At 44.6% G+C, this 134,331-nt stretch overlaps 1 protein-coding gene, 1 long non-coding RNA gene and 2 pseudogenes across 6 annotated transcripts; all 4 read right to left on the bottom strand.

The window, feature by feature from the left end:
* Positions 1-12,939: 12,939 nt before the first annotated feature.
* Positions 12,940-76,481, bottom strand: LOC311118194 (E3 ubiquitin-protein ligase Mdm2-like). The gene is made up of 8 exons (XM_084193046.1): positions 76,322-76,481; positions 72,166-72,215; positions 71,747-71,784; positions 69,377-69,440; positions 63,098-63,261; positions 61,072-61,221; positions 60,795-60,866; positions 12,940-14,594 (listed from the first exon to the last, which is right to left on the bottom strand). Exons 1-8 carry the CDS (start codon positions 76,426-76,428, stop codon positions 13,962-13,964), a joined length of 1,278 nt encoding a protein of 425 aa, XP_084049172.1. The 5' UTR covers positions 76,429-76,481; the 3' UTR covers positions 12,940-13,961.
* A 4,150-nt stretch (positions 76,482-80,631) lies between these two features.
* Positions 80,632-85,384, bottom strand: LOC311118202 (sulfhydryl oxidase 1-like; annotated as a pseudogene). Its single transcript has 2 exons — positions 85,362-85,384; positions 80,632-82,632 (listed from the first exon to the last, which is right to left on the bottom strand). The product of its transcript is annotated as a sulfhydryl oxidase 1-like (transcript).
* On the bottom strand, positions 84,746-86,804 carry LOC311118201 (sulfhydryl oxidase 1-like; annotated as a pseudogene). The gene is made up of 2 exons: positions 86,794-86,804; positions 84,746-86,746 (listed from the first exon to the last, which is right to left on the bottom strand). The product of its transcript is annotated as a sulfhydryl oxidase 1-like (transcript).
* Positions 86,805-119,883: 33,079 nt separating this feature from the next.
* Positions 119,884-123,094, bottom strand: LOC311118195. 3 transcript variants are annotated; one of them, XR_014611773.1, is made up of 3 exons: positions 120,778-123,093; positions 120,288-120,377; positions 119,884-120,167 (listed from the first exon to the last, which is right to left on the bottom strand). It is a non-coding gene; the product is annotated as an uncharacterized lncRNA (long non-coding RNA). The 3 variants fall into 3 exon arrangements; XR_014611772.1 differs by having other exon boundaries at positions 119,886-120,167; positions 120,497-123,094; XR_014611774.1 differs by having other exon boundaries at positions 119,886-120,167; positions 120,728-123,093.
* Between the last annotated feature and the right edge of the window lie 11,237 nt (positions 123,095-134,331).

The raw sequence follows: 134,331 nt of genomic DNA, 5'->3' as shown, positions 1-134,331 counted from the left end.
CATTCTTCTTGACTTCTAAACACTGGAACATTCTTCTTGACTTCTAAACACTGGAACATTCTTCTTGACTTCTAAACACTGGAACATTCTTCTTGACTTCTAAACACTGGAACATTCTTCTTGACTTCTAAACACTGGAACATTCTTCTTGACTTCTAAACACTGGAACATTCTTCCTGACTTCTAAACACTGGAACATTCTTCTTGACTTCTAAACACTGGAACATTCTTCTTGACTTCTAAACACTGGAACATTCTTCTTGACTTCTAAACACTGGAACATTCTTCTTGACTTCTAAACACTGGAACATTCTTCCTGACTTCTAAACACTGGAACATTCTTCCTGGTCTGCTCAGGCTTACTACTCCTTCCCTGTTGGCCAGCTAGACCAATAAGACAAGCCTTTACCTGGCTGAAACGGACTAATGAGACGAGGCCTTACTCACTCCTGGTCCAGGAACATGTCGTAGTAGAAGCCGTTCTCAATGGGCGGACCATAACACAAACACCCTCCGTAGACCCTCTCCATCGCCTCACCCATTATGTGGGCACTGGAGTGCCAATACACCTGGGAGGGGAGGGGAGGGGAGGGGAGGGGAGGGGAGGATAGAGGGAAGAGACAGGAGGACAGAGAGATAGAGGGGGAGAGGAGGACAGAGAGGGGAGGGGAGAGAGGAGGACAGAGAGGGGAGGGGAGAGAGGAGGACAGGGAGGGGAGAGAGGAGGACAGAGAGGGGAGAGAGGAGGGGAGAGAGGGGAGGGGAGAGAGGAGGACAGAGAGGGGAGGGGAGAGAGGAGGACAGGGAGGGGAGAGAGGAGGACAGAGAGGGGAGGGGAGGGGAGAGACAGGAGGACAGAGAGATAGAGGGAAGAGACAGGAGGACAGAGAGATAGAGGGGCGAGAGGAGGACAGGGAGGGGAGAGAGGAGGACAGAGAGGGGAGAGAGGAGGACAGAGAGGGGACAGAGAGGGGAGAGAGGAGGACAGAGAGGGGAGGGGAGAGAGGAGGACAGAGAGGGGAGGGGAGAGAGGAGGACAGAGAGGGGAGGGGAGAGAGGAGGACAGAGAGGGGAGGGGAGAGAGGAGGACAGAGAGGGGAGGGGAGAGAGGGGAGAGAGGGGAGGAGAGAGGAGAGAGAGGGGAGGGGAGAGAGGAGGAGAGAGAGGGGAGAGAGGAGGACAGAGAGGAGGACAGAGAGGGGAGGGGAGAGAGGAGGACAGAGAGGGGAGAGAGGAGGACAGAGAGGGGAGGGGAGAGAGGAGTAGAGAGGGGAGAGAGGAGGACAGAGAGGAGGACAGAGAGGGGAGAGAGGAGGACAGAGAGGGGAGGGGAGAGAGGGGAGAGAGGGGAGGAGAGAGGAGAGAGAGGGGAGAGAGGAGGAGAGAGAGGGGAGAGAGGAGGACAGAGAGGGGAGGGGAGAGAGGAGGACAGAGAGGGGAGGGGAGAGAGGGGAGGAGAGAGGAGAGAGAGGGGAGAGAGGGGAGAGGAGAGAGAGGGGAGAGATGGGAGGGGAGAGAGAGGGGAGGGGAGAGAGGAGGACAGAGAGGGGAGAGAGGAGGACAGAGAGGAGGACAGAGAGGGGAGAGAGGAGGACAGAGAGGAGGACAGAGAGGGGAGGGGAGAGAGGAGGACAGAGAGGGGAGGGGAGAGAGGAGAGAGAGGGGAGGGGAGAGAGGAGAGAGAGGGGAGAGAGGAGGACAGAGAGGAGGACAGAGAGGGGAGAGAGGAGGACAGAGAGGGGAGGGGATAGAGGGGAGAGAGGGGGAGAGAGAGGGGAGAGAGGAGGAGAGAGAGGGGAGAGAGGGGAGAGAGGAGGAGAGAGAGGGGAGGGGAGAGAGGAGGACAGAGAGGGGAGGGGAGAGAGGGGAGGAGAGAGAGGAGGACAGAGGGGAGGGGAGAGAGGAGGACAGAGAGGGGAGAGAGGAGGACAGAGAGGAGGACAGAGAGGGGAGGGGAGAGAGGAGGACAGAGAGGGGAGAGAGGAGGACAGAGAGGGGAGGGGAGAGAGGAGGACAGAGAGGGGAGAGAGGAGGACAGAGAGGGGAGGGGAGAGAGGAGGACAGAGAGGGGAGGGGAGAGAGGAGGACAGAGAGGGGAGGGGAGAGAGGAGTAGAGAGGGGAGAGAGGAGGACAGAGAGGGGAGGGGAGAGAGGAGGACAGAGATGAGGACAGGGAGGAGGACAGAGAGGGGAGGGGAGAGAGGGGAGGAGAGAGGAGAGAGAGGGGAGGAGAGAGGAGAGAGAGGGGAGGAGAGAGGAGAGAGAGGGGAGAGAGAGGAGGAGAGAGAGGGGAGGGGAGAGAGGAGGACAGAGAGGGGAGAGAGGAGGACAGAGAGGAGGGCAGAGAGGAGGACAGAGAGGGGAGAGAGGAGGACAGAGAGGGGAAAGAGGAGGACAGAGAGGGGAAAGAGGAGGACAGAGGGAAGCGAGGGGAGGACAGACAGAGGGAAGCGAGGGGAGGACAGAGAGGGAAGCGAGGGGACGACAGAGGGAAGAGAGGGGACGACAGAGGGAAGAGAGGGGACGACAGAGGGAAGAGAGGGGACGACAGAGGGAAGAGAGGGGACGACAGAGGGAAGAGAGGGGACGACAGAGGGAAGAGAGGGGACGACAGAGGGAAGAGAGGGGACGACAGAGGGAAGAGAGGGGACGACAGAGGGAAGAGAGGGGACGACAGAGGGAAGAGAGGGGACGACAGAGGGAAGAGAGGGGACGACAGAGGGAAGAGAGGGGACGACAGAGGGAAGAGAGGGGACGACAGAGAGGGGGGAGAGAGAGGGAAGAGAGGGGACGACAGAGAGGGGGGAGAGAGAGGGAAGAGAGGGGACGACAGAGATGGGAGGACAGAGAGGGGGGAGAGAGAGGGAAGAGAGGGGACGACAGAGATGGGAGGACAGAGAGGGGAGGACAGAGAGGGGACGACAGAGAGGAGACGACAGAGAGGAGACGACAGAGAGGAGACGACAGAGAGGGGACGACAGAGAGGGGACGACAGAGAGGGGACGACAGAGGGAAGAGAGGGGAGGACAGAGATGGGAGGACAGAGATGGGAGGACAGAGAGGGAAGAGAGAGGAGGATAGAGGGAGAAGATACAGTACCAGTCAAAGTTTTAGAACACCTACTCATTCAAGGGTTTTTCTTTATTTGTACTATTTTCTACATTGTAGAATAATAGTGAAGACATCAAAACTATGAAATAACACATATGGAATCATGAAGTAACCAAAGTGTTAAACAAATATTTTATATTTGAGATTCTTCAAAAGCCACCCTTTGTCTTGATGACAGCTTTGCACACTCTTGGCATTCTCTCAACCAGCTTCACCTGGAATGCTTTTCCAACAGTCTTGAAGGAGTTCCCACATATGCCGAGCACTTGTTGGCTGCTTTTCCTTCACTCTGCGGTCCAACTCATCCCAAACCATCTCAATTGGGTTGAGGTCGGGTGATTGTGGAGGCCAGGTCATCTGATGCAGCACTCCATCACTCTCCTTCTCCTTCTTGGTAAAATAGCCCTTACACAGCTTGGAGGTGGGTTTTGGGTCATTGTCCTGTTGAAAAACAAATGATAGTCCCACTAAGCCCTAACCAGATGGGATGGCGTATCGCTGCAGAATGCTGTTGTAGCCATGCTGGTTAAGTGTGCCTTGAATTCTAAATAAATCACAGACAGTGTCACCAGCAAAGCACCCCCACACCATCACACCTCTTCCTCCATGCTTCACTGTAGGAACGGCCCATGCGGAGATCATCCGTTCACCTACTCAGCGTCTCACAAAGACACGGCTGATTGAACCAAACATCTCAAATTTGGGCTCATCAGACCAAAGGACAGATTTCCACCGGTCTAATGTCCATTGCTCGTGTTTCTTGGCCCAAGCAGGTCTCTTCTTCTTATTGGTGTCCTTTAGTAGTGGTTTCTTGGCAGCAATTCGACCATGAAGGCCTGATTCACACAGTCTCCTCTGAACATGTGATGTTGAGATGTGTCTGTTACTTGAACTCTGTGAAGCATTTATTTGGGCTGCAATTTCTGAGGCTTGTAACTCTAATGAACTTATCCTCTGCAGCAGAGGTAACTCTGGGTCTTCCTTTCCTGTGGCGGTCCTCATGAGAGCCAGTTTCATCATAGCGCTTGATGGTTTGGTAACACCCCTATCTTGTCGCAACATAACTGATTGGCTCAAACGAATTAAGGAGGAAAGAAATTCCACAAATTAACTTTTAAGAAGGCACACCTGTTAATTGAAATGCATTCCAGGTGACTACCTCATGAAGCTGGTTGAGAGAATGCCAAGAGTGTGCAAAACTGTCGTCAAGGCAAAGGGTGGCTACTTTGAAGAATCTCAAATCTAAAATATATTTTGATTTGTTTAACACTTTTTTGGTTCCTACATGATTCCATATGTGTTATTTCATAGTTCTGATGTCTTCACTATTATTTTATAATCTCACATTTTACCAAACCTAGCTAGTGATTTTTAGGTACCAAAAGTTTGCGTCTTTATCTAGAAGGTTTAATCCAAATAGCATTAATTTAAAGACTAATAGGGCCAGTTTCCCGGACATAGATTAAACCCAGGAGAAACGGGCCCTATAAGTCTTTAAAAGGTTGCTATTTGGATTTAACCTGGAGGTTGTACTTACAGCTTTGGCCTCCTCGTCATCAAACTTGAGTAGCTGCAGACTACAGTCTTCCTCCAGAGGTCGGTCCAGGTCCCACACAGAGCTGTTTACCTTAGCGATCACTGTGGCGTCAGCTAGACCCTGACTATAGAGAGAGAGAGAATGAAGATAGAACTATTACATTATAGAGGCCTGTCCAGGTTGTCTGCTAGAACCTACATATAGGGATTATATTAGTGTTATTACGGTGTCATTAGAATATAGGGATTCATAGGAATTATAGGAATAGGAATAACTTTATTATTACGGTGTCATTAGAATATAGGGATTTGTCATTATTAGAATGCGTCCATCTACAGTATGTGATGTATCTGTAACTACAGTATGTATCTGTATCTACAGTATGTAATGTATCTGTATCTATGTAATGTATCTGTATCTATGTAATGTATCTGTATCTATGTAATGTATCTGTATCTACAGTATGTAATGTATCTGTATCTATGTAATGTATCTGTATCTATGTAATGTATCTGTATCTACAGTAGGTAATGTATCTGTATCTACAGTAGGTAATGTATCTGTATCTACAGTAGGTAATGTATCTGTATCTACAGTAGGTAATGTATCTGTATCTACAGTAGGTAATGTATCTGTATCTATGTAATGTATCTGTATCTATGTAATGTATCTGTATCTATGTAATGTATCTGTATCTACAGTAGGTAATGTATCTGCATCTACAGTATGTAATGTATCTGCATCTACAGTAGGTAATGTATATGTATCTACAGTATGTAATGTATCTGTATCTACTGTATGTAATGTATCTGTATCTACAGTATGTAATGTATCTGCATCTACAGTAGGTAATGTATATGTATCTACAGTATGTAATGTATCTGTATCTACAGTATGTAATGTATCTGTATCTACAGTATGTAATGTATCTGTATCTACAGTATGTAATGTATATGTATCTACAGTATGTAATGTATCTGTATCTACAGTATGTAATGTATCTGTATCTACAGTATGTAATATATCTGTATCTGTATCTATGTAATGTATCTGTATCTATGTAATGTATCTGTATCTATGTAATATATCTGTATCTACAGTATGTAATGTATCTGTATCTACAGTATGTAATGTATCTCTATCTATGTAATGTATCTGTATCTATGTAATGTATCTGTATCTATGTAATGTATCTGTATCTATGTAATGTATCTGTATCTACAGTATGTAATGTATCTGTATCTACAGTATGTAATGTATCTGTATCTGTATCTATGTAATGTATCTGTATCTATGTAATGTATCTGTATCTATGTAATGTATCTGTATCTATGTAATGTATCTGTATCTATGTAATGTATCTGTATCTATGTAATGTATCTGTATCTATGTAATGTATCTGTATCTACAGTATGTAATGTATCTGTATCTACAGTAGGTAATGTATCTGTATCTACAGTAGGTAATGTATATGTATCTATGTAATGTATCTGTATCTATGTAATGTATCTGTATCTATGTAATGTATCTGTATCTACAGTAGGTAATGTATCTGTATCTACAGTATGTAATGTATCTGTATCTACAGTATGTAATGTATCTGTATCTGTATCTATGTAATGTATCTGTATCTATGTAATGTATCTGTATCTATGTAATGTATCTGTATCTATGTAATGTATCTATGTAATGTATCTGTATCTATGTAATGTATCTGTATCTACAGTATGTAATGTATCTGTATCTACAGTAGGTAATGTATCTGTATCTACAGTAGGTAATGTATCTGTATCTATGTAATGTATCTGTATCTATGTAATGTAATGTATCTATGTAATGTATCTGTATCTATGTAATGTATCTGTATCTACAGTAGGTAATGTATCTGTATCTACAGTAGGTAATGTATCTGTATCTACAGTAGGTAATGTATCTGTATCTACAGTAGGTAATGTATCTGTATCTACAGTAGGTAATGTATCTGTATCTACAGTAGGTAATGTATCTGTATCTACAGTATGTAATGTATCTGTATCTACAGTATGTAATGTATCTGTATCTACAGTATGTAATATATCTGTATCTACAGTATGTAATGTATCTGTATCTATGTAATATATCTGTATCTACAGTATGTAATGTATCTGTATCTACAGTATGTAATGTATCTGTATCTATGTAATGTTTCTGTATCTACAGTATGTAATGTATCTGTATCTATGTAATGTATCTGTATCTACAGTATCTACAGTATGCAATGTATCTGTATCTACAGTATGCAATGTATCTGTATCTACAGTATGCAATGTATCTGTATCTACAGTATGCAATGTATCTGTATCTACAGTATGCAATGTATCTGTATCTACAGTATGTAATGTATCTGTATCTATGTAATATATCTGTATCTACAGTATGTAATGTATCTGTATCCACAGTATGTCATGTATCTCTATCTATGTAATGTATCTGTATCTACAGTATGTAATGTATCTGTATCTACAGTATGTAATGTATCTGTATCTATGTAATGTATCTGTATCTCTATCTATGTAATGTATCTGTATCTACAGTATATAATGTATCTGTATCTACAGTATATAATGTATCTGTGTCTACAGTATGTAATGTATCTGTATCTATGTAATGTATCTGTATCTACAGTATGTAATGTATCTATGTTGTAATGTTTTGCACCATGGAATTTAGGTCCCACAATGGAAATAAGTCTGACTTGTGTGTGATATCCCGTGTCACGTTTTTGAAATGTGGGCAACTCCAGCGTTACGGACATTCCATTTGCACACAAAATCACAACTTTAATGACTCAAAGATTGGACAAAAAATATAAAATGTAACTTGTGTACCCCTTGGGTACGGCAATGCATTCTGAAAGTATTCAGACCCCTTCCCTTTTTCCACATTTTGTTACGTTACAGCCTTATTCTAAAATTGATTACATTATTTTTTCCTCATCAATTTACACACAATACCCCATATTGACAAAGCATCATATTTTTTGCAAATGTATTACAAATAATAAACAGAAATACTTTGACATAAGTATTCAGACCCTTTGCTATGAGACTCGAAATTGAGATCATGTGTATCCTGTTTCCATTATTCATCCTTGAGATGTTTCTACAACTTGATTGGAGTCCACCTGAAGTAAATTCAATTGATTAGACATGATTTGGAAAGGCACACACCTGTCTATATATAAGGTCCCACAGTTGACAGTGCATGTCAGAGCAAAAACCAAGCAATGAGGTAGAAGGAATTGTCCGTAGATTGCCAAGACAGGATTGTGTCGAGGTACAGATCTGGGGAAGGGTAACCAAAACATTCTGCAGCATTGAAGGTCCTCAAAAACACAGTGGCCTCCATCATTCTTAAATGGATGAAGTTGGGAACCACCAAGACTCTTTCTAGAGCTGGCTGCCCGGCCAAACTGAGCAATCAGGGGAGAAGGGCCTTGGTCAGGGAGGTGACCAAGAACCCGATGGTCACTCTGACAGAGCTCCAGTTCCTCTGTGGAGATGGGAGAACCTTCCAGAAGGACAACCATCTCTACAGCACTCCACCAATCAGGCCTTTATGGTAGAGTGGCCAGACGGAAGCCACTCCTCAGTAAAAAGCACATGACAGCCCGCTTGGAGTTTGCCAAAAGGCACCTAAAGGACTCTCAGACCATGAGAAACAAGATTCTCTGCTCTGATGAAACCAAGATTGGCCTGAATGCCAAGCGTCACATCTGGAGGAAACATGGCACCATCCCTACGGTTAAGCATGGTGGTGGCAGCATCATGCTGTGGGGAGGTTTTCAGCGGCAGGGACTGGGAGACTAGTCAGGATCGAGGGAAAGATGAACGGAGCAAAGTACAGAGAGATCCTTGATGAAAACCTGCTCCAGAGCGCTCAGGACCTCCGACTGGGGCGAAGGTTCAACTTCCAACAGGACAACAACCGTAAGCACACAGCCAAGACAATGCACAAGCGACTTCGGGACAAATCTCTGAATGTCCTTGAGTGGCCCAGCCAGAGACCGGACTTGAACCCCATCGAACATCTCTGGAGAGACCTGAAAATAGCTGTGCAGCGACGCGCCCCATCCAACCTGACAGAGCTTGAGAGGATCTGCAGAGAAGAATGGGACAAACTCCCCAAATACAGGTGTGCCAAGCTTGTAGCGTCATACCCAAGAAGACTAGAGGCTGTAATCGCTGCCAAAGGTGCTTCAATAAAGTACTGAGTAAAGGCTCTGAATACTTATGTAAATGTGATACTTAAGTTATTATTATTATTAATACATTTGCAAACAAGTTCTACAACCTGTTTTTGCTTTGTCATTATGGGGTATTGTGTGTAGATTGATGACGGAAAAAAACTACTTAATCCATTTTAGAATAAGGCTGTAACGTAACAAAATGTGGAAAGAGTGAAGGGGTCTGAATACTTTCCGAATGCACTGTATACCCAAGAAAGCAGACTTCTCAATATTGGCATGTTGGAGACAAAGCTAATAAGAAACGTTATGGATGTTACATGAAATGGACAAGCTTTTTGGGGAGACTGAACATATTAGAAAAAGTATGTGAGTTTGTATGTCAAAACATAGATAGCCATTTCGAAGGTTTGGCTGAACACAAAAAGTCATTTCCATTATTTAGAGAGGAATTATGAACGTTATGGATGTTAGACATTCAAATCTTAAATATTTTATGATCACAATCTATCACAACACATTTGTTGTCATTTGGAATGTCTTAAAAGGGTACCAGGTAGCCTGAATAGTCGGCTTGGTCGGTATACCGTATATAGCCACGGGATGGTTTTTCCATACCGTCAAAACTATTTACAGTTGAAGTCAGAAGTTTACATACACTCAGGTTGGAGTCATTAAAACTCATTTTTCAACCACTCCACAAATGTCTTGTTAACAAACTATAGTTTTGGCAAGTCGGTTAGGACATCTACTTTGTGCATGGTCTGGGGCTCCATGCAAGATCTCACCTCGTGGGGCATCAATGATCATGAGGAAGGTGAGGGATCAGCCCAGAACTACACGGCAGGACCTGGTCAATGACCTGAAGAGAGCTGGGACCACAGTCTCAAAGAAAACCATTAGTAACACACTACGCCGTCATGGATTAAAATCCTGCAGCGCACGCAAGGTCCCCCTGCTCAAGCCAGCGCATGTCCAGGCCCGTCTGAAGTTTGCCAATGACCATCTGGATGATCCAGAGGAGGAATGGGAGAAGGTCATGTGGTCTGATGAGACAAAAATATAGCTTTTTGGTCTAAACTCCACTCGCCGTGTTTGGAGGAAGAAGAAGGATGAGTACAACCCCAAGAACACCATCCCAACCGTGAAGCATGGAGGTGGAAACTCGCTCTGGATAAGAGCGTCTGCTAAATGACTAAAATGTAAATGTAAATGAAACATCATTCTTTGGGGATGCTTTTCTGCAAAGGGGACAGGACGACTGCATCGTATTGAGGGGAGGATGGATGGGGCCATGTATCGCGAGATCTTGGCCAACAACCTCCTTCCCTCAGTAAGAGCATTGAAGATGGGTCGTGGCTGGGTCTTCCAGCATGACAACGACCCGAAACACACAGCCAGGGCAACTAAGGAGTGGCTCCGTAAGAAGCATCTCAAGGTCCTGGAGTGGCCTAGCCAGTCTCCAGACCTGAACACAATAGAAAATCTTAGGAGGGAGCTGAAAGTCTGTATTGCCCAGTGACAGCCCCGAAACCTGAAGGATCTGGAGAAGGTCTGTATGGAGGAGTGGGCCAAAATCCCTGCTGCAGTGTGTGCAAACCTGGTCAAGACCTACAGGAAACGTATGATCTCTGTAATTGCAAACAAAGGTTTCTGTACCAAATATTAAGTTCTGCTTTTCTGATGTATCAAATACTTATGTCATGCAATAAAATGCTAATTAATTACTTAAAAATCATACAATGTGATTTTCTGGATTTTTGTTTTAGATTCCGTCTCTCACAGTTGAAGTGTACCGATGATAAAAATTACAGACCTCTACATGCTTTGTAAGTAGGAAAACCTGCAAAATCGGCAGTGTATCAAATACTTGTTCTCCCCACTGTAAGTGTTAATTTGAACTCCATGACGCTGAACTCCATGACGCTGAACTCCATGAGGCTGAACTCCATGACGCTGAACTCCATGACGCTGAACTCCATGACGCTGAACTCCATTACGCTGAACTCCATTACGCTGAACTCCATTACGCTGAACTCCATGACGCTGAACTCCATTACGCTGAACTCCATGAGGCTGAACTCCATGACGCTGAACTCCATGACGCTGAACTCCATGAGGCTGAACTCCATTACGCTGAACTCCATGACGCTGAACTCCATGACGCTGAACTCCATGAGGCTGAACTCCATGACGCTGAACTCCATGAGGCTGAACGCCATGAGGCTGAACTCCATTACGCTGAACTCCATGACGCTGAACTCCATGACGCTGAACTCCATGACGCTGAACTCCATGATGCTGAACTCCATGAGGCTGAACTCCATGACGTTGAACTCCATGACGCTGAACTCCATGAGGCTGAACTCCATGAGGCTGAACTCCATTACGCTGAACTCCATGACGCTGAACTCCATGACGCTGAACTCCATGACGCTGAACTCCATGACGCTGAACTCCATTACGCTGAACTCCATGACGCTGAACTCCATGACGCTGAACTCCATGACGCTGAACTCCATGACGCTGAACTCCATGACGCTGAACTCCATGACACTGAACTCCATTACACTGAACTCCATTACACTGAATGGGAAATTGATGTCACAGATTTGACCTATGTGAAATGAAGAAAATGGAATAAGAGTTTTAAATGTTTAAATGGTATTTGAATAAATACAATAAACAAAGTTTGGCCTAAGTTTATTCACCTCTATTTCTGGAAATACACATGGAAATAATTTAGACCTAATGTCACACATTGACATTTTGGCACAACGATGAAAAGTATGTTGATACCTGCTTGTCGAACATCTCATTCTATAATCATGGCATTAATATGGAGTTGGTCCCCCCTTTGCTGCTATAACAGCCTCCACTCTTCTGGGAAGACTTTCCACTAGATGTTGGAACATTGCTGTGGGGACTTGTTTTCATTCAGCCACAAGCATTAGTGAGGTCGGGCACTGATGTTGGGCGATTAGGCCTGGCTCACAGTCGGCGTTCCAAATCATCCCAAAGGTGTTAGATGGGGTTGAGGTCAGGGCTCTGTGCAGGCCAGTCAAGTTCTTCCACACCGACCTCGACAAACCATTTCTGTATGGACCTCGCTTTGTGCACGGGGGCATTGTCATGCTGAAACAGGAAAGGGCCTTCCCCAAACTGTTGCCACAAAGTTAGAAGCACAGAATCGTCTAGAATGTAATTGTATGCCGTAGCGTTACAATTTCCCTTCACTGGAACTAAGGGGCCTAGCCCGAACCATGAAAAACAGCCCCCGACCATTATTCCTCCTCCACCAAACTTTACAGTAGGCACTCTGCAAGGTGGGCAGGTAGCGTTTTCCTGGCATCCGCCAAACCCAGATTCGTCCGTCGGACTGCCAGATGGTGAAGCGTGATTCATCACTCCAGAGAACGCGTTTCCACTGCTCCAGAGTCCAATGGCGGCGAGCTTTACACCACTCCAGGCGATGCTTGGCATTGGTGATCTTAGGCTTGTGTGCGGCTGCTCGGCCATGGAAACCCATTTCATGAAGACTCCCGACGAACAGTTCTTGTTCTGACGCTGCTTCCAGAGGCAGTTTGGAACTCGGTAGTGAGTGATGCAACCGAGGACAGACGATTTTTACTCGCTACGCGCTTCAGCACTCGGCGGTCCCGTTCTGTGAGCTTGTGTGGCCTACCACTTCGCGGCTGAGCCGTTGTTGCTCCTAGACATTTCCACTCCACAATAACAGCACTTACAGTTGACAAGGCCAGCTCTAGCATGGCGAACTGACTTGTTGGAAAGGTGGCATCCTGTGACGGTGCCACGTTGAAAGTCGCGGAGCTCTTCAGTAAGGCCATTCTACTGCCAACGTTTGTTTTTATGGAGATTGCATGGCGGTGTGCTCGATTTGTATACACCTGTCAGCAACGGGTGTGGCTGAAATGGCCGAATCCACAAATGTGAAAGTGTCCACATACTTTTGTGTATATGTAATGTAGATCACACATTGTTAATGGAATAACGCTTTACACAAAGGTAAAAAGTTAGATCATTAGCATAAGAGCAAATTACCACATTCATTATTTAACCTTTATTTAACAAGAACAAATTCTTATTTACAATGACGGCCTACCCCTGGCCAAACCCGGACGACGCTGGGCCAATTGTACGCCGAAACACGTCAAACCAAAAACACGTCAGCCCACACAAATCAAAACCTGATTTTAATATCATTCAAAGGTCTCTTCAGCGCTCCAACGGCATAACGACAGCCTTAAATGTTTAACTTCAGTCAGTTGGCTTGCCCGGGTTGAGACTTGAGAAAGTAGCAGCGCTTCAGTGTTAAGCGTGCAGCCCAAATGGCACCCCAAGGGCCCTGGTCAATAGTAGTGCACTATAAAGGGAATAGGGCATGTTTGCTGAGATTTAATGAAAAGTAGTCCCCTCGGCAACAACAAACAACAAATGTCTCTTTCTGCCGGTGAACGTTGACTTTCACATAGATTTACCCCATATCATTATAGATCCAATTATAAGACTATCATTATCAAAATCATCTGTGCAGGATAGAGGGAAGACTAGGTGAAAAATAAAACAACAAAAACGACCATAGTTCCCAATATATAAGTGTTATTTTGATAGACATACTTTATTCAAATCAAACTAATAAAATAAAGTGAATATATCACTGCTAACAGAATTTGATCCATTTGAAACCCTAGATAGAACACATCAGGAGATTATTATCACTATAAATCCATCACAAATCAACAACTGGCACCTTGCTTGGTAGAGTCAAGACACTCAGACCGTTCAGAAATAAAACCACTTCCAAATAAACAATGAAACATATATACACATTTATTAATTCTGAGGTATGGTGTTTTGGATCAGGGAGTGGGTGTAGCTATAGGTTACATCCTAAACGGCACCCTATTCCCTATATAGTGCACTACTTTAGACCAGAGAATGGCACCCTATTCCCTATATAGTGCACTACTTTTGACCGGAGCCCTATGGGCCATGGTTGAAAGTAGTGCACTACATAGGGAATAGACTTCTATTTGGGATGCAAGCCAGTCTAGCCGATAGCCGTCCTCAGCTGAGATAAATGAAGACGACGGACTGGATGGGCTCCCTGCAGACTGGACACAGCTTGTTCCTCTTCTTCAGTTTCTTGGCGCAGGTGTAACAGGCAATGAGGTGTCCGGTGCGTCCGTGTACAATGCAGCCGTTCTTGGGCCTGGTCTGACAGATGACGCAGGGCTCCAGGCAGCTGGCGGGGAGGTGAGCCTCCTGGCTGTTGAAGCGCTCCAGGTCTGGTGCCATCACTTCCTGGCTGAAGGGGGCGCTAGAGGACGAGCCTGATCCTACACCACTGGAAGAAGAAGAAGAGGTGGAGGGCTGGGAGGAGCAGGCTGAGTCTTTGGAATCGGGGCCAGAGACGGACACCAATTCCTGGGAGTCTTTGAGGAGGGGAAGGGGCGACCGGGCTCTCTTCCCGTCTGGGTCATCCAGTCCTTCAGCCTCGGTCTCGTCTGTCTCTGTCGGGGCTGGGGAAGGCTTGGGGGACAAAGGTTTGAGGTTGGGGGCCGTGGTGGTGGTGGTGGTGGTGATAGCAGAGTTGCTGTCAGACTGGGGAAACCATTCCTTTCTTAGCTTCCAGCAGCGGTTGCAGTTACGGGGCAGGGGAGGGTTCAACTCCTCACACTTCGAGCACTTCCAGTAGTCCTGAAACACAACAGACGACACCGCTAGATTAGACAGACGACACCGCTAGATTAGACAGACGACACCGCTAGATTAGATTAGACAGACGACACCGCTAGATTAGATTAGACAGACGACACCGCTAGATTAGACAGACGACAGCGCTAGATTAGATTAGACAGACGACACCGCTAGATTAGACAGACGACAGCGCTAGATTAGATTAGACAGACGACACTGCTAGATTAGATTAGACAGACGACACCGCTAGATTAGACAGACGACAGCGCTAGATTAGATTAGACAGACGACAGCGCTAGATTAGACAGACGACAGCGCTAGATTAGACAGACGACACCGCTAGATTAGATTAGACAGACGACACCGCTAGATTAGACAGACGACACCGCTAGATTAGACAGACGACAGCGCTAGATTAAACAACAGCGCTAGATTAGACAACAGGCCATACAACTAGATTAGACAACAGGCCATACAGCTAGATTAGACAACAGGCAATACAACTAGATTAGACAACAGGCCATACAACTAGATTAGACAACACCACTAGATTAGACAACAGGCCATACAGCTATATTAGACAACACCACTAGATTAGACAACAGGCCATACAGCTAGATTAGACAACAGGCCATACAGCTAGATTATACAACAGGCCATACAACTAGATTATACAACAGGCCATACAACTAGATTAGACAACAGGCCATACAACTAGATTAGACAACAGGCCATACAACTAGATTAGACAACAGGCCATACAGCTAGATTAGACAACAGACACTACAACTAGATTAGACAACAGGCCATACAGCTAGATTAGACAACAGACACTACAACTAGATTAGACAACAGGCCATACAGCTAGATTAGACAACAGGCCATACAGCTATATTAGACAACAGGCCATACAGCTAGATTAGACAACAGGCCATACAACTAGATTAGACAACACCACTAGATTAGACAACAGGCCATACAGCTAGATTAGACAACAGGCCATACAGCTAGATTAGACAACAGACACTACAACTAGATTAGACAACAGGCCATACAGCTAGATTAGACAACAGGCCATACAGCTAGATTAGACAACAGGCCATACAACTAGATTAGACAACAGGCCATACAACTAGATTAGACAACACCACTAGATTAGACAACAGGCCATACAGCTAGATTAGACAACAGGCCATACAGCTAGATTAGACAACACCACTAGATTAGACAACAGGCCATACAACTAGATTAGACAACACCACTAGATTAGACAACAGGCCATACAGCTAGATTAGACAACACCACTAGATTAGACAACAGGCCATACAACTAGATTAGACAACAGGCCATACAGCTAGATTAGACAACAGGCCATACAGCTATATTAGACAACAGGCCATACAGCTAGATTAGACAACAGGCAATACAACTAGATTAGACAACAGGCCATACAGCTAGATTAGACAACAGGCCATACAGCTAGATTAGACAACAGGCCATACAACTAGATTAGACAACAGGCCATACAACTAGATTAGACAACAGGCCATACAACTAGATTAGACAACAGGCCATTCAGCTAGATTAGACAACAGGCAATACAACTAGATTAGACAACAGGCCATACAGCTAGATTAGACAACAGGCCATACAGCTAGATTAGACAACAGGCCATACAACTAGATTAGACAACAGGCCATACAACTAGATTAGACAACAGGCCATACAACTAGATTAGACAACAGGCCATACAGCTAGATTAGACAACAGGCCATACAGCTAGATTAGACAACAGGCCATACAACTAGATTAGACAACAGGCCATACAACTAGATTAGACAACAGGCCATACAACTAGATTAGACAACAGGCCATACAGCTAGATTAGACAACAGGCCATACAACTAGATTAGACAACAGGCCATACAGCTAGATTAGACAACACCACTAGATTAGACAACAGGCCATACAGCTAGATTAGACAACACCACTAGATTAGACAACAGGCCATACAGCTAGATTAGACAACAGGCCATACAACTAGATTAGACAACAGGCCATACAGCTAGATTAGACAACAGGCCATACAACTAGATTAGACAACAGGCCATACAACTAGATTAGACAACAGGCCATACAACTAGATTAGACAACAGGCCATACAACTAGATTAGACAACACCACTAGATTAGACAACAGGCCATACAGCTAGATTAGACAACAGGCCATACAGCTAGATTAGACAACAGGCCATACAACTAGATTAGACAACACCACTAGATTAGACAACAGGCCATACAACTAGATTAGACAACAGGCCATACAACTAGATTAGACAACAGGCCATACAACTAGATTAGACAACAGGCCATACAACTAGATTAGACAACAGACACTACAACTAGATTAGACAACAGGCCATACAACTAGATTAGACAACAGGCCATACAACTAGATTAGACAACAGGCCATACAACTAGATTAGACAACAGGCCATACAACTAGATTAGACAACAGGCCATACAACTAGATTAGACAACACCACTAGATTAGACAACAGGCCATACAACTAGATTAGACAACAGGCCATACAGCTAGATTAGACAACAGGCCATACAACTAGATTAGACAACAGGCCATACAACTAGATTAGACAACAGACACTACAACTAGATTAGACAACAGGCAATACAACTAGATTAGACAACAGACACTACAACTAGATTAGATAACAGGCCATACAGCTAGATTAGACAACAGGCCATACAACTAGATTAGACAACAGGCCATACAGCTAGATTAGACAACACCACTAGATTAGACAACAGGCAATACAACTAGATTATACAACAGGCCATACAACTAGATTAGACAACAGGCAATACAGCTAGATTAGACAACAGGCCATACAGCTAGATTAGACAACAGGCCATATAACTAGATTAGACAACAGGCAATACAGCTAGATTAGACAACAGGCCATACAGCTAGATTAGACAACAGGCCATACAACTAGATTAGACAACAGGCCATACAACTAGATTAGACAACAGGCCATACAGCTAGATTAGACAACAGACACTACAACTAGATTAGACAACAGGCCATACAGCTAGATTAGACAACAGACACTACAACTAGATTAGACAACAGGCCATACAGCTAGATTAGACAACAGGCCATACAGCTATATTAGACAACAGGCCATACAGCTAGATTAGACAACAGGCCATACAACTAGATTAGACAACACCACTAGATTAGACAACAGGCCATACAGCTAGATTAGACAACAGGCCATACAGCTAGATTAGACAACAGACACTACAACTAGATTAGACAACAGGCCATACAGCTAGATTAGACAACAGGCCATACAGCTAGATTAGACAACAGGCCATACAACTAGATTAGACAACAGGCCATACAACTAGATTAGACAACACCACTAGATTAGACAACAGGCCATACAGCTAGATTAGACAACAGGCCATACAGCTAGATTAGACAACACCACTAGATTAGACAACAGGCCATACAACTAGATTAGACAACACCACTAGATTAGACAACAGGCCATACAGCTAGATTAGACAACACCACTAGATTAGACAACAGGCCATACAACTAGATTAGACAACAGGCCATACAGCTATATTAGACAACAGGCCATACAACTAGATTAGACAACAGGCCATACAACTAGATTAGACAACAGGCCATACAGCTAGATTAGACAACACCACTAGATTAGACAACAGGCCATACAACTAGATTAGACAACAGGCCATACAGCTAGATTAGACAACACCACTAGATTAGACAACAGGCCATACAGCTAGATTAGACAACAGGCCATACAGCTAGATTAGACAACAGGCCATACAGCTAGATTAGACAACAGGCCATACAACTAGATTAGACAACAGGCCATACAACTAGATTAGACAACACCACTAGATTAGACAACAGGCCATACAACTAGATTAGACAACAGGCCATACAACTAGATTAGACAACACCACTAGATTAGACAACAGGCCATACAGCTAGATTAGACAACAGGCCATACACCTAGATTATACAACAGGCAATACAACTAGATTAGACAACAGGCCATACAGCTAGATTAGACAACAGGCCATACAGCTAGATTAGACAACAGGCCATACAACTAGATTATACAACACCACTAGATTAGACAACAGGCCATACAACTAGATTAGACAACAGGCCATACAACTAGATTAGACAACAGGCCATACAACTAGATTAGACAACAGGCCATACAGCTAGATTAGACAACAGGCCATACAGCTAGATTAGACAACAGGCCATACAGCTAGATTAGACAACAGGCAATACAACTAGATTAGACAACAGGCCATACAACTAGATTAGACAACAGGCAATACAACTAGATTAGACAACACCACTAGATTAGACAACAGGCCATACAACTAGATTAGACAACAGGCCATACAGCTAGATTAGACAACAGGCCATACAACTAGATTATACAACAGGCCATACAACTAGATTAGACAACAGGCCATACAGCTAGATTAGACAACAGGCCATACAACTACATTATACAACACCACTAGATTAGACAACAGGCCATACAACTAGATTAGACAACAGGCCATACAACTAGATTATACAACAGGCCATACAGCTAGATTAGACAACAGGCCATACAGCTAGATTAGACAACAGGCCATACAACTAGATTATACAACACCACTAGATTAGACAACAGGCCATACAACTAGATTAGACAACAGGCCATACAGCTAGATTAGACAACAGGCCATACAACTAGATTAGACAACAGGCCATACAACTAGATTAGACAACAGGCCATACAGCTAGATTAGACAACAGGCCATACAACTAGATTAGACAACAGGCCATACAACTAGATTAGACAACAGGCAATACAGCTAGATTAGACAACAGGCCATACAACTAGATTAGACAACACCACTAGATTAGACAACAGGCCATACAACTAGATTATACAACAGGCCATACAACTAGATTAGACAACAGGCCATACAGCTAGATTAGACAACAGGCCATACAACTAGATTAGACAACAGGCCATACAACTAGATTAGACAACAGGCAATACAGCTAGATTAGACAACACCACTAGATTAGACAACAGGCCATACAACTAGATTAGACAACAGGCCATACAACTAGATTATACAACACCACTAGATTAGACAACAGGCCATACAGCTAGATTAGACAACAGGCTATACAACTAGATTAGACAACAGGCCATACAGCTAGATTAGACAACAGGCAATACAACTAGATTAGACAACAGGCCATACAACTAGATTAGACAACAGGCCATACAACTAGATTAGACAACAGGCCATACAACTAGATTATACAACAGGCAATACAACTAGATTAGACAACACCACTAGATTAGACAACAGGCCATACAGCTAGATTAGACAACAGGCTATACAACTAGATTAGACAACAGGCCATACAGCTAGATTAGACAACAGGCCATACAACTAGATTAGACAACAGGCCATACAACTAGATTAGACAACAGGCCATACAGCTAGATTAGACAACAGGCCATACAGCTAGATTAGACAACAGGCAATACAACTATATTAGACAACAGGCCATACAACTAGATTAGACAACAGGCCATACAACTAGATTAGACAACAGGCCATACAACTAGATTATACAACAGGCAATACAACTATATTAGACAACAGGCCATACAGCTAGATTAGACAACAGGCCATACAACTAGATTAGACAACAGGCCATACAACTAGATTAGGCAACAGGCCATACAACTAGATTATACAACACCACTAGATTAGACAACAGGCCATACAGCTAGATTAGACAACAGGCCATACAACTAGATTAGACAACAGGCCATACAACTAGATTAGACAACAGGCCATACAGCTAGATTAGACAACAGGCCATACAACTAGATTAGACAACAGGCCATACAACTAGATTAGACAACAGGCCATACAACTAGATTAGACAACAGGCCATACAGCTATATTAGACAACACCACTAGATTAGACAACAGGCCATACAACTAGATTAGACAACACCACTAGATTAGACAACAGGCCATACAACTAGATTAGACAACACCACTAGATTAGACAACAGGCCATACAGCTAGATTAGACAACACCACTAGATTAGACAACAGGCCATACAACTAGATTAGACAACAGGCAATACAACTAGATTAGACAACAGGCCATACAACTAGATTAGACAACAGGCCATACAACTAGATTAGACAACAGGCCATACAACTAGATTAGACAACAGGCCATACAGCTATATTAGACAACACCACTAGATTAGACAACAGGCCATACAACTAGATTAGACAACACCACTAGATTAGACAACAGGCCATACAACTAGATTAGACAACACCACTAGATTAGACAACAGGCCATACAGCTAGATTAGACAACACCACTAGATTAGACAACAGGCCATACAACTAGATTAGACAACACCACTAGATTAGACAACAGGCAATACAACTAGATTAGACAACAGGCCATACAACTAGATTAGACAACAGGCCATACAACTAGATTAGACAACAGGCCATACAGCTATATTAGACAACACCACTAGATTAGACAACAGGCCATACAACTAGATTAGACAACAGGCCATACAGCTAGATTAGACAACACCACTAGATTAGACAACAGGCCATACAGCTAGATTAGACAACAGGCCATACAACTAGATTAGACAACAGGCCATACAGCTAGATTAGACAACAGGCCATACAGCTAGATTAGACAACACCACTAGATTAGACAACAGGCCATACAACTAGATTAGACAACAGGCCATACAACTAGATTAGACAACAGGCCATACAGCTAGATTAGACAACACCACTAGATTAGACAACAGGCCATACAACTAGATTAGACAACAGGCCATACAACTAGATTAGACAACAGGCCATACAACTAGATTAGACAACAGGCCATACAACTAGATTAGACAACAGGCCATACAACTAGATTAGACAACAGGCCATACAGCTAGATTAGACAACACCACTAGATTAGACAACAGGCCATACAACTAGATTAGACAACAGGCCATACAACTAGATTAGACAACAGGCCATACAGCTAGATTAAACAACACCACTAGATTAGACAACAGGCCATACAACTAGATTAGACAACAGGCCATACAACTAGATTAGACAACAGGCCATACAACTAGATTAGACAACAGGCCATACAACTAGATTAGACAACAGGCCATACAACTAGATTAGACAACAGGCAATACAACTAGATTAGACAACAGGCCATACAACTAGATTAGACAACAGGCCATACAGCTAGATTAGACAACAGGCCATACAGCTAGATTAGACAACAGGCCATACAACTAGATTAGACAACAGGCCATACAGCTAGATTAGACAACAGGCCATACAGCTAGATTAGACAACAGGCAATACAACTATATTAGACAACAGGCCATACAGCTAGATTAGACAACAGGCCATACAGCTAGATTAGACAACAGGCCATACAGCTAGATTAGACAACACCACTAGATTAGACAACAGGCCATACAACTAGATTAGACAACACCACTAGATTAGACAACAGGCCATACAGCTAGATTAGACAACACCACTAGATTAGACAACAGGCCATACAACTAGATTAGACAACAGGCCATACAGCTATATTAGACAACAGGCCATACAACTAGATTAGACAACAGGCCATACAACTAGATTAGACAACAGGCCATACAGCTAGATTAGACAACACCACTAGATTAGACAACAGGCCATACAACTAGATTAGACAACAGGCCATACAGCTAGATTAGACAACACCACTAGATTAGACAACAGGCCATACAGCTAGATTAGACAACAGGCCATACAGCTAGATTAGACAACAGGCCATACAGCTAGATTAGACAACAGGCCATACAACTAGATTAGACAACAGGCCATACAACTAGATTAGACAACACCACTAGATTAGACAACAGGCCATACAACTAGATTAGACAACAGGCCATACAACTAGATTAGACAACACCACTAGATTAGACAACAGGCCATACAGCTAGATTAGACAACAGGCCATACACCTAGATTATACAACAGGCAATACAACTAGATTAGACAACAGGCCATACAGCTAGATTAGACAACAGGCCATACAGCTAGATTAGACAACAGGCCATACAACTAGATTATACAACACCACTAGATTAGACAACAGGCCATACAACTAGATTAGACAACAGGCCATACAACTAGATTAGACAACAGGCCATACAACTAGATTAGACAACAGGCCATACAGCTAGATTAGACAACAGGCCATACAGCTAGATTAGACAACAGGCCATACAGCTAGATTAGACAACAGGCAATACAACTAGATTAGACAACAGGCCATACAACTAGATTAGACAACAGGCAATACAACTAGATTAGACAACACCACTAGATTAGACAACAGGCCATACAACTAGATTAGACAACAGGCCATACAGCTAGATTAGACAACAGGCCATACAACTAGATTATACAACAGGCCATACAACTAGATTAGACAACAGGCCATACAGCTAGATTAGACAACAGGCCATACAACTACATTATACAACACCACTAGATTAGACAACAGGCCATACAACTAGATTAGACAACAGGCCATACAACTAGATTATACAACAGGCCATACAGCTAGATTAGACAACAGGCCATACAGCTAGATTAGACAACAGGCCATACAACTAGATTATACAACACCACTAGATTAGACAACAGGCCATACAACTAGATTAGACAACAGGCCATACAGCTAGATTAGACAACAGGCCATACAACTAGATTAGACAACAGGCCATACAACTAGATTAGACAACAGGCCATACAGCTAGATTAGACAACAGGCCATACAACTAGATTAGACAACAGGCCATACAACTAGATTAGACAACAGGCAATACAGCTAGATTAGACAACAGGCCATACAACTAGATTAGACAACACCACTAGATTAGACAACAGGCCATACAACTAGATTATACAACAGGCCATACAACTAGATTAGACAACAGGCCATACAGCTAGATTAGACAACAGGCCATACAACTAGATTAGACAACAGGCCATACAACTAGATTAGACAACAGGCAATACAGCTAGATTAGACAACACCACTAGATTAGACAACAGGCCATACAACTAGATTAGACAACAGGCCATACAACTAGATTATACAACACCACTAGATTAGACAACAGGCCATACAGCTAGATTAGACAACAGGCTATACAACTAGATTAGACAACAGGCCATACAGCTAGATTAGACAACAGGCAATACAACTAGATTAGACAACAGGCCATACAACTAGATTAGACAACAGGCCATACAACTAGATTAGACAACAGGCCATACAACTAGATTATACAACAGGCAATACAACTAGATTAGACAACACCACTAGATTAGACAACAGGCCATACAGCTAGATTAGACAACAGGCTATACAACTAGATTAGACAACAGGCCATACAGCTAGATTAGACAACAGGCCATACAACTAGATTAGACAACAGGCCATACAACTAGATTAGACAACAGGCCATACAGCTAGATTAGACAACAGGCCATACAGCTAGATTAGACAACAGGCAATACAACTATATTAGACAACAGGCCATACAACTAGATTAGACAACAGGCCATACAACTAGATTAGACAACAGGCCATACAACTAGATTATACAACAGGCAATACAACTATATTAGACAACAGGCCATACAGCTAGATTAGACAACAGGCCATACAACTAGATTAGACAACAGGCCATACAACTAGATTAGGCAACAGGCCATACAACTAGATTATACAACACCACTAGATTAGACAACAGGCCATACAGCTAGATTAGACAACAGGCCATACAACTAGATTAGACAACAGGCCATACAACTAGATTAGACAACAGGCCATACAGCTAGATTAGACAACAGGCCATACAACTAGATTAGACAACAGGCCATACAACTAGATTAGACAACAGGCCATACAACTAGATTAGACAACAGGCCATACAGCTATATTAGACAACACCACTAGATTAGACAACAGGCCATACAACTAGATTAGACAACACCACTAGATTAGACAACAGGCCATACAACTAGATTAGACAACACCACTAGATTAGACAACAGGCCATACAGCTAGATTAGACAACACCACTAGATTAGACAACAGGCCATACAACTAGATTAGACAACAGGCAATACAACTAGATTAGACAACAGGCCATACAACTAGATTAGACAACAGGCCATACAACTAGATTAGACAACAGGCCATACAACTAGATTAGACAACAGGCCATACAGCTATATTAGACAACACCACTAGATTAGACAACAGGCCATACAACTAGATTAGACAACACCACTAGATTAGACAACAGGCCATACAACTAGATTAGACAACACCACTAGATTAGACAACAGGCCATACAGCTAGATTAGACAACACCACTAGATTAGACAACAGGCCATACAACTAGATTAGACAACACCACTAGATTAGACAACAGGCAATACAACTAGATTAGACAACAGGCCATACAACTAGATTAGACAACAGGCCATACAACTAGATTAGACAACAGGCCATACAGCTATATTAGACAACACCACTAGATTAGACAACAGGCCATACAACTAGATTAGACAACAGGCCATACAGCTAGATTAGACAACACCACTAGATTAGACAACAGGCCATACAGCTAGATTAGACAACAGGCCATACAACTAGATTAGACAACAGGCCATACAGCTAGATTAGACAACAGGCCATACAGCTAGATTAGACAACACCACTAGATTAGACAACAGGCCATACAACTAGATTAGACAACAGGCCATACAACTAGATTAGACAACAGGCCATACAGCTAGATTAGACAACACCACTAGATTAGACAACAGGCCATACAACTAGATTAGACAACAGGCCATACAACTAGATTAGACAACAGGCCATACAACTAGATTAGACAACAGGCCATACAACTAGATTAGACAACAGGCCATACAACTAGATTAGACAACAGGCCATACAGCTAGATTAGACAACACCACTAGATTAGACAACAGGCCATACAACTAGATTAGACAACAGGCCATACAACTAGATTAGACAACAGGCCATACAGCTAGATTAAACAACACCACTAGATTAGACAACAGGCCATACAACTAGATTAGACAACAGGCCATACAACTAGATTAGACAACAGGCCATACAACTAGATTAGACAACAGGCCATACAACTAGATTAGACAACAGGCCATACAACTAGATTAGACAACAGGCAATACAACTAGATTAGACAACAGGCCATACAACTAGATTAGACAACAGGCCATACAGCTAGATTAGACAACAGGCCATACAGCTAGATTAGACAACAGGCCATACAACTAGATTAGACAACAGGCCATACAGCTAGATTAGACAACAGGCCATACAGCTAGATTAGACAACAGGCAATACAACTATATTAGACAACAGGCCATACAGCTAGATTAGACAACAGGCCATACAGCTAGATTAGACAACAGGCAATACAGCTAGATTAGACAACAGGCAATACAACTAGATTAGACAACAGGCCATACAACTAGATTATACAACACCACTAGATTAGACAACAAGCCATACAGCTAGATTAGACAACACCACTAGATTAGACAACAGGCCATACAACTAGATTAGACAACAGGCCATACAACTAGATTATACAACAGGCAATACAACTAGATTAGACAACACCACTAGATTAGACAACAGGCCATACAGCTAGATTAGACAACAGGCTATACAACTAGATTAGACAACAGGCCATACAGCTAGATTAGACAACAGGCAATACAACTAGATTAGACAACAGGCCATACAACTAGATTAGACAACAGGCCATACAACTAGATTAGACAACAGGCCATACAACTAGATTATACAACAGGCAATACAACTAGATTAGACAACACCACTAGATTAGACAACAGGCCATACAGCTAGATTAGACAACAGGCTATACAACTAGATTAGACAACAGGCCATACAGCTAGATTAGACAACAGGCCATACAACTAGATTAGACAACAGGCCATACAACTAGATTAGACAACAGGCCATACAGCTAGATTAGACAACAGGCCATACAGCTAGATTAGACAACAGGCAATACAACTATATTAGACAACAGGCCATACAACTAGATTAGACAACAGGCCATACAACTAGATTAGACAACAGGCCATACAGCTAGATTATACAACAGGCCATACAGCTAGATTAGACAACAGGCCATACAACTAGATTAGACAACAGGCCATACAGCTAGATTATACAACAGGCCATACAACTAGATTAGACAACAGGCAATACAACTATATTAGACAACAGGCCATACAGCTAGATTAGACAACAGGCCATACAACTAGATTAGACAACAGGCCATACAACTAGATTAGGCAACAGGCCATACAACTAGATTATACAACACCACTAGATTAGACAACAGGCCATACAGCTAGATTAGACAACAGGCCATACAACTAGATTAGACAACAGGCCATACAACTAGATTAGACAACAGGCCATACAGCTAGATTAGACAACAGGCCATACAACTAGATTAGACAACAGGCCATACAACTAGATTAGACAACAGGCCATACAACTAGATTAGACAACAGGCCATACAGCTATATTAGACAACACCACTAGATTAGACAACAGGCCATACAACTAGATTAGACAACACCACTAGATTAGACAACAGGCCATACAACTAGATTAGACAACACCACTAGATTAGACAACAGGCCATACAGCTAGATTAGACAACACCACTAGATTAGACAACAGGCCATACAACTAGATTAGACAACAGGCAATACAACTAGATTAGACAACAGGCCATACAACTAGATTAGACAACAGGCCATACAACTAGATTAGACAACAGGCCATACAACTAGATTAGACAACAGGCCATACAGCTATATTAGACAACACCACTAGATTAGACAACAGGCCATACAACTAGATTAGACAACACCACTAGATTAGACAACAGGCCATACAACTAGATTAGACAACACCACTAGATTAGACAACAGGCCATACAGCTAGATTAGACAACACCACTAGATTAGACAACAGGCCATACAACTAGATTAGACAACACCACTAGATTAGACAACAGGCAATACAACTAGATTAGACAACAGGCCATACAACTAGATTAGACAACAGGCCATACAACTAGATTAGACAACAGGCCATACAGCTATATTAGACAACACCACTAGATTAGACAACAGGCCATACAACTAGATTAGACAACAGGCCATACAGCTAGATTAGACAACACCACTAGATTAGACAACAGGCCATACAGCTAGATTAGACAACAGGCCATACAACTAGATTAGACAACAGGCCATACAGCTAGATTAGACAACAGGCCATACAGCTAGATTAGACAACACCACTAGATTAGACAACAGGCCATACAACTAGATTAGACAACAGGCCATACAACTAGATTAGACAACAGGCCATACAGCTAGATTAGACAACACCACTAGATTAGACAACAGGCCATACAACTAGATTAGACAACAGGCCATACAACTAGATTAGACAACAGGCCATACAACTAGATTAGACAACAGGCCATACAACTAGATTAGACAACAGGCCATACAACTAGATTAGACAACAGGCCATACAGCTAGATTAGACAACACCACTAGATTAGACAACAGGCCATACAACTAGATTAGACAACAGGCCATACAACTAGATTAGACAACAGGCCATACAGCTAGATTAAACAACACCACTAGATTAGACAACAGGCCATACAACTAGATTAGACAACAGGCCATACAACTAGATTAGACAACAGGCCATACAACTAGATTAGACAACAGGCCATACAACTAGATTAGACAACAGGCCATACAACTAGATTAGACAACAGGCAATACAACTAGATTAGACAACAGGCCATACAACTAGATTAGACAACAGGCCATACAGCTAGATTAGACAACAGGCCATACAGCTAGATTAGACAACAGGCCATACAACTAGATTAGACAACAGGCCATACAGCTAGATTAGACAACAGGCCATACAGCTAGATTAGACAACAGGCAATACAACTATATTAGACAACAGGCCATACAGCTAGATTAGACAACAGGCCATACAGCTAGATTAGACAACAGGCAATACAGCTAGATTAGACAACAGGCAATACAACTAGATTAGACAACAGGCCATACAACTAGATTATACAACACCACTAGATTAGACAACAGGCCATACAGCTAGATTAGACAACAGGCCATACAACTAGATTAGACAACAGGCCATACAACTAGATTAGACAACAGGCCATACAGCTAGATTAGACAACAGGCCATACAGCTAGATTAGACAACAGGCCATAGAACTAGATTAGACAACAGGCAATACAGCTATATTGGACAACAGGCCATACAACTAGATTAGACAACAGGCCATACAACTAGATTAGACAACAGGCCATACAGCTAGATTAGACAAAAGGCCATACAACTAGATTAGACAACAGGCCATACAACTAGATTAGACAACAGGCCATACAACTAGATTAGACAACAGGCCATACAACTAGATTAGACAACAGGCCATACAACTAGATTAGACAACAGGCAATACAACTAGATTAGACAACAGGCCATACAACTAGATTAGACAACAGGCCATACAACTAGATTAGACAACAGGCCATACAACTAGATTAGACAACAGGCCATACAGCTATATTAGACAACACCACTAGATTAGACAACAGGCCATACAACTAGATTAGACAACACCACTAGATTAGACAACAGGCCATACAACTAGATTAGACAACACCACTAGATTAGACAACAGGCCATACAGCTAGATTAGACAACACCACTAGATTAGACAACAGGCCATACAACTAGATTAGACAACAGGCAATACAACTAGATTAGACAACAGGCCATACAACTAGATTAGACAACAGGCCATACAACTAGATTAGACAACAGGCCATACAGCTAGATTAGACAACAGGCCATACAACTAGATTAGACAACAGGCCATACAGCTAGATTAGACAACAGGCCATACAACTATATTAGACAACAGGCCATACAACTAGATTAGACAACAGGCCATACAACTAGATTAGACAACAGGCAATACAACTAGATTAGACAACAGGCCATACAACTAGATTAGACAACAGGCCATACAACTAGATTAGACAACAGGCAATACAACTAGATTAGACAACAGGCCATACAACTAGATTAGACAACAGGCCATACAGCTAGATTAGACAACAGGCCATACAGCTAGATTAGACAACAGGCCATACAACTAGATTAGACAACAGGCCATACAGCTAGATTAGACAACAGGCCATACAGCTAGATTAGACAACAGGCAATACAACTATATTAGACAACAGGCCATACAGCTAGATTAGACAACAGGCCATACAGCTAGATTAGACAACAGGCAATACAGCTAGATTAGACAACAGGCAATACAACTAGATTAGACAACAGGCCATACAACTAGATTATACAACACCACTAGATTAGACAACAAGCCATACAGCTAGATTAGACAACACCACTAGATTAGACAACAGGCCATACAACTAGATTAGACAACAGGCCATACAACTAGATTATACAACAGGCAATACAACTAGATTAGACAACACCACTAGATTAGACAACAGGCCATACAGCTAGATTAGACAACAGGCTATACAACTAGATTAGACAACAGGCCATACAGCTAGATTAGACAACAGGCAATACAACTAGATTAGACAACAGGCCATACAACTAGATTAGACAACAGGCCATACAACTAGATTAGACAACAGGCCATACAACTAGATTATACAACAGGCAATACAACTAGATTAGACAACACCACTAGATTAGACAACAGGCCATACAGCTAGATTAGACAACAGGCTATACAACTAGATTAGACAACAGGCCATACAGCTAGATTAGACAACAGGCCATACAACTAGATTAGACAACAGGCCATACAACTAGATTAGACAACAGGCCATACAGCTAGATTAGACAACAGGCCATACAGCTAGATTAGACAACAGGCAATACAACTATATTAGACAACAGGCCATACAACTAGATTAGACAACAGGCCATACAACTAGATTAGACAACAGGCCATACAGCTAGATTATACAACAGGCCATACAGCTAGATTAGACAACAGGCCATACAGCTAGATTATACAACAGGCCATACAACTAGATTAGACAACAGGCAATACAACTATATTAGACAACAGGCCATACAGCTAGATTAGACAACAGGCCATACAACTAGATTAGACAACAGGCCATACAACTAGATTAGGCAACAGGCCATACAACTAGATTATACAACACCACTAGATTAGACAACAGGCCATACAGCTAGATTAGACAACAGGCCATACAACTAGATTAGACAACAGGCCATACAACTAGATTAGACAACAGGCCATACAGCTAGATTAGACAACAGGCCATACAACTAGATTAGACAACAGGCCATACAACTAGATTAGACAACAGGCCATACAACTAGATTAGACAACAGGCCATACAGCTATATTAGACAACACCACTAGATTAGACAACAGGCCATACAACTAGATTAGACAACACCACTAGATTAGACAACAGGCCATACAACTAGATTAGACAACACCACTAGATTAGACAACAGGCCATACAGCTAGATTAGACAACACCACTAGATTAGACAACAGGCCATACAACTAGATTAGACAACAGGCAATACAACTAGATTAGACAACAGGCCATACAACTAGATTAGACAACAGGCCATACAACTAGATTAGACAACAGGCCATACAACTAGATTAGACAACAGGCCATACAGCTATATTAGACAACACCACTAGATTAGACAACAGGCCATACAACTAGATTAGACAACACCACTAGATTAGACAACAGGCCATACAACTAGATTAGACAACACCACTAGATTAGACAACAGGCCATACAGCTAGATTAGACAACACCACTAGATTAGACAACAGGCCATACAACTAGATTAGACAACACCACTAGATTAGACAACAGGCAATACAACTAGATTAGACAACAGGCCATACAACTAGATTAGACAACAGGCCATACAACTAGATTAGACAACAGGCCATACAGCTATATTAGACAACACCACTAGATTAGACAACAGGCCATACAACTAGATTAGACAACAGGCCATACAGCTAGATTAGACAACACCACTAGATTAGACAACAGGCCATACAGCTAGATTAGACAACAGGCCATACAACTAGATTAGACAACAGGCCATACAGCTAGATTAGACAACAGGCCATACAGCTAGATTAGACAACACCACTAGATTAGACAACAGGCCATACAACTAGATTAGACAACAGGCCATACAACTAGATTAGACAACAGGCCATACAGCTAGATTAGACAACACCACTAGATTAGACAACAGGCCATACAACTAGATTAGACAACAGGCCATACAACTAGATTAGACAACAGGCCATACAACTAGATTAGACAACAGGCCATACAACTAGATTAGACAACAGGCCATACAACTAGATTAGACAACAGGCCATACAGCTAGATTAGACAACACCACTAGATTAGACAACAGGCCATACAACTAGATTAGACAACAGGCCATACAACTAGATTAGACAACAGGCCATACAACTAGATTAGACAACAGGCCATACAACTAGATTAGACAACAGGCCATACAACTAGATTAGACAACAGGCCATACAACTAGATTAGACAACAGGCCATACAACTAGATTAGACAACAGGCAATACAACTAGATTAGACAACAGGCCATACAACTAGATTAGACAAAAGGCCATACAGCTAGATTAGACAACAGGCCATACAGCTAGATTAGACAACAGGCCATACAACTAGATTAGACAACAGGCCATACAGCTAGATTAGACAACAGGCCATACAGCTAGATTAGACAACAGGCAATACAACTATATTAGACAACAGGCCATACAGCTAGATTAGACAACAGGCCATACAGCTAGATTAGACAACAGGCAATACAGCTAGATTAGACAACAGGCAATACAACTAGATTAGACAACAGGCCATACAACTAGATTATACAACACCACTAGATTAGACAACAGGCCATACAGCTAGATTAGACAACAGGCCATACAACTAGATTAGACAACAGGCCATACAACTAGATTAGACAACAGGCCATACAGCTAGATTAGACAACATGCCATACAGCTAGATTAGACAACAGGCCATAGAACTAGATTAGACAACAGGCAATACAGCTATATTGGACAACAGGCCATACAACTAGATTAGACAACAGGCCATACAACTAGATTAGACAACAGGCCATACAGCTAGATTAGACAAAAGGCCATACAACTAGATTAGACAACAGGCCATACAACTAGATTAGACAACAGGCCATACAACTAGATTAGACAACAGGCCATACAACTAGATTAGACAACAGGCCATACAACTAGATTAGACAACAGGCAATACAACTAGATTAGACAACAGGCCATACAACTAGATTAGACAACAGGCCATACAACTAGATTAGACAACAGGCCATACAACTAGATTAGACAACAGGCCATACAGCTATATTAGACAACACCACTAGATTAGACAACAGGCCATACAACTAGATTAGACAACACCACTAGATTAGACAACAGGCCATACAACTAGATTAGACAACACCACTAGATTAGACAACAGGCCATACAGCTAGATTAGACAACACCACTAGATTAGACAACAGGCCATACAACTAGATTAGACAACAGGCAATACAACTAGATTAGACAACAGGCCATACAACTAGATTAGACAACAGGCCATACAACTAGATTAGACAACAGGCCATACAGCTAGATTAGACAACAGGCCATACAACTAGATTAGACAACAGGCCATACAGCTAGATTAGACAACAGGCCATACAACTATATTAGACAACAGGCCATACAACTAGATTAGACAACAGGCCATACAACTAGATTAGACAACAGGCAATACAACTAGATTAGACAACAGGCCATACAACTAGATTAGACAACAGGCCATACAACTAGATTAGACAACAGGCCATACAGCTAGATTAGACAACAGGCCATACAACTAGATTATACAACAGGCCATACAGCTAGATTATACAACAGGCCATACAGCTAGATTAGACAACAGGCCATACAACTAGATTAGACAACAGGCCATACAACTAGATTATACAACAGGCAATACAGCTAGATTAGACAACAGGCCATACAACTAGATTAGACAACAGGCCATACAGCTAGATTAGACAACAGGCCATACAGCTAGATTAGACAACACCACTAGATTAGACAACAGGCCATACAACTAGATTTTACAACAGGCCATACAGCTAGATTAGACAACACCACTAGATTAGACAACAGGCCATACAGCTAGATTAGACAACAGGCCATACAGCTAGATTAGACAACACCACTAGATTAGATAACAGGCCATACAGCTAGATTAGACAACAGGCCATACAACTAGATTAGACAACAGGCCATACAGCTAGATTAGACAACACCACTAGATTAGACAACAGGCCATACAGCTAGATTAGACAACAGGCCATACAGCTAGATTAGACAACACCACTAGATTAGACAACAGGCCATACAGCTAGATTAGACAACACCACTAGATTAGACAACAGGCCATACAGGTAGATTAGACTCCTGAGTGGCGCAGTGGTCTAAGGCACTGCATCGCAGTGCTAACTGTGCCACTAGAGAACCTGGTTCGAATCCAGGCTCTGTCGCAGCCGGCCGCGACCGGGAGACTCATGGGCGGCGCACAATTGGCCCAGCGTCGTCCAGGGTAGGGGAGGGAATGGCCGGCAGGGATGTAGCTCAGTTGATAGAGCATGGCGTTTGCAACGCCAGGGTTGTGGGTTTGATTCCCACGGGGGGCCAGTATGAAAAAAAAAAAAATATGTATTCACTAACTGTAAGTCGCTCTGGATAAGAGCGTCTGCTAAATGACTAAAATGTAAATGTAAATGTAGATTAGACAACAGGCCATACAGCTATATTAGACAACACCACTAGATTAGACAACAGGCCATACAACTAGATTAGACAACACCACTAGATTAGACAACAGGCCATACAACTAGATTAGACAACACCACTAGATTAGACAACAGGCCATACAGCTAGATTAGACAACACCACTAGATTAGACAACAGGCCATACAACTAGATTAGACAACAGGCAATACAACTAGATTAGACAACAGGCCATACAACTAGATTAGACAACAGGCCATACAACTAGATTAGACAACAGGCCATACAACTAGATTAGACAACAGGCCATACAGCTATATTAGACAACACCACTAGATTAGACAACAGGCCATACAACTAGATTAGACAACACCACTAGATTAGACAACAGGCCATACAACTAGATTAGACAACACCACTAGATTAGACAACAGGCCATACAGCTAGATTAGACAACACCACTAGATTAGACAACAGGCCATACAACTAGATTAGACAACACCACTAGATTAGACAACAGGCAATACAACTAGATTAGACAACAGGCCATACAACTAGATTAGACAACAGGCCATACAACTAGATTAGACAACAGGCCATACAGCTATATTAGACAACACCACTAGATTAGACAACAGGCCATACAACTAGATTAGACAACAGGCCATACAGCTAGATTAGACAACACCACTAGATTAGACAACAGGCCATACAGCTAGATTAGACAACAGGCCATACAACTAGATTAGACAACAGGCCATACAGCTAGATTAGACAACAGGCCATACAGCTAGATTAGACAACACCACTAGATTAGACAACAGGCCATACAACTAGATTAGACAACAGGCCATACAGCTAGATTAGACAACACCACTAGATTAGACAACAGGCCATACAACTAGATTAGACAACAGGCCATACAACTAGATTAGACAACAGGCCATACAACTAGATTAGACAACAGGCCATACAACTAGATTAGACAACAGGCCATACAACTAGATTAGACAACAGGCCATACAGCTAGATTAGACAACACCACTAGATTAGACAACAGGCCATACAACTAGATTAGACAACAGGCCATACAACTAGATTAGACAACAGGCCATACAGCTAGATTAGACAACACCACTAGATTAGACAACAGGCCATACAACTAGATTAGACAACAGGCCATACAACTAGATTAGACAACAGGCCATACAACTAGATTAGACAACAGGCCATACAACTAGATTAGACAACAGGCCATACAACTAGATTAGACAACAGGCAATACAACTAGATTAGACAACAGGCCATACAACTAGATTAGACAACAGGCCATACAGCTAGATTAGATAACAGGCCATACAGCTAGATTAGACAACAGGCCATACAACTAGATTAGACAACAGGCCATACAGCTAGATTAGACAACAGGCCATACAGCTAGATTAGACAACAGGCAATACAACTATATTAGACAACAGGCCATACAGCTAGATTAGACAACAGGCCATACAGCTAGATTAGACAACAGGCAATACAGCTAGATTAGACAACAGGCAATACAACTAGATTAGACAACAGGCCATACAACTAGATTATACAACACCACTAGATTAGACAACAGGCCATACAGCTAGATTAGACAACAGGCCATACAACTAGATTAGACAACAGGCCATACAGCTATATTAGACAACACCACTAGATTAGACAACAGGCCATACAACTAGATTAGACAACAGGCCATACAGCTAGATTAGACAACACCACTAGATTAGACAACAGGCCATACAGCTAGATTAGACAACAGGCCATACAACTAGATTAGACAACAGGCCATACAGCTAGATTAGACAACAGGCCATACAGCTAGATTAGACAACACCACTAGATTAGACAACAGGCCATACAACTAGATTAGACAACAGGCCATACAGCTAGATTAGACAACACCACTAGATTAGACAACAGGCCATACAACTAGATTAGACAACAGGCCATACAACTAGATTAGACAACAGGCAATACAACTAGATTAGACAACAGGCCATACAACTAGATTAGACAACAGGCCATACAACTAGATTAGACAACAGGCCATACAACTAGATTAGACAACAGGCCATACAGCTATATTAGACAACACCACTAGATTAGACAACAGGCCATACAACTAGATTAGACAACACCACTAGATTAGACAACAGGCCATACAACTAGATTAGACAACACCACTAGATTAGACAACAGGCCATACAGCTAGATTAGACAACACCACTAGATTAGACAACAGGCCATACAACTAGATTAGACAACAGGCAATACAACTAGATTAGACAACAGGCCATACAACTAGATTAGACAACAGGCAATACAGCTAGATTAGACAACAGGCCATACAGCTAGATTAGACAACAGGCCATACAACTAGATTAGACAACAGGCCATACAACTAGATTATACAACAGGCCATACAGCTAGATTATACAACAGGCCATACAGCTAGATTAGACAACAGGCCATACAACTAGATTAGACAACAGGCCATACAACTAGATTATACAACAGGCAATACAGCTAGATTAGACAACAGGCCATACAACTAGATTAGACAACAGGCCATACAGCTAGATTAGACAACAGGCCATACAGCTAGATTAGACAACACCACTAGATTAGACAACAGGCCATACAGCTAGATTAGACAACAGGCCATACAACTAGATTAGACAACACCACTAGATTAGACAACAGGCAATACAACTAGATTAGACAACAGGCCATACAACTAGATTAGACAACAGGCCATACAACTAGATTAGACAACAGGCCATACAGCTAGATTAGACAACAGGCCATACAACTAGATTAGACAACAGGCCATACAACTAGATTATACAACAGGCCATACAGCTAGATTATACAACAGGCCATACAGCTAGATTAGACAACAGGCCATACAACTAGATTAGACAACAGGCCATACAACTAGATTAGACAACACCACTAGATTAGACAACAGGCCATACAACTAGATTAGACAACACCACTAGATTAGACAACAGGCCATACAACTAGATTAGACAACACCACTAGATTAGACAACAGGCCATACAGCTAGATTAGACAACACCACTAGATTAGACAACAGGCCATACAGCTAGATTAGACAACACCACTAGATTAGACAACAGGCCATACAACTAGATTAGACAACAGGCAATACAACTAGATTAGACAACAGGCCATACAACTAGATTAGACAACAGGCCATACAACTAGATTAGACAACAGGCCATACAACTAGATTAGACAACAGGCCATACAGCTATATTAGACAACACCACTAGATTAGACAACAGGCCATACAACTAGATTAGACAACACCACTAGATTAGACAACAGGCCATACAGCTAGATTAGACAACACCACTAGATTAGACAACAGGCCATACAACTAGATTAGACAACACCACTAGATTAGACAACAGGCAATACAACTAGATTAGACAACAGGCCATACAACTAGATTAGACAACAGGCCATACAACTAGATTAGACAACAGGCCATACAGCTATATTAGACAACACCACTAGATTAGACAACAGGCCATACAACTAGATTAGACAACAGGCCATACAGCTAGATTAGACAACACCACTAGATTAGACAACAGGCCATACAGCTAGATTAGACAACAGGCCATACAACTAGATTAGACAACAGGCCATACAGCTAGATTAGACAACAGGCCATACAGCTAGATTAGACAACACCACTAGATTAGACAACAGGCCATACAACTAGATTAGACAACAGGCCATACAGCTAGATTAGACAACACCACTAGATTAGACAACAGGCCATACAACTAGATTAGACAACAGGCCATACAACTAGATTAGACAACAGGCCATACAACTAGATTAGACAACAGGCCATACAACTACATTAGACAACAGGCCATACAGCTAGATTAGACAACACCACTAGATTAGACAACAGGCCATACAACTAGATTAGACAACAGGCCATACAACTAGATTAGACAACAGGCCATACAGCTAGATTAGACAACACCACTAGATTAGACAACAGGCCATACAACTAGATTAGACAACAGGCCATACAACTAGATTAGACAACAGGCCATACAACTAGATTAGACAACAGGCCATACAACTAGATTAGACAACAGGCCATACAACTAGATTAGACAACAGGCAATACAACTAGATTAGACAACAGGCCATACAACTAGATTAGACAACAGGCCATACAGCTAGATTAGACAACAGGCCATACAGCTAGATTAGACAACAGGCCATACAACTAGATTAGACAACAGGCCATACAGCTAGATTAGACAACAGGCCATACAGCTAGATTAGACAACAGGCAATACAACTATATTAGACAACAGGCCATACAGCTAGATTAGACAACAGGCGATACAGCTAGATTAGACAACAGGCAATACAGCTAGATTAGACAACAGGCAATACAACTAGATTAGACAACAGGCCATACAACTAGATTATACAACACCACTAGATTAGACAACAGGCCATACAGCTAGATTAGACAACAGGCCATACAACTAGATTAGACAACAGGCCATACAGCTATATTAGACAACACCACTAGATTAGACAACAGGCCATACAGCTAGATTAGACAACACCACTAGATTAGACAACAGGCCATACAGCTAGATTAGACAACAGGCCATACAACTAGATTAGACAACAGGCCATACAGCTAGATTAGACAACAGGCCATACAGCTAGATTAGACAACACCACTAGATTAGACAACAGGCCATACAACTAGATTAGACAACAGGCCATACAGCTAGATTAGACAACACCACTAGATTAGACAACAGGCCATACAACTAGATTAGACAACAGGCCATACAACTAGATTAGACAACAGGCAATACAACTAGATTAGACAACAGGCCATACAACTAGATTAGACAACAGGCCATACAACTAGATTAGACAACAGGCCATACAACTAGATTAGACAACAGGCCATACAACTAGATTAGACAACAGGCCATACAACTAGATTAGACAACAGGCCATACAACTAGATTAGACAACAGGCCATACAACTAGATTAGACAACAGGCAATACAACTAGATTAGACAACAGGCCATACAACTAGATTAGACAACAGGCCATACAGCTAGATTAGACAACAGGCCATACAGCTAGATTAGACAACAGGCCATACAACTAGATTAGACAACAGGCCATACAGCTAGATTAGACAACAGGCCATACAGCTAGATTAGACAACAGGCAATACAACTATATTAGACAACAGGCCATACAGCTAGATTAGACAACAGGCCATACAGCTAGATTAGACAACAGGCAATACAGCTAGATTAGACAACAGGCAATACAACTAGATTAGACAACAGGCCATACAACTAGATTATACAACACCACTAGATTAGACAACAGGCCATACAGCTAGATTAGACAACAGGCCATACAACTAGATTAGACAACAGGCCATACAGCTATATTAGACAACACCACTAGATTAGACAACAGGCCATACAACTAGATTAGACAACAGGCCATACAGCTAGATTAGACAACACCACTAGATTAGACAACAGGCCATACAGCTAGATTAGACAACAGGCCATACAACTAGATTAGACAACAGGCCATACAGCTAGATTAGACAACAGGCCATACAGCTAGATTAGACAACACCACTAGATTAGACAACAGGCCATACAACTAGATTAGACAACAGGCCATACAGCTAGATTAGACAACACCACTAGATTAGACAACAGGCCATACAACTAGATTAGACAACAGGCCATACAACTAGATTAGACAACAGGCAATACAACTAGATTAGACAACAGGCCATACAACTAGATTAGACAACAGGCCATACAACTAGATTAGACAACAGGCCATACAACTAGATTAGACAACAGGCCATACAGCTATATTAGACAACACCACTAGATTAGACAACAGGCCATACAACTAGATTAGACAACACCACTAGATTAGACAACAGGCCATACAGCTAGATTAGACAACACCACTAGATTAGACAACAGGCCATACAACTAGATTAGACAACAGGCAATACAACTAGATTAGACAACAGGCCATACAACTAGATTAGACAACAGGCAATACAGCTAGATTAGACAACAGGCCATACAGCTAGATTAGACAACAGGCCATACAACTAGATTAGACAACAGGCCATACAACTAGATTATACAACAGGCCATACAGCTAGATTATACAACAGGCCATACAGCTAGATTAGACAACAGGCCATACAACTAGATTAGACAACAGGCCATACAACTAGATTATACAACAGGCAATACAGCTAGATTAGACAACAGGCCATACAACTAGATTAGACAACAGGCCATACAGCTAGATTAGACAACAGGCCATACAGCTAGATTAGACAACACCACTAGATTAGACAACAGGCCATACAGCTAGATTAGACAACAGGCCATACAACTAGATTAGACAACACCACTAGATTAGACAACAGGCAATACAACTAGATTAGACAACAGGCCATACAACTAGATTAGACAACACCACTAGATTAGACAACAGGCCATACAGCTAGATTAGACAACACCACTAGATTAGACAACAGGCCATACAACTAGATTAGACAACAGGCAATACAACTAGATTAGACAACAGGCCATACAACTAGATTAGACAACAGGCAATACAGCTAGATTAGACAACAGGCCATACAGCTAGATTAGACAACAGGCCATACAACTAGATTAGACAACAGGCCATACAACTAGATTATACAACAGGCCATACAGCTAGATTATACAACAGGCCATACAGCTAGATTAGACAACAGGCCATACAACTAGATTAGACAACAGGCCATACAACTAGATTATACAACAGGCAATACAGCTAGATTAGACAACAGGCCATACAACTAGATTAGACAACAGGCCATACAGCTAGATTAGACAACAGGCCATACAGCTAGATTAGACAACACCACTAGATTAGACAACAGGCCATACAGCTAGATTAGACAACAGGCCATACAACTAGATTAGACAACACCACTAGATTAGACAACAGGCAATACAACTAGATTAGACAACAGGCCATACAACTAGATTAGACAACAGGCCATACAACTAGATTAGACAACAGGCCATACAGCTAGATTAGACAACAGGCCATACAACTAGATTAGACAACAGGCCATACAACAAGATTATACAACAGGCCATACAGCTAGATTATACAACAGGCCATACAGCTAGATTAGACAACAGGCCATACAACTAGATTAGACAACAGGCCATACAACTAGATTAGACAACACCACTAGATTAGACAACAGGCCATACAACTAGATTAGACAACACCACTAGATTAGACAACAGGCCATACAACTAGATTAGACAACACCACTAGATTAGACAACAGGCCATACAGCTAGATTAGACAACACCACTAGATTAGACAACAGGCCATACAGCTAGATTAGACAACACCACTAGATTAGACAACAGGCCATACAACTAGATTAGACAACAGGCAATACAACTAGATTAGACAACAGGCCATACAACTAGATTAGACAACAGGCCATACAACTAGATTAGACAACAGGCCATACAACTAGATTAGACAACAGGCCATACAGCTATATTAGACAACACCACTAGATTAGACAACAGGCCATACAACTAGATTAGACAACAGGCAATACAACTAGATTAGACAACAGGCCATACAACTAGATTAGACAACAGGCCATACAACTAGATTAGACAACAGGCCATACAACTAGATTAGACAACAGGCCATACAGCTATATTAGACAACACCACTAGATTAGACAACAGGCCATACAACTAGATTAGACAACACCACTAGATTAGACAACAGGCCATACAGCTAGATTAGACAACACCACTAGATTAGACAACAGGCCATACAACTAGATTAGACAACACCACTAGATTAGACAACAGGCAATACAACTAGATTAGACAACAGGCCATACAACTAGATTAGACAACAGGCCATACAACTAGATTAGACAACAGGCCATACAGCTATATTAGACAACACCACTACATTTTACATTTACATTTTAGTCATTTAGCAGACGCTCTTATCCAGAGCGACTTACATGAGCAATTAGGGTTAAGTGCCTTGCTTAAGGGCACATCGACAGATTTTTCACCTAGTCGGCTCGGGGATTAGAACCAGCGACCTTTCGGTTACTGGCACAACGCTCTTACCCACTAAGCTACCTGCCGCCCCACTAGATTAGACAACAGGCCATACAACTAGATTAGACAACAGGCCATACAGCTAGATTAGACAACACCACTAGATTAGACAACAGGCCATACAGCTAGATTAGACAACAGGCCATACAACTAGATTAGACAACAGGCCATACAGCTAGATTAGACAACAGGCCATACAGCTAGATTAGACAACACCACTAGATTAGACAACAGGCCATACAACTAGATTAGACAACAGGCCATACAGCTAGATTAGACAACACCACTAGATTAGACAACAGGCCATACAACTAGATTAGACAACAGGCCATACAACTAGATTAGACAACAGGCCATACAACTAGATTAGACAACAGGCCATACAACTAGATTAGACAACAGGCCATACAACTACATTAGACAACAGGCCATACAGCTAGATTAGACAACACCACTAGATTAGACAACAGGCCATACAACTAGATTAGACAACAGGCCATACAACTAGATTAGACAACAGGCCATACAGCTAGATTAGACAACACCACTAGATTAGACAACAGGCCATACAACTAGATTAGACAACAGGCCATACAACTAGATTAGACAACAGGCCATACAACTAGATTAGACAACAGGCCATACAACTAGATTAGACAACAGGCCATACAACTAGATTAGACAACAGGCAATACAACTAGATTAGACAACAGGCCATACAACTAGATTAGACAACAGGCCATACAGCTAGATTAGACAACAGGCCATACAGCTAGATTAGACAACAGGCCATACAGCTAGATTAGACAACAGGCCATACAGCTAGATTAGACAACAGGCCATACAGCTAGATTAGACAACAGGCAATACAACTATATTAGACAACAGGCCATACAGCTAGATTAGACAACAGGCGATACAGCTAGATTAGACAACAGGCAATACAGCTAGATTAGACAACAGGCAATACAACTAGATTAGACAACAGGCCATACAACTAGATTATACAACACCACTAGATTAGACAACAGGCCATACAGCTAGATTAGACAACAGGCCATACAACTAGATTAGACAACAGGCCATACAGCTATATTAGACAACACCACTAGATTAGACAACAGGCCATACAACTAGATTAGACAACAGGCCAAAAAGCTAGATTAGACAACACCACTAGATTAGACAACAGGCCATACAGCTAGATTAGACAACAGGCCATACAACTAGATTAGACAACAGGCCATACAGCTAGATTAGACAACAGGCCATACAGCTAGATTAGACAACACCACTAGATTAGACAACAGGCCATACAACTAGATTAGACAACAGGCCATACAGCTAGATTAGACAACACCACTAGATTAGACAACAGGCCATACAACTAGATTAGACAACAGGCCATACAACTAGATTAGACAACAGGCAATACAACTAGATTAGACAACAGGCCATACAACTAGATTAGACAACAGGCCATACAACTAGATTAGACAACAGGCCATACAACTAGATTAGACAACAGGCCATACAGCTATATTAGACAACACCACTAGATTAGACAACAGGCCATACAACTAGATTAGACAACACCACTAGATTAGACAACAGGCCATACAACTAGATTAGACAACACCACTAGATTAGACAACAGGCCATACAGCTAGATTAGACAACACCACTAGATTAGACAACAGGCCATACAACTAGATTAGACAACAGGCAATACAACTAGATTAGACAACAGGCCATACAACTAGATTAGACAACAGGCAATACAGCTAGATTAGACAACAGGCAATACAGCTAGATTAGACAACAGGCAATACAACTAGATTAGACAACAGGCCATACAACTAGATTATACAACACCACTAGATTAGACAACAGGCCATACAGCTAGATTAGACAACAGGCCATACAACTAGATTAGACAACAGGCCATACAGCTATATTAGACAACACCACTAGATTAGACAACAGGCCATACAACTAGATTAGACAACAGGCCATACAGCTAGATTAGACAACACCACTAGATTAGACAACAGGCCATACAGCTAGATTAGACAACAGGCCATACAACTAGATTAGACAACAGGCCATACAGCTAGATTAGACAACAGGCCATACAGCTAGATTAGACAACACCACTAGATTAGACAACAGGCCATACAACTAGATTAGACAACAGGCCATACAGCTAGATTAGACAACACCACTAGATTAGACAACAGGCCATACAACTAGATTAGACAACAGGCCATACAACTAGATTAGACAACAGGCAATACAACTAGATTAGACAACAGGCCATACAACTAGATTAGACAACAGGCCATACAACTAGATTAGACAACAGGCCATACAACTAGATTAGACAACAGGCCATACAGCTATATTAGACAACACCACTAGATTAGACAACAGGCCATACAACTAGATTAGACAACACCACTAGATTAGACAACAGGCCATACAACTAGATTAGACAACACCACTAGATTAGACAACAGGCCATACAGCTAGATTAGACAACACCACTAGATTAGACAACAGGCCATACAACTAGATTAGACAACAGGCAATACAACTAGATTAGACAACAGGCCATACAACTAGATTAGACAACAGGCAATACAGCTAGATTAGACAACAGGCCATACAGCTAGATTAGACAACAGGCCATACAACTAGATTAGACAACAGGCCATACAACTAGATTATACAACAGGCCATACAGCTAGATTATACAACAGGCCATACAGCTAGATTAGACAACAGGCCATACAACTAGATTAGACAACAGGCCATACAACTAGATTATACAACAGGCAATACAGCTAGATTAGACAACAGGCCATACAACTAGATTAGACAACAGGCCATACAGCTAGATTAGACAACAGGCCATACAGCTAGATTAGACAACACCACTAGATTAGACAACAGGCCATACAGCTAGATTAGACAACAGGCCATACAACTAGATTAGACAACACCACTAGATTAGACAACAGGCAATACAACTAGATTAGACAACAGGCCATACAACTAGATTAGACAACAGGCCATACAACTAGATTAGACAACAGGCCATACAGCTAGATTAGACAACAGGCCATACAGCTAGATTAGACAACAGGCCATACAGCTAGATTAGACAACAGGCCATACAACTAGATTAGACAACAGGCCATACAACTAGATTATACAACAGGCAATACAGCTAGATTAGACAACAGGCCATACAACTAGATTAGACAACAGGCCATACAACTAGATTAGACAACAGGCCATACAGCTAGATTAGACAACAGGCCATACAACTAGATTTTACAACAGGCCATACAGCTAGATTAGACAACACCACTAGATTAGACAACAGGCCATACAGCTAGATTAGACAACAGGCCATACAGCTAGATTAGACAACACCACTAGATTAGATAACAGGCCATACAGCTAGATTAGACAACAGGCCATACAACTAGATTAGACAACAGGCCATACAGCTAGATTAGACAACACCACTAGATTAGACAACAGGCCATACAGCTAGATTAGACAACAGGCCATACAGCTAGATTAGACAACACCACTAGATTAGACAACAGGCCATACAGCTAGATTAGACAACACCACTAGATTAGACAACAGGCCATACAGGTAGATTAGACAACAGGCCATACAGCTAGATTAGACAACACCACTAGATTAGACAACAGGCCATACAGCTAGATTAGACAACACCACTAGATTAGACAACAGGCCATACAGCTAGATTAGACAACAGGCCATACAGCTAGATTAGACAACAGGCCATACAACTAGATTAGACAACACCACTAGATTAGACAACACCACTAGATTAGACAACAGGCCATACAGCTAGATTAGACAACAGGCCATACAACTAGATTAGACAACAGGCCATACAACTAGATTAGACAACAGGCCATACAACTAGATTAGACAACAGGCCATACAGCTAGATTAGACAACAGGCCATACAACTAGATTAGACAACAGGCCATACAACTAGATTAGACAACAGGCCATACAACTAGATTAGACAACAGGCCATACAGCTAGATTAGACAACAGGCCATACAACTAGATTAGACAACAGGCCATACAACTAGATTAGACAACAGGCCATACAACTAGATTAGACAACAGGCCATACAGCTAGATTATACAACAAGCCATACAACTAGATTAGACAACAGGCCATACAACTAGATTAGACAACAGGCCATACAACTAGATTAGACAACAGGCCATACAACTAGATTAGACAACACCACTAGATTAGACAACAGGCCATACAACTAGATTAGACAACAGGCCATACAACTAGATTAGACAACAGGCCATACAGCTAGATTAGACAACAGGCCATACAACTAGATTAGAATACAGGCAATACAGCTAGATTAGACAACACCACTAGATTAGACAACAGGCCATACAGCTAGATTAGACAACAGGCCATACAGCTAGATTATACAACAGGCCATACAACTAGATTAGACAACAGGCCATACAGCTAGATTAGACAACAGGCCATACAACTAGATTAGACAACAGGCCATACAGCTAGATTAGACAACAGGCCATACAGCTAGATTAGACAACAGGCCATACAACTAGATTATACAACAGGCCATACAACTAGATTAGACAACAGGCAATACAGCTAGATTAGACAACAGGCCATACAGCTAGATTAGACAACAGGCCATACAACTAGATTATACAACAGGCCATACAGCTAGATTAGACAACAGAACATACAACTAGATTAGACAACAGGCCATACAACTAGATTAGACAACAGGCCATACAGCTAGATTATACAACAGGCCATACAACTAGATTAGACAACAGGCCATACAGCTAGATTAGACAACAGGCCATACAACTAGATTATACAACAGGCAATACAACTAGATTAGACAACACCACTAGATTAGACAACACCACTAGATTAGACAACAGGCCATACAACTAGATTAGACAACAGGCCATACAACTAGATTAGACAACAGGCCATACAACTAGATTATACAACAGGCCATACAACTAGATTAGACAACATGCCATACAGCTAGATTAGACAACAGGCCATACAACTAGATTAGACAACAGGCCATACAACTAGATTAGACAACAGGCCATACAGCTAGATTAGACAACAGGCCATACAACTAGATTAGACAACAGGCCATACAGCTAGATTATACAACAGGCCATACAACTAGATTAGACAACACCACTAGATTAGACAACAGGCCATACAACTAGATTAGACAACAGGCCATACAACTAGATTAGACAACAGGCCATACAGCTAGATTAGACAACAGGCCATACAGCTAGATTAGACAACAGGCCATACAACTAGATTAGACAACAGGCCATACAACTAGATTATACAACAGGCCATACAACTAGATTAGACAACATGCCATACAGCTAGATTAGACAACAGGCCATACAACTAGATTAGACAACAGGCCATACAACTAGATTAGACAACAGGCCATACAGCTAGATTAGACAACAGGCCATACAGCTAGATTATACAACAGGCCATACAACTAGATTAGACAACAGGCCATACAACTAGATTAGACAACAGGCCATACAACTAGATTAGACAACACCACTAGATTAGACAACAGGCCATACAACTAGATTAGACAACAGGCCATACAACTAGATTAGACAACAGGCCATACAGCTAGATTAGACAACAGGCCATACAACTAGATTAGATAACAGGCAATACAGCTAGATTAGACAACACCACTAGATTAGACAACAGGCCATACAGCTAGATTAGACAACAGGCCATACAGCTAGATTATACAACAGGCCATACAACTAGATTAGACAACAGGCCATACAGCTAGATTAGACAACAGGCCATACAACTAGATTAGACAACAGGCCATACAGCTAGATTAGACAACAGGCCATACAGCTAGATTAGACAACAGGCCATACAACTAGATTATACAACAGGCCATACAACTAGATTAGACAACAGGCAATACAGCTAGATTAGACAACAGGCCATACAGCTAGATTAGACAACAGGCCATACAACTAGATTATACAACAGGCCATACAGCTAGATTAGACAACAGGCCATACAACTAGATTAGACAACAGGCCATACAACTAGATTAGAAAACAGGCCATACAGCTAGATTATACAACAGGCCATACAACTAGATTAGACAACAGGCCATACAGCTAGATTAGACAACAGGCCATACAACTAGATTATACAACAGGCAATACAACTAGATTAGACAACACCACTAGATTAGACAACACCACTAGATTAGACAACAGGCCATACAACTAGATTAGACAACAGGCCATACAACTAGATTAGACAACAGGCCATACAACTAGATTATACAACAGGCCATACAACTAGATTAGACAACATGCCATACAGCTAGATTAGACAACAGGCCATACAACTAGATTAGACAACAGGCCATACAACTAGATTAGACAACAGGCCATACAGCTAGATTAGACAACAGGCCATACAACTAGATTAGACAACAGGCCATACAGCTAGATTATACAACAGGCCATACAACTAGATTAGACAACACCACTAGATTAGACAACAGGCCATACAACTAGATTAGACAACAGGCCATACAACTAGATTAGACAACAGGCCATACAACTAGATTAGACAACAGGCCATACAGCTAGATTAGACAACAGGCCATACAACTAGATTAGACAACAGGCCATACAACTAGATTATACAACAGGCCATACAACTAGATTAGACAACATGCCATACAGCTAGATTAGACAACAGGCCATACAACTAGATTAGACAACAGGCCATACAACTAGATTAGACAACAGGCCATACAGCTAGATTAGACAACAGGCCATACAGCTAGATTATACAACAGGCCATACAACTAGATTAGACAACAGGCCATACAACTAGATTAGACAACAGGCCATACAACTAGATTAGACAACAGGCCATACAACTAGATTAGACAACAGGCCATACAACTAGATTAGACAACAGGCCATACAGCTAGATTAGACAACAGGCCATACAGCTAGATTATACAACACCACTAGATTAGACAACAGGCCATACAACTAGATTAGACAACAGGCCATACAGCTAGATTAGACAACAGGCCATACAACTAGATTAGACAACAGGCCATACAGCTAGATTAGACAACACCACTAGATTAGACAACAGGCCATACAACTAGATTAGACAACAGGCCATACAACTAGATTAGACAACAGGCAATACAACTAGATTAGACAACAGGCATTACAACTAGATTAGACAACAGGCCATACAACTAGATTAGACAACAGGCAATACAGCTAGATTAGACAACAGGCAATACAACTAGATTAGACAACAGGCAATACAGCTAGATTATACAACAGGCCATACAGCTAGATTAGACAACACCACTAGATTAGACAACAGCACTAGATTAGACAACAGGCCATACAACTAGATTAGACAACAGGCAATACAACTAGATTAGACAACAGGCCATACAACTAGATTAGACAACAGGCAATACAGCTAGATTAGACAACAGGCAATACAACTAGATTAGACAACAGGCAATACAGCTAGATTATACAACACCACTAGATTAGACAACAGGCCATACAGCTAGATTAGACAACACCACTAGATTAGACAACAGGCCATACAACTAGATTAGACAACAGGCAATACAACTAGATTAGACAACAGGCCATACAGCTAGATTAGACAACAGGCCATACAACTAGATTAGACAACAGGCCATACAACTAGATTAGACAACAGGCCATACAACTAGATTAGACAACAGGCAATACAACTAGATTAGACAACAGGCCATACAGCTAGATTAGACAACACCAATAGATTAGACAACAGGCCATACAACTAGATTAGACAACAGGCCATACAGCTAGATTATACAACAGGCCATACAACTAGATTAGACAACAGGCCATACAACTAGATTAGACAACAGGCCATACAGCTAGATTAGACAACACCAATAGATTAGACAACAGGCCATACAGCTAGATTATACAACAGGCCATACAACTAGATTAGACAACAGGCCATACAGCTAGATTAGACAACAGGCCATACAACTAGATTAGACAACAGGCCATACAACTAGATTAGACAACAGGCAATACAACTAGATTAGACAACAGGCCATACAGCTAGATTAGACAACAGGCCATACAACTAGATTAGACAACAGGCAATACAACTAGATTAGACAACAGGCCATACAGCTAGATTAGACAACAGGCCATACAACTAGATTAGACAACAGGCCATACAGCTATATTAGACAACACCACTAGATTAGACAACAGGCCATACAGCTAGATTAGACAACAGGCCATACAACTAGATTAGACAACAGGCCATACAGCTAGATTAGACAACAGGCCATACAACTAGATTAGACAACAGGCCATACAACTAGATTAGACAACAGGCAATACAACTAGATTAGACAACAGGCAATACAACTAGATTAGACAACAGGCCATACAACTAGATTAGACAACAGGCAATACAGCTAGATTAGACAACAGGCAATACAACTAGATTAGACAACAGGCAATACAGCTAGATTATACAACAGGCCATACAGCTAGATTAGACAACACCACTAGATTAGACAACAGCACTAGATTAGACAACAGGCCATACAACTAGATTAGACAACAGGCAATACAACTAGATTAGACAACAGGCCATACAACTAGATTAGACAACAGGCAATACAGCTAGATTAGACAACAGGCAATACAACTAGATTAGACAACAGGCAATACAGCTAGATTATACAACACCACTAGATTAGACAACAGGCCATACAGCTAGATTAGACAACACCACTAGATTAGACAACAGCACTAGATTAGACAACAGGCCATACAACTAGATTAGACAACAGGCAATACAACTAGATTAGACAACAGGCCATACAGCTAGATTAGAAAACAGGCCATACAACTAGATTAGACAACAGGCCATACAACTAGATTAGACAACAGGCCATACAACTAGATTAGACAACAGGCAATACAACTAGATTAGACAACAGGCCATACAGCTAGATTAGACAACACCAATAGATTAGACAACAGGCCATACAGCTAGATTATACAACAGGCCATACAACTAGATTAGACAACAGGCCATACAACTAGATTAGACAACAGGCCATACAACTAGATTAGACAACAGGCCATACAGCTAGATTAGACAACACCAATAGATTAGACAACAGGCCATACAGCTAGATTATACAACAGGCCATACAACTAGATTAGACAACAGGCCATACAACTAGATTAGACAACAGGCCATACAACTAGATTAGACAACAGGCCATACAACTAGATTAGACAACAGGCCATACAGCTAGATTAGACAACAGGCCATACAACTAGATTAGACAACAGGCCATACAGCTAGATTAGACAACAGGCCATACAACTAGATTAGACAACAGGCCATACAACTAGATTAGACAACAGGCCATACAACTAGATTAGACAACAGGCAATACAACTAGATTAGACAACAGGCCATACAGCTAGATTAGACAACACCACTAGATTAGACAACAGGCCATACAGCTAGATTAGACAACAGGCCATACAACTAGATTAGACAACACCACTAGATTAGACAACAGGCCATACAGCTAGATTATACAACAGGCCATACAACTAGATTAGACAACAGGCCATACAGCTAGATTAGACAACACCACTAGATTAGACAACAGGCCATACAGCTAGATTAGACAACAGGCCATACAACTAGATTAGACAACACCACTAGATTAGACAACAGGCCATACAACTAGATTAGACAACAGGCAATACAACTAGATTAGACAACAGGCCATACAGCTAGATTAGACAACACCACTAGATTAGACAACAGGCCATACAACTAGATTAGACAACAGGCCATACAGCTAGATTAGACAACACCACTAGATTAGACAACAGGCCATACAACTAGATTATACAACAGGCCATACAGCTAGATTAGACAACACCACTAGATTAGACAACACCACTAGATTAGACAACAGGCCATACAGCTAGATTAGACAACACCACTAGATTAGACAACACCACTAGATTAGACAACAGGCCATACAGCTAGATTAGACAACACCACTAGATTAGACAACACCACTAGATTAGACAACAGGCCATACAGCTAGATTAGACAACAGGCCATACAACTAGATTAGACAACACCACTAGATTAGACAACAGGCCATACAGCTAGATTAGACAACACCACTAGATTAGACAACACCACTAGATTAGACAACAGGCAATACAGCTAGATTAGACAACAGGCCATACAACTAGATTAGACAACAGGCCATACAACTAGATTAGACAACACCACTAGATTAGACAACACCACTAGATTAGACAACAGGCCATACAGCTAGATTAGACAACAGGCCATACAACTAGATTAGACAACACCACTAGATTAGACAACAGGCCATACAGCTAGATTAGACAACACCACTAGATTAGACAACACCACTAGATTAGACAACAGGCAATACAGCTAGATTAGACAACAGGCCATACAACTAGATTAGACAACAGGCCATACAACTAGATTAGACAACAGGCCATACAACTAGATTAGACAACAGGCCATACAGCTAGATTAGACAACACCACTAGATTAGACAACAGGCCATACAACTAGATTATACAACAGGCCATACAGCTAGATTAGACAACACCACTAGATTAGACAACACCACTAGATTAGACAACAGGCAATACAGCTAGATTAGACAACACCACTAGATTAGACAACAGGCAATACAGCTAGATTAGACAACACCACTAGATTAGACAACAGGCCATACAACTAGATTAGACAACACCACTAGATTAGACAACAGGCAACACCACTAGATTAGACAACAGGCCATACAGCTAGATTAGACAACACCACTACATTAGACAACAGGCCATACAACTAGATTAGACAACAGGCCATACAACTAGATTATACAACACCACTAGATTAGACAACTGGCCATACAACTAGATTAGACAACAGGCCATACAGCTAGATTAGACAACAGGCCATACAACTAGATTAGACAACAGGCAATACAGCTAGATTAGACAACAGGCCATACAGCTAGATTAGACAACAGGCCATACAGCTAGATTAGACAACAGGTCATACAGCTAGATTAGACAACAGGCCATACAGCTAGATTAGACAACAGGCCATACAGCTAGATTAGACAACAGGTCATACAACTAGATTAGACAACAGGCAATACAACTAGATTAGACAACACGCCATACAGCTAGATTAGACAACAGGCCATACAGCTAGATTAGACAACACCACTAGATTAGACAACAGGCCATACAACTAGATTAGACAACAGGCCATACAACTAGATTAGACAACAGGCAATACAACTAAATTAGACAACAGGCCATACAGCTAGATTAGACAACAGGCCATACAACTAGATTAGACAACAGGCAATACAACTAGATTAGACAACACGCCATACAGCTAGATTAGACAACACCAATAGATTAGACAACAGGCCATACAACTAGATTATACAACAGGCCATACAGCTAGATTATACAACAGGCCATACAACTAGATTAGACAACAGGCCATACAACTAGATTAGACAACAGGCCATACAACTAGATTAGACAACAGGCCATACAGCTAGATTAGACAACAGGCCATACAACTAGATTAGACAACAGGCCATACAACTAGATTAGACAACAGGCAATACAGCTAGATTAGACAACAGGCCATACAGCTAGATTAGACAACAGGCCATACAACTAGATTAGACAACAGGCCATACAGCTAGATTAGACAACAGGCCATACAGCTAGATTAGACAACAGGCCATACAACTAGATTAGACAACAGGCCATACAACTAGATTAGACAACAGGCAATACAGCTAGATTAGACAACAGGCCATACAGCTAGATTAGACAACAGGCCATACAACTAGATTAGACAACAGGCCATACAGCTAGATTAGACAACAGGCCATACAGCTAGATTAGACAACAGGCCATACAACTAGATTAGACAACAGGCCATACAGCTAGATTAGACAACAGGCAATACAGCTAGATTAGACAACAGGCCATACAACTAGATTAGACAACAGGCCATACAGCTAGATTAGACAACAGGCAATACAACTAGATTAGACAACAGGCAATACAACTAGATTAGACAACAGGCCATACAACTAGATTAGACAACAGGCCATACAGCTAGATTAGACAACAGGCCATACAGCTAGATTAGACAACAGGCCATACAACTAGATTAGACAACAGGCCATACAACTAGATTAGACAACAGGCAATACAGTTAGATTAGACAACAGGCCATACAGCTAGATTAGACAACAGGCAATACAGCTAGATTAGACAACACCACTAGATTAGACAACAGGCCATACAACTAGATTAGACAACAGGCCATACAGCTAGATTAGACAACAGGCAATACAACTAGATTAGACAACAGGCAATACAGCTAGATTATACAACAGGGCATACAGCTAGATTAGACAACACCACTAGATTAGACAACAGGCCATACAACTAGATTAGACAACAGGCCATACAACTAGATTAGACAACAGGCAATACAACTAGATTAGACAACAGGCCATACAGCTAGATTAGACAACACCACTAGATTATACAACAGGCCATACAGCTAGATTAGACAACAGGCAATACAACTAGATTAGACAACAGGCCATACAACTAGATTATACAACAGGCCATACAACTAGATTAGACAACACCACTAGATTAGACAACAGGCCATACAGCTAGATTAGACAACAGGCCATACAACTAGATTAGACAACAGGCCATACAGCTAGATTAGACAACAGGCCATACAACTAGATTAGACAACAGGCCATACAGCTAGATTAGACAACAGGCCATACAACTAGATTAGACAACACCACTAGATTAGACAACAGGCCATACAGCTAGATTAGACAACAGGCCATACAACTAGATTAGACAACAGGCCATAGAACTAGATTAGACAACAGGCCATACAGCTAGATTAGACAACAGGCCATACAACTAGATTAGACAACACCACTAGATTAGACAACTGGCCATTCAACTAGATTATACATCAGGCAATACAACTAGATTATACAACAGGCAATACAGCTAGATTATACAACAGCGCTAGATTAGACAACAGGCCATACAACTAGATTAGACAACAGGCCATACAGCTAGATTAGACAACAGGCCATACAACTAGATTAGACAACAGGCCATACAACTAGATTATACATCAGGCAATACAACTAGATTATACAACAGGCAATACAGCTAGATTATACAACAGCGCTAGATTAGACAACAGGCCATACAACTAGATTAGACAACAGGCCATACAGCTAGATTAGACAACAGGCCATACAACTAGATTAGACAACAGGCCATACAACTAGATTAGACAACATGCCATACAGCTAGATTAGACAACAGGCCATACAACTAGATTAGACAACAGGCCATACAGCTAGATTAGACAACACCACTAGATTAGACAACAGGCCATACAACTAGATTAGACAACAGGCCATACAACTAGATTAGACAACAGGCCATACAACTAGATTAGACAACAGGCCATACAACTAGATTAGACAACAGGCCATACAGCTAGATTAGACAACAGGCCATACAGCTAGATTAGACAACAGGCCATACAGCTAGATTAGACAACAGGCCATACAACTAGATCAGACAACAGGCCATACAGCTAGATTAGACAACAGGCCATACAGCTAGATTAGACAACAGGCAATACAGCTAGATTAGACAACAGGCCATACAACTAGATTAGACAACAGGCCATAGAACTAGATTAGACAACAGGCCATACAGCTAGATTAGACAACAGGCCATACAACTAGATTAGACAACACCACTAGATTAGACAACTGGCCATACAACTAGATTATACAACAGGTCATACAACTAGATTAGACAACACCACTAGATTAGATAACAGGCCATACAACTAGATTAGACAACACCACTAGATTAGACAACAGGCCATACAACTAGATTAGACAACAGGCCATACAGCTAGATTAGACAACAGGCCATACAACTAGATTAGACAACAGGCCATACAGCTAGATTAGACAACAGGCCATACAACTAGATTAGACAACACCACTAGATTAGACAACAGGCCATACAGCTAGATTAGACAACAGGCCATACAACTAGATTAGACAACAGGCCATAGAACTAGATTAGACAACAGGCCATACAGCTAGATTAGACAACAGGCCATACAACTAGATTAGACAACACCACTAGATTAGACAACTGGCCATTCAACTAGATTATACATCAGGCAATACAACTAGATTATACAACAGGCAATACAGCTAGATTATACAACAGCGCTAGATTAGACAACAGGCCATACAACTAGATTAGACAACAGGCCATACAGCTAGATTAGACAACAGGCCATACAACTAGATTAGACAACAGGCCATACAACTAGATTATACATCAGGCAATACAACTAGATTATACAACAGGCAATACAGCTAGATTATACAACAGCGCTAGATTAGACAACAGGCCATACAACTAGATTAGACAACAGGCCATACAGCTAGATTAGACAACAGGCCATACAACTAGATTAGACAACAGGCCATACAACTAGATTAGACAACATGCCATACAGCTAGATTAGACAACAGGCCATACAACTAGATTAGACAACAGGCCATACAGCTAGATTAGACAACACCACTAGATTAGACAACAGGCCATACAACTAGATTAGACAACAGGCCATACAACTAGATTAGACAACAGGCCATACAACTAGATTAGACAACAGGCCATACAACTAGATTAGACAACAGGCCATACAGCTAGATTAGACAACAGGCCATACAGCTAGATTAGACAACAGGCCATACAGCTAGATTAGACAACAGGCCATACAACTAGATCAGACAACAGGCCATACAGCTAGATTAGACAACAGGCCATACAGCTAGATTAGACAACAGGCAATACAGCTAGATTAGACAACAGGCCATACAACTAGATTAGACAACAGGCCATAGAACTAGATTAGACAACAGGCCATACAGCTAGATTAGACAACAGGCCATACAACTAGATTAGACAACACCACTAGATTAGACAACTGGCCATACAACTAGATTATACAACAGGTCATACAACTAGATTAGACAACACCACTAGATTAGATAACAGGCCATACAACTAGATTAGACAACACCACTAGATTAGACAACAGGCCATACAACTAGATTAGACAACACCACTAGATTAGACAACAGGCCATACAGCTAGATTAGACAACAGGCCATACAACTAGATTATACAACAGGCCATACAGCTAGATTAGACAACAGGCCATACAACTAGATTAGACAACAGGCAATACAACTAGATTAGACAACAGGCCATACAACTAGATTAGACAACACCACTAGATTAGACAACAGGCCATACAACTAGATTAGACAACAGGCCATACAGCTAGATTAGACAACAGGCCATACAACTAGATTAGACAACAGGCAATACAACTAGATTAGACAACAGGCCATACAACTAGATTAGACAACACCACTAGATTAGACAACAGGCCATACAACTAGATTAGACAACAGGCCATACAGCTAGATTAGACAACAGGCCATACAGCTAGATTAGACAACAGGCCATACAACTAGATTAGACAACAGGCCATACAACTAGATTAGACAACAGGCCATACAACTAGATTAGACAACAGGCCATACAACTAGATTAGACAACAGGCCATACAGCTAGATTAGACAACAGGCCATACAGCTAGATTAGACAACAGGCCATACAGCTAGATTAGACAACAGGCCATACAACTAGATTAGACAACAGGCCATACAACTAGATTAGACAACAGGCCATACAGCTAGATTAGACAACAGGCCATACAGCTAGATTAGACAACACCACTAGATTAGACAACACCACTAGATTAGACAACACCACTAGATTAGACAACACCACTAGATTAGACAACAGGCCATACAACTAGATTAGACAACAGGCCATACAGCTAGATTAGACAACAGGCCATACAACTAGATTAGACAACAGGCCATACAACTAGATTAGACAACACCACTAGATTAGACAACAGGCCATACAACTAGATTAGACAACAGGCCATACAGCTAGATTATACAACAGGCCATACAACTAGATTAGACAACAGGCAATACAACTAGATTAGACAACACCACTAGATTAGACAACACCACTAGATTAGACAACAGGCCATACAACTAGATTAGACAACAGGCCATACAGCTAGATTAGACAACAGGCAATACAACTAGATTAGACAACACCACTAGATTAGACAACAGGCCATACAACTAGATTAGACAACAGGCCATACAGCTAGATTAGACAACACCACTAGATTAGACAACAGGCCATACAAATAGATTAGACAACACCACTAGATTAGACAACAGGCCATACAGCTAGATTAGACAACACCACTAGATTAGACAACAGGCCATACAACTAGATTAGACAACAGGCCATACAGCTAGATTAGACAACACCACTAGATTAGACAACAGGCCATACAACTAGATTATACAACAGGCAATACAGCTAGATTAGACAACACCACTAGATTTGACAACACCACTAGATTAGACAACAGGCCATACAGCTAGATTAGATAACACCACTAGATTAGACAACAGGCCATACAACTAGATTAGACAACAGGCCATACAGCTAGATTAGACAACACCACTAGATTAGACAACAGGCCATACAACTAGATTATACAACAGGCAATACAGCTAGATTAGACAACAGGCCATACAGCTAGATTAGACAACAGGCCATACAGCTAGATTAGACAACAGGCCATACAACTAGATTATACAACAGGCAATACAACTAGATTATACAACAGGCCATACAACTAGATTAGACAACAGGCCATACAACTAGATTAGACAACAGGCCATACAACTAGATTAGACAACACCACTAGATTAGACAACAGGCAATACAGCTAGATTAGACAACAGGCCATACAGCTAGATTAGACAACAGGCCATACAACTAGATTAGACAACAGGCCATACAACTAGATTAGACAACAGGCAATACAACTAGATTAGACAACAGGCCATACAGCTAGATTAGACAACAGGCCATACAGCTAGATTATACAACACCACTAGATTAGGCAACAGACACTAACCAACCAGAACATTGGTAGCTGTGGTATCCTTGTGTTGGTGAGATTTTATTATTATTATTATGGATAATATGAAACATACTGCTTTCGTGATTTCAGTGTCGTCATCGAACGAGTCCTCCTCCTCTGCTTCAAAGATGGTGACTTCATACACCTGTGAGAGAACCACAGAGACAGTGAGTCAACAGCTGCAGTTTGACCCCAGGACACTAGAGGGCGCTGTTTGAAATGACACACACACACCAGTGTTTCCTCGGGGGGTTCGGGAGCATGCCCCCCACCCCCCCAGTGATAGCACCACAGCTAAATGAATGCAGCGGAAACACACACACACAGTTGAAAAGACAGTGAGCTGAGACCTCGTCCTCTCCAGACACTGAAGCCTCTTCGGGATCGCTGTAGGCATCCGAGTCAATGGACTCCACCTCAAACTCCACGCTGAAGTTATCAGAGTCCAGATCCTGGCTCAGAACATCGTCACACACGTCACTGACCGATGAACCTACTTCCTGTTGAGAGAGAGAGAGAGAGAGAGCGCTCAGTAACATGGGACTTACACAGCTAAAGTACTGAACGACCCCATGTCACATCATCTGACCATTATGTGTAGGAATTAAATCATCTCATTCCTTCATCTGTATAATTTCGTAACCCAACAGGTATTCTCTAGTTTAGGATCTCACCCTCCTTTAATTTAGGATTGATGAAACTACAGTCTTAGACAGGGTTAATAGTTGTACTGCAGTAGGCTACTCACAGAGATACACTAGGCTACTCACAGAGTTACACCAGGCTACTCACAGAGATACACTAGGCTACTCACAGAGTTACACCAGGCTACTCACAGAGTTACACTAGGCTACTCACAGAGATACACTAGGCTACTCACAGAGATACACTAGGCTACTCACAGAGATACACTAGGCTACTCACAGAGATACACTAGGCTACTCACAGAGATACACTAGGCTACTCACAGAGTTACACCAGGCTACTCACAGAGTTACACTAGGCTACTCACAGAGATACACCAGGCTACTCACAGAGATACACTAGGCTACTCACAGAGATACACCAGGCTACTCACAGAGATACACTAGGCTACTCACAGAGATACAGTAGGCTACTCACAGAGATACACCAGGCTACTCACAGAGATACACTAGGCTACTCACAGAGATACACCAGGCTACTCACAGAGATACACTAGGCTACTCACAGAGATACACTAGGCTACTCACAGAGATACACTAGGCTACTCACAGAGATACACTAGGCTACTCACAGAGATACACTAGGCTACTCACAGAGATACACTAGGCTACTCACAGAGATACACTAGGCTACTCACAGAGATACACTAGGCTACTCACAGAGATACACTAGGCTACTCACAGAGTTACACCAGGCTACTCACAGAGTTACACTAGGCTACTCACAGAGATACACCAGGCTACTCACAGAGATACACTAGGCTACTCACAGAGATACACCAGGCTACTCACAGAGATACACTAGGCTACTCACAGAGATACAGTAGGCTACTCACAGAGATACACCAGGCTACTCACAGAGATACACCAGGCTACTCACAGAGATACACTAGGCTACTCACAGAGATACAGTAGGCTACTCACAGATTTACACTAGGCTACTCACAGAGATACACTAGGCTACTCACAGAGATACACTAGGCTACTCACAGAGATACACTAGGCTACTCACAGAGATACACTAGGCTACTCACAGAGATACACCAGGCTACTCACAGAGATACACTAGGCTACTCACAGAGATACAGTAGGCTACTCACAGAGATACACCAGGCTACTCACAGAGATACACCAGGCTACTCACAGAGATACACTAGGCTACTCACAGAGATACAGTAGGCTACTCACAGATTTACACTAGGCTACTCACAGAGATACACTAGGCTACTCACAGAGATACACTAGGCTACTCACAGAGATACACTAGGCTACTCACAGAGATACACTAGGCTACTCACAGAGATACAGTAGGCTACTCACAGAGATACACCAGGCTACTCACAGAGATACACCAGGCTACTCACAGAGATACACTAGGCTACTCACAGAGATACACCAGGCTACTCACAGAGATACACTAGGCTACTCACAGAGATACACTAGGCTACTCACAGAGATACAGTAGGCTACTCACAGATTTACACTAGGCTACTCACAGAGATACACTAGGCTACTCACAGAGATACACTAGGCTACTCACAGAGATACACTAGGCTACTCACAGAGATACACTAGGCTACTCACAGAGATACATCAGGCTACTCACAGAGATACACTAGGCTACTCACAGAGATACACCAGGCTACTCACAGAGATACACCAGGCTACTCACAGTGTTACTGTGGGAGTCTGAAGACTCAGTGCTCCTCCGGTCTCGTCTCAGGCCTCCTATCACACACCAGGACATGCTGTCATCAAAGGGTAGAGAAAAGCTGTCTGACCTATGCCTCTTCCTGGGCTCACAGCCGTCCTCCTCTTGTGTCGATGATGTACCCGCTGGAATAGAACAGAGGAGATGTGAGCAGTGGTGTGAGCAGGGTTGACACATCAAATACTACTGTTAACAATTTCTTCAAATAAGCCATTTCTCCTCTGATGGCAATAGAGAAGAATGCTGTGCATCCAATCACTCAGTTGACATATTGAAACATACTGATATAGTCTTCAACAAAGCGATTTCTTCCTTGATGACACTGAATATCTTATGTGATGTTCACAAGACATCAATGACTTTTTATAGCCGTACATGTGCATTGGCTTGAGGTACGACCAGTAGCTAAGAGCAATAAAAAAACATCTTTAAAAACGGTCAATTTCAATCCATCAGGCTAGGACTGCTGTGGATGTGGATTCCCCCCTGGTCTGGTAGGAACAGGCATGTCTTTGTTGTGTCTGTGTGTGGATGCTATGGGCCTGAAGAGACTCATTGTGAGGAGAAGTCATCTGAACACATTCTCCACAGCCTCCAGACCAGTGTGTTCCTTAGGTCTGGTCCTATCTCCTATCCCCACAGCAGGACAAGTCTGGACGGACACAGTGAAAGTGACAGTGGTTCTATGCTTTGATCAATCCATAACTCAGTCTCTGAAATATATAAAAGGTGTGTACATCTTCCCCAACAGCCTTGACAGGGTAGCACATGAAACCATCCTGTCTGACATGACACCACGAAGCCATCCTGTCTGACATGACACCACGAAACCATCCTGTCTGACATGACACCACGAAACCATCCTGTCTGACATGACACCATGAAGCCATCCTGTCTGACATGACACCATGAAGCCATCCTGTCTGACATGACACCACGAAGCCATCCTGTCTGACATGACACCACGAAGCCATCCTGTCTGACAAGACACCACGAAGCCATCCTGTCGGACATGACACCACGAAGCCATCCTGTCTGACAAGACACCACGAAGCCATCCTGTCTGACAAGACACCACGAAGCCATCCTGTCTGACATGACACCACGAAGCCATCCTGTCTGACATGACACCACGAAGCCATCCTGTCGGACATGACACCATGAAGCCATCCTGTCTGACATGACACCATGAAGCCATCCTGTCTGACATGACACCACGAAGCCATCCTGTCTGACATGACACCACGAAGCCATCCTGTCTGACATGACACCATGAAGCCATCCTGTCTGACATGACACCACGAAGCCATCCTGTCTGACATGACACCACGAAGCCATCCTGTCTGACATGACACCACGAAACCATCCTGTCTGACATGACACCACGAAGCCATCCTGTCGGACATGACACCATGAAGCCATCCTGTCTGACATGACACCATGAAGCCATCCTGTCTGACATGACACCATGAAGCCATCCTGTCTGACATGACACCATGAAGCCATCCTGTCTGACATGACACCACGAAGCCATCCTGTCTGACATGACACCACGAAGCCATCCTGTCGGACATGACACCACGAAGCCATCCTGTCTGACATGACACCACGAAGCCATCCTGTCTGACATGACACCATGAAGCCATCGTGTCTGACATGACACCATGAAGCCATCCTGTCTGACATGACACCACGAAGCCATCCTGTCTGACATGACACCACGAAGCCATCCTGTCTGACATGACACCATGAAGCCATCCTGTCTGACATGACACATTTACATTTACATTTACGTCATTTAGCAGACGCTCTTATCCAGAGCGACTTACAGGAGCAATTAGGGTTAAGTGCCTTGCTCAAGGGCACATTTACGTCATTTAGCAGACGCTCTTATCCAGAGCGACTACAAATTGGTGCATTCACCCTATAGCCAGTGGGATAACCACTTTACAATTATACTATTTATTTATTTATTATTTATTTTTTTTTGGGGGGGGGGGGGTAGAAGGATTACTTTATCCTATCCCAGGTGTTCCTTAAAGAGGTGGGGTTTCAAATGTCTCCGGAAGGTGGTGAGTGACTCCGCTGTCCTGGCGTCGTGAGGGAGCTTGTTCCACCATTGGGGTGCCAGAGCAGCGAACAGCTTAGACTGGGCTGAGCGGGAACTATGCTTCCGCAGAGGAAGGGGAGCCAGCAGGCCAGAGGTGGATGAACGCAATGCCCTCGCCTGGGTGTAGGGACTGATCAGAGCCTGAAGGTACGGAGGTGCCGTTCCCCTCACAGCTCCATAGGCAAGCACCATGGTCTTGTAACGGATGCGAGCTTCAACTGGAAGCCAGTGGAGTGTGCGGAGGAGGGGGGTGACGTGAGAGAACTTGGGAAGGTTGAACACCAGACGGGCTGCAGCGTTCTGGATGAGTTGTAGGGGTTTAATGGCACAGGCAGGGAGCCCAGCCAACAGCGAGTTGCAGTAATCCAGACGGGAGATGACAAGTGCCTGGATTAGGACCTGTGCCGCTTCCTGTGTAAGGCAGGGTCGTACTCTCCGAATGTTGTAGAGCATGAACCTGCAGGATCGGGTCACCGCCTTGATGTTAGCGGAGAACGACAGGGTGTTGTCCAGGGTCACGCCAAGGCTCTTCGCACTCTGGGAGGAGGACACAACGGAGTTGTCAACCGTGATGGCGAGATCATGGAACGGGCAGTCCTTCCCCGGGAGGAAGAGCAGCTCCGTCTTGCCAGGGTTCAGCTTGAGGTGGTGATCCGTCATCCATACTGATATGTCTGCCAGACATGCAGAGATGCGATTCGCCACCTGGTTATCAGAAGGGGGAAAGGAGAAGATTAGTTGTGTATCGTCAGCGTAGCAATGATAGGAGAGGCCATGTGAGGATATGACAGAGCCAAGTGACTTGGTGTATAGGGAGAAAAGGAGAGGGCCTAGAACTGAGCCCTGGGGGACACCAGTGGTGAGAGCACGTGGTGCGGAGACAGCTTCTCGCCACGCCACTTGGTAGGAGCGACCGGTCAGGTAGGACGCAATCCAGGAGTGAGCCGCGCCGGAGATGCCCAGCTCGGAGAGGGTGGAGTGGAGGATCTGATGGTTCACTGTATCAAAGGCAGCAGACAGGTCTAGAAGGACAAGAGCAGAGGAGAGAGAGTTAGCTTTAGCAGTGCGGAGAGCCTCCGTGACACAGAGAAGAGCAGTCTCAGTTGAATGACCAGTCCTGAAACCTGACTGGTTTGGATCAAGAAGGTCATTCTGAGAGAGATAGCAAGATAGTTGGCTAAAGACGGCACGCTCAATAGTTTTGGAAAGAAAAGAAAGAAGGGATACTGGTCTGTAGTTGTTGACATCAGTGGGATCGAGTGTTGGTTTTTTGAGAAGGGGTGCAACTCTCGCTCTCTTGAAGACGGAAGGGACATGACACCATGAAGCCATCCTGTCGGACATGACACCATGAAGCCATCCTGTCGGACATGACACCACGAAGCCATCCTGTCTGACATGACACCACGAAGCCATCCTGTCTGACATGACACCACGAAACCATCCTGTCTGACATGACACCACGAAGCCATCCTGTCTGACATGACACCATGAAGCCATCCTGTCGGACATGACACCATGAAGCCATCCTGTCTGACATGACACCATGAAGCCATCCTGTCGGACATGACACCACGAAGCCATCCTGTCTGACATGACACCATGAAGCCATCCTGTCTGACATGACACCATGAAGCCATCCTGTCTGACATGACACCATGAAGCCATCCTGTCTGACATGACACCACGAAACCATCCTGTCTGACATGACACCACGAAGCCATCCTGTCAGACATGACACCATGAAGCCATCCTGTCTGACATGACACCATGAAGCCATCCTGTCTGACATGACACCATGAAGCCATCCTGTCTGACATGACACCATGAAGCCATCCTGTCTGACATGACACCACGAAGCCATCCTGTCTGACATGACACCACGAAGCCATCCTGTCGGACATGACACCACGAAGCCATCCTGTCTGACATGACACCACAAAGCCATCCTGTCTGACATGACACCATGAAGCCATCCTGTCTGACATGACACCACGAAGCCATCCTGTCTGACATGACACCATGAAGCCATCCTGTCTGACATGACACATTTACATTTACATTTTAGTCATTTAGCAGACGCTCTTATCCAGAGCGACTTACAGGAGCAATTAAGGTTAAGTGCCTTGCTCAAGGGCACATTTACGTCATTTAGCAGACGCTCTTATCCAGAGCGACTACAAATTGGTGCATTCACCCTATAGCCAGTGGGATAACCACTTTACAATTATACTATTTATTTATTTATTTTTTTTTTTTTTTTGGGGGGGGGGGGGGTAGAAGGATTACTTTATCCTATCCCAGGTGTTCCTTAAAGAGGTGGGGTTTCAAATGTCTCCGGAAGGTGGTGAGTGACTCCGCTGTCCTGGCGTCGTGAGGGAGCTTGTTCCACCATTGGGGTGCCAGAGCAGCGAACAGCTTAGACTGGGCTGAGCGGGAACTATGCTTCCGCAGAGGAAGGGGAGCCAGCAGGCCAGAGGTGGATGAACGCAATGCCCTCGCCTGGGTGTAGGGACTGATCAGAGCCTGAAGGTACCGAGGTGCCGTTCCCCTCACAGCTCCATAGGCAAGCACCATGGTCTTGTAACGGATGCGAGCTTCAACTGGAAGCCAGTGGAGTGTGCGGAGGAGGGGGGTGACGTGAGAGAACTTGGGAAGGTTGAACACCAGACGGGCTGCAGCGTTCTGGATGAGTTGTAGGGGTTTAATGGCACAGGCAGGGAGCCCAGCCAACAGCGAGTTGCAGTAATCCAGACGGGAGATGACAAGTGCCTGGATTAGGACCTGTGCCGCTTCCTGTGTAAGGCAGGGTCGTACTCTCCGAATGTTGTAGAGCATGAACCTGCAGGATCGGGTCACCGCCTTGATGTTAGCGGAGAACGACAGGGTGTTGTCCAGGGTCACGCCAAGGCTCTTCGCACTCTGGGAGGAGGACACAACGGAGTTGTCAACCGTGATGGCGAGATCATGGAACGGGCAGTCCTTCCCCGGGAGGAAGAGCAGCTCCGTCTTGCCAGGGTTCAGCTTGAGGTGGTGATCCGTCATCCATACTGATATGTCTGCCAGACATGCAGAGATGCGATTCGCCACCTGGTTATCAGAAGGGGGAAAGGAGAAGATTAGTTGTGTATCGTCAGCGTAGCAATGATAGGAGAGGCCATGTGAGGATATGACAGAGCCAAGTGACTTGGTGTATAGGGAGAAAAGGAGAGGGCCTAGAACTGAGCCCTGGGGGACACCAGTGGTGAGAGCACGTGGTGCGGAGACAGCTTCTCGCCACGCCACTTGGTAGGAGCGACCGGTCAGGTAGGACGCAATCCAGGAGTGAGCCGCGCCGGAGATGCCCAGCTCGGAGAGGGTGGAGTGGAGGATCTGATGGTTCACTGTATCAAAGGCAGCAGACAGGTCTAGAAGGACAAGAGCAGAGGAGAGAGAGTTAGCTTTAGCAGTGCGGAGAGCCTCCGTGACACAGAGAAGAGCAGTCTCAGTTGAATGACCAGTCCTGAAACCTGACTGGTTTGGATCAAGAAGGTCATTCTGAGAGAGATAGCAAGATAGTTGGCTAAAGACGGCACGCTCAATAGTTTTGGAAAGAAAAGAAAGAAGGGATACTGGTCTGTAGTTGTTGACATCAGTGGGATCGAGTGTTGGTTTTTTGAGAAGGGGTGCAACTCTCGCTCTCTTGAAGACGGAAGGGACATGACACCATGAAGCCATCCTGTCGGACATGACACCATGAAGCCATCCTGTCTGACATGACACCATGAAGCCATCCTGTCGGACATGACACCATGAAGCCATCCTGTCTGACATGACACCACGAAGCCATCCTGTCTGACATGACACCATGAAACCATCCTGTCTGACATGACACCACGAAACCATCCTGTCTGACATGACACCACGAAGCCATCCTGTCGGACATGACACCACGAAGCCATCCTGTCGGACATGACACCACGAAGCCATCCTGTCGGACATGACATCAGTCTGTTTCTCCAGGAGGAAGTTACAGCACAGATCCACGTGAGCAGGACTGGTGTAGTTAGTAGGCGTAGGCTTATGGAAACACTGTTGGAGTACTCCAACAACAACACACATTATTCAGACAGAGACAGAGAGGTACTCACCAGGGTCACTCCTCCTCCTCCTCCGTTCTGAGGTAGATGATGAAGGACAGTCTGAGTCTGTTTCCTGTAACAGATTAAAACAGGAGGAACTGTTAAGAGAAATGAACCAGTGAACCAGGACACTGTGGGAGTCTGTCTATAAAACTCACCCAGGCACAGCGACCACTTAAAAACGACATCACAGGAAAAACCACTTCAGAAGCTCCGAGGGAGACCGTCTTGGAACAATGTGACAGCATAAACATCACTCTTCAACAAACTATGTTGTTTCAACTTGAGGTTGAGTGCGTGTGTGTGTGTGTGTGTGTGTGTGTGTGTGTGTGTGTGTGTGTGAGACCCAGGGCTAGGCAATTAGTTTGACACAGTCTGTTTGGAACTCTTTAAAATGGAGGGTGATGGAGCAGTGTTTCCCCTACATTAATTTAGTAGCGGTGGCCCGCCGCTGTTAATTTCTTGCCACCGCTGCTAAACGTTATAGTCGTTGGCTCAATGACGAAGTCTCTGGGAACAGCTAGCATGTCATCGCACCCAACGCCAGTAGTTTCACATTTCAAGTTTTAAATGTCACGTGCACAAGTACAGTGAAATGCCTTTCTTACAAGCTTCTAAACCCATCAATGCCGTAATCAATATCCCATGTAATAATTTTTAAAAGAAAAACAAGGTAGAACAAAAACACGAGAAAGTAAGCTAGCTATATACTGGGTCAGTCAGCTCCAGTACCATATCAACAATGTGCAGGGATACTGGAGTGATGGAGGTAGATATGTATAGGTGTAAGGGGACAGGGATACTGGAGTGATGGAGGTAGATATGTATAGGGGTAAGGGGACAGGGATACTGGAGTGATGGAGGTAGATATGTATAGGGAGAAGGGGACAGGGATACTGGAGTGATGGAGGTAGATATGTATAGGGGTAAGGGGACAGGGATACTGGAGTGATGGAGGTAGATATGTATAGGGGTAAGGGGACAGGGATACTGGAGTGATGGAGGTAGATATGTATAGGGGTAGGGCATACAATTAACTCCTACCACCCACCAAACGTGGGTATATTTAGATATCGGTGGGTATGAATTTGCAGGGCTCTACAGTGAAGAGCATTACATTCACTAATCAAAAATAGTCAAAAGCCAAGTATGAGCACATGTGCGAGTCGGGGATTAGAAATATTCTGCAGTAGCTTGTTTTCAAAGTATTTCTGCTGTTTTGTTTCATAGCTGCTAATGGCACAACAACAACAATACTCATCCTATATCCCACCTGTTTCATAGCTGCTAATGACACAACAACAACAATACTCATCCTATATCCCACCTGTTTCATAGCTGCTAATGACACAACAACAACAATACTCATCCTATATCCCACCTGTTTCATAGCTGCTAATGACACAACAACAACAATACTCATCCTATATCCCACCTGGTGCAGCAACACTGCCTGGCAGGGTGAAGGTTTGGCACAGTGTCTTGTGTTATATAGATGGATTTCAGAATTAACCTGGAAGAATCCATTGAAGGGGTTAGGTAAACTGTCTGGGAGGTGTTAGTATTTGTAGATGAAAGTGCATAATTGGCGTACATTAACGTCGTAAATAGACAAGATATTGAGTTGGTACTCAGCAGACCTGAAATTTGCTCAGTGATGAAAAAAATTAAAGGGAACATTGGTTGGGGGCGGTATGCAAATTGGAGTGGGTCTAGGGAAGGGGTCTCAAACAGGGCAGATGAGTCGAAGTCAAACATTTAAAGGTAAGTAACTACAGATCTGATGTTCAAAAGTTCTTGTCGGTTGTAAGAAATTACAGCGGAAACAATTCATGGAGAAAAAAAAATTACGACAAAAGAATCACAAAACAGCAAAGTTGGGTCGGAGCCTGTAAAATAGCAGCTATCCAGTACCCCGTTATAGCAACGCCCCCACTGGAGTGTTTCAACCAACCAAACACATGGATTTTCAAATCAAATCAAATGTTATTGGCCACATGCGCCGAATACAACAGGTGTAGACATTACAGTGAAATGCTTACTTATAAGCCCTTAACCAACAGTGCAGTTTTTTTATTTTTATAAGACAAGTCAAATAAAACAACAACAAAAAAGTGTTGAGAGAGAAAAAATAAAATAACATTAGGGAGGCTATATATACAGGGGGGTACCGGTGCAGAGTCAATGTGCGGGGGCACCGGCTAGTTGACGTAGTTGAGGTAATATGTACATGTGGGTAGAGTTAAAGTGAATAAATTACAAATAACACGGGAAAACACACATAATAGTACAACTGGTTAGAGGTTTCCCTTCATTTAGTTTAGTGTGTCTACCATAGAAATAAAATGAATAGATCCTCTTTCTATGTTGTCTTCCTACCTTAGGCCCTCTATCCGGTTTATCCAGAGACTGGGATTCTTAAGGAAAAAGAAACATCCACATTTAAAAACTCTGAATAGACTACCGGTACTTCTTCAGTGTCTTATCAACCCCAATACATCAGACAGCATTGAACTGCCTAGCGTAACAAATGGCTTTTTCAAAAAGTGATGTATATGAAACCCCACCTCTTTAAGGAATACCTGGGATAGGATAAAGTAATTCTTCTACCCCCCCCCCCACCTAAAAAAAATAAATATATATATATAAAAAAAAAATATTGTAAAGTGGTTATCCCACTGGTTATAGGGTGAATGCACCAATTTCTAAGTGGCTCTGGATAAGAGCGTCTGCTAAATGACGTCAATGTAAATGTAAACTAGTAACTACAGGACAATAACTGAAAAGGGGAAAAGTACCTTGATTTTGCACTGCTAGGAGATTTTGTGTGATCATAGCGAAGAGGACTCTGAAATAGCAAAACACACAAGGCTAACATTAGCATACTGAAACAGTTTCCGTTTCAGCCATCTCAAATTTGTTTAGCAAAAAGAAGCCTGCTCATCAACTTCAGTAACTTCTTTTTGAAACATCAGTACACATCTGAGCCAACACATGCCACAGGTGACAGCATATTAAGTGGCTGTATTAGAGGGCCAGAGAGCCTGTATTAAAGGCTGTGTAGAGGGGATGTATTAGAGGCTGTGTAGAGGGGATGTATTAGAGGGGATGCATTACAGGCTGTGTAGAGGGGATGTATTAGAGGCTGTGTAGAGGGGATGTATTAGAGGCTGTGTAGAGGGGATGTATTAGAGGATGTATTAAAGGCTGTGTAGAGGGGATGTATTAGAGGCTGTGTAGAGGGGATGTATTAGAGGCTGTGTAGAGGGGATGTATTAGAGGCTGTGTAGAGGGGATGTATTAGAGGCTGTGTAGAGGGGATGTATTAGAGGCTGTGTAGAGGAGATGTATTAGAGGACCAGAGAGCCTGCATTACAGGCTGTGTAGAGGGGATGTATTAGAGGCTGTGTAGAGGGGATGTATTACAGGCTGTGTAGAGGGGATGTATTAGAGGCTGTGTAGAGGGGATGTATTAGAGGATGTGTAGAGGGGATGTATTAGAGGATGTATTAAAGGATGTGTAGAGGGGATGTATTAGAGGCTGTGTAGAGGGGATGTATTAGAGAGCCAGAGAGCCTGTGATGTATTAGAGGCTGTGTAGAGGGGATGTATTAGAGGCTGTGTAGAGGGGATGTATTAGAGGCTGTGTAGAGGGGATGTATTAGAGGCTGTGTAGAGGGGATGTATTAGAGGCTGTGTAGAGGGGATGTATTAGAGGGCCAGAGAGCCTGTGATGTATTAGAGGCTGTGTAGAGGGGATGTATTAGAGGCTGTGTAGAGGGGATGTATTAGAGGATGTATTAAAGGCTGTGTAGAGGGGATGTATTAGAGGCTGTATAGAGGGGATGTATTAGAGGATGTATTAAAGGCTGTGTAGAGGGGATGTATTAGAGGCTGTGTAGAGGGGATGTATTAGAGGGCCAGAGAGCCTGCATTAGAGGGCCAGAGAGCCTGTATTACAGGCTGTGTAGAGGGGATGCATTAGAGGCTGTGTAGAGGGGATGTATTAGAGGGCCAGAGAGCCTGCATTAGACGGCCAGAGAGCCTGTATTACAGGCTGTGTAGAGGGGATGCATTAGAGGCTGTGTAGAGGGGATGTATTAGAGGATGTATTAAAGGCTGTGTAGAGGGGATGTATTAGAGGCTGTGTAGAGGGGATGTATTAGAGGGCCAGAGAGCCTGCATTAGACGGCCAGAGAGCCTGTATTACAGGCTGTGTAGAGGGGATGCATTAGAGGCTGTGTAGAGGGGATGTATTAGAGGATGTATTAAAGGCTGTGTAGAGGGGATGTATTAGAGGCTGTGTAGAGGGGATGTATTAGAGGGCCAGAGAGCCTGCATTAGAGGGCCAGAGAGCCTGCATTACAGGCTGTGTAGAGGGGATGTATTAGAGGCTGTGTAGAGGGGATGTATTAGAGGCTGTATTAGAGGGACTGTATTAGAGGCTGTGTAGAGGGGATGTATTAGAGGCTGTGTAGAGGGGATGTATTAGAGGATGTATTAGAGGGACTGTATTAGAGGCTGTGTAGAGGGGATGTATTAGAGGCTGTGTAGAGGGGATGTATTACAGGCTGTGTAGAGGGGATGTATTAGAGGACCAGAGAGCCTGCATTACAGGCTGTGTAGAGGGGATGTATTAGAGGGCCAGAGAGCCTGTATTAGAGGGGCTGTATTAGAGGACCAGAGAGCCTGCATTACAGGCTGTGTAGAGGGGATGTATTAGAGGCTGTATTAGAGGGACTGTATTAGAGGCTGTATTAGAGGGGATGTATTAGAGGCTGTGTAGAGGGGATGTATTAGAGGCTGTGTAGAGGGGATGTATTAGAGGCTGTGTAGAGGGGATGTATTAGAGGATGTATAGAGGGGATGTATTAGAGGCTGTGTAGAGGGGATGTATTCGAGGCTGTGTATTGGGGATGTATTAGAGGCTGTGTAGATGGGATGTATTCGAGGCTGTGTAGAGGGGATGTATTAGAGGCTGTTTAGAGGGGATGTATTAGAGGATGTATAGAGGGGATGTATTAGAGGCTGTGTAGAGGGGATGTATTAGAGGCTGTGTAGAGGGGATGTATTAGAGGCTGTGTAGAGGGGATGTATTAGAGGATGTATAGAGGGGATGTATTAGAGGCTGTGTAGAGGGGATGTATTAGAGGCTGTATTAGAGTCTGTGTAGAGGGGATGTATTAGAGCCTGTGTAGAGGGGATGTATTAGAGGCTGTGTAGAGGAGATGTATTAGAGACTGTGTAGAGGGGATGTATTACAGGCTGTGTAGAGGGGATGTATTAGAGGCTGTGTAGAGGGGATGTATTAGAGGCTGTGTAGAGGGGATGTATTAGAGCATGTGTAGAGGGGATGTATTAGAGGCTGTATTAGAGGGGATGTATTAGAGGCTGTGTAGAGGGGATGTATTAGAGACTGTGTAGAGGGGATGTATTAGAGGCTGTATTAGAGGCTGTATTAGAGGCTGTGTAGAGGGGATGTATTAGAGGCTGTGTAGAGGGGATGTATTAGAGGCTGTGTAGAGGGGATGTATTAGAGGCTGTGTAGAGGGGATGTATTAGAGGCTGTATTAGAGGCTGTGTAGAGGGGCTGTATTAGAGGCTGTGTAGAGGGGATGTATTAGAGGCTGTGTACATTTACATTTTAGTCATTTAGCAGACGCTCTTATCCAGAGCGACTTACAGAGAGCCTGTCTTAGATTATGTGTGTTGGGGGTGGGGGTAAACAGGGTGGGGGTAAACAGGGTGGGGGTGTGTTGGGGGTGGGGGTAAACAGGGTGGGGGTAAACAGGGTGGGGGTAAACAGGGTGGGGGTGTGTTGGGGGTGGGGGTAAACAGGGTGGGGGTAAACAGGGTGGGGGTGTGTTGGGGTGGGGGTAAACAGGGTGGGGGTAAACAGGCTGGGGGTAAACAGGGTGTGTGTGTTGGGGTGGGGGTAAACAGGGTGGGGGTAAACAGGGTGGGGGTAAACAGGGTGGGGGTAAACAGGGTGTGTGTGTGTTGGGGTGGGGGTAAACAGGGTGGGGGTAAACAGGGTGGGGGTGTGTTGGGGTGGGGGTTTATCGTCCGCCCCAAGCTGTGTGTGTGTTATTGTGAGAGTGTCTGTGTGTGTGTTATTGTGAGAGTGTCTGTGTGTGTGTTATTGTGAGAGTGTCTGTGTGTGTGTGTTATTGTGAGAGTGTCTGTGTGTGTGTTATTGTGAGAGTGTCTGTGTGTGTGTTATTGTGAGAGTGTCTGTGTGTGTGTTATTGTGAGAGTGTCTGTGTGTGTGTGTTATTGTGAGAGTGTCTGTGTGTGTGTTATTGTGAGAGTGTCTGTGTGTGTGTGTTATTGTGAGAGTGTCTGTGTGTGTGTGTTATTGTGAGAGTGTCTGTGTGTGTGTTATTGTGAGAGTGTCTGTGTGTGTGTTATTGTGAGAGTGTCTGTGTGTGTGTTATTGTGAGAGTGTCTGTGTGTGTGTTATTGTGAGAGTGTCTGTGTGTGTGTTATTGTGAGAGTGTCTGTGTGTGTGTGTTATTGTGAGAGTGTCTGTGTGTGTGTTATTGTGAGAGTGTCTGTGTGTGTGTTATTGTGAGAGTGTCTGTGTGTGTGTTATTGTGAGAGTGTCTGTGTGTGTGTGTGTGTTATTGTGAGAGTGTCTGTGTGTGTGTTATTGTGAGAGTGTCTGTGTGTGTGTTATTGTGAGAGTGTCTGTGTGTGTGTTATTGTGAGAGTGTCTGTGTGTGTGTTATTGTGAGAGTGTCTGTGTGTGTGTTATTGTGAGAGTGTCTGTGTGTGTGTTATTGTGAGAGTGTCTGTGTGTGTGTTATTGTGAGAGTGTCTGTGTGTGTGTTATTGTGAGAGTGTCTGTGTGTGTGTTATTGTGAGAGTGTCTGTGTGTGTGTTATTGTGAGAGTGTCTGTGTGTGGCTCTTTGATGGAGAAGCTGTCCACTCCCTGCAGTGTGTCCCCTCACCGTGGCTCTTTAACAGAGAAGCTGTCCACTCCCAGTACAGCCCCCAGTGGGTCGTCAGCACAGTGCACTAGGTGTTGCTGCTTCATGTCATAAAGCTGCTTCTTCATGATGTACTGCCCCAGGTAGAATATCACCTGACAATAGACAGCACAGGGGTCACAGGTCAACACCACAGCATAACACACAAGAGGAGAGAGAGCGTAACAGGGGTGCTGCCAGAGGTCAAGAGGAGAGAGAGCGTAACAGGGGTGCTGCCAGAGGTCAAGAGGAGAGAGAGCGTAACAGGGGTGCTGCCAGAGGTCAAGAGGAGAGAGAGCGTAACAGGGGTGCTGCCAGAGGTCAAGAGGAGAGAGAGCGTAACAGGGGTGCTGCCAGAGGTCAAGAGGAGAGAGAGCGTAACAGGGGTGCTGCCAGAGGTCAAGAGGAGAGAGAGCGTAACAGGGGTGCTGCCAGAGGTCAAGAGGAGAGAGAGCGTAACAGGGGTGCTGCCAGAGGTCAAGAGGAGAGAGAGCGTAACAGGGGTCCTGCCAGAGGTCAAGAGGAGAGAGAGCGTAACAGGGGTGCTGCCAGAGGTCAAGAGGAGAGAGAGCGTAACAGGGGTGCTGCCAGAGGTCAAGAGGAGAGAGAGCGTAACAGGGGTGCTGCCAGAGGTCAAGAGGAGAGAGAGCGTAACAGGGGTGCTGCCAGAGGTCAAGAGGAGAGAGAGCGTAACAGGGGTGCTGCCAGAGGTCAAGAGGAGAGAGAGCGTAACAGGGGTGCTGCCAGAGGTCAAGAGGAGAGAGAGCGTAACAGGGGTCCTGCCAGAGGTCAAGAGGAGAGAGAGCGTAACAGGGGTGCTGCCAGAGGTCAAGAGGAGAGAGAGCGTAACAGGGGTGCTGCCAGAGGTCAAGAGGAGAGAGAGCGTAACAGGGGTGCTGCCAGAGGTCAAGAGGAGAGAGAGCGTAACAGGGGTGCTGCCAGAGGTCAAGAGGAGAGAGAGCGTAACAGGGGTGCTGCCAGAGGTCAAGAGGAGAGAGAGCGTAACAGGGGTGCTGCCAGAGGTCAAGAGGAGAGAGAGCGTAACAGGGGTGCTGCCAGAGGTCAAGAGGAGAGAGAGCATAACAGGGGTGCTGCCAGAGGTCAAGAGGAGAGACAGCGTAACAGGGGTGCTGCCAGAGATCAAGAGTAGAGAGAGCGTAACAGGGGTGCTGCCAGAGGTCAAGAGGAGAGAGAGCGTAACAGGGGTGCTGCCAGAGGTCAAGAGGAGAGAGCGTAACAGGGGTGCTGCCAGAGGTCAAGAGTAGAGAGAGCGTAACAGGGGTGCTGCCAGAGGTCAAGAGGAGAGAGAGCGTAACAGGGGTGCTGCCAGAGGTCAAGAGGAGAGAGAGCGTAACAGGGGTGCTGCCAGAGGTCAAGAGGAGAGAGAGCGTAACAGGGGTGCTGCCAGAGGTCAAGAGTAGAGAGAGCGTAACAGGGGTGCTGCCAGAGGTCAAGAGGAGAGAGAGCGTAACAGGGGTGCTGCCAGAGGTCAAGAGTAGAGAGAGCGTAACAGGGGTGCTGCCAGAGGTCAAGAGGAGAGAGAGCGTAACAGGGGTGCTGCCAGAGGTCAAGAGGAGAGAGAGCGTAACAGGGGTGCTGCCAGAGGTCAAGAGGAGAGAGAGCGTAACAGGGGTGCTGCCAGAGGTCAAGAGGAGAGAGAGCGTAACAGGGGTGCTGCCAGAGGTCAAGAGGAGAGAGAGCGTAACAGGGGTGCTGCCAGAGGTCAAGAGGAGAGAGAGCGTAACAGGGGTGCTGCCAGAGGTCAAGAGTAGAAGTCTGGGAATGTCTCAGGATAAGACCGCACCATCAATAGTTCTGTCTCAGTCCAGTTGATACCAGACAGTTCTGTCTCAGTCTAGTTGATACCCTCTCTCCATATACTGATCCAGACAGTTCTGTCTCAGTCTAGTTGATACCCTCTCTCCATATACTGATCCAGACAGTTCTGTCTCAGTCTAGTCGATACCCTCCCTCCATATACTGATCCAGGCAGTTCTGTCCCAGTCTAGTCGTTACTCTCCATATACTGATCCAGGCAGTTCTGTCTCAGTCTAGTTGATGCCCTCCCTCCATATACTGATCCAGACAGTTCTGTCTCAGTCTAGTCGATACACCTCATCCCATACTGATCCAGACAGTTCTGTCCCAGTCTAGTCGATACCCTCCCTCCATATACTGATCCAGACAGTTCTGTCTCAGTCTAGTTGATACCCTCCCTCCATATACTGATCCAGGCAGTTCTGTCCCAGTCTAGTTGATACCCTCTCTCCATATACTGATCCAGGCAGTTCTGTCTCAGTCTAGTCGATACCCTCTCTCCATATACTGATCCAGACAGTTCTGTCTCAGTCTAGTCGATACCCTCCCTCCATATACTGATCCAGACAGTTCTGTCCCAGTATGTTGATACCCTCTCTCCATATACTGATCCAGGCAGTTCTGTCTCAGTCTAGTCGATACCCTCCCTCCATATACTGATCCAGGCAGTTCTGTCCCAGTCTAGTCGATACCCTCTCTCCATATACTGATCCAGACAGTTCTGTCTCAGTCTAGTCGTTACTCTCCATATACTGATCCAGACAGTTCTGTCTCAGTCTAGTTGATACACCTCATCCCATACTGATCCAGACAGTTCTGTCTCAGTCTAGTCGATACCCTCTCTCCATATACTGATCCAGACAGTTCTGTCTCAGTCTAGTCGATACCCTCCCCCCATATACTGATCCAGGCAGTTCTGTCTCAGTCTAGTCGATACCCTCTCTCCATATACTGATCCAGGCAGTTCTGTCTCAGTCTAGTCGATACCCTCCCTCCATATACTGATCCAGGCAGTTCTGTCCCAGTCTAGTCGATACCCTCTCTCCATATACTGATCCAGACAGTTCTGTCCCAGTCTAGTCGTTACTCTCCATATACTGATCCAGGCAGTTCTGTCCCAGTCTAGTCGATACCCTCTCTCCATATACTGATCCAGGCAGTTCTGTCTCAGTCTAGTCGTTACTCTCCATATACTGATCCAGACAGTTCTGTCTCAGTCTAGTCGTTACTCTCCATATACTGATCCAGACAGTTCTGTCCCAGTCTAGTCGATACTCTCCATATACTGATCCAGACAGTTCTGTCCCAGTCTAGTCGTTACTCTCCATATACTGATCCAGACAGTTCTGTCCCAGTCTAGTCGTTACTCTCCATATACTGATCCAGACAGTTCTGTCCCAGTCTAGTCGTTACTCTCCATATACTGATCCAGACAGTTCTGTCTCAGTCTAGTCGATACCCTCTCTCCATATACTGATCCAGACAGTTCTGTCTCAGTCAAGTCGTTACGCTCCATATACTGATCCAGACAGTTCTGTCTCAGTCTAGTTGATGCCCTCCCTCCATATACTGATCCAGACAGTTCTGTCCCAGTCTAGTCGTTACTCTCCATATACTGATCCAGACAGTTCTGTCCCAGTCTAGTCGTTACTCTCCATATACTGATCCAGACAGTTCTGTCTCAGTCTAGTTGATACACCTCATCCCATACTGATCCAGACAGTTCTGTCTCAGTCTAGTCGATACACCTCATCCCATACTGATCCAGACAGTTCTGTCTCAGTCTAGTTGATACCCTCACTCCATATACTGATCCAGGCAGTTCTGTCCCAGTCTAGTCGATACCCTCCCTCCATATACTGATCCAGACAGTTCTGTCTCAGTCTAGTCGATACCCTCCCTCCATATACTGATCCAGACAGTTCTGTCCCAGTATGTTGATACCCTCTCTCCATATACTGATCCAGGCAGTTCTGTCTCAGTCTAGTCGATACCCTCCCTCCATATACTGATCCAGGCAGTTCTGTCCCAGTCTAGTCGATACCCTCTCTCCATATACGGATCCAGACAGTTCTGTCTCAGTCTAGTCGTTACTCTCCATATACTGATCCAGGCAGTTCTGTCTCAGTCTAGTCGTTACTCTCCATATACTGATCCAGACAGTTCTGTCCCAGTCTAGTCGTTACTCTCCATATACTGATCCAGGCAGTTCTGTCTCAGTCTAGTCGTTACTCTCCATATACTGATCCAGACAGTTCTGTCCCAGTCTAGTCGTTACTCTCCATATACTGATCCAGACAGTTCTGTCCCAGTCTAGTCGTTACTCTCCATATACTGATCCAGACAGTTCTGTCCCAGTCTAGTCGTTACTCTCCATATACTGATCCAGACAGTTCTGTCTCAGTCTAGTTGATACCCTCCCTCCATATACTGATCCAGACAGTTCTGTCTCAGTCTAGTCATTTACATTACATTTACATTTTAGTCATTTAGCAGACGCTCTTATCCAGAGCGACTTACAGGAGCATATGCATCTTTGTTTATTTGGAAACATCCGCTTGCTTAATGCTAAAATTAATATGGATAAATCATCGGTCAGGCACTGTTTATCCAAATGTCATTCAAGGCACATTTCTCATTGTAAAATCACATTTTCAAATAGAAGGTTGATTTCATTCTAAGAATATAAAATGGTTCTCTAGTTGTTAGAGTACACAGCTTACTGGACTCTTTGGAAGGGCTGGCAGTAACAGTATGAGCTGTGTCTTTTATATTGAATTACTGACTAACTTTATCCATGAAACTATATAGTGATTCCTTTTCACATAAATGAATTTATAATATGGCAATATACACTGCCTAAAAATTACAATAAATATCAAAAACAACCCTTTTGTTGTATTCACTCAAATATAATCAAAATCCCATTAATTTCCTAGAGTTTTAAATAATCCTTCACAAGTGGTCAAAAAAGGCACACAAAAAAAGCATACGTCGTCATAAATTATTATCCCGGGAAGCAAGCACCACAAAGCAATCCATTGATGCGGAACACTACGGATCCTTCACTTGGAGGGTTTAAGAACTGACCACAGCATCACTGTCACATGCATGGGTAAATCTACAGTAGCACAGCAAGGCAGAGTTGACTCAGGGCAGAGCCACCTTGGCCCGGCGCAGCCGCAGGCGGTTCTTGAAGAAGAGATACATGGCCAGCAGACACATGGAGGACAGGAAGTAGAGGAGCACACACAGGCTGATATCCAGTCTGGAGAAGCCCACGCTCAGGAAGGACATCCAGCGCCTCTTGTTAGAATGAGCGTACATCTCCAGAGCCCCCTCCTCCTCTGACCCAGTATACTGGCCCGTCAGGATCCTCTTCCACAGAGTGTTGCGCTGCCCCAACAAGTCCTCCGGCTCTACGGGCTGCAGCCCCAGCCCCAGCCCTGGCCCATTTTCCAGACTGGCTCCAGGCTGCGGCTCTTCCTTCCTCTGCAGGGTCCTGCGTTTGACGCGGGAGGACCCTGCGGCTGCAGCGCGGAGGGCCTTAGCCTTGTAGTGCTGGTTGACGAAGGAGTCCAGGTCCACAATCTCCTCCTGGGGGGGCCTGAGCTTCAACCCCACGATGCTGGGCCTGCGCTGGGCCTGGCGGGACACGTCTGCCTCAGGCTTTACCCAGGGGGGGGGGTTCAGAGGTTTTACCCCCCTGCGCCTCTCCTCTTGCCCTCTGCTCTACCTCCTCTTCTGCTGCTGGCTCTTCTTGAGCCCCTTCCTCCTCATCCTCTTCTTCCTCCTCCTCCTCCTCCTGGCCTGGAGGTGGTTCAGCCAAGGCCTCACTGGCCCTCCTCTCTGCTCCTCTCTTAGCCTCCTGGTCCTTCTCCTGCTGCCTGGCGACCAAGCTCTCCTTCTGCCTGCTGATGAGCTGGGCCTCCTCCTCCAGGTAGTCAGAAAGGAGGTGTTCAGAGGAGAAGTGGGAGCGGAGAAAGGTGAGCAGCTCTTCCTGGTTCCAGGTGTGTTCTCCACTCTTCTTAACCCCATGGCAGCTGGGACACAGCTCTGGGGACGGCCACTGGATCTTAGGGAAGTGGGGATCCTCACTCAGAGCACCTGCCAGTCTGTTGTTGACGTGGTTATGGCGGGACCATAGCCACAGCATGGCGGTGGACAGTTTCCCCACAAGGGACATGCTCTCCTTGGCCATGTTCTCAAAGTGGGTGGCACATGCCTGACAGCCAAAGAAACTGTGGATGTAGGACCTCATCGCCTGTAGCACCTCCTGGGGGTCTTTGCCAGAAGCTTCATTGGCCTGTACCGTGAGGACATGGAAAAGGGTCCACATGCCACAGGGGTACCTTCTGAAGTGGGGCTTGGAGCCCTGGCAGCCCACCCACCTCACCCCATCAGGCAGAGCAGCATCGGGGACCTCTGCTGTGTTGTCCAGGGCGTCCCTCAGGGAGCTGTAATAGTCGATACACCTAGTCCCATACTGATCCAGACAGTTCTGTCTCAGTCTAGTTGATACCCTCCCTCCATATACTGATCCAGACAGTTCTGTCCCAGTCTAGTCGTTACTCTCCATATACTGATCCAGACAGTTCTGTCTCAGTCTAGTCGATACCCTCCCTCCATATACTGATCCAGACAGTTCTGTCTCAGTCTACTTGATACCCTCCCTCCATATACTGATCCAGACAGTTCTGTCTCAGTCTAGTCGATACCCTCCCTCCATATACTGATCCAGGCAGTTCTGTCTCAGTCTAGTCGTTACTCTCCATATACTGATCCAGACAGTTCTGTCCCAGTCTAGTCGTTACTCTCCATATACTGATCCAGACAGTTCTGTCTCAGTCTAGTCGTTACTCTCCATATACTGATCCAGACAGTTCTGTCCCAGTCTAGTCGTTACTCTCCATATACTGATCCAGACAGTTCTGTCTCAGTCTAGTTGATACCCTCCCTCCATATACTGATCCAGACAGTTCTGTCTCAGTCTAGTCGATACACCTCATCCCATACTGATCCAGACAGTTCTGTCTCAGTCTAGTTGATACCCTCCCTCCATATACTGATCCAGACAGTTCTGTCCCAGTCTAGTCGTTACTCTCCATATACTGATCCAGACAGTTCTGTCTCAGTCTAGTCGATACCCTCCCTCCATATACTGATCCAGACAGTTCTGTCTCAGTCTAGTTGATACCCTCCCTCCATATACTGATCCAGACAGTTCTGTCTCAGTCTAGTCGATACCCTCCCTCCATATACTGATCCAGGCAGTTCTGTCTCAGTCTAGTCGTTACTCTCCATATACTGATCAAGACAGTTCTGTCCCAGTCTAGTTGTTACTCTCCATATACTGATCCAGACAGTTCTGTCCCAGTCTAGTCGTTACTCTCCATATACTGATCCAGGCAGTTCTGTCTCAGTCTAGTTGATACCCTCTCTCCATATACTGATCCAGGCAGTTCTGTCCCAGTCTAGTCGTTACTCTCCATATACTGATCCAGACAGTTCTGTCCCAGTCTAGTCGTTACTCTCCATATACTGATCCAGACAGTTCTGTCCCAGTCTAGTCGTTACTCTCCATATACTGATCCAGACAGTTCTGTCTCAGTCAAGTCGTTACGCTCCATATACTGATCCAGACAGTTCTGTCTCAGTCTAGTTGATGCCCTCCCTCCATATACTGATCCAGACAGTTCTGTCCCAGTCTAGTCGTTACTCTCCATATACTGATCCAGACAGTTCTGTCCCAGTCTAGTCGTTACTCTCCATATACTGATCCAGACAGTTCTGTCTCAGTCTAGTTGATACACCTCATCCCATACTGATCCAGACAGTTCTGTCTCAGTCTAGTCGATACACCTCATCCCATACTGATCCAGACAGTTCTGTCTCAGTCTAGTTGATACCCTCACTCCATATACTGATCCAGGCAGTTCTGTCCCAGTCTAGTCGATACCCTCCCTCCATATACTGATCCAGACAGTTCTGTCTCAGTCTAGTCGATACCCTCCCTCCATATACTGATCCAGACAGTTCTGTCCCAGTATGTTGATACCCTCTCTCCATATACTGATCCAGGCAGTTCTGTCTCAGTCTAGTCGATACCCTCCCTCCATATACTGATCCAGGCAGTTCTGTCCCAGTCTAGTCGATACCCTCTCTCCATATACTGATCCAGACAGTTCTGTCTCAGTCTAGTCGTTACTCTCCATATACTGATCCAGGCAGTTCTGTCTCAGTCTAGTCGTTACTCTCCATATACTGATCCAGACAGTTCTGTCCCAGTCTAGTCGTTACTCTCCATATACTGATCCAGGCAGTTCTGTCTCAGTCTAGTCGTTACTCTCCATATACTGATCCAGACAGTTCTGTCCCAGTCTAGTCGTTACTCTCCATATACTGATCCAGACAGTTCTGTCCCAGTCTAGTCGTTACTCTCCATATACTGATCCAGACAGTTCTGTCCCAGTCTAGTCGTTACTCTCCATATACTGATCCAGACAGTTCTGTCTCAGTCTAGTTGATACCCTCCCTCCATATACTGATCCAGACAGTTCTGTCTCAGTCTAGTCATTTACATTACATTTACATTTTAGTCATTTAGCAGACGCTCTTATCCAGAGCGACTTACAGGAGCATATGCATCTTTGTTTATTTGGAAACATCCGCTTGCTTAATGCTAAAATTAATATGGATAAATCATCGGTCAGGCACTGTTTATCCAAATGTCATTCAAGGCACATTTCTCATTGTAAAATCACATTTTCAAATAGAAGGTTGATTTCATTCTAAGAATATAAAATGGTTCTCTAGTTGTTAGAGTACACAGCTTACTGGACTCTTTGGAAGGGCTGGCAGTAACAGTATGAGCTGTGTCTTTTATATTGAATTACTGACTAACTTTATCCATGAAACTATATAGTGATTCCTTTTCACATAAATGAATTTATAATATGGCAATATACACTGCCTAAAAATTACAATAAATATCAAAAACAACCCTTTTGTTGTATTCACTCAAATATAATCAAAATCCCATTAATTTCCTAGAGTTTTAAATAATCCTTCACAAGTGGTCAAAAAAGGCACACAAAAAAAGCATACGTCGTCATAAATTATTATCCCGGGAAGCAAGCACCACAAAGCAATCCATTGATGCGGAACACTACGGATCCTTCACTTGGAGGGTTTAAGAACTGACCACAGCATCACTGTCACATGCATGGGTAAATCTACAGTAGCACAGCAAGGCAGAGTTGACTCAGGGCAGAGCCACCTTGGCCCGGCGCAGCCGCAGGCGGTTCTTGAAGAAGAGATACATGGCCAGCAGACACATGGAGGACAGGAAGTAGAGGAGCACACACAGGCTGATATCCAGTCTGGAGAAGCCCACGCTCAGGAAGGACATCCAGCGCCTCTTGTTAGAATGAGCGTACATCTCCAGAGCCCCCTCCTCCTCTGACCCAGTATACTGGCCCGTCAGGATCCTCTTCCACAGAGTGTTGCGCTGCCCCAACAAGTCCTCCGGCTCTACGGGCTGCAGCCCCAGCCCCAGCCCTGGCCCATTTTCCAGACTGGCTCCAGGCTGCGGCTCTTCCTTCCTCTGCAGGGTCCTGCGTTTGACGCGGGAGGACCCTGCGGCTGCAGCGCGGAGGGCCTTAGCCTTGTAGTGCTGGTTGACGAAGGAGTCCAGGTCCACAATCTCCTCCTGGGGGGGCCTGAGCTTCAACCCCACGATGCTGGGCCTGCGCTGGGCCTGGCGGGACACGTCTGCCTCAGGCTTTACCCAGGGGGGGGGGTTCAGAGGTTTTACCCCCCTGCGCCTCTCCTCTTGCCCTCTGCTCTACCTCCTCTTCTGCTGCTGGCTCTTCTTGAGCCCCTTCCTCCTCATCCTCTTCTTCCTCCTCCTCCTCCTCCTGGCCTGGAGGTGGTTCAGCCAAGGCCTCACTGGCCCTCCTCTCTGCTCCTCTCTTAGCCTCCTGGTCCTTCTCCTGCTGCCTGGCGACCAAGCTCTCCTTCTGCCTGCTGATGAGCTGGGCCTCCTCCTCCAGGTAGTCAGAAAGGAGGTGTTCAGAGGAGAAGTGGGAGCGGAGAAAGGTGAGCAGCTCTTCCTGGTTCCAGGTGTGTTCTCCACTCTTCTTAACCCCATGGCAGCTGGGACACAGCTCTGGGGACGGCCACTGGATCTTAGGGAAGTGGGGATCCTCACTCAGAGCACCTGCCAGTCTGTTGTTGACGTGGTTATGGCGGGACCATAGCCACAGCATGGCGGTGGACAGTTTCCCCACAAGGGACATGCTCTCCTTGGCCATGTTCTCAAAGTGGGTGGCACATGCCTGACAGCCAAAGAAACTGTGGATGTAGGACCTCATCGCCTGTAGCACCTCCTGGGGGTCTTTGCCAGAAGCTTCATTGGCCTGTACCGTGAGGACATGGAAAAGGGTCCACATGCCACAGGGGTACCTTCTGAAGTGGGGCTTGGAGCCCTGGCAGCCCACCCACCTCACCCCATCAGGCAGAGCAGCATCGGGGACCTCTGCTGTGTTGTCCAGGGCGTCCCTCAGGGAGCTGTAATAGTCGATACACCTAGTCCCATACTGATCCAGACAGTTCTGTCTCAGTCTAGTTGATACCCTCCCTCCATATACTGATCCAGACAGTTCTGTCCCAGTCTAGTCGTTACTCTCCATATACTGATCCAGACAGTTCTGTCTCAGTCTAGTCGATACCCTCCCTCCATATACTGATCCAGACAGTTCTGTCTCAGTCTACTTGATACCCTCCCTCCATATACTGATCCAGACAGTTCTGTCTCAGTCTAGTCGATACCCTCCCTCCATATACTGATCCAGGCAGTTCTGTCTCAGTCTAGTCGTTACTCTCCATATACTGATCCAGACAGTTCTGTCCCAGTCTAGTCGTTACTCTCCATATACTGATCCAGACAGTTCTGTCTCAGTCTAGTCGTTACTCTCCATATACTGATCCAGACAGTTCTGTCCCAGTCTAGTCGTTACTCTCCATATACTGATCCAGACAGTTCTGTCTCAGTCTAGTTGATACCCTCCCTCCATATACTGATCCAGACAGTTCTGTCTCAGTCTAGTCGTTACTCTCCATATACTGATCCAGACAGTTCTGTCTCAGTTAGTCGATACCCTCCCTCCATATACTGATCCAGACAGTTCTGTCTCAGTCTAGTCATTACTCTCCATATACTGATCCAGACAGTTCTGTCTCAGTCTAGTTGATACCCTCCCTCCATATACTGATCCAGACAGTTCTGTCTCAGTCTAGTCGATACACCTCATCCCATACTGATCCAGGCAGTTCTGTCCCAGTCTAGTCGTTACTCTCCATATACTGATCCAGACAGTTCTGTCTCAGTCTAGTTGATACCCTCCCTCCATATACTGATCCAGACAGTTCTGTCTCAGTCTAGTCGATACACCTCATCCCATACTGATCCAGACAGTTCTGTCTCAGTCTAGTTGATACCCTCCCTCCATATACTGATCCAGACAGTTCTGTCCCAGTCTAGTCGTTACTCTCCATATACTGATCCAGACAGTTCTGTCTCAGTCTAGTCGATACCCTCCCTCCATATACTGATCCAGATAGTTCTGTCTCAGTCTAGTTGATACCCTCCCTCCATATACTGATCCAGACAGTTCTGTCTCAGTCTAGTCGATACCCTCCCTCCATATACTGATCCAGGCAGTTCTGTCTCAGTCTAGTCGTTACTCTCCATATACTGATCCAGACAGTTCTGTCCCAGTCTAGTCGTTACTCTCCATATACTGATCCAGACAGTTCTGTCCCAGTCTAGTCGTTACTCTCCATATACTGATCCAGGCAGTTCTGTCTCAGTCTAGTTGATACCCTCTCTCCATATACTGATCCAGGCAGTTCTGTCCCAGTCTAGTCGTTACTCTCCATATACTGATCCAGACAGTTCTGTCCCAGTCTAGTCGTTACTCTCCATATACTGATCCAGACAGTTCTGTCCCAGTCTAGTCGTTACTCTCCATATACTGATCCAGACAGTTCTGTCCCAGTCTAGTTGATACCCTCTCTCCATATACTGATCCAGACAGTTCTGTCTCAGTCTAGTCGATACCCTCCCTCCATATACTGATCCAGACAGTTCTGTCTCAGTCTAGTCGATACCCTCCCTCCATATACTGATCCAGGCAGTTCTGTCTCAGTCTAGTTGATACCCTCTCTCCATATACTGATCCAGACAGTTCTGTCCCAGTCTAGTCGATACCCTCCCTCCATATACTGATCCAGACAGTTCTGTCTCAGTCTAGTCGATACCCTCCCTCCATATACTGATCCAGACAGTTCTGTCTCAGTCTAGTCGATACCCTCCCTCCATATACTGATCCAGACAGTTCTGTCTCAGTCTAGTCGATACCCTCCCTCCATATACTGATCCAGGCAGTTCTGTCTCAGTCTAGTTGATACCCTCTCTCCATATACTGATCCAGACAGTTCTGTCCCAGTCTAGTCGATACCCTCCCTCCATATACTGATCCAGACAGTTCTGTCCCAGTCTAGTTGATACCCTCCCTCCATATACTGATCCAGGCAGTTCTGTCTCAGTCTAGTCGTTACTCTCCATATACTGATCCAGACAGTTCTGTCTCAATCTAGTTGATACCCTCCCCCCATATACTGATCCAGACAGTTCTGTCTCAGTCTAGTCGTTACCCTCTCTCCATATACAGATCCAGACAGTTCTGTCTCAGTCTAGTCGTTACCCTCCCTCCATATACTGATCCAGACAGTTCTGTCTCAGTCTAGTTGATACCCTCCCCCCATATACTGATCCAGACAGTTCTGTCTCAGTCTAGTCGATACCCTCTCTCCATATACTGATCCAGACAGTTCTGTCCCAGTCTAGTCGATACCCTCCCTCCATATACTGATCCAGACAGTTCTGTCCCAGTCTAGTCGATACCCTCCCTCCATATACTGATCCAGACAGTTCTGTCTCAGTCTAGTCGATACCCTCTCTCCATATACTGATCCAGACAGTTCTGTCCCAGTCTAGTCGATACCCTCCCCCCATATACTGATCCAGACAGTTCTGTCCCAGTCTAGTTGATACCCTCCCTCCATATACTGATCCAGACAGTTCTGTCTCAGTCTAGTCGTTACTCTCCATATACTGATCCAGACAGTTCTGTCCCAGTCTAGTCGTTACTCTTCATATACTGATCCAGGCAGTTCTGTCTCAGTCTAGTCGTTACTCTCCATATACTGATCCAGACAGTTCTGTCCCAGTCTAGTCGTTACTCTCCATATACTGATCCAGCCAGTTCTGTCCCAGTCTAGTTGATACCCTCCCTCCATATACTGATCCAGACAGTTCTGTCTCAGTCTAGTCGATACCCTCCCTCCATATACTGATCCAGACAGTTCTGTCCCAGTCTAGTCGTTACTCTCCATATACTGATCCAGACAGTTCTGTCCCAGTCTAGTCGTTACTCTCCATATACTGATCCAGACAGTTCTGTCCCAGTCTAGTCGTTACTCTCCATATACTGATCCAGACAGTTCTGTCCCAGTCTAGTCGTTACTCTCCATATACTGATCCAGACAGTTCTGTCTCAGTCTAGTCGTTACTCTCCATATACCGATCCAGGCAGTTCTGTCCCAGTCTAGTCGTTACTCTCCATATACTGATCCAGACAGTTCTGTCTCAGTCTAGTCGATACCCTCTCTCCATATACTGATCCAGACAGTTCTGTCTCAGTCTAGTCGTTACTCTCCATATACTGATCCAGACAGTTCTGTCTCAGTCTAGTCGATACCCTCCCTCCATATACTGATCCAGACAGTTCTGTCTCAGTCTAGTTGATACCCTCCCTCCATATACTGATCCAGACAGTTCTGTCTCAGTCTAGTCGATACCCTCCCTCCATATACTGATCCAGGCAGTTCTGTCTCAGTCTAGTCGTTACTCTCCATATACTGATCCAGACAGTTCTGTCCCAGTCTAGTCGTTACTCTCCATATACTGATCCAGACAGTTCTGTCTCAGTCTAGTCGTTACTCTCCATATACTGATCCAGACAGTTCTGTCCCAGTCTAGTCGTTACTCTCCATATACTGATCCAGACAGTTCTGTCTCAGTCTAGTTGATACCCTCCCTCCATATACTGATCCAGACAGTTCTGTCTCAGTCTAGTCGATACACCTCATCCCATACTGATCCAGACAGTTCTGTCTCAGTCTAGTTGATACCCTCCCTCCATATACTGATCCAGACAGTTCTGTCCCAGTCTAGTCGTTACTCTCCATATACTGATCCAGACAGTTCTGTCTCAGTCTAGTCGATACCCTCCCTCCATATACTGATCCAGACAGTTCTGTCTCAGTCTAGTTGATACCCTCCCTCCATATACTGATCCAGACAGTTCTGTCTCAGTCTAGTCGATACCCTCCCTCCATATACTGATCCAGGCAGTTCTGTCTCAGTCTAGTCGTTACTCTCCATATACTGATCCAGACAGTTCTGTCTCAGTCTAGTCGTTACTCTAAATATACTGATCCAGACAGTTCTGTCCCAGTCTAGTCGTTACTCTCCATATACTGATCCAGGCAGTTCTGTCTCAGTCTAGTTGATACCCTCTCTCCATATACTGATCCAGGCAGTTCTGTCCCAGTCTAGTCGTTACTCTCCATATACTGATCCAGACAGTTCTGTCCCAGTCTAGTCATTACTCTCCATATACTGATCCAGACAGTTCTGTCCCAGTCTAGTTGATACCCTCCCTCCATATACTGATCCAGGCAGTTCTGTCTCAGTCTAGTCGTTACTCTCCATATACTGATCCAGACAGTTCTGTCCCAGTCTAGTCGTTACTCTCCATATACTGATTCAGACAGTTCTGTCCCAGTCTAGTCGTACTCTCCATATACTGATCCAGACAGTTCTGTCCCAGTCTAGTCGTTACTCTCCATATACTGATCCAGACAGTTCTGTCCCAGTCTAGTTGATACCCTCTCTCCATATACTGATCCAGACAGTTCTGTCTCAGTCTAGTCGATACCCTCCCTCCATATACTGATCCAGACAGTTCTGTCTCAGTCTAGTCGATACCCTCCCTCCATATACTGATCCAGGCAGTTCTGTCTCAGTCTAGTTGATACCCTCTCTCCATATACTGATCCAGACAGTTCTGTCCCAGTCTAGTCGATACCCTCCCTCCATATACTGATCCAGACAGTTCTGTCTCAGTCTAGTCGATACCCTCCCTCCATATACTGATCCAGACAGTTCTGTCTCAGTCTAGTCGATACCCTCCCTCCATATACTGATCCAGACAGTTCTGTCTCAGTCTAGTCGATACCCTCCCTCCATATACTGATCCACGCAGTTCTGTCTCAGTCTAGTTGATACCCTCTCTCCATATACTGATCCAGACAGTTCTGTCCCAGTCTAGTCGATACCCTCCCTCCATATACTGATCCAGACAGTTCTGTCCCAGTCTAGTTGATACCCTCCCTCCATATACTGATCCAGGCAGTTCTGTCTCAGTCTAGTCGTTACTCTCCATATACTGATCCAGACAGTTCTGTCTCAGTCTAGTTGATACCCTCCCCCCATATACTGATCCAGACAGTTCTGTCTCAGTCTAGTCGTTACCCTCTCTCCATATACTGATCCAGACAGTTCTGTCTCAGTCTAGTCGTTACCCTCCCTCCATATACTGATCCAGACAGTTCTGTCTCAGTCTAGTTGATACCCTCCCCCCATATACTGATCCAGACAGTTCTGTCTCAGTCTAGTCGATACCCTCTCTCCATATACTGATCCAGACAGTTCTGTCCCAGTCTAGTCGATACCCTCCCTCCATATACTGATCCAGACAGTTCTGTCCCAGTCTAGTCGATACCCTCCCTCCATATACTGATCCAGACAGTTCTGTCTCAGTCTAGTCGATACCCTCTCTCCATATACTGATCCAGACAGTTCTGTCCCAGTCTAGTCGATACCCTCCCCCCATATACTGATCCAGACAGTTCTGTCCCAGTCTAGTTGATACCCTCCCTCCATATACTGATCCAGACAGTTCTGTCTCAGTCTAGTCGTTACTCTCCATATACTGATCCAGACAGTTCTGTCCCAGTCTAGTCGTTACTCTCCATATACTGATCCAGGCAGTTCTGTCTCAGTCTAGTCGTTACTCTCCATATACTGATCCAGACAGTTCTGTCCCAGTCTAGTCGTTACTCTCCATATACTGATCCAGCCAGTTCTGTCCCAGTCTAGTTGATACCCTCCCTCCATATACTGATCCAGACAGTTCTGTCTCAGTCTAGTCGATACCCTCCCTCCATATACTGATCCAGACAGTTCTGTCCCAGTCTAGTCGTTACTCTCCATATACTGATCCAGACAGTTCTGTCCCAGTCTAGTCGTTACTCTCCATATACTGATCCAGACAGTTCTGTCCCAGTCTAGTCGTTACTCTCCATATACTGATCCAGACAGTTCTGTCCCAGTCTAGTCGTTACTCTCCATATACTGATCCAGACAGTTCTGTCTCAGTCTAGTCGTTACTCTCCATATACTGATCCAGACAGTTCTGTCTCAGTCTAGTCGTTACTCTCCATATACTGATCCAGGCAGTTCTGTCTCAGTCTAGTCGTTACTCTCCATATACTGATCCAGACAGTTCTGTCCCAGTCTAGTCGTTACTCTCCATATACTGATCCAGACAGTTCTGTCCCAGTCTAGTCGTTACTCTCCATATACTGATCCAGACAGTTCTGTCTCAGTCTAGTCGATACCCTCCCTCCATATACTGATCCAGACAGTTCTGTCTCAGTCTAGTCGATACACCTCATCCCATACTGATCCAGACAGTTCTGTCTCAGTCTAGTCGATACCCTCCCTCCATATACTGATCCAGACAGTTCTGTCTCAGTCTAGTTGATACCCTCTCTCCATATACTGATCCAGACAGTTCTGTCCCAGTCTAGTCGATACCCTCTCTCCATATACTGATCCAGACAGTTCTGTCCCAGTCTAGTTGATACCCTCTCTCCATATACTGATCCAGGCAGTTCTGTCTCAGTCTAGTCGATACCCTCCCCCCATATACTGATCCAGACAGTTCTGTCTCAGTCTTTACTCTCCATATACTGATCCAGACAGTTCTGTCCCAGTCTAGTTGATACCCTCTCTCCATATACTGATCCAGACAGTTCTGTCTCAGTCTAGTCGATACCCTCCCTCCATATACTGATCCAGACAGTTCTGTCTCAGTCTAGTCGATACACCTCATCCCATACTGATCCAGACAGTTCTGTCTCAGTCTAGTCGATACCCTCCCTCCATATACTGATCCAGACAGTTCTGTCTCAGTCTAGTTGATACCCTCTCTCCATATACTGATCCAGACAGTTCTGTCCCAGTCTAGTCGATACCCTCTCTCCATATACTGATCCAGACAGTTCTGTCCCAGTCTAGTTGATACCCTCTCTCCATATACTGATCCAGGCAGTTCTGTCCCAGTCTAGTTGATACCCTCTCTCCATATACTGATCCAGGCAGTTCTGTCTCAGTCTAGTCGATACCCTCTCTCCATATACTGATCCAGACAGTTCTGTCTCAGTCTAGTCGATACACCTCATCCCATACTGATCCAGACAGTTCTGTCTCAGTCTAGTCGATACCCTCCCTCCATATACTGATCCAGGCAGTTCTGTCCCAGTCTAGTCGTTACTCTCCATATACTGATCCAGGCTGTTCTGTCTCAGTCTAGTCGATACCCTCTCTCCATATACTGATCCAGGCAGTTCTGTCTCAGTCTAGTCGATACCCTCCCTCCATATACTGATCCAGACAGTTCTGTCTCAGTCTAGTTGATACCCTCTCTCCATATACTGATCCAGCCAGTTCTGTCCCAGTCTAGTCGATACCCTCCCTCCATATACTGATCCAGACAGTTCTGTCTCAGTCTAGTCGATACCCTCCCTCCATATACTAATCCAGGCAGTTCTGTCCCAGTCTAGTCGTTACTCTCCATATACTGATCCAGGCAGTTCTGTCTCAGTCTAGTCGATACCCTCTCTCCATATACTGATCCAGGCAGTTCTGTCTCAGTCTAGTCGATACCCTCCCTCCATATACTGATCCAGGCAGTTCTGTCTCAGTCTAGTTGATACCCTCCATATACTGATCCAGGCAGTTCTGTCCCAGTCTAGTTGATACCCTCCATATACTGATCCAGGCAGTTCTGTCTCAGTCTAGTTGATACCCTCCATATACTGATCCAGGCAGTTCTGTCCCAGTCTAGTTGATACCCTCCCTCCATATACTGATCCAGACAGTTCTGTCCCAGTCTAGTTGATACCCTCCCCCCATATACTGATCCAGACAGTTCTGTCTCAGTCTAGTTGATACCCTCCCTCCATATACTGATCCAGACAGTTCTGTCTCAGTCTAGTCGATACCCTCCCTCCATATACTGATCCAGACAGTTCTGTCTCAGTCTAGTCGATACACCTCATCCCATACTGATCCAGACAGTTCTGTCCCAGTCTAGTTGATACACCTCATCCCATACTGATCCAGGCAGTTCTGTCTCAGTCTAGTTGATACACCTCATCCCATACTGATCCAGACAGTTCTGTCTCAGTCTAGTCGATACCCTCCCTCCATATACTGATCCAGGCAGTTCTGTCTCAGTCTAGTCGATACCCTCCCTCCATATACTGATCCAGACAGTTCTGTCTCAGTCTAGTCGATACCCTCCCTCCATATACTGATCCAGGCAGTTCTGTCCCAGTCTAGTCGTTACTCTCCATATACTGATCCAGGCAGTTCTGTCTCAGTCTAGTCGATACCCTCTCTCCATATACTGATCCAGGCAGTTCTGTCTCAGTCTAGTCGATACCCTCCCTCCATATACTGATCCAGGCAGTTCTGTCCCAGTCTAGTTGATACACCTCATCCCATATACTGATCCAGACAGTTCTGTCCCAGTCTAGTTGATACACCTCATCCCATATACTGATCCAGGCAGTTCTGTCCCAGTCTAGTCGATACCCTCCCTCCATATACTGATCCAGGCAGTTCTGTCCCAGTCTAGTCGATACTCTCCATATACTGATCCAGGCAGTTCTGTCTCAGTCTAGTCGATACCCTCCCTCCATATACTGATCCAGGCAGTTCTGTCTCAGTCTAGTCGATACACCTCATCCCATACTGATCCAGACAGTTCTGTCTCAGTCTAGTTGATACACCTCATCCCATACTGATCCAGGCAGTTCTGTCCCAGTCTAGTTGATACACCTCATCCCATACTGATCCAGACAGTTCTGTCTCAGTCTAGTTGATACCCTCCCTCCATATACTGATCCAGGCAGTTCTGTCCCAGTCTAGTTGATACACCTCATCCCATACTGATCCAGGCAGTTCTGTCCCAGTCTAGTTGATACCCTCCATATACTGATCCAGACAGTTCTGTCTCAGTCTAGTCGATACACCTCATCCCATACTGATCCAGACAGTTCTGTCTCAGTCTAGTCGATACCCTCCCTCCATATACTGATCCAGGCAGTTCTGTCCCAGTCTAGTCGATACACCTCATCCCATACTGATCCAGACAGTTCTGTCTCAGTCTAGTCGATACCCTCCCTCCATATACTGATCCAGGCAGTTCTGTCTCAGTCTAGTCGATACACCTCATCCCATACTGATCCAGACAGTTCTGTCTCAGTCTAGTCGATACCCTCCCTCCATATACTGATCCAGACAGTTCTGTCTCAGTCTAGTTGATACACCTCATCCCATACTGATCCAGACAGTTCTGTCTCAGTCTAGTCGATACCCTCCCTCCATATACTGATCCAAGCAGTTCTGTCTCAGTCTAGTCGATACCCTCCCTCCATATACTGATCCAGACAGTTCTGTCTCAGTCTAGTCGATACCCTCCCTCCATATACTGATCCAGGCAGTTCTGTCCCAGTCTAGTCGTTACTCTCCATATACTGATCCAGGCAGTTCTGTCTCAGTCTAGTCGATACCCTCTCTCCATATACTGATCCAGGCAGTTCTGTCCCAGTCTAGTCGATACCCTCCCTCCATATACTGATCCAGGCAGTTCTGTCCCAGTCTAGTTGATACACCTCATCCCATACTGATCCAGACAGTTCTGTCTCAGTCTAGTTGATACACCTCATCCCATACTGATCCAGGCAGTTCTGTCCCAGTCTAGTCGATACCCTCCCTCCATATACTGATCCAGGCAGTTCTGTCCCAGTCTAGTCGATACCCTCCCTCCATATACTGATCCAGACAGTTCTGTCTCAGTCTAGTCGATACCCTCCCTCCATATACTGATCCAGGCAGTTCTGTCTCAGTCTAATTGATACCCTCCATATACTGATCCAGGCAGTTCTGTCCCAGTCTAGTTGATACCCTCCATATACTGATCCAGGCAGTTCTGTCTCAGTCTAGTTGATACCCTCCATATACTGATCCAGGCAGTTCTGCCCCAGTCTAGTTGATACCCTCCCTCCATATACTGATCCAGACAGTTCTGTCCCAGTCTAGTTGATACCCTCCCCCCATATACTGATCCAGACAGTTCTGTCTCAGTCTAGTTGATACCCTCCCTCCATATACTGATCCAGACAGTTCTGTCTCAGTCTAGTCGATACCCTCCCTCCATATACTGATCCAGACAGTTCTGTCTCAGTCTAGTCGATACACCTCATCCCATACTGATCCAGACAGTTCTGTCCCAGTCTAGTTGATACACCTCATCCCATACTGATCCAGGCAGTTCTGTCTCAGTCTAGTTGATACACCTCATCCCATACTGATCCAGACAGTTCTGTCTCAGTCTAGTCGATACCCTCCCTCCATATACTGATCCAGGCAGTTCTGTCTCAGTCTAGTCGATACCCTCCCTCCATATACTGATCCAGACAGTTCTGTCTCAGTCTAGTCGATACCCTCCCTCCATATACTGATCCAGGCAGTTCTGTCCCAGTCTAGTCGTTACTCTCCATATACTGATCCAGGCAGTTCTGTCTCAGTCTAGTCGATACCCTCTCTCCATATACTGATCCAGGCAGTTCTGTCTCAGTCTAGTCGATACCCTCCCTCCATATACTGATCCAGGCAGTTCTGTCCCAGTCTAGTTGATACACCTCATCCCATACTGATCCAGACAGTTCTGTCTCAGTCTAGTTGATACACCTCATCCCATACTGATCCAGGCAGTTCTGTCCCAGTCTAGTTGATACACCTCATCCCATACTGATCCAGACAGTTCTGTCTCAGTCTAGTTGATACCCTCCCTCCATATACTGATCCAGGCAGTTCTGTCCCAGTCTAGTTGATACACCTCATCCCATACTGATCCAGGCAGTTCTGTCCCAGTCTAGTTGATACCCTCCATATACTGATCCAGACAGTTCTGTCTCAGTCTAGTCGATACACCTCATCCCATACTGATCCAGACAGTTCTGTCTCAGTCTAGTCGATACCCTCCCTCCATATACTGATCCAGGCAGTTCTGTCTCAGTCTAGTCGATACACCTCATCCCATACTGATCCAGACAGTTCTGTCTCAGTCTAGTTGATACCCTCTCTCCATATACTGATCCAGGCAGTTCTGTCCCAGTCTAGTTGATACACCTCATCCCATACTGATCCAGACAGTTCTGTCTCAGTCTAGTTGATACACCTCATCCCATACTAATCCAGGCAGTTCTGTCCCAGTCTAGTCGATACCCTCCCTCCATATACTGATCCAGGCAGTTCTGTCCCAGTCTAGTCGATACCCTCCCTCCATATACTGATCCAGACAGTTCTGTCTCAGTCTAGTCGATACCCTCCCTCCATATACTGATCCAGACAGTTCTGTCTCAGTCTAGTCGATACCCTCCCTCCATATACTGATCCAGGCAGTTCTGTCTCAGTCTAGTTGATACCCTCCATATACTGATCCAGGCAGTTCTGTCCCAGTCTAGTTGATACCCTCCATATACTGATCCAGGCAGTTCTGTCTCAGTCTAGTTGATACCCTCCATATACTGATCCAGGCAGTTCTGCCCCAGTCTACTTGATACCCTCCCTCCATATACTGATCCAGACAGTTCTGTCCCAGTCTAGTTGATACCCTCCCCCCATATACTGATCCAGACAGTTCTGTCTCAGTCTAGTTGATACCCTCCCTCCATATACTGATCCAGACAGTTCTGTCTCAGTCTAGTCGATACCCTCCCTCCATATACTGATCCAGACAGTTCTGTCTCAGTCTAGTCGATACACCTCATCCCATACTGATCCAGACAGTTCTGTCCCAGTCTAGTTGATACACCTCATCCCATACTGATCCAGGCAGTTCTGTCTCAGTCTAGTTGATACACCTCATCCCATACTGATCCAGACAGTTCTGTCTCAGTCTAGTCGATACCCTCCCTCCATATACTGATCCAGGCAGTTCTGTCTCAGTCTAGTCGATACCCTCCCTCCATATACTGATCCAGACAGTTCTGTCTCAGTCTAGTCGATACCCTCCCTCCATATACTGATCCAGGCAGTTCTGTCCCAGTCTAGTCGTTACTCTCCATATACTGATCCAGGCAGTTCTGTCTCAGTCTAGTCGATACCCTCTCTCCATATACTGATCCAGGCAGTTCTGTCTCAGTCTAGTCGATACCCTCCCTCCATATACTGATCCAGGCAGTTCTGTCCCAGTCTAGTTGATACACCTCATCCCATACTGATCCAGACAGTTCTGTCTCAGTCTAGTTGATACACCTCATCCCATACTGATCCAGGCAGTTCTGTCCCAGTCTAGTTGATACACCTCATCCCATACTGATCCAGACAGTTCTGTCTCAGTCTAGTTGATACACCTCATCCCATACTAATCCAGGCAGTTCTGTCCCAGTCTAGTCGATACCCTCCCTCCATATACTGATCCAGGCAGTTCTGTCCCAGTCTAGTCGATACCCTCCCTCCATATACTGATCCAGACAGTTCTGTCTCAGTCTAGTCGATACCCTCCCTCCATATACTGATCCAGACAGTTCTGTCTCAGTCTAGTCGATACCCTCCCTCCATATACTGATCCAGGCAGTTCTGTCTCAGTCTAGTTGATACCCTCCATATACTGATCCAGGCAGTTCTGTCCCAGTCTAGTTGATACCCTCCATATACTGATCCAGGCAGTTCTGTCTCAGTCTAGTTGATACCCTCCATATACTGATCCAGGCAGTTCTGCCCCAGTCTACTTGATACCCTCCCTCCATATACTGATCCAGACAGTTCTGTCCCAGTCTAGTTGATACCCTCCCCCCATATACTGATCCAGACAGTTCTGTCTCAGTCTAGTTGATACCCTCCCTCCATATACTGATCCAGACAGTTCTGTCTCAGTCTAGTCGATACCCTCCCTCCATATACTGATCCAGACAGTTCTGTCTCAGTCTAGTCGATACACCTCATCCCATACTGATCCAGACAGTTCTGTCCCAGTCTAGTTGATACACCTCATCCCATACTGATCCAGGCAGTTCTGTCTCAGTCTAGTTGATACACCTCATCCCATACTGATCCAGACAGTTCTGTCTCAGTCTAGTCGATACCCTCCCTCCATATACTGATCCAGGCAGTTCTGTCTCAGTCTAGTCGATACCCTCCCTCCATATACTGATCCAGACAGTTCTGTCTCAGTCTAGTCGATACCCTCCCTCCATATACTGATCCAGGCAGTTCTGTCCCAGTCTAGTCGTTACTCTCCATATACTGATCCAGGCAGTTCTGTCTCAGTCTAGTCGATACCCTCTCTCCATATACTGATCCAGGCAGTTCTGTCTCAGTCTAGTCGATACCCTCCCTCCATATACTGATCCAGGCAGTTCTGTCCCAGTCTAGTTGATACACCTCATCCCATACTGATCCAGACAGTTCTGTCTCAGTCTAGTTGATACACCTCATCCCATACTGATCCAGGCAGTTCTGTCCCAGTCTAGTTGATACACCTCATCCCATACTGATCCAGACAGTTCTGTCTCAGTCTAGTTGATACCCTCCCTCCATATACTGATCCAGGCAGTTCTGTCCCAGTCTAGTTGATACACCTCATCCCATACTGATCCAGGCAGTTCTGTCCCAGTCTAGTTGATACCCTCCATATACTGATCCAGACAGTTCTGTCTCAGTCTAGTCGATACACCTCATCCCATACTGATCCAGACAGTTCTGTCTCAGTCTAGTCGATACCCTCCCTCCATATACTGATCCAGGCAGTTCTGTCTCAGTCTAGTCGATACACCTCATCCCATACTGATCCAGACAGTTCTGTCTCAGTCTAGTTGATACCCTCTCTCCATATACTGATCCAGACAGTTCTGTCCCAGTCTAGTTGATACCCTCCCTCCATATACTGATCCAGACAGTTCTGTCCCAGTCTAGTCGATACCCTCCCTCCATATACTGATCCAGACAGTTCTGTCTCAGTCTAGTCGATACCCTCCCTCCATATACTGATCCAGACAGTTCTGTCCCAGTCTAGTCGATACACCTCATCCCATACTGATCCAGACAGTTCTGTCTCAGTCTAGTCGATACCCTCCCTCCATATACTGATCCAGGCAGTTCTGTCTCAGTCTAGTCGATACACCTCATCCCATACTGACCCAGACAGTTCTGTCTCAGTCTAGTCGATACCCTCCCTCCATATACTGATCCAGACAGTTCTGTCTCAGTCTAGTCGATACCCTCCCTCCATATACTGATCCAGGCAGTTCTGTCTCAGTCTAGTCGATATCCTCCCTCCATATACTGATCCAGACAGTTCTGTCTCAGTCTAGTCGATACCCTCCCTCCATATCCTGATCCAGGCAGTTCTGTCCCAGTCTAGTCGTTACTCTCCATATACTGATCCAGGCAGTTCTGTCTCAGTCTAGTCGATACCCTCTCTCCATATACTGATCCATGCAGTTCTGTCCCAGTCTAGTCGATACCCTCCCTCCATATACTGATCCAGGCAGTTCTGTCTCAGTCTAGTCGATACACCTCATCCCATACTGATCCAGACAGTTCTGTCTCAGTCTAGTCGATACCCTCCCTCCATATACTGATCCAGACAGTTCTGTCTCAGTCTAGTCGATACCCTCCCTCCATATACTGATCCAGACAGTTCTGTCTCAGTCTAGTCGATACCCTCCCTCCATATACTGATCCAGACAGTTCTGTCCCAGTCTAGTTGATACCCTCTCTCCATATACTGATCCAGACAGTTCTGTCTCAGTCTAGTCGATACCCTCCCTCCATATACTGATCCAGACAGTTCTGTCTCAGTCTAGTCGATACACCTCATCCCATACTGATCCAGACAGTTCTGTCTCAGTCTAGTCGATACCCTCCCTCCATATACTGATCCAGACAGTTCTGTCTCAGTCTAGTTGATACCCTCTCTCCATATACTGATCCAGACAGTTCTGTCCCAGTCTAGTCGATACCATCCTCCATATACTGATCCAGACAGTTCTGTCCCAGTCTAGTTGATACCCTCTCTCCATATACTGATCCAGGCAGTTCTGTCTCAGTCTAGTCGATACCCTCCCCCCATATACTGATCCAGACAGTTCTGTCTCAGTCTTTACTCTCCATATACTGATCCAGATAGTTCTGTCCCAGTCTAGTTGATACCCTCTCTCCATATACTGATCCAGACAGTTCTGTCTCAGTCTAGTCGATACCCTCCCTCCATATACTGATCCAGACAGTTCTGTCTCAGTCTAGTCGATACACCTCATCCCATACTGATCCAGACAGTTCTGTCTCAGTCTAGTCGATACCCTCCCTCCATATACTGATCCAGACAGTTCTGTCTCAGTCTAGTTGATACCCTCTCTCCATATACTGATCCAGACAGTTCTGTCCCAGTCTAGTCGATACCCTCTCTCCATATACTGATCCAGACAGTTCTGTCCCAGTCTAGTTGATACCCTCTCTCCATATACTGATCCAGGCAGTTCTGTCCCAGTCTAGTTGATACCCTCTCTCCATATACTGATCCAGGCAGTTCTGTCTCAGTCTAGTCGATACCCTCTCTCCATATACTGATCCAGGCAGTTCTGTCTCAGTCTAGTCGATACCCTCCCTCCATATACTGATCCAGGCAGTTCTGTCTCAGTCTAGTTGATACCCTCCATATACTGATCCAGGCAGTTCTGTCCCAGTCTAGTTGATACCCTCCATATACTGATCCAGGCAGTTCTGTCTCAGTCTAGTTGATACCCTCCATATACTGATCCAGGCAGTTCTGTCCCAGTCTAGTTGATACCCTCCATATACTGATCCAGGCAGTTCTGTCTCAGTCTAGTTGATACCCTCCATATACTGATCCAGGCAGTTCTGCCCCAGTCTAGTTGATACCCTCCCTCCATATACTGATCCAGACAGTTCTGTCCCAGTCTAGTTGATACCCTCCCCCCATATACTGATCCAGACAGTTCTGTCTCAGTCTAGTTGATACCCTCCCTCCATATACTGATCCAGACAGTTCTGTCTCAGTCTAGTCGATACCCTCCCTCCATATACTGATCCAGACAGTTCTGTCTCAGTCTAGTCGATACACCTCATCCCATACTGATCCAGACAGTTCTGTCCCAGTCTAGTTGATACACCTCATCCCATACTGATCCAGGCAGTTCTGTCTCAGTCTAGTTGATACACCTCATCCCATACTGATCCAGACAGTTCTGTCTCAGTCTAGTCGATACCCTCCCTCCATATACTGATCCAGGCAGTTCTGTCTCAGTCTAGTCGATACCCTCCCTCCATATACTGATCCAGACAGTTCTGTCTCAGTCTAGTCGATACCCTCCCTCCATATACTGATCCAGGCAGTTCTGTCCCAGTCTAGTCGTTACTCTCCATATACTGATCCAGGCAGTTCTGTCTCAGTCTAGTCGATACCCTCTCTCCATATACTGATCCAGGCAGTTCTGTCTCAGTCTAGTCGATACCCTCCCTCCATATACTGATCCAGGCAGTTCTGTCCCAGTCTAGTTGATACACCTCATCCCATACTGATCCAGACAGTTCTGTCTCAGTCTAGTTGATACACCTCATCCCATACTGATCCAGGCAGTTCTGTCCCAGTCTAGTTGATACACCTCATCCCATACTGATCCAGACAGTTCTGTCTCAGTCTAGTTGATACCCTCCCTCCATATACTGATCCAGGCAGTTCTGTCCCAGTCTAGTTGATACACCTCATCCCATACTGATCCAGGCAGTTCTGTCCCAGTCTAGTTGATACCCTCCATATACTGATCCAGACAGTTCTGTCTCAGTCTAGTCGATACACCTCATCCCATACTGATCCAGACAGTTCTGTCTCAGTCTAGTCGATACCCTCCCTCCATATACTGATCCAGGCAGTTCTGTCTCAGTCTAGTCGATACACCTCATCCCATACTGATCCAGACAGTTCTGTCTCAGTCTAGTTGATACCCTCTCTCCATATACTGATCCAGACAGTTCTGTCCCAGTCTAGTTGATACCCTCCCTCCATATACTGATCCAGACAGTTCTGTCCCAGTCTAGTCGATACCCTCCCTCCATATACTGATCCAGACAGTTCTGTCTCAGTCTAGTCGATACCCTCCCTCCATATACTGATCCAGACAGTTCTGTCCCAGTCTAGTCGATACACCTCATCCCATACTGATCCAGACAGTTCTGTCTCAGTCTAGTCGATACCCTCCCTCCATATACTGATCCAGGCAGTTCTGTCTCAGTCTAGTCGATACACCTCATCCCATACTGACCCAGACAGTTCTGTCTCAGTCTAGTCGATACCCTCCCTCCATATACTGATCCAGACAGTTCTGTCTCAGTCTAGTCGATACCCTCCCTCCATATACTGATCCAGGCAGTTCTGTCTCAGTCTAGTCGATATCCTCCCTCCATATACTGATCCAGACAGTTCTGTCTCAGTCTAGTCGATACCCTCCCTCCATATCCTGATCCAGGCAGTTCTGTCCCAGTCTAGTCGTTACTCTCCATATACTGATCCAGGCAGTTCTGTCTCAGTCTAGTCGATACCCTCTCTCCATATACTGATCCAGGCAGTTCTGTCCCAGTCTAGTCGATACCCTCCCTCCATATACTGATCCAGGCAGTTCTGTCCCAGTCTAGTTGATACACCTCATCCCATACTGATCCAGACAGTTCTGTCTCAGTCTAGTTGATACACCTCATCCCATACTGATCCAGGCAGTTCTGTCCCAGTCTAGTCGATACCCTCCCTCCATATACTGATCCAGGCAGTTCTGTCCCAGTCTAGTCGATACCCTCCCTCCATATACTGATCCAGACAGTTCTGTCTCAGTCTAGTCGATACCCTCCCTCCATATACTGATCCAGACAGTTCTGTCTCAGTCTAGTCGATACCCTCCCTCCATATACTGATCCAGACAGTTCTGTCTCAGTCTAGTTGATACACCTCATCCCATACTGATCCAGACAGTTCTGTCTCAGTCTAGTCGATACACCTCATCCCATACTGATCCAGGCAGTTCTGTCCCAGTCTAGTTGATACACCTCATCCCATACTGATCCAGGCAGTTCTGTCTCAGTCTAGTCGATACACCTCATCCCATACTGATCCAGACAGTTCTGTCTCAGTCTAGTTATTACCCTCTCTCCAAATACTGATCCAGACAGTTCTGTCTCAGTCTAGTTGATACCCTCCTTCCATATACTGATCCAGGCAGTTCTGTCTCAGTCTAGTTGATACCCTCTCTCCATATACTGATCCAGACAGTTCTGTCTCAGTCTAGTTGATACCCTCCCTCCATATACTGATCCAGACAGTTCTGTCTCAGTCTAGTTGATACCCTCTCTCCATATACTGATCCAGACAGTTCTGTCCCAGTCTAGTCGATACCCTCCCTCCATATACTGATCCAGACAGTTCTGTCTCAGTCTAGTTGATACACCTCATCCCATACTGATCCAGACAGTTCTGTCTCAGTCTAGTTGATACCCTCCCTCCATATACTGATCCAGGCAGTTCTGTCCCAGTCTAGTTGATACACCTCATCCCATACTGATCCAGACAGTTCTGTCTCAGTCTAGTTGATACACCTCATCCCATACTGATCCAGGCAGTTCTGTCCCAGTCTAGTCGATACCCTCCCTCCATATACTGATCCAGACAGTTCTGTCTCAGTCTAGTCGATACCCTCCCTCCATATACTGATCCAGGCAGTTCTGTCTCAGTCTAGTCGATACACCTCATCCCATACTGACCCAGACAGTTCTGTCTCAGTCTAGTCGATACCCTCCCTCCATATACTGATCCAGACAGTTCTGTCTCAGTCTAGTCGATACCCTCCCTCCATATACTGATCCAGGCAGTTCTGTCTCAGTCTAGTCGATATCCTCCCTCCATATACTGATCCAGACAGTTCTGTCTCAGTCTAGTCGATACCCTCCCTCCATATCCTGATCCAGGCAGTTCTGTCCCAGTCTAGTCGTTACTCTCCATATACTGATCCAGGCAGTTCTGTCTCAGTCTAGTCGATACCCTCTCTCCATATACTGATCCAGGCAGTTCTGTCCCAGTCTAGTCGATACCCTCCCTCCATATACTGATCCAGGCAGTTCTGTCCCAGTCTAGTTGATACACCTCATCCCATACTGATCCAGACAGTTCTGTCTCAGTCTAGTTGATACACCTCATCCCATACTGATCCAGGCAGTTCTGTCCCAGTCTAGTCGATACCCTCCCTCCATATACTGATCCAGGCAGTTCTGTCCCAGTCTAGTCGATACCCTCCCTCCATATACTGATCCAGACAGTTCTGTCTCAGTCTAGTCGATACCCTCCCTCCATATACTGATCCAGACAGTTCTGTCTCAGTCTAGTTGATACACCTCATCCCATACTGATCCAGACAGTTCTGTCTCAGTCTAGTCGATACACCTCATCCCATACTGATCCAGGCAGTTCTGTCCCAGTTTAGTTGATACACCTCATCCCATACTGATCCAGGCAGTTCTGTCTCAGTCTAGTCGATACACCTCATCCCATACTGATCCAGACAGTTCTGTCTCAGTCTAGTTATTACCCTCTCTCCATATACTGATCCAGACAGTTCTGTCTCAGTCTAGTTGATACCCTCCCTCCATATACTGATCCAGGCAGTTCTGTCTCAGTCTAGTTGATACCCTCTCTCCATATACTGATCCAGACAGTTCTGTCTCAGTCTAGTTGATACCCTCCCTCCATATACTGATCCAGACAGTTCTGTCTCAGTCTAGTTGATACCCTCTCTCCATATACTGATCCAGACAGTTCTGTCCCAGTCTAGTCGATACCCTCCCTCCATATACTGATCCAGACAGTTCTGTCTCAGTCTAGTTGATACACCTCATCCCATACTGATCCAGACAGTTCTGTCTCAGTCTAGTTGATACCCTCCCTCCATATACTGATCCAAGCAGTTCTGTCCCAGTCTAGTTGATACACCTCATCCCATACTGATCCAGACAGTTCTGTCTCAGTCTAGTTGATACACCTCATCCCATACTGATCCAGGCAGTTCTGTCCCAGTCTAGTCGATACCCTCCCTCCATATACTGATCCAGACAGTTCTGTCTCAGTCTAGTCGATACCCTCCCTCCATATACTGATCCAGGCAGTTCTGTCCCAGTCTAGTTGATACACCTCATCCCATATACTGATCCAGGCAGTTCTGTCCCAGTCTAGTTGATACCCTCCATATACTGATCCAGACAGTTCTGTCTCAGTCTAGTCGATACACCTCATCCCATACTGATCCAGGCAGTTCTGTCCCAGTCTAGTCGATACCCTCTCTCCATATACTGATCCAGGCAGTTCTGTCTCAGTCTAGTCGATACACCTCATCCCATACTGATCCAGACAGTTCTGTCTCAGTCTAGTTGATACCCTCTCTCCATATACTGATCCAGACAGTTCTGTCCCAGTCTAGTTGATACCCTCCCTCCATATACTGATCCAGACAGTTCTGTCCCAGTCTAGTTGATACACCTCATCCCATACTGATCCAGACAGTTCTGTCTCAGTCTAGTTGATAACCTCATCCCATACTGATCCAGGCAGTTCTGTCCCAGTCTAGTCGATACCCTCCCTCCATATACTGATCCAGACAGTTCTGTCTCAGTCTAGTCGATACCCTCCCTCCATATACTGATCCAGGCAGTTCTGTCCCAGTCTAGTTGATACACCTCATCCCATATACTGATCCAGGCAGTTCTGTCCCAGTCTAGTTGATACCCTCCATATACTGATCCAGACAGTTCTGTCTCAGTCTAGTCGATACACCTCATCCCATACTGATCCAGGCAGTTCTGTCCCAGTCTAGTCGATACCCTCTCTCCATATACTGATCCAGGCAGTTCTGTCTCAGTCTAGTCGATACACCTCATCCCATACTGATCCAGACAGTTCTGTCTCAGTCTAGTTGATACCCTCTCTCCATATACTGATCCAGACAGTTCTGTCCCAGTCTAGTTGATACCCTCCCTCCATATACTGATCCAGACAGTTCTGTCCCAGTCTAGTCGATACCCTCCCTCCATATACTGATCCAGACAGTTCTGTCTCAGTCTAGTCGATACCCTCCCTCCATATACTGATCAAGACAGTTCTGTCCCAGTCTAGTCGATACACCTCATCCCATACTGATCCAGACAGTTCTGTCCCAGTCTAGTCGTTACTCTCCATATACTGATCCAGACAGTTCTGTCTCAGTCTAGTTGATACACCTCATCCCATACTGATCCAGACAGTTCTGTCTCAGTCTAGTCGATACACCTCATCCCATACTGATCCAGACAGTTCTGTCTCAGTCTAGTTGATACCCTCCCTCCATATACTGATCCAGGCAGTTCTGTCCCAGTCTAGTCGATACCCTCCCTCCATATACTGATCCAGACAGTTCTGTCTCAGTCTAGTCGATACCCTCCCTCCATATACTGATCCAGACAGTTCTGTCCCAGTATGTTGATACCCTCTCTCCATATACTGATCCAGGCAGTTCTGTCTCAGTCTAGTCGATACCCTCCCTCCATATACTGATCCAGGCAGTTCTGTCCCAGTCTAGTCGATACCCTCTCTCCATATACTGATCCAGACAGTTCTGTCTCAGTCTAGTCGTTACTCTCCATATACTGATCCAGGCAGTTCTGTCTCAGTCTAGTCGTTACTCTCCATATACTGATCCAGACAGTTCTGTCCCAGTCTAGTCGTTACTCTCCATATACTGATCCAGGCAGTTCTGTCTCAGTCTAGTCGTTACTCTCCATATACTGATCCAGACAGTTCTGTCACAGTCTAGTCGTTACTCTCCATATACTGATCCAGCCAGTTCTGTCCCAGTCTAGTCGTTACTCTCCATATACTGATCCAGACAGTTCTGTCCCAGTCTAGTCGTTACTCTCCATATACTGATCCAGACAGTTCTGTCTCAGTCTAGTTGATACCCTCCCTCCATATACTGATCCAGACAGTTCTGTCTCAGTCTAGTCGATACACCTCATCCCATACTGATCCAGACAGTTCTGTCTCAGTCTAGTTGATACCCTCCCTCCATATACTGATCCAGACAGTTCTGTCCCAGTCTAGTCGTTACTCTCCATATACTGATCCAGACAGTTCTGTCTCAGTCTAGTCGATACCCTCCCTCCATATACTGATCCAGACAGTTCTGTCTCAGTCTAGTCGATACCCTCCCTCCATATACTGATCCAGACAGTTCTGTCTCAGTCTAGTCGATACCCTCCCTCCATATACTGATCCAGGCAGTTCTGTCTCAGTCTAGTTGATACCCTCTCTCCATATACTGATCCAGACAGTTCTGTCCCAGTCTAGTCGATACCCTCCCTCCATATACTGATCCAGGCAGTTCTGTCTCAGTCTAGTCGTTACTCTCCATATACTGATCCAGACAGTTCTGTCTCAGTCTAGTTGATACCCTCCCCCCATATACTGATCCAGACAGTTCTGTCTCAGTCTAGTCGTTACCCTCTCTCCATATACTGATCCAGACAGTTCTGTCTCAGTCTAGTCGTTACCCTCCCTCCATATACTGATCCAGACAGTTCTGTCTCAGTCTAGTTGATACCCTCCCCCCATATACTGATCCAGACAGTTCTGTCTCAGTCTAGTCGATACCCTCTCTCCATATACTGATCCAGACAGTTCTGTCCCAGTCTAGTCGATACCCTCCCTCCATATACTGATCCAGACAGTTCTGTCCCAGTCTAGTCGATACCCTCCCTCCATATACTGATCCAGACAGTTCTGTCTCAGTCTAGTCGATACCCTCTCTCCATATACTGATCCAGACAGTTCTGTCCCAGTCTAGTCGTTACTCTCCATATACTGATCCAGACAGTTCTGTCTCAGTCTAGTCGTTACTCTCCATATACTGATCCAGACAGTTCTGTCTCAGTCTAGTCGTTACTCTCCATATACTGATCCAGACAGTTCTGTCCCAGTCTAGTCGTTACTCTCCATATACTGATCCAGACAGTTCTGTCCCAGTCTAGTCGTTACTCTCCATATACTGATCCAGACAGTTCTGTCCCAGTCTAGTCGTTACTCTCCATATACTGATCCAGACAGTTCTGTCCCAGTCTAGTCGATACCCTCTCTCCATATACTGATCCAGACAGTTCTGTCTCAGTCTAGTCGATACCCTCCCTCCATATACTGATCCAGACAGTTCTGTCTCAGTCTAGTCGTTACTCTCCATATACTGATCCAGGCAGTTCTGTCCCAGTCTAGTTGATACCCTCCCTCCATATACTGATCCAGACAGTTCTGTCTCAGTCTAGTCGATACCCTCTCTCCATATACTGATCCAGACAGTTCTGTCCCAGTCTAGTCGATACCCTCCCTCCATATACTGATCCAGACAGTTCTGTCTCAGTCTAGTTGATACCCTCCCTCCATATACTGATCCAGGCAGTTCTGTCTCAGTCTAGTCGATACCCTCCCTCCATATACTGATCCAGACAGTTCTGTCTCAGTCTAGTCGTTACTCTCCATATACTGATCCAGACAGTTCTGTCTCAGTCTAGTCGATACCCTCCCTCCATATACTGATCCAGACAGTTCTGTCTCAGTCTAGTCGATACACCTCATCCCATACTGATCCAGACAGTTCTGTCTCAGTCTAGTCGATACCCTCCCTCCATATACTGATCCAGACAGTTCTGTCTCAGTCTAGTCGATACCCTCCCTCCATATACTGATCCAGACAGTTCTGTCCCAGTCTAGTCGATACCCTCTCTCCATATACTGATCCAGACAGTTCTGTCCCAGTCTAGTTGATACCCTCTCTCCATATACTGATCCAGGCAGTTCTGTCTCAGTCTAGTCGATACCCTCCCCCATATACTGATCCAGACAGTTCTGTCTCAGTCTTTACTCTCCATATACTGATCCAGACAGTTCTGTCCCAGTCTAGTTGATACCCTCTCTCCATATACTGATCCAGACAGTTCTGTCTCAGTCTAGTCGATACCCTCCCTCCATATACTGATCCAGACAGTTCTGTCTCAGTCTAGTCGATACACCTCATCCCATACTGATCCAGACAGTTCTGTCTCAGTCTAGTCGATACCCTCCCTCCATATACTGATCCAGACAGTTCTGTCTCAGTCTAGTTGATACCCTCTCTCCATATACTGATCCAGACAGTTCTGTCCCAGTCTAGTCGATACCCTCTCTCCATATACTGATCCAGACAGTTCTGTCCCAGTCTAGTTGATACCCTCTCTCCATATACTGATCCAGGCAGTTCTGTCCCAGTCTAGTTGATACCCTCTCTCCATATACTGATCCAGGCAGTTCTGTCTCAGTCTAGTCGATACCCTCTCTCCATATACTGATCCAGACAGTTCTGTTTCAGTCTAGTCGATACACCTCATCCCATACTGATCCAGACAGTTCTGTCTCAGTCTAGTCGATACCCTCCCTCCATATACTGATCCAGGCAGTTCTGTCCCAGTCTAGTCGTTACTCTCCATATACTGATCCAGGCAGTTCTGTCTCAGTCTAGTCGATACCCTCTCTCCATATACTGATCCAGGCAGTTCTGTCTCAGTCTAGTCGATACCCTCCCTCCATATACTGATCCAGACAGTTCTGTCTCAGTCTAGTTGATACCCTCTCTCCATATACTGATACAGCCAGTTCTGTCCCAGTCTAGTCGATACCCTCCCTCCATATACTGATCCAGACAGTTCTGTCTCAGTCTAGTCGATACCCTCCCTCCATATACTGATCCAGGCAGTTCTGTCCCAGTCTAGTCGTTACTCTCCATATACTGATCCAGGCAGTTCTGTCTCAGTCTAGTCGATACCCTCTCTCCATATACTGATCCAGGCAGTTCTGTCTCAGTCTAGTCGATACCCTCCCTCCATATACTGATCCAGGCAGTTCTGTCTCAGTCTAGTTGATACCCTCCATATACTGATCCAGGCAGTTCTGTCCCAGTCTAGTTGATACCCTCCATATACTGATCCAGGCAGTTCTGTCTCAGTCTACTTGATACCCTCCATATACTGATCCAGGCAGTTCTGTCCCAGTCTAGTTGATACCCTCCCTCCATATACTGATCCAGACAGTTCTGTCCCAGTCTAGTTGATACCCTCCCCCCATATACTGATCCAGACAGTTCTGTCTCAGTCTAGTTGATACCCTCCCTCCATATACTGATCCAGACAGTTCTGTCTCAGTCTAGTCGATACCCTCCCTCCATATACTGATCCAGGCAGTTCTGTCTCAGTCTAGTCGATACACCTCATCCCATACTGATCCAGACAGTTCTGTCCCAGTCTAGTTGATACACCTCATCCCATACTGATCCAGGCAGTTCTGTCTCAGTCTAGTTGATACACCTCATCCCATACTGATCCAGGCAGTTCTGTCTCAGTCTAGTCGATACCCTCCCTCCATATACTGATCCAGACAGTTCTGTCTCAGTCTAGTCGATACCCTCCCTCCATATACTGATCCAGGCAGTTCTGTCCCAGTCTAGTCGTTACTCTCCATATACTGATCCAGGCAGTTCTGTCTCAGTCTAGTCGATACCCTCTCTCCATATACTGATCCAGGCAGTTCTGTCTCAGTCTAGTCGATACCCTCCCTCCATATACTGATCCAGGCAGTTCTGTCCCAGTCTAGTTGATACACCTCATCCCATACTGATCCAGACAGTTATGTCTCAGTCTAGTTGATACACCTCATCCCATACTGATCCAGGCAGTTCTGTCCCAGTCTAGTTGATACACCTCATCCCATACTGATCCAGACAGTTCTGTCTCAGTCTAGTTGATACCCTCCCTCCATATACTGATCCAGGCAGTTCTGTCCCAGTCTAGTTGATAAACCTCATCCCATACTGATCCAGGCAGTTCTGTCCCAGTCTAGTTGATACCCTCCATATACTGATCCAGACAGTTCTGTCTCAGTCTAGTCGATACACCTCATCCCATACTGATCCAGACAGTTCTGTCTCAGTCTAGTCGATACCCTCCCTCCATATACTGATCCAGGCAGTTCTGTCTCAGTCTAGTCGATACACCTCATCCCATACTGATCCAGACAGTTCTGTCTCAGTCTAGTTGATACCCTCTCTCCATATACTGATCCAGACAGTTCTGTCCCAGTCTAGTTGATACCCTCCCTCCATATACTGATCCAGACAGTTCTGTCCCAGTCTAGTCGATACCCTCCCTCCATATACTGATCCAGACAGTTCTGTCCCAGTCTAGTCGATACACCTCATCCCATACTGATCCAGACAGTTCTGTCTCAGTCTAGTCGATACCCTCCCTCCATATACTGATCCAGGCAGTTCTGTCTCAGTCTAGTCGATACACCTCATCCCATACTGATCCAGACAGTTCTGTCTCAGTCTAGTCGATACCCTCCCTCCATATACTGATCCAGACAGTTCTGTCTCAGTCTAGTTGATACACCTCATCCCATACTGATCCAGACAGTTCTGTCTCAGTCTAGTCGATACCCTCCCTCCATATACTGATCCAGGCAGTTCTGTCTCAGTCTAGTCGATACCCTCCCTCCATATACTGATCCAGACAGTTCTGTCTCAGTCTAGTCGATACCCTCCCTCCATATACTGATCCAGGCAGTTCTGTCCCAGTCTAGTCGTTACTCTCCATATACTGATCCAGGCAGTTCTGTCTCAGTCTAGTCGATACCCTCTCTCCATATACTGATCCAGGCAGTTCTGTCCCAGTCTAGTCAATACCCTCCCTCCATATACTGATCCAGGCAGTTCTGTCCCAGTCTAGTTGATACACCTCATCCCATACTGATCCAGACAGTTCTGTCTCAGTCTAGTTGATACACCTCATCCCATACTGATCCAGGCAGTTCTGTCCCAGTCTAGTCGATACCCTCCCTCCATATACTGATCCAGGCAGTTCTGTCCCAGTCTAGTCGATACCCTCCCTCCATATACTGATCCAGACAGTTCTGTCTCAGTCTAGTCGATACCCTCCCTCCATATACTGATCCAGACAGTTCTGTCTCAGTCTAGTCGATACCCTCCCTCCATATACTGATCCAGACAGTTCTGTCTCAGTCTAGTCGATACCCTCCCTCCATATACTGATCCAGACAGTTCTGTCCCAGTCTAGTCGATACCCTCCCTCCATATACTGATCCAGACAGTTCTGTCTCAGTCTAGTCGATACCCTCCCTCCATATACTGATCCAGACAGTTCTGTCCCAGTCTAGTCGATACCCTCCCTCCATATACTGATCCAGACAGTTCTGTCTCAGTCTAGTCGATACCCTCCCTCCATATACTGATCCAGGCAGTTCTGTCCCAGTCTAGTCGTTACTCTCCATATACTGATCCAGGCAGTTCTGTCTCAGTCTAGTCGATACCCTCTCTCCATATACTGATCCAGGCAGTTCTGTCTCAGTCTAGTCGATACCCTCCCTCCATATACTGATCCAGGCAGTTCTGTCCCAGTCTAGTTGATACACCTCATCCCATACTGATCCAGACAGTTATGTCTCAGTCTAGTTGATACACCTCATCCCATACTGATCCAGGCAGTTCTGTCCCAGTCTAGTTGATACACCTCATCCCATACTGATCCAGACAGTTCTGTCTCAGTCTAGTTGATACCCTCCCTCCATATACTGATCCAGGCAGTTCTGTCCCAGTCTAGTTGATAAACCTCATCCCATACTGATCCAGGCAGTTCTGTCCCAGTCTAGTTGATACCCTCCATATACTGATCCAGACAGTTCTGTCTCAGTCTAGTCGATACACCTCATCCCATACTGATCCAGACAGTTCTGTCTCAGTCTAGTCGATACCCTCCCTCCATATACTGATCCAGGCAGTTCTGTCTCAGTCTAGTCGATACACCTCATCCCATACTGATCCAGACAGTTCTGTCTCAGTCTAGTTGATACCCTCTCTCCATATACTGATCCAGACAGTTCTGTCCCAGTCTAGTTGATACCCTCCCTCCATATACTGATCCAGACAGTTCTGTCCCAGTCTAGTCGATACCCTCCCTCCATATACTGATCCAGACAGTTCTGTCTCAGTCTAGTCGATACCCTCCCTCCATATACTGATCCAGACAGTTCTGTCCCAGTCTAGTCGATACACCTCATCCCATACTGATCCAGACAGTTCTGTCTCAGTCTAGTCGATACCCTCCCTCCATATACTGATCCAGGCAGTTCTGTCTCAGTCTAGTCGATACACCTCATCCCATACTGATCCAGACAGTTCTGTCTCAGTCTAGTCGATACCCTCCCTCCATATACTGATCCAGACAGTTCTGTCTCAGTCTAGTTGATACACCTCATCCCATACTGATCCAGACAGTTCTGTCTCAGTCTAGTCGATACCCTCCCTCCATATACTGATCCAGGCAGTTCTGTCTCAGTCTAGTCGATACCCTCCCTCCATATACTGATCCAGACAGTTCTGTCTCAGTCTAGTCGATACCCTCCCTCCATATACTGATCCAGGCAGTTCTGTCCCAGTCTAGTCGTTACTCTCCATATACTGATCCAGGCAGTTCTGTCTCAGTCTAGTCGATACCCTCTCTCCATATACTGATCCAGGCAGTTCTGTCCCAGTCTAGTCAATACCCTCCCTCCATATACTGATCCAGGCAGTTCTGTCCCAGTCTAGTTGATACACCTCATCCCATACTGATCCAGACAGTTCTGTCTCAGTCTAGTTGATACACCTCATCCCATACTGATCCAGGCAGTTCTGTCCCAGTCTAGTCGATACCCTCCCTCCATATACTGATCCAGGCAGTTCTGTCCCAGTCTAGTCGATACCCTCCCTCCATATACTGATCCAGACAGTTCTGTCTCAGTCTAGTCGATACCCTCCCTCCATATACTGATCCAGACAGTTCTGTCTCAGTCTAGTCGATACCCTCCCTCCATATACTGATCCAGACAGTTCTGTCTCAGTCTAGTCGATACCCTCCCTCCATATACTGATCCAGACAGTTCTGTCCCAGTCTAGTCGATACCCTCCCTCCATATACTGATCCAGACAGTTCTGTCTCAGTCTAGTCGATACCCTCCCTCCATATACTGATCCAGACAGTTCTGTCCCAGTCTAGTCGATACCCTCCCTCCATATACTGATCCAGACAGTTCTGTCTCAGTCTAGTCGATACCCTCCCTCCATATACTGATCCAGGCAGTTCTGTCCCAGTCTAGTCGTTACTCTCCATATACTGATCCAGGCAGTTCTGTCTCAGTCTAGTCGATACCCTCTCTCCATATACTGATCCAGGCAGTTCTGTCCCAGTCTAGTTGATACCCTCCCTCCATATACTGATCCAGACAGTTCTGTCTCAGTCTAGTTGATACACCTCATCCCATACTGATCCAGACAGTTCTGTCTCAGTCTAGTCGATACACCTCATCCCATACTGATCCAGGCAGTTCTGTCCCAGTCTAGTTGATACTCCTCATCCCATACTGATCCAGGCAGTTCTGTCTCAGTCTAGTCGATACACCTCATCCCATACTGATCCAGACAGTTCTGTCTCAGTCTAGTTGATACCCTCTCTCCATATACTGATCCAGACAGTTCTGTCTCAGTCTAGTTGATACCCTCCCTCCATATACTGATCCAGGCAGTTCTGTCTCAGTCTAGTTGATACCCTCTCTCCATATACTGATCCAGACAGTTCTGTCTCAGTCTAGTTGATACCCTCCCTCCATATACTGATCCAGACAGTTCTGTCTCAGTCTAGTTGATACCCTCTCTCCATATACTGATCCAGACAGTTCTGTCCCAGTCTAGTCGATACCCTCCCTCCATATACTGAACAGACAGTTCTGTCTCAGTCTAGTTGATACACCTCATCCCATACTGATCCAGACAGTTCTGTCTCAGTCTAGTTGATACCCTCCCTCCATATACTGATCCAGGCAGTTCTGTCCCAGTCTAGTTGATACACCTCATCCCATACTGATCCAGACAGTTCTGTCTCAGTCTAGTTGATACACCTCATCCCATACTGATCCAGGCAGTTCTGTCCCAGTCTAGTCGATACCCTCCCTCCATATACTGATCCAGACAGTTCTGTCTCAGTCTAGTCGATACCCTCCCTCCATATACTGATCCAGGCAGTTCTGTCCCAGTCTAGTTGATACACCTCATCCCATATACTGATCCAGGCAGTTCTGTCCCAGTCTAGTTGATACCCTCCATATACTGATCCAGACAGTTCTGTCTCAGTCTAGTCGATACACCTCATCCCATACTGATCCAGGCAGTTCTGTCCCAGTCTAGTCGATACCCTCTCTCCATATACTGATCCAGGCAGTTCTGTCTCAGTCTAGTCGATACACCTCATCCCATACTGATCCAGACAGTTCTGTCTCAGTCTAGTTGATACCCTCTCTCCATATACTGATCCAGACAGTTCTCTCCCAGTCTAGTTGATACCCTCCCTCCATATACTGATCCAGACAGTTCTGTCCCAGTCTAGTTGATACACCTCATCCCATACTGATCCAGCCAGTTCTGTCCCAGTCTAGTTGATACACCTCATCCCATACTGATCCAGGCAGTTCTGTCCCAGTCTAGTCGATACCCTCCCTCCATATACTGATCCAGACAGTTCTGTCTCAGTCTAGTCGTTACTCTCCATATACTGATCCAGACAGTTCTGTCCCAGTCTAGTCGTTACTCTCCATATACTGATCCAGACAGTTCTGTCCCAGTCTAGTCGTTACTCTCCATATACTGATCCAGACAGTTCTGTCTCAGTTAGTCGATACCCTCCCTCCATATACTGATCCAGACAGTTCTGTCTCAGTCTAGTCGATACCCTCTCTCCATATACTGATCCAGACAGTTCTGTCTCAGTCTAGTTGATACCCTCCCTCCATATACTGATCCAGGCAGTTCTGTCTCAGTCTAGTCGATACACCTCATCCCATACTGATCCAGGCAGTTCTGTCTCAGTCTAGTTGATACTCTCCATATACTGATCCAGACAGTTCTGTCTCAGTCTAGTCGATACACCTCATCCCATACTGATCCAGACAGTTCTGTCTCAGTCTAGTTGATACCCTCTCTCCATATACTGATCCAGACAGTTCTGTCTCAGTCTAGTTGATACCCTCCCTCCATATACTGATCCAGGCAGTTCTGTCTCAGTCTAGTCGATACACCTCATCCCATACTGATCCAGGCAGTTCTGTCCCAGTCTAGTTTATACTCTCCATATACTGATCCAGGCAGTTCTGTCTCAGTCTAGTCGATACCCTCCCTCCATATACTGATCCAGGCAGTTCTGTCCCAGTCTAGTCGATACACCTCATCCCATACTGATCCAGGCAGTTCTGTCCCAGTCTAGTTGATACTCTCCATATACTGATCCAGGCAGTTCTGTCCCAGTCTAGTTGATACACCTCATCCCATACTGATCCAGGCAGTTCTGTCCCAGTCTAGTCGTTACTCTCCATATACTGATCCAGACAGTTCTGTCTCAGTCTAGTTGATACCCTCTCTCCATATACTGATCCAGACAGTTCTGTCCCAGTCTAGTCGATACACCTCATCCCATACTGATCCAGACAACAGAATAAGAGTATTCTGGGTCCCATTTTAGACAGGCAACTGATAAGACACATGATCACTGTACTGAGTAGAAATATATGACTCCATCCCATATACTTCTCTAGCTGACAGGAGGCTATTGTGATTGATCACTGCCATGAAGGCATCAGTTCCTTATCATAAAAGCAGATTACACAGACTGTAAACATATTCTCCAGCAATCAATGTGGACCAGTTAAACACTCAACACCCTATAAACTAAAGCATCAATGCAGCCTCTCAGTCTGAGATAACTGTCTCCCTGATGAACAACAGAGAGGAAGGAGTCCCAGACTAGTTTGACATTCCAGAGGTCCATTTGAACCCCAGTGAGTCAGAGAGGAAGGAGTCCCAGACTAGTTTGACATCCCAGAGGTCCATTTGAACCCCAGTGAGTCAGAGAGGAAGGAGTCCCAGACTAGTTTGACATCCCAGAGGTCCATTTGAACCCCAGTGAGTCAGAGAGGAAGGAGTCCCAGACTAGTTTGACATTCCAGAGGTCCATTTGAACCCCAGTGAGTCAGAGAGGAAGGAGTCCCAGACTAGTTTGACATTCCAGAGGTCCATTTGAACCCCAGTGAGTCAGAGAGGAAGGAGTCCCAGACTAGTTTGACATCCCAGAGGTCCATTTGAACCCCAGTGAGTCAGAGAGGAAGGAGTCCCAGACTAGTTTGACATCCCAGAGGTCCATTTGAACCCCAGTGAGTCAGAGAGGAAGGAGTCCCAGACTAGTTTGACATCCCAGAGGTCCATTTGAACCCCAGTGAGTCAGAGAGGAAGGAGTCCCAGACTAGTTTGACATCCCAGAGGTCCATTTGAACCCCAGTGAGTCAGAGAGGAAGGAGTCCCAGACTAGTTTGACATCCCAGAGGTCCATTTGAACCCCAGTGAGTCAGAGAGGAAGGAGTCCCAGACTAGTTTGACATCCCAGAGGTCCATTTGAACCCCAGTGAGTCAGAGAGGAAGTCAAGAGGTGACTGAATGTTCTAACATTCTAACTAAGATAAACACCAATCTCTCTCTCTGACTCAGACTTCCTCACAGACAGATAGACCCCCTGACAATTCTCCCCAAAGCTGTGTGACATGTCTTCAAAACCAAGGGGACCTGCTAGCCAATCATAGCTCACCATTTATGTTTAAAATAAGTAAATGACAGTGCATTTGTATTCTAGTTTAGCAGATGCTCTTATCTAGAGTGACAATCAGTTCATTCAACTAAAGTAGGTAAAACAGTATATCAACAGGAAAAACAACAGAACCAAGACAAAAGCCTTTATATTTTTTGAGAGCATCTACTGTATGTAGTACTTAGTTGATGAAAGCGACAACCAATAGTGAAACTAGTGTAAATCTAACTATGTGGAGAAGAATCCAGAGGCAACACCTACACAACTTCTATACCAGTAGTTTGGCTGCTAACAACACATGAAGTGTAACTATTCCTTCCTTAGAAATGAACTAATATCCACTATTCTAGGAGTAAACTAAGATATACTGCAATTGGAAATTCACAACATCAAATATTTAACTTAATTAAAATATGAGACTAGAAAATATTATGGAAACTGAAAAGTCTGGGATATAATGTCCATTGAGGGTCTTAACGGTTTTCATCTGTCTGCTTCACGCAAACAATAACTTGATTAACTAAAGTTGAGCCAAAGACGTGTGGTTTCTATATCAGCAGGGTACAGGCAACAAAGACAGCCAGCTGTCAAGTCACTTCATACCTCTTTCATGGTGAAAACGTCTTTGTCTGCACCTGCCTGCTGTAATAAGATGTGCAGTTTCTCTTTTGGTCGTACCTGGGAAAAAATAGCACATAAAACAAAAACGTTATTTTAGATTCAATGTCATTGTAAACAAATATGATGTAAAATGTGTGATAGAGAGAGAGAGGGAGAGCTATTTAAGTTAATACTTACAAGTTTCTCATTGTCCAACGTATTTATTTGGGAACCAGTTCTATGCCATTCTGACATTCTCTCACAATTCTCTGCCATTCTGTCTTTCACCTGTTGAAGAGTAGAGCAAAAAATACATTTAAAATGTCAAAGTTAACATGCAATGCCTTATAAAAGTATACAATTACATACACGTCAAGACAAGCTTTGGAAGACAGAAACAAGCTTACCTATCTAAATAAATAGAAGTACTAAAGAGTAGACGTCCCTTATATACACACACACACACATCTCTATAATACACCCTTCATATTCTGTACATAAAGTGCTTCAGCTCGGATGCTAGCAGTAGGAACCACTTCCCCGTCTCCCCGGGATTTAAATAGGCTCGGAAAGACATGTCAGGGCTAGCATTGCTCCGGCTGTTGACGCCGGTGTAGGGCTGAAGCCAGATTACTAACCTCCCTTGACATGTCGAAGCATGACGAGCACACCGCTTTGAGTCACCCACCTAGCGGCCACCCTGCGTCTGTGCACCCCCCTCCACCCTTAGTGCCGAGTTGGATATGCCCGGCATGTCCCAGTTTACTACAGCTCCGCATTATGTAATAATCAGCTGTCAGACTGGAATGGTTGCTTTGTAGGTTCCTGGACTCTTATCTTCCATTTTGTTTTCGATCTTAAAAAATTAGTGTAGGAAATAGGGATTTGGTTAAAGAATCTGGCAATGTCTGTATATATATTTATTTTTTAAAGAAGTGAATGTCCAGGGTTTTCAATAACAAAATCTGGTCACTTATTTCTTATTTTCTTTCACATATTTCTTATTTTCATCCAAATTATTCCAACGGAAAAAATGGTATTTGGGTAAGAAAGGGCTATAAAAAACTGATGCAACTTAAATATATTAATTTAATGAGGGGATTTAATTAAATATTTTAGCACACATGCAGGCTTATAGCTTGACAAAACAGATGAAAAGGAACTGGCTTTTCTAGCTAGCTTGTAAACCAATTCAAGTTACACTAGCAATTTTATTTTCCAATGCATGTAACATTGGGTTAACCACAGTGTATTGATGTATTCTGAATCAAAGACATGTTTACCAATTATGCTAAACTTATTAGCTAGCTTGCCAACATAGCTAGCATCGTTAGCATCGCTAGCACGCTAACCCTTAGCTAGCACGCTAACCCTTAGCTAGCACGCTAACCCTTAGCTAGCACGCTAACCCTTAGCTAGCACGCTAACCCTTAGCTAGCACGCTAACCCTTCGCTAGCACGCTAACCCTTAGCTAGCACGCTAACCCTTAGCAAGCAGTAAATAAGTATAAGGTAGAAACATGCAAAGTAACAATTGCACATTTATGAATTGTTTGGATAAGCCTACCAATTTCAATCTGTCATGACGCAGTATATCTGACACAACATTGTGTTGGGTTTTATTTTTCTCATAATTGGATCTGTATGAGATGACTACCTTGGAAGGAATGCATTGATGTAGATTGTTTCACTTGGCAAGCTGTGATTAATGTGAGGAGCTGTTTTAGGGAGTAAGGGGAGATAAGAACTTGTGTCTCAAAGTACTAGACCTCACTGCCTCTTTGTATTCTGTGAAACTGTCCTTGAACATGGAGTACAGTGGGAGGATGTCTTTCTGGGTGCTGGCTCTGCAGGTTATCATAGCAACCATGTCTAGTAACAAATGGAGTGCCGAGGAGTTGGGCCCACCCCTGCGCCAACGGATTGGCTGAACCACACTCAGTCCTTTGCTCTGGTTGGCCAACAGAAGAAGGGACTGCTTTCTGTCAGAGTATTTGAGAAAGAATCTGAAAACAGATTCTTAGTTCTCTGTCGGCCCTGCGTGGTTTGTCAGTGAGCCCGTATACGAACCTTCATACTTATCATACAATACATTTTGCATATAATAAATTAAGCTTGGATTGAAGATCTCTTGATTCTTATTCCAATACCAGATTTGAATTACGCAATCTCGACAATTGGTGACCTCCGACTGTGATCTGGTGGCGGAACTTCGCTGGAATTCACCCAGCCTATTGGACATCACTGTCATCGAACTGTGTTTCACAAATTGCCCGGGCTTTTAAAAAGGTAAGCAAAACACCTATTGTAATATAACTGAAGTTTTGCACATTGGCTTTATCCAAATTAATTTTGTGAAGCACCTGTTTGATGTAAGTGAACCCTATTGTACTATAAATAACGATTACAGTATACTATTTCGATTTCATAATATACTATGCAAATGTTTGATAAATGTGAGGGTTAAAAGCCATGGTATATTGAGTATTGTTCCACAGAAGAGCGGTTCTGGGAAAATACTGAAATCCCCAGACTAGGTACCACCAGGGGTGGGCTGGGGATATAGGGAATTATTGGATAAAAGTGTGTACGCTATTTGTCACTATATTCCATAAAAAGCTATTGTCATTGTATCAGTCTAGGCTGAATATAATTGGGAACATAGACTAATGAATCTATTGTCATTGTATCAGTCTGGGCTGGATATAATTGGGAACATAGTCTGGATATAGTTAGGATCATAGGACAGCACTCGAGTGTGTACGCTATTTGTCACTATATTCTATAAAAATCTATTGTCATTGTATCGGTCTGGGATGGATATAATTGGGAACATAGTTTGAATATAGTTGGGATCATAGGACAGCACTCCTAAAAACTTAGAAGACAGTATAAATCGCCATTTGTCGTTGTCCGGGACAACTGGGAACATGGGTAGATACTGCAAATTAGTAGAGAGTATTAACTTATTGTCTTTGCACCAATAGGGTGAAAATGGGAACATAAGTGAGATACTGCAAATTAGTAGAGAGTATTAACTTATTGTCTTTGCACCAATAGGGATTTTACTGATCTGGGGTCTTTGTGCCCAGTCAAATAACTAAGTGCTGTAACTCTGTAAGGACTGGTTTAACCTTTCTAATCCATGCCGTGTTAGGCCTGGACGTGGAGACAAGGCTGGGGTTTGAGTGGACACCACTGATGTGTGCTGTGCACGTGGCTCACTATGACATCGCCAAGCTGCTGCTGGGGGGCCAGCGCTAACTTCAGCAGAGGTAAGACAGACGTGTCATATTATGTAAGCTACATACCATGCCCTCACCAGCACTCGGATGTTGACTATGTCCCAGTGCACTACAGGTGTGAAATTATGTTGCATTGGAGTTTAACAAAAGTACAGTGCAAGTTAATAGGCCTAAACGTTGAATCATTCCGCCAGGGTGATATTTTTGGAACGTTGTGGTTTTTCAGGGTTTCACAGACAGGTGTGTGTGATATAGAATTTGACTGATTGCTGCTAGACACTTTCACATCTTCCAGTTTCTGCAAGTCTCTGCTTGTAGAAGAGAGACCATCTTCCCTACCCAGCACTGTAGAGACCGAAAACTAAGAGAGATAGAGAGAACACTGCCGCTGACTACATCAGCCCGTCAGAACTAGGACAGATGGAGGGTTACTGAAACAGAACAGCCACAATGGACAAGGAAAGGAAGGAATTCTGTGATATCGAACGACACAAGCCTTCCGTGGTCAGACTTAATCCTCCCGTCCTCCGACGGGCCACTTCTGCTTTCCATGAAGCACACACACACTGCACTTGAAGCACACACATGCACACCAACGCACACACGGTGATACACAGTGACCCCCCCCCCCCCCCCCGCATCTTCTTTCTATTTCCACACGTGCCCCGGCCAAAGACTGGAGAGCCAATTAGAAGCCCTCCCCACATAGCTTCATCTGCCATTACTTAATATCTATGACGTTAAAGAGGAACCGTCGAAAAACATGCCGCTAATCCACCGGTGTGTTTTCAGTTTACAGCTCCGACTCTCATATTCCTGTCCTCTCTCTCTCGTGGAGAAATTGAATGCATCTGTCGTCGTATCGGTGATCTTGGAAAGGGAGACGAGTTTAAATCATGGATAGACTGAGGACAGTGCTACCACGGTTGTGTGCTACGGGTGTCAAGGTCTGTGTGTATGTTATTCCAGTCAGTACATATGGGAGGGATGGTTGTGTACAATACGTGTGTGTGTGTGTGTTTGTCTGTGTGTGTGTGTACACACCGTGGCGGCGACTGTTGCCAGAGGCTTTGAAAGGAAACAATTAAACAGGAGAGCAGCGGTCATTACCTAATTTGTGTTCCGCCAAGAGAGAGAAAGAGAGGGGGAGGAATGCAGGAGTGATTGATAAAGCTGGTACACAGAGCGTGGCGCTGTCGTCATAGCACTGGGCCAAGCCCAGACTTGTATTTTTCCCCGGACCACCGCAGACACAAACGGTCAGTCTGGTTGCAACTGCCCTCAATGGTTTCTCCCCCCTAAAACATACTCACAGACACACACACTCCACACACGCACCCAGTCAGTGCATGCCGAAACAGGAATTAATCAGATTGCCATCACTCCTGAGTCCTTATCGTGTTCTGAGTCTGAGATGTAAGACAAGGCCACTGAAGTCAACCCCATAAAGAACACCACAGTTCCCGGGTTAAGATAAAAGGATATCGATCAAATCAACATTCACAGGGCCAATTTCGAAATTGTAATTATTATGCTGTCTCATCCTGCGCTGTTTGGTGTTTTTATTTTATTTATTTATTTAACCTTTATTTAAATAGGCAAGTCAGTTAAGAACAAATTCTTATTTACAATGACGGCCTACAAAAAGGCAAAAGGCCTCCTGCGGGAACGGGGGCTGGGATTAAAAACAAATAATACAAAATATATAGGACAAAACACACATCACGACAAGAGAGACACCACAACACTACATAAAGAGAGAAACCACAACACTACATAAAGAGAGACCTAAGAGCAGCACAAAGGGCAAGAAGAAGGTAGAGACAACAATAAATCACGCGAAGCAGCCACAACTGTAACTCTTGATTGAATGTGTAATGTGAATTATCCATTGACATGGTCATTGGTTTTGTTTGTCATTGAATTGTGTCTAGTTAAATGATAGTCATAAGATTATGCATGGACTGAATATTCTGTCCCAGTACTAATGCTCTTTGTGTGCGTCACACATGGTCCTCTGTAGCTCAGCTGGTAGAGCACGGCGCTTGTAACGCCAAGGTAGTGGGTTCGATCCCCGGGACCACCCATACACAAAAATGTATGCACGCATGACTGTAAGTCGCTTTGGATAAAAGCGTCTGCTAAATGGCATATTATTATTATTATTATAGACCAGTACACGGTACTAATGGCTGCATGCACAGCTTCTGCCAGCGAGGACAAGATCGTCCAGTGTGTGGAGCTGCTCTTGTCCAGAAATGCTGACCCCAACACATTCAACAGGTGAGAGACTCTGTTTGTGTGCATGTCTTTGTCTGTGTCATGATGTGAATTTCATGTCATTTCATCATAAGACATGGTACATGTTATACTCTGCAGCACAGGGACTGGTATGATATAGCCTCTGATGGCCAAGCTTGTGAAACACTACTATGTTGGCATCGCATAATAGACGTGAACAGCAACATGTTATTACATTCATTAAGGGTTGGAGTTCGCATTTATCCACTGTTTTGGTGATGCTGATATAAATTGTGTAATGGGTTATGCTAATTCTGTTATTCTTGATTTGATTTTTTAATGTGAACTTTTTATTACTTTAGACATTATTTACTTTGATGGAAAGTACCAGGACTGAAGCAGTGTTTCCCGTTGCCTGGCAACCATGTCTTGACCCTGGCTTTGACCACCTTGTGACTTCCTCCTGTGCTGTCCAGTGTCCCTTTTCACCACTACACCACATGGAGTACAGTGTTTGTGTGTGTCTCGGTACAGTGTGTTGGTCTGCATTTATCTTTTGTGTGGAATGCCCTGTTATGGCATCTGCATGCACACATACCCAGATTCCCTTCAGACAGACAATAAACACTTATAGAGGGGGGGGACTAAACAAGAGTAAGAGAAGCCCTCCTCCACACCACCTAAACTCACTGTACTGCCTGATGCTACCCAGGCACAGAGTGAGGGAGGTATGGAGAGAAGCAGGGAGGGAGGGAGAGAGGAGGGAGGATTCTGGAACCACTTACCCGTTGTCATTATCTCTGGACATTTCTCATGGCAAGCCAAGGATAAAGCCCCGAACTTAGCCTTCTCCCCTCCACCTCCGTTGCCCTTCGCCCACCCCTCACAAACTCTCCGCTACCCTTGTCTCATGCCCGCCACCCGTGCCACACACCGCCCCAAGCACTTCAACACACACACACACCGTCCAGAAAGAGAGTGAGAGCAGGCGGTGGAAATTGATTGTTTCCTCTCCAGACAAAATATTTGAAGAACGGTAACGAGAGACAGAAGGGATGCGGTCGAGAGGAAAGGGGGGAACAACGGAGTTACAGCAACAGGGGGAAAGAAAGGGGACCAGGGGTGCTTGTGGGAAACATGCCCCCCCTTGGCCTTAACGTCTGAGTATTTGACCAGCAATTCACACCAGATGCATTTCTTTCCCTCAGCCTTATAAACAAATGAACCTTTTAAAGATGGTGTGTTTTGTTCAGGAGCAAGATGTGTTTTGTCCACTCTCTCAGCCTACGGCAGGGATCATCAACTAGATTTTGTTTCTTTTCTTGAGCAGATGGTCAGGGGGCAGGAACATAATTTGTAGAATGCAAATGGACCGCAAGAAGCCCGAACAGATATATTATTTGACTAAAACATAACCTTTTCAAACCTTGCTTACATTTCTATATTATGCCTGGCAATACTTTGGAACAGATGTGCAAAATTAAAATAATTTGGAGCTGATGTTTTTGTATTTTTATATATTATTTAAATATATGTATATGCTCAGAAAACTTGGGGGGCCATATAAAATCAGTTTGGAAACCATGGCCTACAATAACCTGGACCATTGGATGGTGCAGCAAAGTGAGGTCCTTTTGCATAGACAACAGGCTATACACTGAGTATACCAAACATTAGGAACACCCCCTCTTTTGCCCTCAGAACAGCCTCAATTCGTCAGGGCATGGACTCTACAAGGTGTAGAAAGCGTTCCACAGGGATGCTGGCCCATGCTGACTCCAATGCTTCCCACAGTTGTGTCAAGTTGGCTGGATGCCCTTTGGGTGGTGGACCATTCTTGATACACACAGGAAACTGTTGAACGTTAAAAACCCAGCAGCGTTACAGTCTTGACACAAGACTGAATGGCACACATACACAATCCATGTCTCAATTGTTTCAAGGCTTAAAAATCCTTCTTTAACCTGTCTCCTCCCCTTCATCTGTGTGTGTGTGACTGACATTTATAAGGGATCATAGGTTTCACCTGGTCAGGCTATAAATGGAAAGAGCAGGTGTTCTTAATGTTTTGTATACTCAGTTTATGATCACATCTCTGGTTTGTCCTCTGCATCCTCTACTGTGTCTGTCCTCTTTTGAATACCAGGTGAAAGTCGAGCCTTTTCCTCCAGTCTAATGACCTGTCAGTTGGATTAGAGCTGGAAATCAGTTTCAGCTGAAACCTTTGAGGAGATAAGGACTGTTTGGGATGCAGGATGAGAGTAGGCAGCCTCTGTGTGGTGTGGTCACCCTCTCCAGAGGTTATGAACAGGATATGTACTGATTATAACCTGTCACAATGGTTTCATAGGGCTTCATAAGAAGGGGACTTTGATCGTTTTATCTAGTATGGTTGTTTTATCTCTCAAGGCCATTGTTCTCAGAGTTGTGACGTCGGAGTTGTGTTTGCTCAAAACCGTCTACGTATCGATTCTCTGCTCGTCTGGAACTGGTGATCAAAAACACATACAGTACAAACACACACTCTGGCTGTACCCCCGCCGCGAGCGAATGACCTTGTCACCTGTTTGCCACTGAGAACAATACCTGGGGAGAAACAGGTTTGCAGGACACTAAAACACTCAGTGACGCTCAGTAGCCTGTCTCCTGCGGTCAGAGGAAGTAAAAAGTGAATACCTGGAATGTGTCAGGATGATAGATTACTACGCCCCAACTCACCTAGATGTCACCAATACACACAGATTTACCAACTCTCGCTCTCTCACACACACACATCCTCCCTCTCTGTCCCTGGGAAACGTCACATATTGTGATGAATGGCCACAGGGCATTCCCACACCTCTGGACTGATGCAGTTTCTCACCCTCTGTTCTGTCAGTCACGGGTGATAAAGTTGAGTTGTGTCAATGGTTATTGACACTTGCTGGTTTGTTGCTCAACACAATAGGATGGGTGACCAATGGCATGGGCTGCCTCACTCTTGCCCAATAACATTGTGTTTTGGGTGTTCCCCAATGATAGAAGGGGGGCCCCAGTGAAAAAGTTTGAGAACCACTGACCTAGAGCAGGGTTTCCCAAACTCTGTCCTGGGGCCCCACCTGGGTGCATGTTTTGGTTTTTGCCCTAGCACCACAGCTGATTCAAATAACCAACTCATCATCAAGCTTTGATTATTTGAATTAGCTGTGTAGTGCTAGGGCAGAAACCAAAATGTGCACCCATGGGGGGCCACAGGACAGAGTTTGGGACTGACTTAGAGGACAGCTTGTTCGGGCCAAACAGTGTGGTGAACCACTTATAGTTGAAGTTGGAAGTTTACATACAGTTAGGTTGGAGTTATTAAAACTCGTTTTTCAACCAGTCCACAAATTTATTTTTAACACACTATAGTTTTGGCAAGTCGGTTAGGACATCTACTTTGTGCATGACGCAAGTAATTTTTCCAACAATTGTTTACAGACAGATTATTTCACTCATAATTCACTGTTTCACAATTCCAGTGGGTCAGAAGTTTACATGCACTAAGTTGACTGTGCCTTTAAACAGCTTGGAAAATTCCAGAAAATGATGTCATGGCTTTAGAAGCTTCTGATAGGCTAATTGACATCATTTGGGTCAATTGGAGGTGTACCTGTGGATGTATTTCAAGGCCTACCTTCAAACTCAGTGCCTCTTTGCTTGACGTCATGGGAAAATCAAAAGAAATCAGCCAAGACCTCAGAAAAATAATTGTAGACCTCCGCAAGTCTGGTTCATCCTTGGGAGCAATTTCCAAACGCCTGAAGGTACCATGTTCATCTGTACAAATAATAGTACTGTTTGGAGGAAAAAGGGGGACGCTTGCAAGCCGAAGAACACCATCCCAACCGTGAAGCATGGTGGTGGCAGCATCATGCTGTGGGGGTGCTTTGCTGCAGAAGGGACTGGTGCACTTCACAAAATAGATGGCATTATGAGGAAGGAAAATGATGTGGATATATTGAAGCAACATCTCAAGACATCAGTCAGGAGGTTAAAGCTTGGTCGCAAATGGGTCTTCCAAATGGACAATGACCCCAAGCATACTTCCAAAGTTGTGGCAAAATGGCTTAAGGACAACAAAGTCAAGGTATTGGAGTGGCCATCACAAAGCCTTGACCTCAATCCTATAGAAAATGTGTGGGCAGAACTGAAAAAGCGTGTGCGAGCAAGGAGGCCTACAAACCTGACTCAGTTACACCAGCTCTGTCAGGAGGAATGGGCCACAATTCACCCAACTTATTGTGGGAAGCTTGTGGAAGGCTACCCAAAATGTTTGACCCAAGTTAAACAATTTAAAGGCAATGCTACCAAATACTAATTGAGTGTATGTAAACTTCTGACCCACTGGGAATGTGATGAAAGAAATAAAAGGTGAAATAAATCATTCTCTCTACTATTACTCTGACATTTCACATTCTTAAAATAAAGTGGTGATCCTAACTGACCTAAAACAGGGATTTTTACTAGGATTAAATGTCAGGAATTGTGAAAAACTGAGTTTAAATGTATTTGGCTAAGGTGTATGTAAACTTCCGACTTCAACTGTAAGTAATACAGTACTTACAGTAATTGTTTAACTTAGACTACTTACTCTAAGTTACAATATGTTTTATGTTACCCTAGAGGTGTCAAAGCCAAGTGCTGCAGTGTGAAGACTGTCTGTTTTGAAATATGTTCTCCCTTACAGCATGTTTCCATAGAGAACATAACCTGGCCAGGTCTACTGTAGCTGGTCACTGAAGAGTTGAGGGCTTGGTGTCTGTCTCCCTCCAGTGGTTTTAAGTGTTCAGAGGTTCTACCACGCATTCTGTCTTACCTAGATAGGCAGAAGACAAATTGAGATTGGGAGAAGACAAATGTCAGTTTGTAAACATTTTTGACAATCTATTCCATTTCATTCTAGGGTGTCCAATCAAAAACTCATATTTTGGCAAATGGGTAAAATAAGGTTAATTGTGTAAATACTCCTATAAGAAAACCAATGGTCCAAATCTCATGTCTCTATCATAATCTTTTCAAAAGTTATTGGAGTTTTTTTTTTTTTACCCTTATAGGATGGCCAGAATTAGGGTGACTAAACCAATGGAGGCCAGATACAGTGCATTCGGAAAGTATTCAGACCCCTTGACTTTTTCCACATTTTGTTACATTACAGCCTTATTCTCAAATTGATTAAATAAACATGTTTCCTCATCAATCTACACACAATACCCCATAATGACAAAGCAAAAACTGGTTTTTAGAAATGTTTGCTAATTTATTAAAAATAAAAACAGAAATATAACATTTACATAAGTAACTAACTCCTGAGTGGCGCAGTGGTCTAAGGCACTGCATCGCAGTGCTAACTGTGCCACTAGATCCTGGTTCGATTCCAGGCTCTGTCGCAGCCGGCCGCGACCGGGAGATTCATGGGCGGCACACAATTGGCCCAGCGTCGTCCAGGGTAGGGGAGGGAATGGCCGGCAGGGATGTAGCTCAGTTGATAGAGCATGGCGTTTGCAACGCCAGGGTTGTGGGTTCGATTCCCACGGGGGGCCAGTATAAAAAAATATGTATTCACTAACTGTAAGTCGCTCTGGATAAGAGCGTCTGCTAAATGACTAAAATGTAAATGTAAATGTAAATGTATTCAAACCCTTTGCTCAGTACGTTGTTGAAGCACCTTTGGCAGCGATTACAGCTTCGAGTCTTCTTGGGTATGACGCTACAAGCTTGGCACACCTGTATTTGGGGAGTTTCTCCCATTCTTCTCTGCAGATCCTCTCAAGCTCTGTCAGGTTGGATGGGGAGTGTCGCTGCACAGCTATTTTCAGGTCTCTCCAGAGTTGTTTGATCGGGTTCAAGACCAGGCTCTGGCTGGGCCACTCCTGCATTGTCTTGGCTGTGTGCTTAGGGTCGTTGTCCTGTTGGAAGGTGAACCTTCACCCCAGTGTGAGGTCCTGAGCACTCTGGAGCAGGTTTTCATCAAGGATCTCTCTGCACTTTGCTCCGTTCATCTTTCCCTTGATCCTGACTAGTCTCCCACTCCCTGCCGCTGAAAAACATCCCCACAGCATGATGCTGCCACCACCATGCTTCACCGTAGGGATGGTATTGACCAGGTGATGAGCGGTGCCTGGTTTCCTCCAGACGTGATGCTTGGCATTCAGGCCAAAGAGTTCAATCTTGGTTTCATCAGACCACAGAATCTTGTTTCTCATGGGCTGAGAGTCCTTTAGGTGCCTTTTGGCAAACTCCAAGCAGACTGTCATGTGCCTTCTACTGAGGAGTGGATTCCGTCTGGCCATTCTACCATAAAGGCCTGATTGGTGGAGTGCTGCAGAGATGGTTGTCCATCTGGAAGGTTCTCCCATCTCCACAGAGGAACTCTGGAGCTCAGGTTCTTTGTCACCTCCTTGACCAAGGCCCTTCTGCCCCGATTGCTCAGTTTGGCAGGGCGGCCAGCTCTAGGAAGAGTCTTGGTGGTTCCAAACTTCTTCCATTTAAGAATGATGGTGCAAATTTACACAGGTGCACATTTTTGGTACCCTTCTCCAGATCTGTGCCTCGACACAATCCTGTCTCTGAGCTTTACGGACAATTCCTTCAACCTCATGGCTTGGTCCTTCAATCCAGGCTCTGTCGCAGCCGGCCGCGACCGGGAGACTCATGGGCGGCGCACAATTGGCCCAGCGTCGTCCAGTGTAGGGGAGGGAATGGCCGGCAGGGATGTAGCTCAGTTGATAGAGCATGGCGTTTGCAACGCCAGGGTTGTGGGTTTGATTCCCACGGGGGGCCAGTATAAAAAACAACAACATATGTATTCACTAACTGTAAGTCGCTCTGGATAAGAGCGTCTGCTAAATGACTAAAATGTAAATGTAAATGTTGGTACCTTATATAGACAGACAGGTGTGTGCTTTTCCAAATCATCTCCAATCAATTTAATCTACCACAATGGACTCCAAGTTGTAGAAACATCTTGAGGATGATCAATGGAAACAGGATGCACCTGAGCTCAATTTCGAGTCTCATAGCAAAGGGTCTGAATACTTATGTAAATAAGTGTGTATATATATATATATATATATATATATATATATATACAGTGATCCCTCGCCACTTCGCGGTTCACTTATCGCGGATTCGCTATTTCGCGGATTTTCATAATGCATTTTTTTTTTTTTGGTGCATTGTGCTCTGCATTCTGATTCGCTAAAAACTCACTCCCGCTTCTTGTATCAAAACATGCTACGAATTGTGCTATCATTTTGTCGTCTCGTGCAGTTATATGTACGTACATAAAACAGCTTGGCAAATTTACATTAAGTTGGCCAAATTATCTTGTAATTTCGAACATCTCCTAAACCCATAATGTCGACGAAACGGCCTGGACCGACAAAAGCACCTGCGGATGGGCCCAAACGGCGGAAGATGCTACCTATCTCAGATAAAGTTAAACTTCTGGACATGCTAAGGGAAGGTAAATGACAAAGCCACAAAGCGACGATGAAAGAGAAGAGGGAGAAGAGGACACGAGAGATGAGGAGGAAGGACTAACGCTTGGTCGCTTAGCAACCATGGTGCGAATGGCCACTGAACTTAAGCGAGTAGCTGAGGAATGGGACCCTTTGATGAGCCGTTCATTACAGTTCTCCAACGTAATCGATGGTGGCATGTCGGTGTACAAGGATCTTTTTGCAAAGAAGAAAAAAGAGCGACAACAGCTGCCTATCACTATGTTCTTCTCCCGAACAAACACACCTGCACCGCGGGCTTCAGAAGAAGAGAACACTGCAGAGCGCAGTCAGGATGCAGCGGCCCAGTCTGAAGAGCAGTGAAACGGCCTACACGTGAGTCACTGTATTTGTATACATGTAATAGTTGCTAATTGTAAAAAAAAAAAGTTTTCTATTTCGCGGATTTCACTTATCGCGGGTCATTTTCGGAACGTAACCCCCGCGATAAACGAGGGATTACTGTATATATATATACACACACACACACACACACACAGTGGGGAGAACAAGTATTTGAAACACTGCCGATTTTGCAGGTTTTCCTACTTACAAAGCATGTAGAGGTCTGTAATTTTTATCATAGGTACACTTCAACTGTGAGAGACGGAATCTAAAACAAAAATCCAGAAAATCACATTGTATGATTTTTAAGTAATTAATTTGCATTTTATTGATTGCATGACATAAGTATTTGATCACCTACCAACCAGTAAGAATTCCAGCTCTCACAGACCTGTTAGTTTTTCTTTAAGAAGCCCTCCTGTTCTCCACTCATTACCTGTATTAACTGCACCTGTCCACACACTCAATCAAACAGACTCCAACCTCCACAAAAGCCAAGACCAGAGAGCTGTGTAAGGACACCAGGGATAAAATTGTAGACCTGCACAAGGCTGGGATGGGCTACAGGACAATAGGCAAGCAGCTTGGTGAGAAGGCAACAACTGTTGGCGCAATTATTAGAAAATGGAAGAAGTTCAAGATGACGGTCAATCACCCTCGGTCTGGGGCTCCATGCAAGATCTCCCCTTGTGGGGCATCAATGATCATGAGGAAGTATTTGATCCCCTGCTGATTTTGTACGTTTGCCCACTGACAAAGAAATGATCCGTCTATAATTTGAATGGTAGGTTTATTTGAACAGTGAGAGACAGAATAACAACAAAATATTCCAGAAAAACGCATGTCAAAAATGTTATAAATTTATTTGCATTTTAATGAGGGAAATAAGTA

Source organism: Coregonus lavaretus (genome assembly GCF_964263955.1).
Source record: "Coregonus lavaretus genome assembly, contig: HAP1_SCAFFOLD_435, whole genome shotgun sequence".
Lineage (NCBI taxonomy): Eukaryota > Metazoa > Chordata > Actinopteri > Salmoniformes > Salmonidae > Coregonus > Coregonus lavaretus.
The sequence above is the reverse complement of the archived record's forward strand: the minus strand, read 5'-3'. Positions and strand labels throughout refer to the sequence as shown.

Excerpts from the sequence above, each read along its gene's own strand:
- LOC311118194 (XM_084193046.1), bottom strand. The coding sequence starts at position 76,428 with ATGAAGAAGCAGCTTTATGACATGAAGCAGCAACACCTAGTGCACTGT. Across the intron at positions 72,216-76,321 it reads TTCTCTGTTAAAGAGCCACG|AGTCCTCTTCGCTATGATCA; the intron begins GTGAGGGGACAC and ends TTGCTATTTCAG. Across the intron at positions 69,441-71,746 it reads AACCGGATAGAGGGCCTAAG|GAAACAGACTCAGACTGTCC; the intron begins GTAGGAAGACAA and ends AATCTGTTACAG.